This window comes from Muntiacus reevesi, chromosome 2, assembly GCF_963930625.1.
Source record: "Muntiacus reevesi chromosome 2, mMunRee1.1, whole genome shotgun sequence".
In the NCBI taxonomy this organism is placed as follows: Eukaryota; Metazoa; Chordata; class Mammalia; order Artiodactyla; family Cervidae; genus Muntiacus; species Muntiacus reevesi.
The window spans coordinates 75,370,740-75,514,918 of record NC_089250.1 but is presented as its reverse complement, the minus strand read 5'-3'; the positions used below and the strand labels follow the sequence as shown (position 1 = coordinate 75,514,918).

The 144,179-nt window shown below is 45.6% G+C and overlaps 1 protein-coding gene across 1 annotated transcript; it reads left to right on the top strand.

The window, feature by feature from the left end:
* Positions 1-51,258: 51,258 nt before the first annotated feature.
* On the top strand, positions 51,259-123,434 carry B4GALT5 (beta-1,4-galactosyltransferase 5). Its single transcript, XM_065922156.1, has 9 exons — positions 51,259-51,561; positions 102,754-102,888; positions 112,309-112,422; positions 113,387-113,511; positions 114,589-114,705; positions 115,330-115,517; positions 116,448-116,570; positions 119,203-119,304; positions 120,192-123,434. The coding sequence occupies exons 1-9, from the start codon at positions 51,447-51,449 to the stop codon at positions 120,337-120,339; spliced, it is 1,167 nt and encodes a 388-aa protein (XP_065778228.1). The 5' UTR covers positions 51,259-51,446; the 3' UTR covers positions 120,340-123,434.
* Positions 123,435-144,179: the final 20,745 nt, after the last annotated feature.

The window sequence follows — 144,179 nt, the reverse complement described above, 5'->3', positions numbered from 1 at the left end:
GGGTTTAAGTCTCTATTTTCATGCCTTCCTAGGCTGTGTGACCTCTGAATCCTGCTTTCATCATTTGTCAAGCAGGGCAAAAGTTATACTGTTCACAGGAAAAATCAATGAACATAAAGCTCAAGTGCAATGTCCAGCCCGAAGCGGGTGCTGGAAAAGTGGTCATTATATTGATAAAAAATGTGTATGATATTTGTGGTGAGCTCAGAGATCAGATAGGCCTGGGTTCAAATGTGGACTCTTGTGCTTCCTAGCTGGGCAAAGTCGGTAACCTTTCTGCGCCTCAGTCTCCTCCCTGTGAAATGGAGCAGTAACAGTACCAGCCCACTAGCTGGGTTTCAGGCTCCAAGCAATCACTAACATATTGAAACCAGTGCAAAGAGAGGTATTATCCCACTGTCCCCTTTCCCATTTTGAGCTTGCAGAGCAAGAGGCAGTCTGTCAAAAGACTGTTGCTGGTCTTCCCTGGCGGTGCAGTGGTAAAGAATCTACCAGCCAATGCAGGAGACATGGGTTCGATCCCTGGTCTGGGAAGATCCCGTGTGCCACAGGGCAACTAAGCCCGTGGGCCACAACTACTGAGCCTGTGCTCTAGAGTTCGGAGCTGCGACGGCTGAGCGCGTGTGCCACAACCAGAGAAAAGCCCACACAGCAACCAAGATCCACCACAGTCCAAAGTAAATAAATTTATTTTTTTAAAGGCTGCTAGTGCATAATTTTATGCAAAGAAGTCATACATGAGAGAGTTAATGCTGTATTATGCCAATTCATAACGTCTGTGCGTGGGTGCTCAGTTGCTCCAGCCACGTCGCTTTTCTCTGTGACGCCATGGATCGTAGCCAGGTTCTCCGGTCCATGGGGTTCTCCAGGCAAGAATATTGGAGTGGGCTATCATGTCCTTCTCCAGAGGGTTTTCCTGACCCAGGAATCAAACCCGCATCTCCTGCACTCCAGGCAGATTCTTTACCGACTGACCCACCAGGGAAGCACATAAATTTGGTTACCATTCAGGGTGGCAATAGAGACTGGCAGAGGGCTTCGCGGGGACTGGGAAAGCTCTGAGCCTTGGTCAGGGGGCTTGTTACCCTGCTGGGTTGCCTTGGTGAGAGTTTATTGAGCTGTCACTGGTGTGAGCACTTTTCTATCCGTAGGTTACCCTTCAATAAAAAATTTCCTCCAGAGCATAGCTGTGGTCTATTAGAAGCCGGCCATGGCTGAGGGGCACAGATAGGGACCTCCTTCCTTGCCAGCCACCACAGTTTCTGTTTCGTCTTGAGGTATAGACGTCAGCTTCCCCCTCAACCTAGACTCTACCCCTGGAGCCTCGGGCCACAAAGTTCCCTTTTCCCTGCGATGTGGCCTGATAACCACATCCAGGGCCAGTCTGGAGCCAGCCGGCATGACTGCCCAGGTTATCACCTCCTGGACTGTGGGATAGACTTGTTGAGATAGGGGAACTTCAATAAGTCACCTGGACAGCAGCCTCAATTCATTGATCTTACAGATGGGACTAGTGTTCAGCCTTCATTTCACTAATCCAGACATTATGTCTGCAGCTCTCCACAAGGTTTGTGGTTGGTTTTTGTTGTTCAGTTGCAAATTGTGTCTGACTCTCTGTGACCCCGTGGACTGCAGCATGCCAGGCTTCTCTGTCCTTCACCATCTCTTGGAGCTTGCTCAAACTCATGTCCACTGAGTCGGTTGTGGTTGGTACAAAGACATTTCATTCAATCGTGCCATAAACATTAATTGAGCACCCACCAGGCCCTGTGCTAGATACTGGGGTTGCCTCTGTAGAGAACAGAGACATGGTCCCTGCTTTCCTGGAATATTCTATGCAATCAACTGACCTGCTTTCTTCACAAGTGTTAATGTCATAAAAGACAAAGGAAAGCTAAGGAATCAATCCAAATTAGAGAAAACTAAAGAGACATAATAACTAAAGGCATAACATGGTCTTGAACTGGATCCTGTACACGAGGGGGAAAAAATGCTGTAAAGGTTATTGCAACAATTGACAAAATTGGAATATGGATGGTATTAAAGTATTATATTGAGGTAAATCTCCTGAATATGGCAACCGTGCTTGGTTACTTAAAATAATATCCTGTTCTTAGGAAAGATATGCTGAGATAGTAAAGGGTAAATGGGGCATGATGTATGTAATCTATTCTTAAATGGTTTCCAAAAAATGAATGCTAGTAATGAATAAATATTCACATGAAGGAAGAGAAGATGATAAAGCAAATGCAGCAAAATATGAAAAACTGGTGAATCTGGGTAAAGGGCATCCTGAAATACTCTGAATTATTCTTGCAACATTTCTATAAATTCGAAACTATCTTGTAACCTGCAATTGTGGTTGCATCTGGGGTGAAGAAAGGACCAGGGAGGAAGGAAGATTCACTTTTCTACCCTTTTGTAGTTTTTAGAACATTACCTAGTTGAATAAATAAAGTGTAAAAAAAAAAACAAAGTTCATTTACTAGAGACATGTTCTAGCCACTGTGCTATTCTTACTACTCCAGATAATTCTCATTTCTTCCTCTCTGCTATGACCATGCACAGAGGAGAAAACTTGGTCTCAAAAAAGAGAGGTGATTCACCCAAGGCAGAACCCAGAATAAAGAATTCAGCCAGGTCAGTCTCATCTCAAAGGCCTCAAAGTCGGTTGAGCAGGATCTTTGCCTGTCAAGAGAGGTTTCTCAAAACCTTCTTCATTGTTTAAAGGAAGAGAAAAGTGGTTTTTACTTTGTGGGTGTGGTTTGTCCATTGTGAAGATTAATCAGGGGTGTAGCTATTTGACCAATTAGTCACTCAACAAACATTTATTGAAAAGCTTTATTGGGCTCAAAGGCAGAATGAGCATGATTTACAAGTACTGGGAGGTATTAGGAGTTCTAGAGTGTACCGAGGTAAGTAAGATCGGGAAGCATTTCTGTATAAACTGCCCGAAGAGATTTCAGAAGCTGACTCTCCAAATGTCCAATAATTTGAACTGAGTTTTTTTTTTCTTTTGTCAATAAATACTTTCTTACCTATTTCATATGAATAGCTTGTTTTCCTAAAATTGCATGAACTTCAGAACCCAAACCACTAAGAGTCAAAGAGGGAGGTCTCAGTCTGGGGGGTTAAGCAGTCGCAGCAGTGCTGGGTGCTCTGCTAGGGGAAGGAGAGGTGCCGGAGGGGGCCCTGATCTGCTCACTCAGAAGCCCCCAGTCTGTCTTTCCCATTTCCTCACAAACTCCTATTTGACCAGCAATTGATATTTTTATTAATTGCGTGACTCAGGTTAACTGGTGACAGCTCTATAACTCTGCAGTGTGACAGTGTTACTTAACATAATGAAGACTTGTGTGCTAGCATCCCAAGTGTGAATTTACTGAATTTATCTCATTTAAGGCCTTCCCTTGTGGCTAAGAAATGTAAGAATTCACCTGCAATGCAGGAGACCTGGGTTCAACCCCTGGGTTGGGAAGATCCCCTGGAGGAGGGCATGGCAACCCACTCCAGTATTCTTGCCTGGAGAATCCCCTGGACAGAGGGGCCTCTTTATAGGCCTATGAGGGACACACTACTTTATCACCATTTTGCAGATGAAGAGATTGAGGAATGGAAAGGTTAAGTACTTTGCCAAGGACATGGGGCTGGCACGGAGGAAGCAAAAATCAAACTTGGCAGCCAACATGGTCCCCCAATACTGTGGGCGTCTGTGGCTCACACCTACCTGGAATCCCAGTTTTCTTTTGGAGGTTCACCTGCTCTCACTTTGGACCACATAGTTTGAGTGAGGCTGACCATGCCCCTTGGCTCTGGGGTAGATCATGTCACCAGTCCTGGCCCATCAGAGCTAGGCCACAGTGATTAATTCAAAGGTGACCCCATGGAGAAGGAAATGGCAACCCACTCCAGTATTCTTGCCTGGGAAATCCCATGGACAGAGGAGCCTGGAGGACTACAGTCCACGGGGTTGGAAAGCATCAGATATGACTTAGCAACTAAACAAAACAACAAGGGCTAGGAGTGATGGGGGCAAACTGGAGAGTGATGGTTACAGAGTATGCAGTTGCTTTTAGGGACTACGGAAAGATCTCACGTTGGTTGTGGTGATGGCTGCATGATTATGTGAATATAATAAAAACCATTACACTGTAAGGATGGAAAAAAAAAAAAAAAACCACAAAGGTGACCCCAGCAGGGTCAATGAGAACCATCCCTCAAACCTTTATTAGAACTATGTGGATGGGGGACTTCCCTAGCAGTCCAGCAGTTAAAGATTTTGCCTTCTAATGCAGGGGGCCCAGGTTTCATCCTTGGTCCAGGAACTAAGATCCCACATCCTGCTTGCCGTGTGGCATGGCCAAAAAAAGCGAAATAAAAAGCCTGAAAATAACAAAAAAAAACCTAGGTGATAAAAGGACTCCTCAGGGTGGTTGGGATGGTAAGAGGGAAGCAGATTAGGCTACTGAGACCCTCTTTCTTACCTGCTTGAGAAGGAAGGCGACAGAGGCCAGTCTGAGCGTGACAGAGTCCCTCTGACATTGCTTGAGTCCTAGATCCAGCCATACCTGAAATGTCTGCGAGCTTTTCCATTACATAAGGTAATATATTCTGTTTTCCTCCCCTGTTTTGTTGGCTCAGGCTAGTTAAGCACATAGTAGGAATAGATGCTCAAACAGCAGTGCTGGTTTTGCTTATAGTCACAGGCCCATCCCCTTACTTTTTTAAAAAACATTTTTTTCTTTAATAGCTTTGGTGGTGTGTCATGTGGAAGTCACTCCATCGTGTCCAATTCTTTGCGACCCCATGGACTGTAGCTCACCAGGCTTCTCTGTCCATGACATTCCCCAGGCGAAAATACTGGGTTGCCATGTCCTTCTCCAGGGTATCTTCCCTACCCAGGGATCGAACCTGGGTCTCCTGCAATCCAAGCAGATTCATTACTATCTGAGCCACCAGGAAAGCCTATTGAAATATATTTCACATAACATATAATTCACCCATTTAAGGTGTATGTCATAGGGGACTGGAATGCAAATGTAGGAAGTCAAGAGATACCTGGAGTAATAGGCAAGTTTGGCCTTGGAGTATAAAATGAAGCAGGGCAAAGGCTAACAGAGTTTTGCCAGAGAACGCACTGGTCATAACAAACACCCTCTTCCAATAACACAAAAGATGACTCTGCACATGGACATCACCAGATTGTCAATGCTGAAACAGATTGATTATATTCTTTACAGTCGAAGATGGAGAGGCTCCATACACTCAGCAAAAATAAGACCAGGAGCTAACTGTGGCTCAGATCATGAGCTCCTTATTGCCAAATTCAGACTTAAATTGAAGAAAGTAGGGAAAACCACTAGGCCATTAAGGTATGACCTAAATCAAATCCCTTACAATTACAGTGGAAGTGAGAAATAGATTCGAGGGACTAGATCTGATAGAGTGCCTGAAGAACTATGGACAGAGATTCATGACATTGTACAGGAGGCGGTGATCAAAACCATCCCCAAGAAAAAGAAACGCAAAAAGGCAAAATGGCTGTCTGAGGAGGCCTTACAAATAGCTGAGAAAAGAAGAGAAGCGAAAGGCAAAGGGGAAAAGGAAAGATATACCCATCTGAATGCAGAGTACCAAAGAATAGCAAGGAGAGATAAGAAAGCCTTCCTAAGTGAAAAATACAAAGAAATAAAGGAAAACAATAGAATGGGAAAGACTAGAGATCTCTTCAAAAAAAATTAGAGATACCAAGGGGATGTTTCATGCAGAGATGGGCACAATTGAGGAACTGAGAAAGGGTATGCACCTAACAGAAGCAGAAGATATGAAGAAGAGGTGGCAAGAATACACAGAAGAACTGTACAAAAAAGATCTTCATGACCCAGATAATCACGATGCTGTGATCACTTACCTAGAGCCAGACATCTCGGAGTATGAAGTCAAGTGAGCCTCAGGAGGCGTCACAACGAAGAAAGCTAAAGGAGGTGATGGAATTCCAGTTGAGCTATTTCAAATCCTAAAAGATGATGCTGTGAAAGTTCTGCACTCAATATGCCAGCAAATTTGGAAAGCTCAGCGGTGGCCATAGGCCTGGAAAAGTCAGTTTTCATTCCAATCCCAAAGAAGGGAAATGCCAAAGAATGTCCAAACTACCACACAATTGTTCTCATTTCACATACTAGCAAAGTAATACTCAAAATTCTCCAAGTCAGGCTTAATCAGTACATGAACCGGGGACTTCCAGATGTTCAAGTTGGATTTAGAAAAGGCAGAGGAACCAGAGATCAAATTGCCAACATCCGTTGGATTACAGAAAAAACAAGAGAATTCCAGAAAAACATCTTCTGCTTCACTGACGATGCTAAAGCATTTGACTATGTGGATAACACCAAGCTGTGGGAAATTCTTAAAGAGATAGGGATAACAGACTGCCTTAACTGCCTCCTAAAAAACTTGTATGCAGGTCAAGAAGCAACAGTTAGAACTGGATAGGGAACAGAGGACTGGTTCCAAATCGGGAAAGGAGTACATCAAGGCTGTATATTGTCACCCTGCTTATTTAACTTATTTGCAGATTACATCATGTGAAATGCTGGGCTGGAGGAAGCACAAGCTGGAATCAAGATTGCCTGGGGAAATATCAATAACCTCAGATATGCAGATGACTTCTGTCTCTACACACTTGTGTACACTGGACATTTTATATAAATGACCTCATGTACTATGCACTCTTCTGTAACTTTCACTTAGGGAATTTTCAGGGCTCATCTGTGTTGTAGTATTCGTCACTACTTCATTCCTTCTTGGGCTACCCTTCTGACCCAGCTGGTAAAGAATCTGCCTGAAAAGTGGGAAACCTGGATTCAATCCCTGGCTTGGGAAGATCCCCTGGAGAAGGAAAAGGCTACCCACTTCAGTATTCTGGCATGGAGAATTCCAAGGACTGTATAGTCCCCTGGGTCGCAAAGAGTCGGACACAACTGAGCGACTTTCACTCACTCACTCGCTCATTCTTTCTTACTGCTTGATAAGATGCCCTTGTAAGGGTGTATCACATTTTATGTATATATTCATCAGTTGCTGAGCATTTGGGTTGTTTCTGCTCTTGTCTATAATAAAAAATACTGCTATGAACCTACATGTGCATGTTTTTATGTGGACATATGTTTTCCATTCTTGGGTATGTATCTGGCAGTGGAATAGCTGGGTGATATGGCAGTTCTATGTTTAACCTCTTGAGGAACTGTCATCCCGTCTTCCAAATGACTGTACTATTTAACATCTCCACCAGCAATGTGTGAGCGTCCTGCGTCCCCAACTTACTTTTGCCGTGTAACTCTAGCAAGTTGTTTCAGTTCTCTGTGCCTCAGTTTCCCACATTTGAAATGAAGATATATCATGGCCAGGTGATCTGGCAATTAAACAGAGATAATACCTGTGAGATTTAGGGCAAATCTCTTAAGTTCTGGACTTCTTTTTTTTTAATAGTAAATTTTATGTTTACGTTTATTTTACCACAGAAATGGGGATAGCAAAAGCATTTCCTTCATCGAGTTCACCTGGGGAGGAAAGGGGACTCAGTTGCAAGACTCAGGACACACTCAGTAGAAGATGAGGTGGCGTTAGTGGTAAAGAACCCCCCTGCCAATGCAGGAAACGTAAAAGACGCGGGTTCGATCCCTGGGACGGGAAGATCCCCTGGAGGAGGGCATGGCAACTCACTCTAGTGTTCTTGCCTGGAGAATCCCCATGCACAGAGGAGCCTGGCGGGCTACATAGGGTGCAAGGAGTCAGACACAGCTGAAGCGACTTAGTACACACACATAGACCTACTTAGAGCGCGATTCCCTCTTTCCAGCTGAGCAAAACTCACCCGCACATCTGTGTACTATGCACCAAACTGTATCGCATGTGTTAATGCTCCTGTGATTTTCAAGTCGGAATTCTTCTGCCTTGCGAAACCCTGGAAGACTTTCAACCTAATCTCTGGTGATCAGCTGACCTTAAGGAACACACAGTGTTTCAGTGGAGTGACGTGATTTGCTGATGAATGACACACTCCTTTGGATATGGAAACTGTGCTTGAAGCAGGAGAGTGTGAAAACCTCATGACTGGTGAGTGGGATGGGGGTGGGGGCGTGGGGGAAGGGGTGGGGGAAGGCTGGATACAATCGCAGTCCCCTGAAGGCATCCCGCCTTTCTCTCTGATCTCACCTCTCCCTCTCCTTTCTCCCACAGTGCCCATCAGTCAGAGTAAATCATTCACATTTTTCTGGAAGAAGCTATGCTCTCCAGACCTCCCTGCGTGCTGTTCCCTCTGCCAGAAGTGCCCTTTCTTCTTCTTTCTCCCTGCTACCTAGCACAGTCTGGTTCATCCTTGAGTTTGCAAATTAGAGGTGAACTTCTCCAGGAAGCTTTCTGAAGTGGGGATTTTTTTTTTAATAGCAAATTTTACATATACTTTAGCCCCCCAAATTTTTAAATAGGAGTATGATTGCTTTACAGTATTGTTAGTTTCTGCAGTCTAATGTAGCCATATGTATACGTTTATCCCCTCCCTCTTGGACCTCCCGCCCCCCTTACCATCCCACCTACCCCTCTAGGTCATCACAGAGCACCCTGTGCCGGACAGCAGCTTCCCACTAGCTATCTGTTTCACACGTGGTGGTGGATATATGTCCGTCCTCATTTTCCATTTCATCCCACCCTCCGCTTCCCTTCCTGGGTCCACATGTCCGTTCTCTATGTCTGCGTCTCTATTTCTGCTCTAGAGTCTAGATAGGCTAGAGTCGATCATACACAGTGAAGCAAGTCAGAGAAAAGCCAACATCTTATGTTAACACATATATGTGGAATCTAAAAAAATGGTATGAATGAAACTTTTTGCAGAGGGAATCTTTCATCTTGCCTATGCAACACTTATTCCCTCTGTGTCAGAAAACAGCATCTCAATTTCTCTTTGGGGAGCCGTTGCCACCCCATTTCTTATGCATGGGGTTCAGATGTGAGACCCTGGCTCCATAGGTGAGCCTGGCCAATGAGCATATCCGATTCACCCGGCCACAGTGTCTGGCTCCTGTGGGAGCTAATTGGGTGGGTGTATCATTCCAGTGAGGCCAATGATACTCCTTCCCAGGAGTCTTGTTGGAATTCTTGGGAAAGACAACTGTTGGGGTTGCCAGTTAACAAGAATTTAGCGAGCTTGGAATTGCTGCTGGCTATCTTTGCCACTTACAGAAAGCCTCTCTGAAAGTCAATCCGAAACAGAGGAAAGCGGAGCTGAAAAGAGGAGAGAGAGATGAAAGGAGAGACAGAGTCTGACATCGTTTGAGTCCCTGGAGTCATGCTTCCAGGCATTTTTGCAGCTTGATTTCTTATAAACTCCTCTCCCACTTTTATTTCACTAGTTTGGCGGATATTCTTTCTCTTACAACGTAAGTGTGTGCATACGTGCTCAGTCACTTCAGTCCCGTCTGACTCTTTGCGACCCCATGGACTGTAGCCCACCAGGCTCCTCCGTCCATGAGTTTCTCCAGGAAAGGATATTGGAGTCAGTTGTCATGCCCTCCTTCAGGGATCCTTCTGATCCAGGGATTGAACTCGTGTCCCCTGAGTCTCCTGCATTACAGGCAGATTCTTTGCCCATTGAGCCACGTGGGAAGGCCTATAACATAGACCCACCTGAATAATTCTCCCTGATTCCATACGCACCCTTCAGCTGGGACACCCTTTCTGGGCTCTGACACAGCTCCATTTCCTCCATTTTCATTGGATTTATTAGATCGCATCCTAAGATCTCTTTGTTTGGCTATATCCCCCAGGAGACTCAAGGAGCCGCTCTGCCTGGTTTGCTGCTGTATCCGGAGCACCTAGCCAGGCCCAGCGCATGATGGCACCTCAGTACATTCAACATTCATTGCTTCTTTTAAAAAAAAAATCACACACTGGAGATTTCACACAGTCACTTTGCGCTAGAAGATGCTGGGTCTGAGGCCTCTGCACGCCACACCCCATGAGCCAGTGAAACTAGACTAAGAACAAAACGAAAAAAAAGTGGCCTGTAACTGCACCCTCCGGATCTCCTAAGTCTACCTGTGTACCATTTGATGAGTCTGCGGCCTGGAGAATTCAAAGTCAGACACAACTGAACGACTTTCACTATCACTTTCATATGCAAACACTCATGAAACCATCTCATGATCAAGGTACTGCTGCAATCACAGCCTGGGATAAAAAGCTAACACTCTAATGCTGAAGATGAGAGAAAGGGAAACAGTCTTGAGAGCTTCCATCAAGATGATCAGATCCTGCCCTCATCATTTCATGGAGGAGAAACCACGCCTCAGAGAAGGCTCCACAGATTACTGAGCAGAGTCAGCAAGCCACGCTAATGTCTTGGCTGAAGATCCCATGCTTGTTCCAGAGCCATTTCAGGAAGTCCTTCCCACATGCTCACTTTTTCCTACCTCTGGTAGGTCTGGAAGGATTCAGGACACAGGTGACAAGAAGTCTACGGAAGTTCTGTTCCTGGTCTGGGGATGTGGGCCCCAACAGGAGTCATCTCTACCCCCAGAAAGAAGGTTTACTGGATGAGTAAACATGATGAAATGGAAAGCCTGCTGAGGACCTGGCCAAGAATTTGACTTTCTTCTCCCTAGAAATTGATTTCTACTAAGCCAAGACACCGGTCATCAGATGGGAATGGCATTTCATCATCCTGACCTTTGTTGTTGTTGTTCAGTCACTCAGTTCTGTCCAACTCTTTGTGACCCCATGGACTGCAGCACACCAGGCCACCCTGTCCTTCACCATCTCCTGGAGTTTGCTCAAACTCATGTCCATTGAGTCGGTGATGCCATCCAACCATCTCATCCCCTTCTCTTCCTACCCTCAGTCCTTCCCAGCATCAGGGTCTTTTCCAATGAGTCTGCTCTTCGCATCAGGTGGCCAAAGTATTGGAGCTTCAGCTTCAACATCAGTCCTTCCAATGAATATTCCGAGTTGATTGCTTTTAGGATTGACTGGTTTGATTTCCTTGCTGTTCAAGGGACTCTCAAGAGTCTTCTCCAAACCACATTTTGAAAGATCACCAGAAACCCAGAGGTTAAAGTCTTTGGGACATAGTTCCCAGACTAGACCATCCTTCTGACATGACGGTGTGGGAGAGGAATGTGTTACGGGGACCCAGTGAACCAATCTTTGGAGAGCATGACGTTGTACGAGAGAATGTGCATCCATGACCTCTGAGAACACTTCAGTCGAGAAAGATGTTGGGTGAAGGGCCTCCCAAACGCCATCCACGTGACACAGAGGGGACAGGCTGGAGAAGCTGTAAGGGGCTGCATTGTTTGTAAATAGGAAGTGGGAACCCGTTTGTGTCTCTGTTGCTGAGGACGGAATGAAGACGAGTGGGCTTGGGTTTCCCTGGTGGCTCACAAGTGGAGAATTTGCAGGTGTGGGAGATATGGGTTAGATCCCTGATCTGAGAGGATCTCACATGCTGCGGAGCAACTGAGCCCGAGCGCCTCAACTACTGAGCCTGTGCTCTGAGCTCAGGAGCCACAACTACTGAACCCACGTGCTGCAAACGCTGAAGCCCACATGCCCTAGAGCCCGTGCTCCTCAACAAGAGAAGCCACTGCAGCGAGAAGTCCATGGACCACAACTAGAGAAAAGCTCTTGCAGCAATGAGGACCCAACACAGCCAGGAATAAACAAATAAATACATTCAGTTCAGTTCAGTCACTCAGTCGTGTCTGACTCTTTGCAAGCCCATGAATCGCAGCATGCCGGGCCTCCCTGTCCATCACCAACTCCCAGAGTTTACCCAAACCCATGTCCATCAAGTCGGTGATGCCATCCAACCATCTCATCCTCTGTCGTCCCCTTCTCCTTCTGCCCCCAATCCCTTCCAGCATCAGGGTCTTTTCCAATGAGTCAACTCTTCGCATGAGGTGGCCAAAGGATTGGAGTTTCAGCTTCAGCATCAGACCTTCCAATGAACACCTAGGACTGATCTCCTTTGCAATGGACTGGTTGGATCTCCTTGCAGTCCAAGGGACTCTCAAGAGTCTTCTTCAACACCACAGTTCAAAAGCATCAATTCTTCGGAGCTCAGCTTTCTTTATAGTCCAACTCTCACATCCATACATGACCACTGGAAAAACCATAGCCTTGACCAGATGGACCTTTGTTGGCAAAGTAATGTCTCTGTTTTTTAATATGCTGTCTAGGTTGGTCATACATTTCCTTCCAGAGAGTAAGTGTTTTTTAATTTCATGGCTGCAATCACCATCTGCAGTGATTTTGGAGCCCAGAAAAGTTAAGTCAGCCACTGTTTCCACTGTTGTCCCATCTATTTGCCATGAAGTGATGGGACCAGATGCCATGATCTTAGTTTTCTGAATGTTAAGCTTTAAGCCAACTTTTTCCACTCTCCTCTTTCACTTTCATCAAGAGGCTCTGTAGTTCTTCTTCACTTTCTGCCATAAGGGTGGTATCATCTGCATGTCTGAGGTTATTGATATTTCTCCCAGCAATAAATACATAAAAAATTAAAAAAAAAATACCCCCAAGAAAAAAATGGGCTTGAGAAGATCAGAAGGAAACACCAACTGAGGGAGACTGTAGAAACTCTTTCTCTCATTGTAGATTTTAAAAACATGAGGTTTTTTTGTTTTGTTTTTTGTTTTTTTTTTTTTATCATTTTAGGAACTATTTGATTGCAGTCATTTTTGAAAGCAGAAGCCCAGTTCCCAGATGGGGGATCAAGACCACTATGGTAACATCACTTAATACGATGCAGTCAAGAAGGGATAAAGCCAGGAAGTTCATATTTATTGATTGTTTGTAATATGCTACTCAAAAAAAAAAAAATCACAGACTAATTCATAGTAACATATGCACAGACACACACAAAATGAATCTATAATTTTCTATAGGTCTGTATGGAAATGCACAGGTATCTTTGGAAAGATCCCACCCGTGCATTATGGTATAAGTTACCTCGATCCATGACAGTCACAAGGAGAATGTACTTGTGTATCACTTATTATCAAAAATGAAAAACGAAGCTTAACAAACAAAAGCAGAGCATGTTCTTTGTAGTAACGAATGCAAACAATTCAAAAGTGTGTAGTTAAAAATGTGAATTACCTTGCCCCTCCCAATAAATATTTGTTGAATGAAGGAATAAATGTCACAACCCAAAATAGTTGATGAACGAGTGATTAAATAAAAGAACAGTTCGGCCCAGAGAGATCTCCATTCAAGGTGACCTCCCCTTCCCGACCAGCCCCCAGGAGGCCAGCTGGCTTCCCTGAAAATCTGGGCCTCTGGCCAAGGTTTTCTTTCTTTCTAGACCAGAGCCCTTTCTGGGAGTCCTTTCCCCCTGAGCCTTGTAGAATGACTCATGGGGACTTTTGTGGACAGAGTCCCCTGGTGACCGGAGCGTCACCTCCTATTCTTCAAGCAGGTGGGTTCGGAGTAGACGTCTCAGAACGGGCTGGTGAAGGACGGGGCTTCCCGAGTGCCTGTGTGACCCGCGGCTGAATGCTGTCCCCTAGCAATCAGCCTCCAGGGGACCGTCAACCCCTGGTTGTAACAGTCCGCGAGGAGACACTGCCGTCCCAGACAGTGAACCCAAGGTCCAGTCCTGCCAATTAACTTGCTTCGGGGTCTTCCCCATCCGTAGAGTGAGGGGTGTGTGTGGCAGACACTGGTGGCTGCCTGTCCAGTAACTCCTGTTCCTTTCTCCTTGCTCCCTAAACCTCAGTCGTGGGGGCTGGGGGGGTGGGGGAGCTGGATCGTCATGTGTTTAAGGGGACGGTTGGACCTCTCCCCATTCCCACTGTTTCTGTGTCCTAGTGAGCGTGCACACACATGTGTGCATCTTTGTGTACACACATGAATCTATGTAGTCCAAGCGACTCATTTTATGTACTTCCTGCGGTATAGCTGCTTTACAATGCTGTCCGTCTCTGCCGTGCAGAGGAGTGGGTCAGTCATACACATACTTACATCCCCTCCTCCCGAACCTCGCTCCTTCCCACACCGCTGTATCACCCGGCTAGGTCATCACGAAGCGCGAAGCTGAGCTTCTTGTGCTTTGCCGAAGGTTCCTGCTAGCTATTGGACACGCGGTAGTATATACGTGTCAATCCTGATCTCCCCGTTTGTCCCACCCTCCCCTTCTCCCACTGGGTCCACACGTCTGTTCTTCACTTCTGCAGCTGTATTCCTACCCTGGAAATAAGTTCTTCTCTATCATTTCCCTAGATTCCACATATGCATGTTAATATATAATATTTGTTTTTCTCTGTCTGACTTACTTTACTCTGTATGACAGACTGTAGGTCCATCCACATCTCTACACATGACCCCACGTCTCTACATCTCCTTTTCATGGCCGAGTAATATTCCATTGTATACATGTACCACATTTTCTTTATCCATTCGTCTGTTGATGGACATTTAGGTTGTTTTAGCAATCCCACTACTGGGCATATACTCTGAGAGAACCGTAATTCAAAAGGACACATGGTACCCCGAGGTTTATTGCAGCACCAAGGGAATCATTTTAACACCATAACATCCCCTTGGGAGTCATGCGGCTAGGGTGTAATAACTCTCTTCTGTGTGGTTTTGGACAAGTCACTTAATCTCTTGGTGCCTCAGTCTCTTCTTTAAATTGGGAAGAGTCCTTCCATTCTCATGTTTGCTGTGGGCCTTAAAAGTAAACCAGCTAAAGGGCCCAACATCCAGCAGGAGTTAGAGTAACAGTTCTTAGACAAACCCTGTTGACTTAATCCCCTGTTTGACGGCTACTTTTTTTTCCCACAGGAAACAATAAGTGGCAATCAGTTTATTCACTCCATTTGCTAGTCCCACTTGGGATATGTGTAAGTTATCATGTTGCAAACACATTTTGTTCAACAAGCAAGCTCATCTCAAAACATTACGGGTAGGTAGGAGGCGAAATATCTCTCTCTGATAGACAGAAAGCCTGATGAACTATGGACAGAGGTTCGTGACATTGTACAGGAGACAGGGATCAAGACCATCCCCATGGAAAAGAAATGCACAAAGGCAAAATGGTTGTCTGAGGAGGCCTTACAAATAGCTGTGAAACAAAGGGAAGCAAAAAGCAAAGGAGAAAAGGAAAGATATTCCCATTTGAAAGCAGAGTTCCAAAGAATAGCCAGGAGAGATAAGAAAGCCTTCCTCAGTGATCAGTGCAAAGAAATAGAGGAAAACAACAGAATGGGAAAGACTAGAGATCTCTTCAAGAAAATTAGAGATACCAAGGGAATATTTCATGCAAAAATGGGCTCAATAAAGGACAGAAATGGTATGGACCTAACAGAAGCAGAAGATATTAAGAAGAGGTGGCAAGAATACACAGAACTGTACAAAAAAATCTTCATGACCCAGATAATCACAATGGTGTGATCAGTCACGTAGAGTCAGACATCCTGGAATGTGAAGTCAAGTGGGCCTTAGAAAGCATCACTATGAACAAAGTTAGTGGATGTGATGGAATTCCAGTTGAGCTATTTCAAATCCTGAAAGACGATGCTGTGAAAGTGCTGCACTCAATATGCCAGCAAATTTGGAAAACTCAGCAGTGGCCACAGGACTGGAAAAGGTCAGTTTTCATTCCAATCCCAAAGAATGCTCAAACTACCACACAATTGCACTCATTTATTTATTTATTTATTTTTAGTGTGTTTTTATTTATTTATTTTTTGGCTATGCCCCACAGCATGTGGGATCATAGTTCTCTACTAGGGATGGAACCCAGACCCCCTGCGTTGGAATGCGAGTCTTAATCATTGGACCGCCAGGGGAGTTCCCCCAGGAGACTTTAATTGCCTTAGAACAAACAAAGCATCAACCCTGGTGGCTCAGAAGGTAAAGAAGCCACTTGGGTTCAGTCCCTGGGTCGGGAAGATCCCCTGGAGAAGGGAATGGCAACCCATTCCGGTATTCTTGCCTGCAGAATCCATGGACAGAGGAGCCTGGTGGGCTACAGTCCATGGGGTAACAAAGAGTCAGACATGACGGAGCGACTCTTACACATCAGCAAAGCTGCCCACAACATAAAGGCCATCCCCAGTTCAGTGAAAAGTGAAAGTGAAAGTCGCTCAGTTGTGTCCGACTCTGCATCCCCATGGACTATACAGTCCATGGAATTCTCCAGGCCAGAATACTGGAGTGGGTAGCCTTTCCCTCCTCCAGGGGATCTTCCCAACCCAGGGATTGAACCCAGATCTCCCGTATTGCAGGTGGACTCTTTACCAGCTGAGTTATCAGGGAAGCCCTTCCCTAGTTTAGTAAAACAGAGTCAAGAGTGGGGCGTGGGGAAGGTCGGAGAGCCAGAGAGAGCTCTTCATTCTGTGTAAAGGCTGATGGGGAGGTGGCAGCAGTGCCAGTATCTCTGTGTGTGACCCACTGGGAGAAGCCCGCTGCCTGCCAGGGCCTTTACTCCTAGCTCTGTTGTGTGGCAAGCTTGAGGTTAATACATAGATGGTATCTGCAGCTCAATGAAAGTGACTCTGTTTTCTGAAGTTTCTGGTTTACCCCTCAGTCATCATTCACCTAGACAGCATATTAAAAAGCAGAGACATCACTTTGCCAACAAAGGTTCATATAGTCAAAGCCATGGTTATCCCGGTAGTCATGTACGGATGTGAGAGCTGGACCATAAAGAAGGCTGAGCACCAAAGAATTGATGCTTTCCAACTGTGGTGCTGGAGAAGACTGTTGAGAGCCCCTTGGACTGCAAGGAGATGAAACCAGTCAATCCTAAAGGATATTAAACCTGAATATTCACTGGAAGGACTGATGCTGAATTTGAAGCTCCAATACATTGGCCACCTGATGTGAAGAGCTGACTCACTGGAAAAGACCCTGATGCTGAGAAAGATTGAAGGCAGGAGGAGAAGGGGACGGCAGAGGATGAGATGGTTGGATGGTTGGATGTCACTGACTCAGTGGACATGCATTTGAGCAAACTCTGGGAGATGGTAAGAACAGGGAACCTTGGCGTGCTGCAGTCCACGGGTTGCAAACAGTTGGACATGACTTAGCAACTGAACAGCAAGGTCATTCACAACGTGAAGGATTCACCTCATGGCCCAAAATGTCTGCCTTAGTTCCAGCTATCATGTTTCCATTCTTGCTAGCAGTTGAAAAAAAAAAAAAGCTCACCACCATCTATGAGGACATATTTTGAAAGTTACACACACTATCCTTACTTTCATCTCATTGACCAGATCATAGGCACATGGTCACAGCTAGTTACTAAGGGAGACTGGGAAATGTAGTCTGTATTCCAGTGTCCATGTGCACAACTAAACCTTGGGTTTCTAATATTCATGAAGAAGAAATAACATGAGTAATCAACTGCTTTTCATTTCCCCAGCTCTAGGTTCATTGGGAAAGAATGAAAGATATTTCCCCGACTCTTGACCCAGAAGGTAGCCAGGATTTTGTGATTAAAAGGTCTGGGTATTTTTTAGCCCCTGGATGGAATTAACAGGCCATTCCTTCCCCAGGTCAGAGTCTCAGATTGTGGTGGGCAAAACCAGCTGCACTGAGGGGCTTGGAGGAGCTGGTTCCAAAGCGGAGTCCAGGTGACACAGTCAGAGTTTTGGGGAATCGGACCTTGGAATTCGCCTTTTGGACAAGTGTCTCCAAAGGCTGAGAAAGTTGGGATTCTTTTATTTGTAAATGACAGTAAGTCATCTGAAATTGGCCTATGGAAAAATGCAACTTATTGACTTAAGTAACTGAAAAAGGACTGGCTTAAGTAACGGAAGGGCTGTGGCTTCAGGCCTGGTTGGGTCATGAGCCCAAGTGAAGCTGCCAGATGCAGCCTCTTGCCATCTCTTAGCTTTGCTCTTCGGTACATCGGCTCCCTTTCCAGTCACCACTTGACAAGATGGTAACCAGTAGCCTCTTCTTGCCAGATTAAAGTCTGGTGGGAAAGAGGACCATTTCCTGGAAACTCTACTGAGGCTCCAGTATTCACTCTGATTGCACTGATGTGGGTCATGGCCCATCTCAGAACTAATCCCTGTCGCTCACGTATGGCAGCGCTTTGGTTGCCCAGGTCTGGTCATACGTCTGCTGGGATAGGGCCAGCCTCACCTGAACTGCAGGGGCTAGACATGGGGGAGGGGAAGTTAACCAAAGAAGTACTGGATGCTGTGCGCAAACAAGAGTTGAATGCTGGACAGGCAGGGCAATTGTTTTCTGTGTAGAATCACTGTCCTAGGTCCTATATCTCCCCAACCTGCCCAGGGACTCTAGACTTCTTGTCACCCTCGCGGGTGGGTACGAGCTGCCCTTTGGTCCAGATCACGAAAGGAGAACCAAGGTACCCAGTCAGGAGACTACTGAAGCATGAAGAGGCTTTATGGATTCCTTTATTCCCCTTCTTCCTTGCCAACAGAACCTAATTTTTGATGGGTCCAAGCCAGCCATGACTATCCTGTCCCGCTTTGTCTTAGTCTTGGGGTAAGCTTAGGACCCAGTCCTGGCTAGTGAGGCAGGAGGGGAAGTCTGCTGAGGGCTCCTGGGAAGGATTTTCCTCCCTGTTAAAAGAAAGAGAAGCCCTGTCAATGAAGGAGACACAAGTTCAACCCCTGGTCTGGGAAGAGCCACTAAACCCGTGTGCCATAACTGCTGAGCCGGAGCTCTGGAGCCCAGGAGCTGCAACTACTGAGCCCACATGCCCTAGAGCCCAAGCTCTGCAAGAGGGGAAGCCATCGCAACGAGAAGCCTGCGCACGGCAACGAGAGAGTAGCCCCTGCTCGCCAAAGCTAAAGAAAAGCCTGAGCGGCAACGAAGACCCAGCATAGTCAAAAATAAATAAAATTATTTTTTTTTTAAAAAAGAGAAGCTTTCTCCCCCAATCTCTTTTCTTTTACAGCTGTCTTCTTATAGCTTTTGGATGTTGTTGTGACATTTGGAGCTGCAGCATTCATTTTGAGATCATGAGGGAAAGATCAAGGGACTCCTCCAAAAGGTGACTCATTGTCCTAACACTGAGATGCTGAATTATCTAACCCTGAAACATCCTACTTGTTACCTTATTGTTACACAAGATAAAAAATATCTTCATAATTTAAGGCCCTCTTAACAGAGTATAGAGTATCTGTAGCCCAAAGTACCCCAATAGATCTACCTATGTGCTAGGTCGCTTCAGTCATGTCCACCTCTTTGCAATCCTATGGGTTGTAGCCCATCAGGCTCCTCTGTCCATGGGATTCTCCAGGCAAGAATACTGGAGTGGGTTGTCATGCCTTCCTCCAGGGGATCTTCCCAACCCAGGGATATAGAACCTGGCCATATTATCCTAAGCAAGTTATACTCCTCTTTGAGCCTCAGTTTCCTTATATGTAACAAAAGAGGGTTGATTAGAACTCCCTCCTAGGATTCTACTATCATTTTTCATATGACACCAACCTTGTCAATTCTTTGCTTCTTTTCTTCTAACAGGAAAAAAATGAATAAAAAAAATTAATAATAGAAGTAAGTAGTCACTGACAATTTTGGAATCATTCATTCAATAAATATTTACTGTTCACCCATGTTCACCAGGACTCTCTCAGTTGGAAGGAACTTTATCCATACTAGTCTGAACCACAAACAGAAAAAGTCCAGAGGTAGGTTTAGCTTCAGGTAAAGTTGGGTGAAGATCCTCAAGTGATAACACGTGGAATCTATGCCTCTCCCTTTCTTCATCCTGCTTTTCTTTCTGTCGGCTTCACTTTCTGGTAGGTCCTCTCCACATTGTGGGGAGATGGTTGCCAGCAGCTCCCAATTTACAAACAACCAGCTCAGTAACAGAAAAGGAACGATGGCTTCTACCTTCCAGTTCTAGCACAAGTCCTGGTGTGGGTTCTCATTGGCCAGGATTGGGTCATGAGCTCATACCTGAACCAATCACTGTGGACAGGAAAGTGAATTACCTGGATGGGGGCCTGGATCATGAACCCACCCAAAAGCCAGAAGGTAGTGCCTGTCCTGGACTGTGTATCAATCAGGGGAACAGAGTCACTGTGAGTGACTATCCCATAGGATAAGAGATTTAGTATAGGAAGTAAATCTACACGTGTGGGAGGAGTAGGGGGTTGAAGGCTTGGAAGAGGACTCAGAGGTTCAAATAGGAGTCATCAGTCAAGCTGAGAGATCAGGAAAGTTCATTGAGAGATCTAGGGGAAACAGTTGTCTCTGTAAGTCTATAGCCAAGAGTCTGGCCATGGGCCTAAGCCTTTTGGTCAGCAGGGCCAGCAGTCAGGAAAAAGAGCTGGAAGCACCATAGTGGAGAGCAAGGACAAGTCCACCAGTCATAAAAACTGACAGTTACAATCTAGTTTGAAAAGTGCTTTAACAGAGGAAAGCATAAGGTGCAATGGAGTCGTGAGGGCTTGCTGAATCCTCTCTAGAAATCAAGGAGGTCTTCCTGGAGGAGACAAAAAGGAATCTGCTCTGGGAAGCCAGGAGGCAGTGAGGCAGGAGAGGGGTAGGGCGCAACCTCTAAAAGAATGGCATAAGCTTTTCAACACCAAATATAAATAGTGTGTATAATATGCACATATTTTAGAAAACTTATGGATTTTTGCCTAACTAAAAAACTCATCACATTTTGAGTCCACTTGTTTTACTTAGTATGGATAGAATGCTATATTTCTAATTAAAAAAATAGATATGCAATAAGCAACACAGATTTACTGTACAGCACAGGGAACTATAGTCAATATCCTGTTGTAACCTATAATGGAAAATAAACTGAAAAATAATATACGTTATGTATGTATAACTGAATCACGCTTCTATGCACCAGAAACATTGTAAGTCAACCATACTTCAATAAAATATATTAAAAAATTTTTTTTAAAATAGGAGTAAGAAGGCAAGAGGTTTATAGTAAGTGGGAGGAGTGTTGTACTTATGAAAGATAGAATATGGGAGACAGCAGAGTTGATCAAGGGAGCTTCAGACTCCAATGCAGATGCGACCAAGTCTTTGTCAACGCCTCGGGGAGCTCCAGAGCAAAGACTGTTGATTAGAGAAGCCCCAGGTAGGACAGAAACAGCCAGCCCGGGGAATTCCCTGGTGGTCCAGTGGTTTTAAGAATCCACTTTGCAATGCAGAGGATGCAGGTTCGATCCCTGGTGGGCGAACTAAGATCCCACATGTCACTGGGCAGCTACACCCACGCACCACCACAACTATGGAGCCGCATGTCACAGCGGGAGAGCCTGCGTGATGCAGCTGAGACCTGAGGCCGCCGAACAGATAAACAAATAAATATTAAAAGAGAGAGAGAGAAAGGGCTAGCCCAAGGCCCCCACGATACTCAATCATTGCCTGGGGCCACTCAGGAAGGGACTGGCCTTGGCTATACCAGATACTGCAGCTGGAGGCTGTCCGCTCACCGCACACTTCACAGGGGAGCAGCGTCTTCTTCCGTGAAGCTGTGTCCCTCCAGGACTGCTCCAGGGCACCCGGGACCTGGTCTGGGTGTATCATAAGAAAGTCAACTTTGAGGTGAGAAATCTGTTTTTGCCCAGATCAGCATCAGCCTTGACAGACGGAATCAGAACAATTGGGAGATTAAGCTCAACTCAGAAATTGAGTTTTTTAGAAAAATATTTATGGGACCTAATGAAACTTAAAAGCTTCTGCACTACAAAGGAAACTATAAGTAAGGTGAAAAGACAGCCTCAGATTGGGAGAAAATAATAGCAAATGAAGAAACAGACAAAGGATTAATCTCAAAAATATACAAGCAACTCCTGAAGCTCAATTCCAGAAAAATAAATGACCCAATCAAAAAATGGGCCAAAGAACTAAACAGACATTTCTCCAAAGAAGACATACAGATGGCTAACAAACACATGAAAAGATGCTCAACATCACTCATTATCAGAGAAATGCAAATCAAAACCACAATGAGGTACCATTACATGCCAGTCAGGATGGCTGCTATCCAAAAGTCTACAAGCAATAAATGCTGGAGAGGGTGTGGAGAAAAGGGAACCCTCTTACACTGTTGGTGGGAATGCAAACTAGTACAGCCACTATGGAGAACAGTGTGGAGATTTCTTAAAAAACTGGAAATAGAACTGCCATATGACCCAGCAATCCCACTTCTGGGCATACACACCAGGGAAACCAGATCTGAAAGAGACACGTGCACCCCAATGTTCATCACAGCACTGTTTATAATAGCCAGGACATGGAAGCAACCTAGATGCCCATCAGCAGACGAATGGATAAGGAAGCTGTGGTACATATACACCATGGAATATTACTCAGCCGTTAAAAAGAATTCATTTGAATCAGTTCTAATGAGATGGACGAAACTGGAGCCCATTATACAGAGTGAAGTAAGCCAGAAAGATAAAGAACATTACAGCATACTAACACATATATATGGAATTTAGAAAGATGGTAACGATAACCCTATATGCAAAACAGAAAAAGAGACACAGAAGTACAAAACAGACTTTTGAACTCTGTGGGATAAGATGAGGGTGGGATGTTTCAAAAGAACAGCATGTATATTATCTATGGTGAAACAGATCACCAGCCCAGGTGGGATGCATGAGACAAGTGCTCGGGCCTGGTGCACTGGGAGGACCCTGAGGAGTCGGGTGGAGAGGGAGGTGGGAGGGGGGATCGGGATGGGGAATGCGTGTAACTCTATGGCTGATTCGTGTCAATGTATGACAAAACCCACTGAAATGTTGTGAAGTAATTGGCCTCCAACTAATAAAATAAAATTTAATAAAAAAATTAAAAAAAAAAATAAAAGCAGTGGAATTTAAAAAAAAAAAGAAAAATATTTTTTTCCCCACACATAGACTATTTTTATTATGGTAAAATCAGAAATTACACACATGCACAAAAAAAGATTTTTAAAAAATCGGTCATAATTCTTACACCATTGATGAGGATGAGATTAATAAGATAGCATCATGTGACATTTACGGGTGGTGATTATGTGCCAGGCACTGTGATAAGCAATTCATATTCCTTACCTCGTGTAATCCCAGCTCTGCCGCTTGAGTGTGTTACCTATAGGGCCCCTACGCCTCGGTGCTAACATCTGCCGAATGGGTAGGTAAGACAGTATCAACCACAGGGGGTTGTTCTGTGAATTCAGTGATGTTAATCCATGTGAAGTGCTTGGAATATGACCTGGCTCAGTAAATGCTCAATAAATATTAGCTATTCTTTTCACCACAAGTCCTCATTCTTTTAGCCACAGTTCTGAAATTCCTTTAAAAAGTGATGAAAACCAACAGCTTCCCAAAGTCTGGTTGGTGCCAAAGCTCATCTGAGAACAAACCCTCACATGATCTGAGGTTATGAACAGGCTTGTTGAACCCACTTGGTGTGAATATTCAGGAGTTTCCTATCAATGGGTTCAACTACTTTTCTGAAACATAGAAATTTCCAAATTTTGAAATGCTGATTTCTGATAATGGTTTGTAGACTCCTGCTCTCAATCCCCATGACAACTCTGTGAGGATCAATAGCCTCATTTTATAGACAAGGAACCTGAGGGTCAGAACCGCTATGTGCGTTGCCCCGCCCACCTGCCTAGGAAGTGAAAGAGTGAAGATTTGAACCCAGGCCAACTGACTCCAGAGCTTCTATTTGGGGAAATTTTTTTAAAAATAGAGAGTTGTTTCCTTTACTGCAGGACTTTCCAGAAACTTTAACCTGCTAATATGCTCTGTAAGTCTCCAGGTGGGGCTTCTAGAAGGTGGCATTCCCCAAACTCATAGAATGTGGATGTCAAGGTCATTTTTGCATAGGGGATCTCCAGGGTGCTAACACTGCAAACCAGGGAGACCACTCCAAAGAGATAAGAAGGCTGTGCTGGACAGGATCATGGAGGGGCCAAACCACGTGCACTCGGGCCAGCAGGGGAACTCTTGGCAATTCCCACCCTGTCACCAACTGACGATGTTTGACCTTGAAAAAAATTCCACGTCCTACTTGTACGACAGATGACGAAACCGTCTTGAGATTCCTCAGCTCACCAGAAGCATTTTGGCGGGGTCGGGGGGTGGAGGGCTGGGCTGTTCAGCATGTGGGGTCTTAGTTCCTGGACTAGGGATCAAACCCACGTCCTCTGCAACCTGTGTCGGAAGCGTGCAGTCTTAGCCACTGGACATCCAGAGAGCCCTTTTTTTCTTTTTCCACCAGGGGCATTTTGTACAGTTTTTGAAGAAGAGGAGGCAGGCTAACGCACTTGAAGTAGATATTCAAAAAGAACTTCAAGGGGGTGTAACTGGTGCCCAGTTCCTGGAAACCCTCTGAAGCGTGGGGTGGGGCTGGCGGCACTGCTCGCTGGCAGGAAGTCAGTCAGGAGACGTTCTGAACGTCCCTCAGGCTTGCCCTGTGAAGTCCCAGATCACCTTCCAGGCCTTCAGTAGCTGAGTCTGTCAACATCGCTTTTTGGGCTGTCCTAAAGGATCATTTTAGTAAGGATCGTGCTGGCCAGATTCAATTTATTTATTTCACGCCTTTAAAAGAAATGTAAAACTCAATTGTTACCCTAGCTTTTGAAGTTTTATTTTCCAGTTTTTGAAATGCTAAAAGCTGACCCCCGAGAAACAAAATTCAAGCAGAATGAAAATATCCAGAAAAAGCAAGTCTTCCTTTCATCTTCTTCCCCCTGCCGGCCTCCTGGTCCCTTCCCCACAGTCAGTTATGGTTACACTTACAGATCTCCTTCCAGGTAAACTTGAGATATATATAAGCGTTTATTATTGTATCTATTGAGGTGTTTTGGGCTGCAAAACATGCAGCCTACAAGCATACAATTTACTTGGAAGACGCGTGGAGGTAGAACAGTTTTTAAGCTGGTTCTTTTAAGGCTAGGATCCCCAACCTCCGGGTCCAGACCAGTACCTCCTTTCAGATCAGGTATTAGATTAGAAATGAATTGCACAATAGATATAATGCTCTTGAATCCGTCTCCCTCCTTCCCTGATCTGTGGAAAAATTGTCTTGCATGAAACTGGTTCTTGGTGCCAAAAATGTTGGGGATCACTGATTCAGGCTCTTTCCCTCTTTCTGCTCTGGCCTTGGCAGCGTGCCCTCTGGCCCTGCACTTTTGAGTCTCGATAGCGGATGAATCAGGAGTGTGGGCAATCGGAATTTTCTGGAAGCCACTCCTATGCCAGGACAGCCGGCAGTACTTTGGCTCTGCAAGGAAGAGTTTTTGAACTCTGTGGTCACATCCACTGGACCCAGACTGAATGCGTCCCCAGTCCAGCTTCTCTTTAGCTGACCCCACGCCCGAATGCCCATGCTTCCCCAGTGCCACCTGGTGCCAAGGCAGGGATTGTGGAGGAGGTGGAGAGACAGCCATCTTGATGACTACAGTTAAAAGTCCTCACCTTGGGCCTCCTGGTGGCTCCATGGTAAAGAACCCTCCTGCCACTGAAGCAGCAGATGTGAATTGCTCATTTTGCTGCCTATCTGAATCACGGGCATCACTCCTGCCTCACCCACTCCCGCCCCCTACAGGGCCTTAGCACATGCTGTTCCCTCTGCCCAGAATGCTTTTCCTTTTCCTCTTTACCTAATTAATGGCTATCTGTCCTTCAGATCCTCCAACATTTGACCGTAACTTCCATGAGGGCAGGATCATTTTTGCCCTCCACTGTGATCCCGACAACCAGCACACACAAATTTGATATAAATATGTGTTCAGAGAGTGAGTGAGTGACTCAGTGAAAAAGTGAGGTAAGTGGGCAGTTAATGCTAAATCATTCAACAAATGCTCTGTAAGTGAGGAAAATAATTGCCTAAGTCGTTGTATCACTGTGGGCGTTAACTATATTGTACATGTAAAGTACCCGGAGTGATGCCTGACTGTGGTGCTGAGTAAGGATTCCTCTTAGCACTATTTTGTGTCGTTGCCATGGTTATTTCCTGTAGGTATTCTTGCAGCTTCCTCGTGGGATCAGGCCCTCCTGATCCTGCTGTGATTGGATGCTCCTCTGGGGACCCTGTAGAGCTCCACCCCGACAACTGGGTCCACTCGTCCATCCACGCACTTTCATCCATTCCCCAGAGGCAAGGATTGGTTCCATCTGGAGGGAACACATTCTTGGTGTCCTGCACTACTTCTGGGTCTCGGCTTCAGAGTACCTCATCTGGATACAGAGTGTCATGAAGACATTAAGTGGCACCTAACAGTCCATGGTGACTTTTCTCTCTGAAACAGGGGAGGGCACCCCAGGAAGCCGTGCTTCAGCTCAGTTCAGTTCAGTTCAGTTCAGTCGCTCAGTCGTGTCTGACTCTTTGCAACCCCATGAATCGCAGCACGCCAGGCCTCCCTGTCCATCACCAACTCCTGGAGTTTATTCAAATTCATGCCCATCGAGTCGGTGACAACTACGCAACCCTGTCTTCAAGCCAGAATTGATTGGATAAAGGTGGGTACCTGATTAGAGGAGCCAATCAGATCCTCTCTCCTGTGGATTTGGGATTATGACCTAACGATTTCGTGGGTGGTTGCTTAAAGAAAGGGGTCATGTACTAAGATGCTGTGAGGCAGCCACATTTGGTCACAGGCTTAGAGAAGAAGGTGGGGGGGAAGAGAAACAGAAGTGATGGAATCTGTGGGCAGAGTGACAGAGGAACACAAAATACGCTGCCACAATTCCTGGTGGTTTTTCAGATGCTAGTTCGAGAAATGTCTGAAGCCACTGCCCTTCCTGCTCTGTTGTTTGATATAGCACTTGTTCTCACATAAAGTTAGCTGGGTGATAGTGTGGACACCTATTGTCTTAGCTTTTGAGATCCTGATTCTCCCCTCTTTCAAAAATAGGACTTTGATTTTCCCAGGGGAACTACCTCCGCTTTACTTTCTGTCCATGATGCTCAGCAAAGATTCTATCTTCATGTGGCTCTAAGCTGGCCCAATCACAACATTTTTTTTTTTCAATCACAACATTTTATCCCCTAAATAAGTGACTCATCTCAGAAATGAACACACGATGCAGTTAGATCCAATGAGACTCCATTTTGGAATGTTAGGAGCAGTGAGAAGACAGATTCTCTTGACCCTGCAGTTGCTGAGAGGGCTGGAGTCACTGGTGCCATGTTGTTCGCAGGAGGAGAGGCTCACCTCTGAGATGGAGGGAACGCACCTGCAGCATCATTTTAGCCTTAGATCCAGCTGTGCCTGAAGCTGGTCTTTTCAATTAAGTGAACCAAATGACTTCTCTTTTTGCTTAACCCAATTTTTTGTTGGTTTCTTCTGTCACAAATGAAATGCTCCTCCTTTTCACTTGAGCTAGTGATGATTTTGAAGGATTGATGCTGAAGCTGAAGCTCCAATACTTTGGTCACCTGATGGGAAGAACTGACTCATTTGAAAAACCCCTGATGCTGGGAAAGATTGAAGGTGGGAGGAGAAGGGAAGAACAGAGGATGAGATGGTTGGATGACAACACCGACTCAATGGACACGAGTTTGAGCAAACTCTAGGAGTTGGTGATGGACAGGGAGGCCCAGTGTGCTGCAGTCCATGGGAAACTGAGGCTCAAACAAGTGAAGTGACTTGCCCCAAATTAGCCACATAGTGGATAGCCGATCTGGGATTTGAACCCTGATCTATATGACTCTGCAGCCTGGCCTTTAACCACCAGCTGTCTTACTCAGCAATAAGAACACGCCCATGCTCCATCACCTGCTAACATATACACGGAAAGGCTCCCAACTGATGCTCTTTGACCTGCAAATCCCAGGTCAAAGATTTATTTTAAGAACTGAAGATGTGCTTCACAACACGGAAAGTTAAACCTGGAGATACTGTGAATGTCTCTGAAAGGAGATTCGATCAATTATGATATCACAAATTGTGTTAGGAAAAGCTATATTTAGATATATTACATGGTTGTAGTTAAGATCATAGACTCTGGAATCAGACTTTTTTGAGTTCAAGTCCTGACTCTACTGTTTACTAACCATAAACAGCATATGTGCGTGCTCAATCATGTCCGACTCTTTGCAACCCCGTGGGCTGTAGCCTGCCAAGTTACTCTGTCCATGGGATTCCCCAGCCAAGAATACTGGAGTGGGTTGCTCTTTCCTTCTGCAGGGAATCTTCCAGATCCAGGGATTGAACCCTCGTTCCCTGTGTCTTCTACATTGGTAGGAGGATTCTTTTACCACTGAGCCACCTGGGAGGCCCCTTTCTAATCATATACTCTTAAGTTAATTTATTTGACCGCTATGAGCTTCACTTTCCTCTTCTGTAAAATGGTTATAACAATGGTCCCCACCCCAGAGCAGAGGGTGCCTAGAAACATCATTGGGTGTAAGCAAATGTGGGCTCTGGAATTAATTTCTCTTCTTTCCCCATCTGTAAAATGGGCCTAAGAATAGGATTATAGTGATCAGTGAATACATACATATAAGTACAGTGCTTTAGACAAGGCTTGGCATACAGCAAGGACTTAATAAATGTTAGCTATGGATGAGGAAGGGTCCTTGCTGCTCCTCAAGGACAGACTCACATGACAATCTGATACATATCTCTGAGTTCTTCTACAGGAACTAAAGCCCGCATCAAGATGGGGCATGATAACTTCAGGCTGAGCACAAGCCCTGAATCCCAGACTGGTTGAAACCAGAAAGCTGATGATTGAGATTCTTGGAACACTATCCTGTTACCTCATCACCAACCAATCAGAGGAAGATCATACATTCTGCAGACCTCCTCTCAAATTTTCTTATAAACATTCTTCCCCCCGAACCACAGGAGAGTTCAGGCCTTTGGGCACCTGTACTCTTTGCATGGCTCTTGCAACAAACCTTTCTCAGCTCAAAAAAAAAAAAAAAAAAAATACTATTATTATTATACCTGCTAAAGGGGCTTCCTGGGTGTCACTAGTGGTAAAGAACATGCTGACTAATGTAGGAGACATAAGAGACAAGAGTTCAACTGCTGGTTCAGAATCCCAAGGACAGAGAGCCTGGCAGGCTACAGTCCACAGGGTTGCAGGGAGTCAGACATGACTGAAAGAACTCAGCACGCATGCACGCACACACAGTCTTACACGGTCACCTGTACCTACTTTTTACATATTCTAAGTGTTCCCCTCAATGTGATAGCTGTTAATGTTCTAGAGCACTTATATGTGCCAGATACTGTGTTTAACTCTATATTGAGCCCGCTGCCTGTTTGTTTACCTAGATGGGAGATTTATAGTTTACTTCTCCATTGATATATTTATGGTTGAATATAAATTAAAAGCCTGCTTGCTCACCAAAGCTGGGTCCTTTGGGTGGATATCACCTATGTTTGTAAACCTTTTGAGCTAAGATTTCCTTTTTTTTTTTTTTGAGCTAAGATTTCTTTTTACATTTTTAATAGTTTACAGAACTCGAAAGCTGAAAGTTCCCTGGTTGCCTAGTGGTTAGGATTCCAGGCTTTCACTGCTGTGACCCGGGCTTCATTCCCTGGTCAGGAAACAGATCCAACAAGCTGATCAGCATGGTCAAAAGAAGTCAAAAGCCGTATGAAAATGATATGAAATTCAAATTTCAGTATATAAAAATGAAGCTTTATCAGCACACAGCTGTGTCTATTTGTTTTCTTGCTGCCTATGGTTGCCTTAGCCTCTGATGGCAGAGGTTAGCAGTTGTGGCAGAGACTTTGTGGCCCTCAGATGTTTACTAAGTGACTTTTATCTAAAATGTTTGTGGACCTCAATCTTATTTGGGTCTTATAACATTTTTATCCCCTTTGTACCAATCCCATTTGAATCTGCTCTCCTGTTTTTATTTTCTTTCCATTAAGAAGAGGAATCAGAGGTTATGCCTGGCCCAGGGTCATTCCCCAGTTCATCTTGATACTCAGGTATCCTGGCTTCTGAGTTCAGGGCCTGCCTAACGAGCTAGAGTAGACCCTGATGCTGGGAAAGATTGAAGGCGGGAGGAGAAGGGGACCACAGAGGACGAGATGGTTGGATGGCATCACCGATTGAATGGTGAGTTTGAGCAAGTTCCAGGAGATGGTGAAGGACAGGGAAGCCTGGTGTGCTGCAGTCCATGGGGTCGCAGACAGTCGGACCCGACTGAGGAACTGCACGACCACACTGGGCTGGAACCTTGCTCCTGAGCCTGCCTGAGACTCGCCCTGGGAATCCCCCAGCCGCTGGCCCGTCAGCCGGGTTTCAGCAGAGGCAGGACCAGCAGCGTCTCCTGGTCTGGAGACTGCAGCGTCTCCCCAGATGGCCCCGCGGGGCGCCTCGCCAGGCCCTTTTTTCCTTGGAGCCCGGCCTGGCTCACACAGGCTGCTCTGTGAGGCTGTGGGCAGGCGGCCTCTGTCTCCTTCAGTGTTCAGTTACCCCAGTGACATTCAATTGTTCCTGGGAGAGGAGGCCCGCGTTTGGCAGCTCCTAGACCTGGATTCCAGGAAACCTCTGCCTGACTCCTATTGCGTTTGTCTCCAGTCAGCAAGTCGGCCTGTATGGCTTTCCGCTGGGTTGCCTTAAGTCCGCCTGCCACTCTTGCTGCGTCTCTCTTGCTATCACCTTTATGTCCTCCAGCTCACTGCTGGTCGGGGAGGAAGACCTGGGAGGGACCTCAGGGGAGGCGGCAAGATGCAGGCGTGTCCCCGGGAGGTCGCTGCTGGGGACACACCCGCAGCCCAGATAACAGATCCCAACGGCCGCCTGGCCGAGCCCTGAAGTCCCCAGGGCTGCATGCCTCACCCAGGCTCTGCGCTCTGAGAAGAGACCCCCGAGGCGGCAGTTCAGGCCTGCAGGTGACTCCACACGGCGCTTACAGGAGCTTGGCAAACCGAAGGTGGACACACAGCTCGCCCAGGTCCAAATTCCGGCTGTTGCCACTTCCTGACTGTGTGACTCTGGGCAAGTTACTGAGCTTCTCTGTGCCTCAGTTTCCGTATCTGTACTATGGAGACAATAATAAAACCTCCCTTTATAGACTGGAATAAGAATTGAATCACTTAATAATACATGTACAGGGCTTAGCACAGTGCCTTGTACATACTAAAGGCTCAGTAAATGCAAGTGATTTTACTATAATTACAGTAACAACTATTATTATTTTTAAATTTTTTATTGGCATATAGTTGCTCTGGAATAAGAATTGAATCACTTAATAATACATGTACAGGACTTAGCACAACGCCTTGTACATACTAAAGACTCAATAAATGCAAGTGATTTTACTATAATTACAGTAACAACTATTATTATTTTTAAATTTTTTATTGGCGTATAGTTTCTAGTATACAACAAAGTGAATCAGCCCCATGTAAACACATATCCTCTCTTCTTTGGATTTCCTTCCCATTTAGGTCACCTGTGAGCACTGAGTTTCCCATGCTATACAGAAGGTCCTCATTAGTTACCTATTTTAAATAGCTATCATTATTGATATTCACCAGAGAGCAAAGGTCACATTTGTGCCCAAGGAGATAGGAGTGATAACATTTATTGAAGCATTATTTCTAATAATGGCAAATGGAAAGCCGTCTAAATCTCTCGGTAGGGAATGGCTAAACAAGTTATGGTAGACCCACACTGTGGGTTTCTGAGCAGCAGTTGAAAAGAAAGGGGCAGATTTACAGAGCCTGATGTGAAAAGACTTCCAAAATATAATGTTCAGTGACAAAAAGCAAGAAGCTGAGGGATACACAAACAGTAACATAGATGTAAAACACAAATATGCAAAACAGTCTGTGAGAAACATTCATATGTAAATAAACAGGGAAAACGTCTGGGGCTGTGCTGAGATGGTTGTCAGTAGCCACACGTAGCTATTTACATTTAAATGTAAGTTCATTTTAAAAGTTTAATTAAGGGAGGTGGGATGGGGGACCGGGATGGGGAATACGTGTAACTCTATGGTTGATTCATATCAATGTATGACAAAAGCCACTGAAAAATTAAAAAAAAAAATAATAAAAGTTTAATTAAAATTAAGTAAACAATTCAGCGTCTCCATGGCATCAGCCACACCCCAAGTGCTTAGTAAGTACAGCCAGTGGCTAATATATTGGACATTGTAGATACAGAATAGTTCATCAGTGTAGAACATTCTATAGGATGGTGCTGGTCTAGATGGGTGAAAAAGCCAAACTGATAATAGCGGTTGCCTTGGGAGGAGGAGGTAAGGGTCTCATTTATTCTTCTATTTATTTATTTCATTTTTTGGCAGCGACATACCACCTGTGGGACCTCAGTTCCCTGACCAGGCATTGAACCTGCATCCGCTGCATTGGAAGCAGGGAGTCTTAACTACTGGACCTCCAGGAAACAGTGTTCATTGAGCGCTGACTCTGTACCCACACTACACCAGGACCACAGCTAGGAGCAAAACAGATCAAACCATTTGTCCTCTTGGAGTTTGCCAGTGGGTGATGTGTCAAGTGGAAACTGAGACTTTGGTGAAAAGTAGAGCGGGCACCTGGATAAAGAATGTTGGCAGACGGAACGGGGTGATTGTTAAAAGACGCTTTTTACATTTACGCGAATTTTTAAAAAATGAGGAGACTGCCTTACTTGTGTAATTAAAAATTTATAAAAGGAAACCAAAGTACTTCGGCCCTGGAGAGAAGAAACCTGGGTATCTGCCCCAGTTCTGCCCCTAACCCTGGCACCCTGTGCCTAGTGGCTTAAGCTTTCTGGCCCCCATCTCTGTCTTGATGCGCCTTAGATAAGAGCTCTGAGGCCCTACTTCCAGCCCCTTTATCCTATAGTTGATGTTTCTGCCAGTCTCTTCATCTGTCCAGGAAACCCATGGATCACTGGAGTCCTTTGGAAGTGTTAACACGTCAAGACTCTGCAGGAAGCTGTTGCAAGAATCACAACCCAAGAAGGAGAAGGAGGAGGATGGGAAGGAGGAGGACTGGGGAAGTGGGGAGACCACACACAGTCAGCAGAGGTTTGGATCTCCAGCAACTTAGCCTGAGAGCTGCTTCAGCACACCCAGGTTAAATCCACACAGAGTTCTTGTTATAGTCGTGCAGACAGACACTTCATAATCGAAGCTAATATCTATTGAGATTGACCATGCTGCAGGCACGCTTTCTGTGGATTAGCTCATTTCATCCTCACGATAGCTTTATTGAGGTCAGTGTAATTTATCAACCCCACTTTACAGATGGAAAAAACTGAGGTTCCAACAAACTAAATAATACCCAACTGTTAGGCGGAGAGGCTGGACTTTTCAACCCAGATGTGTTAACCACCGTGCTTCAGCACCTGTGGCTTATAGTCAACTAGAACACAAAACAGAAGAAGTCAAGGTTTTTGCTTGTTGAAAGCAGTCCCTGCATGTATTCTGGGGGCATAGATCAAGTGGAGGTTAATTCTGATTGAGTGTTGTGTCTTCTTGCTTCTGCCCTTGCCGGCCACTCCCCACTAGCCAAAGGAATCCTCAGTCAGATGGTGACCCTCTGCACAAAGACTGCCCCGGCTCCCAGCTCACTCAGAGTAAAATGCTCTTGTCATGATCAGCAGGGCCTTCTGCGATGGCCCCCAGCCCATATCGCTTCTGGTATCGGTCACTCCCCTCACTCCCCTCCAGCCACATCGGCTGCTTCCTTGCTGTTCCCACTGGCAGCTGGGTCCCTTCCCTGGGCTCCCGTGGGAGCTGTAACCTCCCAGGACTTCCTGGAGGAGGTGAGCTCTGAGCTGAGCCTGGCAGGGTGTGTGGGTGTATGTTAGCTTCAGAGAGTGGGAGAAGAGGGGAGGTTTTCAGAGAAACGGGGCTGTGGGGGGGCTGGAGAGAGAAAGACAGGGAAAGAGAGGCTCATGCAAGGGACACAGAGAAAACCAGTGAGGTCCATGTCCCTGAGAAAAGAAACAGTGGGAAACGGTGAGGAGGACTGAGAGGCTGGGGCCAGGCCACGCAGGTCTTGGCCAAGAGTATTCGGATTCTCTCGAGGGCCCCTGGGAGTTATGGGAGCGCTGGAGCAGTGGAAGGACGCATTCGGATTGTCTGCTTTTCCGATGCTCGCTCAGTCCTTCCTGGGGGCACTTTGCAGCTCATGACTTGCCATCTGGTTGGGTTCCAGGTGACTGGCTCTCTGTTCCACCCCTGTCAGTAACTCTAACTATATATATAGTTTAAAATTATGTCTTTTCCCCTCCTGAGGAATGTGTTTGGGTGCGTGTTAATTTTTGTTTTGTTTTGTTTTTAAGTGCAGTTTTAAGTTAACAACAAAATTGAAAGGGAGGTACAGAGATTTACATAAACTCCCTCACCTCCTTCACCCTACCCCCTGCCATGAGTAGGCTTGCCCATTGTCAACATCACTGGCCAGAAGAGTACATTTGTTTTTCTTTTTAATCAGCGATGAACCTACATGGCCACTTCATAATCATCCGAAGGCTACAGTTTACCGTAGGCTTGTAGGTTTGCCCTTATTGCAGATCCTATGGGTTTGGAGAAATGCACAATGACATATGCACGTGTGCTAAGTCACTTCAGTGGTGACAGACTCTGTGCGACCCTATGGACTGTAGCCCATCAGGCTCCTCTGTCCCGGGGGATTCTCCAGGCAAGAATCCCGGAGTGGGTTGCCATGTCCTCCTCCAGGGGATCTTCCTGACCCAGGGATGGAATCTGCATCTCTTGCGTCTCCTGCCTTGCAGGCAGATTCATTCCTACTGAGTCATCGGGGAAGCCCTCTTGTCGACATAACTCTGCCTTCTCCATAATGTCATATAGATGACATCATACAGTATGCAGCCCTTTGAAATTCATTCCTTTCACTGAGTAATATGCATTTAAGGTTTCCACTCTTCGGCTCTTATGACCATTTATGTACAGGTTTTTGTGTGGACTCATAGTTTCACATATGTTTTGAGCATACCTCAGAGTGAAACTTCTGGGTTGTGTGGTAACTCTATGTTTAACCGATTGAGGAAATACCAGATTGTTTTCCAATGTGGCTGGCCATTTGCATTCCTACCAGGCTGTGTATGAGGGCTCTAACTGATAGCTTTTTATACTTTTTTTTCCAGTCACACAACTCTATGATCATATATAGAGAAAGAGCTGAAGAAAGGTGAGGATAAGGTGACCAGCGGGGATCAGAGGGGAAGGCTTGTTGGTCCCTGATCCTGCAGGGTCTATAGACCTCAGGGAGGTGTTGAATTTTCTTGTGACTTCAAGGAGCGGCTATTGGAGGTTTTTAAGCGGGGAAAGAGCATGAACTGATTTGTATGTGTGTGTGTTATGTGTGTGTTTTCATTATTTCGACATTTAATCCATTTTACCAGTTTAATAAATGGCTAATGAATGATTTACATGGTTCTCTCCACCTGCAACAAGCTTTACTGTTTATTTTCATGCAAATACAAACATATTGTCTTGCTTTCCTACTGTTTTTATATATAGTAGATATCATCACACGTATTTTCTCACATGACAACGTATTTTAGAGATTTTTCCTTATCAATATACAGATAGCTTCATCTTTTTTTTTTTTAAACTCCTGCATCATATTCTGTTACTGGATGGATCAAAGTTTATTTTAGGGCTTCCCAGGTGGTGTTAGTGGTAAAGAACCTGTGCCAATGCAGGAGACATAAGAACCATGGGTTCGATCCCTGGGTTGGGAAGACCCCCTGGAGAAGGCATGGCAACCCACTCCAGTATTCTTGCCTGGAGAATCTCACGGACAGAGGAGCCTGGCGGCTGTAGTTCATAGGGTCGCAGAGAGTCGGACACGACTGAAGTGACTTAGGAAGCATGCACGCTCCTCTCAATGGGTAATATTTTTTGTTTTTATTTTGCTTTTGTGACCCATTATTTTTTAAATAAATAATTCCATACAGATGTCCTCTCACACATTTGCAGAGTTCTTTGTAGGACGAATTAGCAGAAATGAACTCGCTGGATCAAAATGAATATGCATTTACCGTTTTGATAGATTTTTCCAAATTGCCCTTCAGAGAGGTTGAGCCAATTGATACCCCACCAGGAATTACGAAGGTTCCTGCGGCCTCAAACCCTATGACTCAGTGTGTTATCTGGCTTCCGGAACTTTGCCAGTGTGATAGATGGAGCATGGTGGTTCCTGTGGTTCCAATCTGCATTACTTAGAAGGAGACAGGCTAAACAGCTTTCCATATGTTTAACAGCCATTCGAATTTCCTTTTCTATGAACTGTTTACATCGTTTGTTCATTTTTCTATTGGGTTTTGTCCATCTTTCTTATCTGTGTCTATGAGCTCTTCTTACATGAAGGAGAGTAGTTCTTTGTGGGATGAGTGGCAAGAATTTTTTTCTGGCTTGTCATTTGTGTTTTGACTGCATCTGGTGGGTTTTTTTCTCTCTCTTCCTCTCTCTCCTTGCCATAAGTTTTTTTTGTGTTTTTTTTTTTAACATAGTCAAATTTATCAATCTTTTAAAAAAAAATTTTTTTTTTAGCCACACCGCACAGCATGCGGGACCTTAGTTTCCCGAACCAGGAATTGAAACTGCCCCCGCTGCAGTGGAACCCAGACGGCCAGGGAAGCCCTCAAGCAATCTTTTCTTTTATGGATTCTGGACGTTGAATCATAGTTAGAAAGCCCTTTTTCATATTTTTTTTTTAGTATTTATAGTTTCATTGTTTATATGTTTTCAGTTCAGTTCAATCGCTCATTCGTATCCGACTCTTTGCGACCCCGTGAATCGCAGCACGCCAGGCCTCCCTGTTCATCACCAACTCCTGGAGTTTACCCAAACTCATGCCCATCGAGTCGGTGATGCCATCCAGCCATCTCATCCTCTGTCATCCCCATCTCCTCCTGCCTTCAATCTTTCCCAGCATCAGGGTCTTTTCCAATGAGTCAACTCTTCGAATGACGTGGCCAAAGTATTGGAGTTTCAGCTTCAGCATCAGTCCTTCCAATGAACACCCAGGACTGATCTCCTTCAGGATGGACTGGTTGAATCTCCTTGCAGTCCAAGGGACTCTCAAGAGTCTTCTCCAACACCACAGTTCAAAAGCATCAATTCTTCGGCACTCAGCTTTCTTCACAGTCCAAGTCTCACATCCACACATGACCACTGGAAAAACCATAGTCTTGACCAGACGGACCTTTGTTGGCAAAGTAATGTCTCTGTTTTTTAATATGCTGTCTAGGTTGGTCATAAATTTCCTTCCAAGGAGTAAGTGTCTTTTAATTTCATGGCTGCAGTCACCGTTTGCAGTGATTTTGGAGCCCCAAAAAATAAAGTCTGACACTGTTTCCACTGTCTCCCCATCTATTTCCCATGAGGTGATGGGACCAGATGTCATGATCTTAGTTTTCTGAATGTTAAGCTTTAAGCCAACTTTTTCACTCTCCTCTTTCACTTTCATCAGGAGGCTTTTTAGTTCCTCTTCACTCTCTGTCATAAAGGGTGGTGTCATCTGCATACCTGAGGTTATTGATATTTCTCCCGGCAATCTTGATTCCAGCTTGTGCTTCTTCCAGCCCAGCGTTTCTCATGATGTACTCTGCATATAAATAAGTTATATGTTTTAAATTCCGCCAAATGTTCTTCTGTCTGTCTCATTTGCTGTTCTCTCTAGCAAAGCGTCAGTTCATTCATTTTAAGTGTTGTATAGTATGTCATTATGTGACCAATAAAACCACTTTTCCCCCCAACCCCCCTAATAGCGAATTTAGGTTGCCTGTAATTTTTCATTATTACACTCTGTACTACAATGAACACCTTTGTATGTATGTCCTTATGCTCACTTGCCAGAATTTCTTTGGAGTGTGTATCTAGAAGTAGAATTCCTGTCAGTCTCTGGATGTAAAACAGTATCTGATTCTGGCTTTACCTTGTATTTCACTGTCCTGTCGCTACACTGGGCATCTTTTCATGTTTACGGTCCCCTCGGATTACCTCTGCTCGCGGAAAATCTTTCCAAACCGTTTAGTCCTTTTCCGTTGGGGTGATGGTCTTTTATTTTTACTTATTGATCCGTAAGAATTCTTTATACATTCTGGGTATAATTTCTTTGTTAGATTGATTGTGAGTATCTTCTCTGGCTTGTCACTCGTCTTTTCCCTTTGCGGGGCCTTTTGTCATAGAAGGATACTCGATTTTGATGTATTAATAGTACAACAGGCTGATCTTTTCCTTTGTGTCTTTCCTTCCTGGTTTAGGAAAGCCCTTGCTCTCCAAGATCATAAAGATATTCTTTCATGTGTTCTTTTAATCATTGTAGAGTTTGAGGGAGAAAAAAATTCTTTTGAAATCTAAATGATGCCCAAGGAGATGGAGGTCTTTTATGTTCACCGAAACTGGGTGTGGGCTCAGAAAATGGAGGAACAGCTCTAAGCTCTGACCATCCTGCGACCTCTCGCTCAGGGCAATATTACATCTGCTGTCATATGGGCTGATTGATTACAGCCAGGCTCTGGGATATTTAGATCCCAGACTCAAAAGATCTCTCACTGCCTTTGATCAAGGCTCTTCATCCCTGCCTGTGACCCTGGGGCGTAGCTGTGGCCGCAGCGTCTCCCTCCGGCCCCCATCACTCTGCTCAGAGCACCACTGCGGGCTCAGAGGATGCGAGGGGGGAGAGGCAAACACAGCTGTTTTTCCTTTCCGAGACTGTGACAACATCTGATTGCTCCAGACACCTGCCACAACATAATGCCCTTGGCTAACTGGCTTTCCCTGTTGCGGACATGGGTGGCCTTTCCTCCAACCAGGGGGTGGTATTTGGAGCTGTGTCCGTCTCCTGGGAGTTGGGGTATTTTTCTCACTCCAGCAGAGAATGAACTGAGCCCAGCTTTGGAACGTCAGCGCTCTGTTCAGAGGCTGGGCTGGCAGCGGGCAGCAAGTGGGTTGGACGTGAGAGTCCTCTGACCTTCCCACGGGAACTTTCCAGCGACTTTCCCATCTAGGGTCAGGTCATTTTAGGATTTTCCTGGTCCACTGGCACTGTTACTTTGTAAGGCCCCATTCACACCCTGTTAAGCAGGACAAAATGCCTCCCCATGGCTCAGTAGATATAATCAGAGGCAACCATGTGAGTTCAGAGGCAGATGACTAGCGGACCTAACATTATATGTGTTGTTTTTTATGGTTATGGATTTCTGGCTGTGCTGGGCATTTGTGGCTGCGCTCAGGCTTGGTTCCTCTAGCTGTGGTGAGCTGTGGCTCCTTTTTGCTGCGGTACGTGGACTTCTCACTGCGGTGGTTTCCCTTGTGGAGCACAGGCTTCAGGAACTGGGGCACACAGGCTTAGTTACCCCAGGGCGTGTGGAATCTTCCCGAACCAGGGATCGAACGTGTGTCTGCATTGCCAGGAGGATTCCTGTCCAGTGTACCACCAGGGAAGTCCCTAATATGATATTTTGTAGGTATTTTCAGTAAATGTTAATTTCATTTTCTGCTGTTTTCTTTATATATTTTGGAGTCAGTGTTGGCCTCAAACATCTTTATGCGCCCTTGAAATGTTTAGGGACCCTGGGCTCTGGCTTGCTCTGACTTTTGGTGTTCCTTGGTAAAACTGCCCATCCCCCAGCTTTCCTTCCTAAGATGAGATTTGCCAAGCCCACTACAGCCCGCAGAATCCCCAGACACTCACCAAGCACTTGCTTGTGTATTAAATAACGAACTGCTTCCAAACCCTCCTGTGTGTAACATCAACATCAATCTCTACACATGTAGAGATTCTTTGTCTTCTCAGAATCAAGGAGCATTTGCTGGACTCCCTTCATCTGTGCAAAATCTTGGAAAGTGTTCTGAATCCCCTCCTACATATAAAATCAAGAGATATTTGCAGACTACTCCCTCCTCTGTGTGAAATCAAGGAATATTTACAGAACACCCTCCTATCTGTAGCGTCATTAACTGCATAGCGTTTCCTGTGTTTGGTGCCAGGCAATCTTTACAGAGCATCCCTGTTCCAGGTAGAATCCGGGGAATGAGCACCCTTCTCCAGGTAGAATCATTGATTGTTTGCAGATCCCTCTCTGGGATGACCAGTGGTTTGCAAAACACCTTGGAAAATCAAGGGAGAGTCACACAGCTTTTTTCTATTTATAGAATTATGTAATATTTGTAAGTTTCTCTTCCCAGGTATGAAATTATAAAATGTTTACAGAGCTCTTGCTGTGTATAGAATTTTAGGGTGTTTGATCAACTTTTCCTTCCTATATATAGAATTATGGACTGTTTTTGAGGAACATTCTTATACATACAGAATGGAACGTTTGCAGAGCCCCTTTTTGTGGTTTGAATCTTGTACTGTTTGCAGAACACCTGCTTCCATAAAATCATTGGATGTTTGCAGAGCCTCTTTGCTTATCATTATGGAATGCCTATAGACCTTCCTCATCCATTTAAACTCAAGGAATGTTAGCTGAACCCCCGTCTCCTGTGTAACGTCATGGATTGTTACCTAAGCACACTCCTTGGTATAGAACTTGACATATTTACTCTTCATCCCCACTTACACCTTGGAGGGAGGGAAGAGATACATGGCCAAGTCATGGGGGGGGGGGTGGGTCTCAAAGGTCAAATGAAGGTTATGCTTTCTTCTATAAGCTAGAGACAGCCATTGAAGTTTTTTGATAAGAAGTGTGGCATGATGAAAATTATGTTCCAGAAGTTTAATATACTGAAGGAAATAAATGGGGTAAACTGAAAGGTGATAGCTTAAAAAACATTTTTCAAAACAAAGTAAAAATTAAGATACTGATGCATTTTTACTAAGTGTGATAATCTATAGTAAACACTTTGATACATTAAAAACTCATTCTCTGTTGCAGGGGTTAGCAAACTACAACTCATGGGCCGAATCTGGCCCACTCCCTATCTTTGAAAATTAAGTTTTACTGGAACACAGCCGCATATCTATGGCTGCATTTGCGCTACAACAGCAGAATTAGGTGGCTGTGATAGAGACTGTATGCCCTGTGAAACCAAAAATATCCGTTATCTGGCCCTTTACAAAAGAAGGTTGCTTACCCATGCTTTAGAGGGAAAAGAAATACCTTGAAACATTTTTTAAATGATTAAATGAAAGAGGCAATTTTTTGTTTTCTTATAGCAGAGTCAGTTGAGTTCATAAACAGTTTTATTCATTTAACCAATAGTTGCTAAAAATCTACCACGTGGAAGGCCCAGATTTAGGCACAAAGAGTGCGAAGATGAAACAGAGACATTTTCTTGTCCTCAAGGAAATGTATAATCTAGGCATAACAGTCACAGCACTCACACAGAACCAGCTGTGTGACCTTGGGCAAGCTCCTTAATCCTAGACTTAAGTTTCTTCTCCTGTGAATGAGGGTGATAATATCTACCTCGAGATGTTGTTGTAAGGATTAAGTAAGTTCCTATTTTACACAGTGCTTAGAATAGCACCTGATACAGACTAAGTGCCATTTAAGTAGTCGTTTTATTATGTACACACACGTGCATATACACCCACACGCTCACATGTGCCTATGAAACAGTGTGATTGGTGCTCTCATAGAAGTGTCTATGATTATTCTACATAGGAGAATTTTATGTCAGGAGGTAGTTCAGGAATAGAAACCACTCCAGGTATTTCAGTCAAAAACAGATTAAAAAAAAAAATAGATATTTATTTATCCGGGTCTTCCTTGCAGTGTGTGGAATCTAGTTCCATGACCAAGGGTTGAGCCCGAGGCCCCTGCACTGGGAGCACAGAGTCTTAGCCACTCGACCACGAGGGAAGTCCCCCAAAAGGATCTGATACAGGATTATCGGTGCTTGCAAAAATGCCAGAAGGGCGGGAAGAGTAGTCAGGGTGACTTAAATTTAAGGTTCCTCCACCACGCCATGCTTCAGAAGTCACCAAACTGCTGCTGTTCCTGCCATCACCACTCACCTCCTACTCCTCGGACCCTCCAAACTGGGGACTAGATGGTGGACTTCACTGCCGATACTCCTCCCATCTTCTAGGACTGGCTGGTCAGCTGTCACAGCCACAGGGAGAGGACCACTGCCTCCCTCTCACCCTTCAGATTTCACGCAAATGCATCTAGTTGACAGAGCTTAATTTACCATTGACTTCCGTGCTGCAGGAGAGTCTGGTAAATGTCATTTTAAGCTTTTGAGCCTCTTGCAATAGAAGGAGAGGGAAATGGAGGTCAAGAGCACCCATCTGAGTATCCAGACCCAGAATTCTGGGAGATTTCATGATAGGGAAACAAATTTGAGCTGGGTCTCAAAGGATGAAGAGAGATGAGAACCCAAGGTTTCCAGGAAGCAGAAACAAAGCATGTAGAGTCATGAAGGCATGAGAAAGCTTAGTATAGTCCGCAGATATCTGTTGCTGTCGTTACTCAGCATCTATTCCACTAGAGCGACTGCACAGTCGGTCTGTCTTTGGGGAGCCACCCTTTTCCACTATCAGCCACATGGTTCACATGAAGCTCCTCCTGCTCTCTGCTCTAGGCAAGGGCATGTGACCAGGTCCAGCCAATCAGCACACTCCATCCCCTTAGTCACAGCGACAGGTTCAGGGATGATCATGTGACTGAAAGCAGACCAATCAGACTTGATCACAAATTCTCTTTTTTGGGTGCAGATTCCTTAGCTGTGGGGACCACCTTCTCAGGGGCTGGTCAACAGAGGAATCTGATGAAGCCAAGCCAAAGGAAAGCAGAGCTAAGATATGGAGAGAAATTGTGTGCTGATGATATTACGCTGAGCCCTTGGATTCAGCTCTGCCTGAAACCATGTAAACTTGCCTCAGGCCATTATAGTCATGTAAGGCAATAAATTCCTTTTTCCTTTAAGCCAGTTTGAGTTGAAAGCCCCGACTTATACATTATGTCAAGAGAGTAGTTTACTAGTATCAGAGCCACCACGCTAAAGAATTTATAGCAGCATTATTTACGGCAGCCTCCAACTCAAAACTACCCAAATTCCTGATAACAGCTGATTGGATAAGAAACTGTGGAATACTATTCAGCAATTAAAATGAATGACTTGCAACCTCACTCCTCAATATGATTGAATCTCAAATATAATGCTGAACAAAAGAAGTCAGACATAAAAGAACATGCTCTATGATTCTACTTATACAAGTGGGAACCAGTGATGTTCTTTTTCTTAAGTGCTTGTTTAATGGGTATATTCAGTTTTAAAAATTCAGTGAGCTATACATTTGTGATGTGTGTATGTTTCTGTGTGTGTGTTATACTTCAGTTGAAAACAAAACAGAAAAACCTTAGCAGATAGAAAACTGAGGGGACAGGGTTGGGGGAGTGAATGGCAGGCCAGGACTAGGTGGATTCATGACTGAAATTATGTCATCAGGACTCAGTTTCTCTCTGTTACTTACATCAGTTTCTCTCCACATGCTGTCTTGAGCCCCAGGCGCCACATGTTGATAAAATGGCTGCCATTGCTCCAGCATCACAAATTTTCATATTTATGTCTAGCATGAAGGGGAAAGTTGACTCTCCAAAAGTACAAACTTAAATGTCTAGGAACTGGTCTCATTGACTCTGATGGGTCTACCCAACCTTGAACCAATTATTACTACCAGAGGAATACAATATTCTGACTAACCAGGCTGGCTTACCTAACGAGTCAGAAATGAAGTTCAGAGTTCAGAGAACCCCACAGACTGAAAGCAAGAGGAGGAGGAAATTGGAGCTGTTGCAGAAGTGAATGGATGTTAAGTAGCTAAAAAAACAAGTTCAGTAAATACTGGTACCTACACTTCTCTTCCTCCTCCTCCCCTTTCTTCTCATAGCATTTAGAAAAATGCCTGGCACCTACTTTGATAGATATAAATCATTTCTATCACTGGACACTCAAAAGCGACCCAGGCATGCCCTAGGCCAGGCTGTTCAGGGTAGAAAAAATAGCATCAGAATGTAGAACGGGGGTATGAACCAGTCTTTTGATGGCAAAGCCATAGTGCTCTATAGAATTAATGCTACTAGAGGACTTCTGCTAACTTTTTATGCAGTTCCTCCTATCTTACTCTCTTTCTTCAGAGGGATTTCATGGCAGAGGGACAGAACCCTGGAACAATCTCATCATAGAAACTGTGGGTGAGGCAGGAAGTCATGAAATCCTTGTTCACTGCTGCAGAGAGTGTAAATTGGCACACCCATTTCAGAGAACAATTTGGAAACAGTTCATCAGAAGAGGTGCATTCCTGCTGCTCAGCAAACTGCACTCCCATGAATGTGTTCTGGAGAAAGTCTCGTCCTCGTGCGCAGGGCACAGCAGAACGGCACTGTTAAAGATCCCACTGCTATGCAGCAAACCACGCCAGACTTCATGGTGTAAACGAGGATGACTTGACAGCTGGGGGCTAGATTGTCTGAAGGTTTGCTTTCTCCAGTATCTGGTGACTGATGCTGCCTGGCAGCAGGGACCTCTGCCAGGGCCTTGACCCGGGCACCTGGACATGGCTTCTTCACGTGGCCTGGACTTCCTCACAGTGTGGTAGCTAAAGGCTCCAAGGGTGGGCGTTTCAGCCAACACATCAGAAGCCGCATTTCCTCAGAAGTTATGTGCACTCTCATTTCCACTTCTTTTTCTTGGCTACAAGTGATTCACAATCCCAGTCAGATTCAAAGGGAGGCGAATTAAAGAAAGTTCCGGAAGAACACGGGAATGGGAAATATTGTTGAGGCCACCTTTGTGAGTGACATCCTGCCAGAGAGGCTCATTGCAGCTACGTTTGCACTGGGCCACCGTCCCTTATCCAAACCCCTTGGGGTCTGATGTGGTTTGCAATTTTGTAAGAACCTCAGAATTTTGAAAGGTAATATGGTATATACACTGAACATTTTGAGTGGTATGGTATATACACTGAGCATTTGAAGTCCTTTCAGAGGACTGGGTCAACCTCTAAGTAAAAATCTAAATATTTGCTCATATAGGAATACAGAAATATTCGTATTAAGTGCGATAAAGACTACAAATAGCTTTCTATCTATTAAGGTAAGTTTTGTCACTTGTTCAAGTCAGGTTGAGTTTTACTGCCAAATAAATTATGAAGAAACACTTAGGTTTTAGATTTGTTAGATTTTGAATTGTAGCTAAGGATCTATGGACCAGTAATAGCAAAAAAATAAATAAAAGAAAAGAAACAACAAAATAAACATCATTAAGAAATGAATAAACTCCTGCCATGTTTCATTGCAGCTGTATCTTATAAAAACATGTCGAGAGAAAGCAAATTGCACAAGAGTTTATTTGTGATCAGCTAGGATAAGCCAGTTGCATGTATGCATGCGTAGTCACTCAGTTGTGTCCAACTCTCTGCGATCCTATGGACTGTAGCCCGCCAGGCTCCTCTGTTCATAGGATTTTCCAGGCAAGGATACTGGAGTGGGTTGCCATTTCTTCTTCCAGGGGATCTTCCTGACCCAGGGATTGAACCCATGTCTCCTGTAGCTCCTGCGTTGGCCGGCAGATTCTTTACAACTGAGTCATACACCTGGTTATATTGACGCAAAACAAACTGCCCCCGGGACTTCCCTAGTGGCCCGGTGGCTAAGACTCTGTGCTCCCAATGCAGGGGACCCGGGTTCAATCACTAGTCAGGGAACTAGCTCCCATGTGCCGCAGCTAAGAGTTCTGCATGCTTCAAGAAAGATCCACGGTCCTGTGTGCCATAACCAAGACCCAGCGCAGCCAAATGAGGAAATAAATAGATATTAGATAAACAAAACCGAAACAGACCCAAATAGCCCCTGGATGTCAGAGGCTTAAAACAAAGTCTTATTTCTTGCTCAGGTTATATGTTCATCCCTGCCCAAGGGGCTCGGGGGAGTTTCTTCCTCTCTCTGGGACTCAGCCGGTGGGGCAGCTGGTCCGCGGGGCACCGACGAGGACCGCTGTGGAGCACTGTGGTGGAGGGGCAGGAGGACCCACTGGCTCTCAAAGCTGCTGGCAGGAAATGATGTCTGTTTCTTCTGCGCTGTGCCTCAGTTTCTTCTGGAAGGGCTGATGAACTCCCCAGCTGGAGCTTACCACGGGGAGTCTCCCAGTCAGGGTTTCCTCACCAGGGGCTTCTGGCACCAGAAGTAATCGATGCCAAGACTCCTGGGGCCTGGAAAGCAGTTAGGACATGTCAGCGATCTTTATCTGCGCACTGCCCCTGGGAGGGTGAACTCAGCTGTCCCCACTGTGCAATGTTATCACACCACTGGTGATTAGCATTTATGGATTAGGCAACGGTTTCCTCGGGGCAGGTGCCTGGAACAGGAGAGTTTGAGGGGTTGGGGAGGGCATAGTGCTATTTCTGACTGACTTTAGGCTCTAGGTCCTTTGATGTGTTTTGCTCCAGCAAGTCTGTAAGTGAGGGCTGACTAGCATGTGAGGCCCAACTCACGCTCTCCTGGAATTTGTCCAGGGACCTCCCAGCCCCCACCACCCTCCACCTTTCGTTAGATCACTCCTCTCCTCCAAAACCTTCAAGGGCTCCCTGTGGCCCACAGAAAACAAAGTGTAAGAACAGGACAGTTCCCACTGACTGAGAGCCAGCTACATGCCAGACTCTTTACAGACACTCTCTCAAATCCTCACAGCAACCCCAGGAGGAAGGAGCTATGATCCCCATTTTACAGATGTGGACATGGAGGCTCTGAGAGGTGCAATGGCTTGCCAAGGTCGTGCAGTCAGGGTCAAAAAGAGGCAGAACTGGTTGGTCACAAGATCCTTCTGACTCCGAGGCCTCTACTGAGCTACAGGGTCAGGGCCCCTTTTCCTTGGAGGAACCAGCTGCTCCAGGCAGGCTGGCCTCCCCTCCCTGCCCCTGGAGCAAGTATGTCTCGACTCCCTTTCAAAGGCCACCTAGAATCTCACAGGCCACCTCCCCAGACTGCTGGTTATGAGTCCCGCATCGGACCGCAGTTACTCACTTTCCTGGCCACCCTGCCGCTGGGCTGCAGGCACCTCCTCTGAGTCACCTGTGGTCTGCCAGGCCCAGATGTGCTCAGGGCACATCTGCTATTCATTCAGCATTCCTTCGACAACTATTGCGCACCTACCCCATTGGCTCAGCGGGTAAATCTGCCTGTAGGAGGCACAGGAGACGAAGGGTCCGATCCCTGGGTCGCGAAGATCCCCTGGAAGAAATGGCAACCCACTCCAATACTCTTGCCTGGGAAATCCCATGGACAGAGGAGCCTGGTGGGCTATATGGTCCATGGGGTCTCAAAGAGTCGGACGTGACTGAATGCTCACGCACGCTGTATGCTAGGCACTGTGCTGGGTGCAAAGATTCAGCAGAGAATGAAATAAAATCTCTGACCTCATGGAGCTTATGTTCCAAGGTGGGAGAGAGAAAAGGAGCAAATAAAGACATACATGTGATGTCAAGGACGAAAAGTAACATGAAGAAAAAGAAACTGGGTAAGGAGATAAAGAGTTCTGGGTGGGAGAAGGAAAATATTTTAGAGAAAAATCTCTTGGAGGAGATAACATGTGAGCAGAGACCAGAAAACAGTGAGCTTGTTTGACATAGAGACTGGATAGTGAATGAATGAATGCTTGAATGAGTTGGAAACCTGACTTGGAGATGAAAGGAGGTATGGAGGAAAGGTTTTACCATCTTTCCCTCCCTTCCATTTGAAAAAAATAACCAATCAATGCCTTGTTATTTTAGATGAAACTGAGTGGAGATTGGTCATCAGTATATAGTCCAGATGTGGGAGGGTCTCCCCTTCACCGTGAACAGGGGAATTCCTTGCCCACCTAGGCTAGGGTAGAAATGGATGGTAAGGGAATCCAACTGTGGAGGACATTTGTTCTGAGTCAGCTAGATCCCTGCACCCACTTCCTAGCTGGAGCCCATTTTGGATCCGACTCTTTGCAGCGCCATGGACTGTAGCCCGCCAGGCTCCTCCGTCCATGGGATTTTCCAGGCAAGAATACTGGAGTGGGTTACCATTTCCTCCTCCAGGGGATCTTCCTGACCCAGGGATCTAATGTCTCCTGTGTTGGCAGACAGATTCTTTACTACTAGCACCGACTGGGAAGCCCACAGAGAGGCCCAGTGTTGTTAGCGGTACTCAAGTCCCCGAGATCTCTCCACGCAGCAGTACTCTGAGGAAGTCAGTCCTATAAGTGTCATTTACCAACGTGCAATGATGGAGGGACGGGTTCCAAATGATGCGTCCGAGGATGGTTATTGAATCCGCTCACAAATGCAGGGGCACCTCTTCCCTCAACTTCCTTCACCCAGCCTCCAACCTCTCTGACTCCTTGGCAGAGTCACAATTTCCTGCTCTGCCATTCAAGGCAGACTTCCTCCAGGCTCGGCCCTAGACGCTCCCTTTCTTCCTCTGAACAAGCAGCCAATGTTGTATCGAGGTGTGGTTTTAATTTGCATTTTTCAGATGACAAATTAATGCAAGCATCTTTTCATGTGCTTATTGGCCATTTGCATATTTTCTAGATTTTTCCTTCTTCCTTTCTCTTTGGCTGCACCATGGGGCAGGTGGGATCTTAGTACCCGGAATGAACCCATGGCCCCTGCAGTGAAGTATGGAGTCTTAACCACTGGGTCACCAGGGAAGTCTCAAAGATATTTTTTAAACCCAGGGGGAAATTTGGGAATCGCTATTGTTGGCCAGTTGCTAAGTCGTGTCCAAATCTTTGCAACCCTATGGACTGCAGTACGCCAGGCTTCCCTGTCCAAATTTGGGAACGGACTGGATATTACAGTTCATTGTAGTGTTACTGTTCATTTTCTTAGGTGTAATAATATTTTTGTGGTTATGTAGGAAAATGTACTTTTTCTTAGGATTTCCCGTGGAAGTACTGAAGTGTGAAGTACCAATAAGGCAGCAACTAACTTAAATAATTCAGAAAAAGAACTATATATGAATATAGATAAATCTGAAAAAATAGGGGGAGGGGCAATGTAGGGATGAGGGAGGGGGACGAATAAACTATCAGATGTAAGATAGGCTCAAAGGTGTATTCTACAACATGGGGACCATAGCCAATATTTTGTAATAACTGTAAACGGAAAATAACATTTAAAAATTGTATACAAATAAGTTTGTTTTTAAATTTGGAAAAAGAACAGTCCAGGTGGAGAGTGTACAGTTGCTCCTTGTACTAGTCTTTGAACTTTTCTGTGTGTTTGTAAACATTCATTAAAGACAGAGTTGAGAGGGAGGCAGCGTTGTATAGTCCAAACAAAAGAAGTGGCAGGTCAGATTGTTCCAGTTAGTCTGAGATTTCTGGTCTGAGGCCTCACCTCTGTATCTCACTTACCCTGCAGTACATCCCTATAGGATGGGCACCGCTGGGATCATTTCACAGGTAGTGAACAGAGGCTCGGAGGGTGCAGTGACTTGCTCAAGGTCACAGCCCGTTGAGACCAAGTTAAGATTTGAATTCACGTCTGTCCAAGTCAAAATATTTGCTTTTCTTTTTTGTCGTTCAAGCCTCTTCTTTCTCATCCCATTTCCCGGGCGTGTTGCTCAGCTGAGAACTAGTGTGCATGTATTACTCAAATTCTCACAACAATCTGATGTAGTCCTTACTGATAATATCCACCATTTTCCTGAGAGGCAGAGAGGTTAAGTAACTTGCCTAAGGTTGTGTTCAACTAAGAATGCAAGAGGCAGGAGTCAGTGAACCAGGACAGTCTGACTCTAGAGCCCTCATTTAAAGAGCCAAAGAAACACCGTGAAAAGTATAAACCACTTTAGGAATGAATACAAAGCAGGATAACTGTTGGTTTTCACAGAATCCCTGCAAAGTCCTTTCTTCCTCTGACTGCTCTGGCATTCCAAGGGGATACTTGGCTCCCCAGTTCAGCTGGCGGCCCACTGAGGCTGAGTCAGGTTCTACTGTGCCCACTGCCTCGGAGGTCTTCCCGCCTGAGGCTGATCGGAAAGCGTTGCTTGGATATGGCCACATGCTGTCCTACATAGGAGGATACCAATTTGTCTTCAGGATAGGAATTAGGGTCCAGATGGAATGCTGAGGCGCTTAAAATCTACAATCTACTGGTCAAGGGTAACTTGAGAGATGGATCATTTAAAAAAGATTTTATTTATTTATTCATTTATCTTTGGCTTCACTGGGTCTTCGTTGCTGCATGCGGGCTTCCTCTAGTTGCAGCGAGAGGGGCCACTCTCTAGTTGTGAACGGGCTTCTTACTGCTGTGGCTTTAGGCCTTGTGTTCAGCAGTTGTCATGCATGGGCTTAGTTATCCCCACAGCAAGTGGAACCTTCCGGAACCAGGGATCAAACCTATATGCCCTGCATTGGTAGGCAGATTCTTAACCACTGTCCCATCAGGGAAGTCTGAGCCCGGTCATTTTTAATTTAATCTCTTACTGCAAGGTTTGAGTGGATTGCTTCTCCATCCAGGGCCTCACTCTTCATTTGTACAATAGGAATAATAAGAGCACACATCTGAAGGTTGTTGGGGGTGATTTAATGAGGTAAGTAAAGGCTAGTATCTCTCAAGGGCAAGCCTTCCCTTTGATGACCGTTATCATTAAGCTCCTTAGGAGTCTTTGGGATGTGGAATCTGCCCAGAGCTACAACCTGTCCTTGGATTTTATCCATGCTGGTCTTGAGTCAACCTGGGGTCAGATCAAGCTTTTTTAACCTCAGGGCTTTGGCAACTGCTGTTCACTCTTTGATGTGACTCCTTAGGGAGGGCTTCCCTGACTTTAGTCCCCCTCAAACATATTCTGTTTTATTGTGTTTCACATCACTTATCAGTACCTGACATTATGAATTGATCTTTCTTTTTTCCTCCCATTTGAGTGTTAGGTTCAAGAAAACAGAGATTTTGCCTGTTTTGTCCTATGTAGCATCCCGAGTGCCAAGACATGCTCACGCACCCGTCTGACTTGCAATAAACGGTGAACCGAATGGATGATTGAATGAAGGTGTGTACTGAGCCCCCTTGCCTACAATCCCCGCTCTCCTGTCGCAGTGGGTGACCAGCCGCGTCAGACACTGCAGACTGTCCCTGGGCTCCCAGGTCGGGGGCGTCCAACGGGCACTTCTGCGACGCTCCCCCAAAGCCAGGGCGGCGGCCGCTCGGGTGAGAGGGGCTGTTGCCATTTGGCGACGTTCCCCCGCGGGCCGCCGCGGGGGGCCGGACGGCGGGGGGAGCGCGCGGTAAGCGCGCGCGCGGGTCTTTTGCGACGGTGCCCGGCGGCGCTGGCTCCGCCCCCGGCCCGCCCCCGCGGCCCGCCCCGCCCCGCCCCCGCCGCTGGCTCTCCGCCGGGCCGCTCAGGCCCCCGCCCGCTTCATGTGGCCGGGCCCGCGGCGGCCGGCGGCTGGGAGGGCGCGGCGGCGGAGAGAGGCGGCCGGCGAGGCCGGGGAGGCGGAGGCCGAGGCCCGCGCGGCGGCGGCGGCGGCGGCCCGGGAGGCGGCAGACGGGGAGCGGCGGGAGCAGGCCCGGCCCGGCGCCCGAGCGGCGGCCTGGCTGCAGCATGCGCGTCCGCCGGGGGCTGCTGCGGCTGCCGCGCCGCTCGCTGCTCGCTGCGCTCTTCTTCTTCTCGCTGTCGTCCTCGCTGCTCTACTTCGTCTATGTGGCGCCGGGCATAGGTAGGAGGGGGGTCAGGGGCCCGGGGTGGGGGGGTGCCGCTCTGATCTCCGGGGGGAGGACTCCGGGAACCCCCCGCCCCGCCCGGGGGGGACCCCGGCTTTCGGAGGACACCCGGCTGGGAGACGACTCGGAGCCTGGCGCTTGGAAGACTACGGGGACTCCGGCCCGATCCTCGGGAGACCTCCGCCCCAAGCCGGGCCCTCGGGGGACCAGGACCTTCCCGCCCTCTACCCCGGCGGGCTCCGGAGCCCCCACCCCCCGCCAGCCTCCCGCCCACCCCCTGCCCTTCTTCAGCCCCGTCTCCCCGCGCTAACCCGAAGGTGCCTTCGCGCGCGCGCACAGACCGACACACACACACACACACACCCACACACACACACACACACACCGACACACACCCTCGTCGTGCTGGGACGCCCCTGTTCTGGCCCTGGCCTCCCCAGAACACCCACTTCCCGCTGCTCGCCTCGAGAGCTCCCGCCCCGGGGTCTCCTCCAGCTCCGGTTCCCGGCATTCCGCGGACCCCGAACCTCCCCGCTCCCAGCCGGCCAGACCCTCCCCGCGGAGCCCCGGTGCCGGGGTCTCCCGGCGTCCCACCTTCCCGGTTCCCATCCATCCTTCCCCTCTCCGCTCGCCGGCGACCCCACCGTTTCCTGCTCGCTCCCCCTCCCTGCCCTTTCTTCCCTCCACTTTTCCTCGTTACAGCCTCCTGGTCCTCCGCCCCAACGCACACATCCTCCTCCGAGTGGCCAGATCCCTTTCCTCGCGGGGTGCCATCTCCCCGCTCCCCCCCGGAGTTCCACCCCCCATTCAATCTGCAAGCCCCGGAGCGTCCCACGCCGCCACTCCATCCCCTCCCCCTGCCCCGCCTACCCCCAAGGGCACACCCTTGTCATTCCCCGCTCCCTTCCCGCCTGCCTATCCTTTCCCCAGCCCTCACCACCCCTCTCTGGTCCTCTGCCAGTTTCTTCCCGGTTGAAGTCTTGGGGAAGGGGTGCTGTGTGGCCTCTTCCTTTCTTCCCTTCTTTCACTTCTGGCCTCTCCTGGCGTTAAGGGTAGAAGGGGACCTGTTCTGGGGCCGGGGCGGGGGTGGAGGGCGCTAGAGGAGGAGCTGTGACTAGGGCCTTGGGGAAATGGTGCAGGTGGGAAGGAGGAGCGTGGAGAAAAGATGGAATGGATACTGATTCTTCTCTCAAAGGCTTAGCCTTTAAAGGAAAGGCAGCTCTGGAGAAACTGAGCCCTGCCCAAGCAGAGGCTGTCTAAGACCTCAGAGCAGACATCAGGGAGGAGAAGAAAGATACTGGAAGGAAATAACAGCCTGAGGGTTAAGGTCAGGGAACTTGGAGGTCAGACTTGAATTCTGGTCCCTGCCCTGTATGACCTTGAGCAAGTTACTTAGCCTCAGTTTTTCTCCTCTGTAAAATGGGGGTGTGCATTAGGATGAAAAAAACCTCATAGGGTTTTAAAGCTGGAAGCAGATAAATTCCCTTTGAAGGCACTTACCTTTGTACTTGATGCTTAGAGAGTTTTAAAAGAGCTACTGTATGTAGCTTTTGAGAAAGAAGGGAGTAGATGGAAGGCTTAAGATATGTATTTGCCTGACTTGGCATGACCGTGAGGCCATAAGAAAACCTCAGTTTAAGGTGAAAAATGACCAGAAGATGCTGTTGGAGTGGGGCAGTTTTGCTCTAAAAAGTCTGGATTATTTGGATGTTAGGAAGGGGTTGATGGTTAAACTCTAGAGAAAAACCCTTTAGGATTGTAGTAATGATTAGTGCCTTTCTGTTGACCTATCAACGCTGAACTAGCCGAATAGAGAAATTTCCAGATACAGCAGAAGATTCTTTCCTGATTTTTTTTTTAAAGAGCATATTTCATTTGGTTAATATTGATGATTTGAACTACAAACTCGATCTCGACGATAGAACAGGTAATATCAGGTAGCTGTGACAGTGTTTTAGAAGCATCTCCCTCCAGGAAGGAACTGTGGGTGGTCTGGTGAAGAGTTAGGAATTTGGGCAGAATAAGAAGAGGTGAGTAATTAGGGGAATTAATTGAGAAAAGAGTTCATTAGCATATTGGATATTAGACTCTAATAAAATTGAGTGTAAAATGATGGGTTTGAACCTAGAGGCAATCTTGGAGCCATAACCCCTTTTGTGAAAGGAACAGGTTTTTTCCTGGTGTGGGTGCATATATCAACTATGTCTAAATGGAAAAATATATCCCACTGGGTTGGTAATCACCCTGTTGATTAGAGAGATTAGAAGCAGGATTCTGAATCAAAATGGAACTTATCAACTTAATTAAAATTCTTCAGTGGTAGATTTTTAGGTCAGCGGAACCCCAGTGTAAAGCAGTGGGCTCTACCACACTTCAATTGCTTCCTCACTGGTAACTGAAGGAGCTGGAAAGCACTGAAATAGTCACTAATTTCTCCTTAAGTGTAAGTCTTCTAAAGGGCAGATCAAGTTAGGATTCAAATTCTGTTAGTGGGAAAAGGGGAGTGGTGGGAAGGATGTGGAGTGGTTTTTGGGTTCTCGCATTGAGGAGTTTGGTGATTTTCTTTATCTTGGCTTTCCTGTTAACCGACTTAATTTTTTTTAAATAATCAGCTTTGGACAGAGGGTGACAAATTTTTTTCAAAAGGTTAAGGCAAACTAGAGAAAGAGCAGCTTTTATATGCCTTGGGCTGTGAAGACCTTATTTGAGACAATTATTAAAATGAGCATAGAAAATAATATTAGATGATATTCATGTGAAATTTCCATTTTTGCAGGTCAAAACCAGTTGTATGTTGGCAGTTTGATATAACTCAACCTAATACATTTTCAACTAATGATGATTTTGTGTTCTGGCATAACGGGAAGTATCAGACTGGTGTTTCCTTCCAGGTTTAATTTTTTCCAGTCCTGCCTTTGGTTTGCTTTGTAAACCCTGTGGCCACGTTGTGCTCAAGGGCTAAAGTGAAGTCCTTAATCCAAGAGTGTGTTAAAGCTGTACTCGGAAATAGGCAGACTTGAATTTGAGATGTGAGAAAAATCACGTTAGTTATAAATATTTTCAAGTTGCTCACATGTAATATATCCCAGCTACAGTTTCAGCATAACTGTTGTTGATATTTTTGAGATCTAACGCTGGCTCTCAATATCATATAGTCTGAGAACGATGGGAAATTTTTCTGGGCTTGAGGGTCATTTCAAATGGGGGTCGTGGTACCATTTGGCTTAGAAAATTGGATGTGAGGAGGATCACTAAATAGGGCTATAATGTGTTTGTAATAAATACAGAGTGCTCTTAGCTACTTTGATATCCCCATGCTGATCCGGTTTAAGTAATTTAAAAATACGGCTTCATTGGCCATTATGTTTTTGTTATTAAATCAAAAGTAGTGTTTTAACATCAGCAACTTAAAAGTAGAAATGAAGAGGATGGGGCAGAAGTGTCAGGGAGGTGGGAGTTTTGAAAAAGGAAGAGGAAAAGGAATGTGGTTATGAAAGTGCATGCCTCCATCTTTGTAGCCCCCTGCCCTCTACAGCCTGAGTGGCTCCTGTTGATTTCATCACTTGTTTCACCTGCACTGTTGAAATATCCCTGTTCCTTTCAGAATTCTGAAGAGAACTTTGGACTTACTCTTGATTCTTTAACTTAGAAAAAATCCAAGAGCTCAGAGTACCTCTGTTCCAGTCTGACCAGGTCTTTTAGAAGATAAGCGAAGTGAACTATTTATGGATGTGCATTTGAAGGGCTGATTTTTAAACTCTTGACGTTTATGGGGCTGTCACATGGGAAGGTTGTTACAGCAGTTACTCACGTTTGCAAATAGTTTCAGTTACTGATTTTGAGACAGATGCCCGGCATTGTTAGAGCAGTAGTCTATATACTGAGGACGTATTATTGAAGTTCCACTGTTTAATTTTGCTTTTGATTATTGAGGGAAGGAAAGGAAGAGTGATTTTTTCCTTTGGGCCTGCTTAGTTCCAAGACAAGTTTGATGTATGGCTGGCTTTTGGAAGGCAGAAATCAGTCATTTCAGTCCCACCTGATTTGACCAGATGACCTTGAGCAAGTTTCCTTGATTCTCTGATCTTATCCTTGGCCACAAAACAAAGCTGTTTGAAAAACTAGAACTGCGTCTTAGCCAAACTGCTAGTGAAAAGTTTTTTGTATAGAAAGTTGATAATTCATGCACATTCTATACAAGATTTGGACCTAAGATTCTAGGTAAGATACATGTTTTATATAATCAAATGCAACTCTTTCTAATAACCCCAGGAAAATTTCAGATCCTCTCCTAAGCATAGTATGAAAATTGTTGTTCCTCACATGAAAGTGGCCTCAAAATGCTTTGGTGCACTTCGTTCCTTAGCTTTTCTGGAGTGAAAATCGCTCTATGAATGTGGGTTATTTAGAGAATTAAAAGGCACCACCCTGTTAAAGGACCTGCTTCTCCTCACTCGCTGGCTCACCCAGCTATTTCCTTTGAGTATTACATTGTATCAGTCTTCTTAGAAGGAAAGCACATTTGGAGAGCAGATTGAGGTTATAAAACTGAGCAGCACATTTGACCAGGATTTTGGTGATGTTTTATGTCTTTCTGCAGAAGTTTGCTATGTCGAAACAAAGTCTTAGGTTTGAAGTAGAAGTCTCTTTAACAGTGAAAATGTGCTGATCCCAGACGGACTTGGGAAGCAGCGTTCAGATAGTTCAGATAGTATCAGTTGCCATTCCGGGGCCTCAGTACTCCAGCCAGTAGCTAATTCTGCTCCGACCCTGACATTTCCTTTAGTGAGCTTGACAGGCCCATGGGAGCTGCGTATAATACGGTATAAGATCGCCGGGAAGGAGGGTCTCCTTGTGTGGCCATGACTCTTTAGAGCTCTCCAAGACTGTGGAACTCCAAAGCTGTAGAGACGGAAGTGCTGCTGACTTACTTCTTTAAGAATCTGCCTGCAATGCAGGAGACCTGGGTTTGATCCTTGGGTCGAGAAGATTCCCTTGGAGAAAGGGAATGGCTACCCACTCCAGTATTATTGCCTGGAGAATCCCATGGACAGAGAAGCCTGGCAGGCTACAGTCTATGGGGTCACAAAAGAGTTGGACACAGCTGAGCAACTTAACACTAATTTTGAAGCTTTTATTTTTTTAAAGATTTTTCTGGTGTGGACCATTCTTAAAGTCTTTATTGAATTTGTTACAACCTTGCTTTTGTTCTACCTTTTGGTTGTTTGGCCATGAGGCATGTGGAATCATCTTAGCTCCCCGACCAGCAGTCGAACCTGCACCCCCTGCAAAATCTTAACCCCTGGACCACCACGGAAGTCCCAGCAGCTTTTTAGATCATGGAAGATGTGTTGTGTACATCCAGCTGCACAAAGCAAATAGAGCTTTAGCAAGCGAGAGGTAGGCTCTGTGATGCCGCAGAGGCCTGCCAGAGAACGAGAGAGAGAACTAGTGGTTAACATTGGTCAAGATGAAGGTTCAGTTCAGTTCAGTCACTCAGTTGTGTCCAGCCCTTTGCGACCCCCATGAAGGGCAGCACGCCAGGCCTCCCTGTCCATCACCAACTCCCGGAGTTGAAGGTTAATCAGAAGCAGAAGGTTAAACAGAAGCAAACATACTGGGTGTTGACTTCAAAGAAGTTCAAGGAGATAACCTCAGAAGAGGAAGGCCTGTGTACACTATTAGTGAAAGGGCAGTTATTCTTTCAGTTCAGTTCAGTCACTCAGTCCTGTCCGACTCTTTGTAACCCCATGGACTGCAGCACACCAGGCCTCCCTGCCCATCACCAACTCCCAGAGTTTACTCTCACTCATGTCTGTTGAGTCGGTGATGCCATCCAACCATCTCATCCTCTGTCGTCCCCTTCTGCCTTCAATCATCCCTACCATCGGGGTCTTTTCCAGTGAGTCAGTTCTTCGCATCAGGTGGCCAAAGTATTGGAGTTTCAGCTTCAACATCAGTCCTTCCAATGGATATTCAGGACTGATTTCCTTTAGGATGGGCTGGTTTGAGTTATTCTTTCGTTTCTAGATTTTTTACTATAAGCCCAGATTGAGTCATTAACTTGTCCAAAGTTGAGAATTATAAGATATCCTTGAGGCACATACCATGCAATTGAAAAGATAAGGTTCATAATAAGAAACACCTAGAGAAAAATTGAAGATAGTACGTAATCAATTGATGCTTCTCTTGTAGCTCAGTCAGTAAAGAAACTGCCTGCAATGCAGAGAGCCAGGTTTGATTCTTGGGTTGGGAAGATCCCCTGGAGAAGAAAATGGAAACCTACTCCAGTATTCTTGTCTGGAAAATCATGGAGAGAGTACCCTGGCAGGCTACAGTTCATGGGGTTGCAAGAATCAGACATGACTTAGCGACTAAACCACCACAACCAGCTAATCAATTTCTAAATTCTGTGATACTAGCTGTTAATTAGGTGGAGGTTCAGATATAGGCATTCATTCATTTATTGAATAAGTAGTATTTTTTGATTGCTGCCCCTCTTTTCAGATACTCTTTTGGGTATTGGGCAGTCTAGAAATGAATAAGGCAGAACATTTCTGCCATCCTGGTGTTTTCATTCTAGTGGGAGGTTTTTCCCCTTTGTGGTGCTTTTATTCTGGTGGGGAGACGGCCAATATGCAAAATATTTTTGGATAGCGGTGAGAGTAACTGAGGGTCTATTTTAGACTGAGTGGTTAGGGAAAGCTTCATTAAAGAAGCAATATTTGACTTGAAGGTAGAACTGGTCACTGTCAGGTCTGGAGATTAGGGTGGTGATGGGGGTGTCAAGCCTATGTAAAGGCCCTGAGGCAGAAGACCTCGTGAAGGTTGACTGGATTTTTATAAGTGATGAAGTGGTAGGAAGTGAGCTTAGAAAGACAGTAGGGGTCAGGCCACATAGGACCCTGTAGGCCAAGGTAAGAATCATAGGATAAAAGTGAACTAGTGACTCAGACAGCAAAGAATCTGCCTCCGATGAAGGAGACCCAGGTTTGATCCCTGGGTTGGGAAGATCGCCTGGAGAAGGGCATGGCTACCCACTGAGTATTCTTGCATGGAGGACTCCATGGACAGAGGAGCCTGGCGGGCTACAGCTCATGGGGTCACAAAGAGTCGGACTTGACTAACACTGGAGTTAACTGTTAGAAATCAATCAGACCTGGATTTGAGTCAACTCTGACTGAGTGGGCAGACTATTTTCAGTTTTCTCATCTGCCCAGTGGATGATACCATCTTCCTCAGGGTTGCTGAGAGAATTGAGTGGAATGCATGGAAGGGGGCTTGGCACAGAGCTTGGCACAACACTTTGTAGGCTCAGAATTGTTCCATTTCGTCATAACCATAGGAGATGTCCTATAGCAGTTGTGTAAATTGTTACAGTCATAGGAGGTGTCCTCTTGGCCTAATGCTAGCGCTAAACTCAGGGGAGGATCGGGCGCCAGTCCAACTTGACCAATAACCGGGTGGAAGCCTTTATTTCAGTTTTCCCATCTGTAAACTGAAGCAATGAACTCAAGTGCAGATTCCAGGGTCCCTCTCGGACCGGAAGTTCCATGGTTCTGAGCAAGTGTGAGTTGACCCTTTTAGGGGAAGGAATAATGAGTTCTGTCAAGTAAAGATGCCCCATTTATTAAATAAAAAATTCGGACCTCTCATTCACTTAGCTTCCCACCTTTAGTGAAATACTGAGCGGTGGGTTCTGTGAAGTGTCAGTGTGTAACCATCATGAGGACATCTGCCCTGAAAATAAGACCTAGAATGTCTGCACCAAAGTCTGTCTTTGATATCATTATGACAAAGAATGATCCAAGGGAAAAAACCCTAAAGAATTCTGTGGAAATATCTTTGGGATGTTACAGCTTTTTCTTTTTTTTTTTTTTTTTAAATCTTCTTTCTTTCCCCCCTTATTGTCCCCTGGGTAATCCTTTTAAGTTTTAGTCTGCTAAATCAGTTTTTTTTCCCCTCTAGCTTCACACTTTTGCTTTTAAGCATGAAATGGAGCCCTGGATTCATTAGCTTCTGCTCCATCTTCAGTCCTTTAGGTAATTGGATGTTAAATGAAAAATGAATATTACATTTTGACCCAGTAATTCTTTTTAATATTGTGGCTTATATCGAAGGGCATTCATACCTCCTGCTGATCCCATGAATCCAGTGTTTTTCCCAAGCCTGGGAATCACACTGAATAATTTAAAGTGGTGTCTCTTCTCAGATTCCACCCCTTCCCGCCCCTTTTGTTAGTTTGAGTCAGTAATTATTAGACTATAAGTAGTGTTCCGCCTCCTTCCCAGGTGACAGAGATACCCAGGTACTTTGCCATGACTAGAAGGAAAGCTGGTCATTGTTCTGAAGTGCCTTAGTTACCATCATCAATTATGAAGAGTTCTCTGAGGCGATTAGTAGCATGATTATAATGATGAAAAATGTTGTGGACTGTCACGTACAGGGAAGTGTAGGTTATAGGAAAGTTCAGTGTCGTGTTTTAAAACTCAACCTAGAGATGTGCTAGTGAGCACAGCTGTTTATTATTTTTATTAAAGAGCTGTAAAACATTTAAATATCCATGGAGAAGGAATTTTTTTCACCCCCAAGTGGTCCTAAAAGTATGATTAATAGACACTTAAACTTTTTGCTTAATTTTCAGGTGTTGAACAACTGTATACTTGGAAAGATGGAAAAACAGTGTTTTTTTTGTGTTTTTTTTTACTCATGGAACTGTTAGTTGCCCAATTTTGAGGAGTTGTGCTTTTTAGACACTGAGCTTAAATTATGCTCATGATTGTGATGTGTATCATTATTTTCTGATTGGTAGACTATTGGCTTTTAAAGGTCAGAAAATAGTATTTTCTTAAATGGTGTGTTGTGGTCTTGTTTGTGTAGTTTAAAAAAATAATCCTTTATTCTCTTGCAGAAAAATGAAAAAAATTGCCCATTTAGGAAAGTTAAACCAGGTGGGCCAGAGGTGACAGTAGACTGACGTCAGGATTCTTGATGTACTTACTGTAAATCTTTACATTTTAAATAAACCCATTTAATCATTTAACTTTTAAAGAAAAACTCATTTTATCCATATCTTCATAATCTATGGAGTCGTGATAGGGAGGTTCTCTGGGTTGTAATGTCCTTGTTGTGCTTAGCACACTAGATGCACTTAAATATAAATTGAAATGAATGGAGAAACTATTGTGTGGTCAAACTAGCCTCTTTGTTGTTGGATTGCGTTTAACCTGGGGAAAGAGTTGCTTCTTCAGTTAATCCTTATTTTGAGTTTTAACAGGAGTGAGGGGAGGGAGTCTGAGAAGAGAGACCAATTTAAATTATTCAGTGGTTTTGTGATTTTTGAATTCACTTTGCCCGAAACACCTCTGTCCTTTTTTTTCCCCTTGCTATTTCCTTGTGGTAAAATATTTCTGACATGAAATTTGCCATGTATTTTGCTAATTTAGATGTGCAATTCAGTGGCATTAATTGCATTCACAATGTTAAGCAACCAGGACCACTATTTCCAAAAGTTTCTGTTGCCCCAAACAGAAATTCGCTTCCCATTAGGCAATAACTCTTCTTCCACTGGCCCACCCCGCAACTGCTGGTCTGCTGTGAATGATTGCTGCAGGTACCTCGTGGGAGTGGAATCACACACTGGTTGTCCCTTAGCGTCTTCCCTGTTCACTTGGCAGAATGTTTGCATGCTTCATCCCTAGCAAAGCATGTGTCAGAACTGTATTCTTTTTATGGGTGAAAAATATTCCTTCGTGTGTAAGCCCCATTTTGTTTTCTCATCTGTTGACACACACTTGAGTTGCTTCCACCTTTTGGTTGTTGTCAATAGCACTGCTGTAAATGCTGGCACACACATATCTGTTTGAGCCCCTGCTTTCAATTCTTGGAGTACTTACCTGGGAGTGGGATGGTTGGGTCATAGGGTAATCCTAGGGCTTCCCAGGCGGCTCAGGGGTAAAGAATCTGCCTGCCGAGCAGAAGATGTGGGTTCGATCCCTGGTTCAGGAAGATCCCCTGGAGTTAGAAATGGCCACTCACTCCAGTGAACTCACTCCCGGGAAAATTCCATGGACAGAGGAGCCTGGCGGGTTACGTTCCATGGTCACAAAAGAGCTGGACATGACCTAGCGACTGAACAGTAACAGTACGGCAACAGTGATTCTTTGAGGGGCTGCCAGACTTTCCACAGTGCCCGCACCGTTTTGTATTCCCACCAGCAGTATGTGAGGTTTCCAGTTTCTCCAGTCTTGCAGCCAACACTCATTTTCTGAGTGTGTATTTTTTTGTGTAGGGCATCCCCATAGGTGTGAAATGGTAGCTCATTGTGGTTCTGGTTTGCATTTCCTTAGTGAGTAATGAGGTTGAGCATCTTCGCATGTGTTTATTGGCTATTTGTCTATCTTGCTTAGTGAAAGGTCTGTTCAGGCTCCTTTGCCCTTTTTGTTTATTTCTTTTTTCTTCTTTTTTCTTTTATCCTTCTTAAATTGGATTGTCTATTGGTAAGAGCTGTTTACATTTTAAAAAAATTAAACCATTACAGATACATGATTTGCAAGTATTTTCTCCCATCCTGTGTGTTGTCTTTGCACTCTATTGGTAGGTGTCATTTGACACGCAAAAGCTTTTAACTTTAATGAGATTCAGTTTATTTATATTTTTCCTTTTTATTTTAAAAAATATACTACTTGGTAAGTTTTATGGCTTAACTTTTGCTCGCTACATTGTACGTGTTTCTTTTTTATTGTTTCCCTGGAGAAAGGTTTCCATAGGCAGCCTGTCAGTAACTTACGGAAACCTTTCACTAGCAATTGAGCTGATTTTTGAGAAAGCAGGAGGCAAGGTTTTTTGGCTTATCTTTCTTTTACTTTTTTCCCCCTCTCATTTAAGTTTGATCTTCGTTTCTTGATTTCTGATTCTTGGTCTTTAAAATGATTACTGTCTTTGCCAAAGTTGACATGCTCTACAGATTCCATTTGATGTTTCAAGTATTTGAAGAGTCCTATGACTCTTCTGATAAAGGGGAGGAGGGGAATCTAAATCTTTCTGATATTTGTTGATTATTTTGCTCAGTAGGAGTGAAATGTCACTTGCATTTAAGTCTTTTCTGTTTCTAATTGCAGTTCTCTGAAAATCCATGTTAAGACAGGGCCAGATGTTAGAACACCAACTTTTTGGTGTTGGGGACAGTACAGTTTAGTGATTTAGAAGAGACATTTAGAAAGTATTATAGGTTGATGAGCATAGTCCATGAAACACTGGGCTCACTCTTTCTTCCATACAGAAATGAAAGCGTATGTTGATCTTGACAACAGTGAAAAGTAAATACCACTTGGCATTTTGTTGGCCTCGGATCTGGATTAACCAGCACTTTTCATGTTTTGCTGCTTAATATGTGGTGATACTTAGAGCATTGACCTGGATGCATGGCTTTGAGTTTGATGTTAAGTATGATTTTTTTTTCCTTCCGATTTTTGAATACCAATAATTCTTTATTCAGGAGAGCACTGTTTGCCCCGTCCCCGGCGCAGCACAGGATGGCAGGTGGTGATGAGGAATGGCCTGCCAGAGTGGTGGCCTGGCCGACTAGGAGGTGTGTGATAGGAACACGTGATTTCTTTCTTTCCGGTTTCCTTTATAATATTGTCAGAAAATGAAGGGAATGTTAAAGAATGAGGAAATAGGAGAGTCGAACGTGTAAAACCTGCTGAACTTCTGCAACGGTGCCATAGTAAAATTTGGCACTTTGATATGTTTTTTTTTTCCTTTTTCCTGGTATCAGCTGAGTTTCAAATGTACTTATCCAAATGTGAATGATAATGATAGTGACTTAAAACAGGTGGGTCCTTGGGAAATTTTTGTGTTTTGAAGCCTGTAACGAAAGAAAAAATTTACAAACTTGACTTTGCATTCGTCTGATTTGGCAGTTCTCTTAAAGCTAACTTAATCTCTGTGTTAACCCCTTACAGTGTGCTAGGTCTGGGGATACAGTGATGAATAATCTGAATACCCTAGCTCTGTTACTTTTAAGTCTTCAACAAGGGAGTATGGCTTCATTTTAGTAAAAGCTTCTCAGAATTTTGAGTGATTTTTATATTCCCAGAGGGTATGTTTAATTGAGGGTCATTTGATGTTAACATTCCTTCATTGCCAAGAATAATAGTGGATATATTTTAATTGTAGATATTTAAGGCAGCAAAATTTTTAAAGAAATTCATGAAGACACATTGCATTTCTTAACAGCACCCTTCCCCGCCCAGCCCCAGCCCGGGGCCCATTGGTTGTACCTGTTTTTGGTGGTGGTTATATTTGCTGTTCTTTAGTCACTAAGTCACGTCAGACTCTTTTGTGACTCCATGGACTGTAGCCCGCCAGGCTCCTCTGTTCATGAGATTTCCCAGGTAAGAAATCTGGAGTGGGTTGCCATTTCTTACTCCAGGGAATCTTCCCAACCCGGGGATCAAGACCGCATCTCCTGCATTGCAGGTGGATTCTTTCCCCCTGAGCCACCCGGGGGTGTTTATATTTAAACATGGAATGTCCGATGTTTATCTCCTGAATAGAGTCATGGCGATGGTGGTGAGCAGTGACCTGAAGTTTCTTAATAACCTAGATGCTCTCGACCGACAGAGGGAGGATGTGTTTGTATGCTGGGGCCTCTTCCTTTCCACCTGGAAGTATTGGTTTTAGAATAGAGGTCTGGTACTTTCTCAGTGCAATAGAGAGAAAGTGCTCAGAGAGCATTTGTCTGTCTTCTACCCCTTAGTGGCTTTCATGGTTTTTAGGATAAAGTTCAGTCTCCTGATGGTAGCTTAGGAAAATTTTTGTGGTCTGGCCTCTACCTTCCTCTTCAGTTTCATTTATGCCTCTTCTCTCCCTCTAGCCCCGTGGACTTCCTGCCTGGTTTCTAGCATAGACTAGACTCTTTCCTTAAGCTTTTCTCTGGCTGACTCAGATACTCCTGCTTGTCCCTGGATCTGTATGTGTCAAATGCACGGGACTCATCTTTCTTGTTCACTGTTGTATCCCTGCCTAGAATGTTGGTTTGGCACACCGTCGTGTTAGGCGCTCAGTCATGTCGGATCCTTTGTGACCCCATGAACTGTAACCGGTCAGGCTCCTCTGTCCATGGAGTTCTCCAGGCAAGAATACTGGAGTGGGTTGCTATACCCTCCTCCAGGGGATCTTCCCGACCCAGGAATCGAACCTGGGTCTCTTACATTGCAGGCAGATTCCTTACCGTCTGAGCCATCAGGGAAGTAGGTTCTCAATAAATATTTGTTAAATCGATAAAGTAAGGTAGAGGTGGACAGATCTGAGGTCCTGAAAAGTAACAATTAGCCAATTCTCTGCTCATTTGGGTATGTTGTGCTATTAAGATTTCAAGGTGAAGAATTAAAAAGGATCAAATGAAAACATGGATTTGTAAAGATATTAATTGTAATAGAAAGTATGATTGCTAACGCAGTTGCAGATTAATTATGCCCAGTTCAGTCAGATGTTTGGTTTTGAGCTGGGGGTGGGGGTGTGGGTGGGTGCTGGTTTGTGGGCAGATGACAAGTAGGGGTTCTAAAGTTTTACCTATTTAAGATTCAACATGGATTTTAACCCTTTGAGGTGCTTTGTATCTTACATAGTATGTGTAGGATAATGCTTCAAACTTGCAAATCATAAATGAATGTATTAATGGTTTGTCTTGTTCCTTAACTTGAAATCTAGATGAAGAAATGATAAACGGAATTCCCTGGCAGTTCAGTGGTAAAGACTCAACACCTTAACTGCTGTGGTCCTGGGTTCAGTCACTGGTTGGGGAAACCAAGATCCTGCAAATCGCATGTCTTGGCCAAAAAAATAAAGATAAAATAAAAATCGATAAACAGGAAAACAGTCCTGATTTAGGAAGAAGTAGATATAATAATTCTTGTATATTGCTAGGAGCATTGTTTCTCATTTTGAATTAGAAAAATATTTAGGTTAGTGGTTTTGGTGTTTTCAAATTTGTGATCAAAGCTATACTTTTTGTCATGAGTATGCTCATCAGTATTTGAGAGGTAGTTTTTGCCTAGGCAATGAGAAATTGTTTTACATTTTACTTCTTCCGAGGAGCGATAAGAAACACTTTCTGAAATTGGAAGTCCATATGGTTGGTATGAAAAGTAAATCTGTTATTCCTAAGCAGCTAGTGTTGCTATTGGGTGGAAGGTGGAGATAACCTTGCCTCTGTTGCTAGGGTTATTTTTGAGCTGACTTGTGTTAGGCTGGCACCCATCATTTGCTTTGTCTGCAAAGGACAACTGGAATCCCAGAGAGAGAGAGTGTGTGAATGTGAGTGGGAGGAAGTGAAACATTTGGTTTTGGTATTGGCTTGATTTTTCTATTTCGTTGTTGACTTGGCATGCCTGGCTCTTTCATTCTGCTTTTAAGTATCCAGAAATCTTCAGGTCTGTGTGAATTAGAAGATTTGGATTTAATTGAATTTCATTTGGCACTGTGGGAAATTAACTTTAGGTAAGAGTTACTTTTTGGGTTGGCTTAATGACAAAGATTTTTTTTCTCTTAATTGTTTCATTTCATTATAGAAAATTTCAAACATATGTACAAAAGTAGAGTGCATAGTATAATGGACTCCCATGAACAAAGGTGATTTTTGATGTGACCTTCATATTTGTGAAAAATGTAAATGTGAAACGGCCCCTTCCCCCAACAAGACAAAAGTCTAAGCTTAGACTAATTAATAACCTGTACTTTTAAAACCTTTGGATAATTGAGTTTCATTTCTGTTCAGCTGTCTTGCTGATCCAGTTACCTAAATGAGTGTTTCTTGATATATAGAAAGGGAAGACCAGAAGTATATAAATACAGGCTCATTGAGAGGATTAAAGGAGAGAGTGTTTGTCAGTTTGCCTGGCTCGGTGCCAGGCAGATGCTGAACAGGTAACAGCCCCCTTGCCCTCTCACAGGTCCTCCCATGGCGCTCAGCTGGAGGAGCGGGGAAGGGACAGGGGGGAACTGGGACCCAGTAGAGAGTCGATGACAGTGCAGCTTCCAAAGGATTTGTCTTTTCTATCATCCCATCCTTTCGAACCCTGGGTGTTTAGAGCTGGAAGAACGGAGGTCAGGTGCTTGCCAAGGGCAGACCTTTCTCTGCTCTGGTGGCAGCGCGGAGGCAGTCCTGAGCTTGAGCAGCAGGTGCCGTGGCTGAGGACGCTGAAGTCTCCGAGGTGCCCTGGGAGCAGACGACTGCTGCTCTCGTGTGTACCAGCTGTGTTCTTTTGGTTCTCTTGGCCTGTTTTTCTGAGAATATATTGCTGGGGTTTGCAGCAACTCTTTATGAGTTTGGGTAAACTCCAGGAGTTGGTGATGGACAGGGAGGCCTGGCGTGCCGCATGTCATGGGGTCGCAAAGAGTCAGACACGACTGAGCGACTGAACTAGACTTGACCAAAGCCAGGTGCCAACCTTGCAAAGGAAAGAATGGCAAAAGTACCACTTTTAGGACCTGTGTTGGCACAGATTTTGTGATTTGTGTTCAGTAACATTCCCCAGTAACCACACACGAACACCACCACTGATTTAATTGTATTATTAGTTATATTAATTTTAGTCCTCTCATTAAAAAAGTAAAACAGTCAGCATGGGTGAAGCCATAGTTTTGGGTTGTATTTTTTTTGGGGGGTTGTATTGTTTGTGTGAAAAGCTGACTCTCTTCATTGTGAATTTTGAACACACTCACCAGTAGATTATTTTAGTAAGCTTGTGTCATCCGGAAGCATTCCAGAATGAATCATGTTTTTTAGGATCTAATAAATGTTACCACCCTTGTTCTGTTGAGCAATGTTTTTAAACTATTTAATCAGCTTTAAGGATGATAAAGGAGTTTACCGTAATTTATTCATAATCATCTTTTCATCCCAAATGTTTTCATTTCATTGTTTCCTTCTCTTTGTATACACAAACAGATATTTAAAAATTGTATACCTTAGGAGTTGCTAGGCCGAGAGAATTGATGTTATAAGGGTGGCGGCAGTTTAGTGAATACTCTTGAGTGTTTGTGTTGGAATAATCTCGTACCATCTCTTTGCTGTAATATCTTTTCCTGGTTAGTTCTGTTTCTCTCATTTTAACTAAACATAGCGTCTTTACATAAGATTATTTCTGGCAGATGACTCTTGAAAGCTCTGAAGAAAACATGTGGAAAACTTGATGGGAAGTTCTGGACCTTGTGACGTCATATCAGTTTAGTCTCACTCCTAAACACTATTAATAAAGTTAAAATAGAAGGACCTCAAATTTCACTAAATGTTATAATGTGGCTAATTTAATGGGAGATATTTGATCTATCTCCTCCTTTGATTGGGTTCTCCAAGACAGAAATAAAATCTTTCTCAAAAACCTATTAACGGGCTTCCCTTGCGGTCCAGTGGCTCAGACTCTGCACTCTTAATTAATGAGGGGGCCTAGGTTCCATCCGTGGTCGGGGAACTAGATCCCACATGCTGCAGCTGAGACCCAGTGCCGCCAAATAAACACATAAGTAAAATATATAGAGAAAAACCCTACTTGCACTTGGTTATTTTTCTCCAGTCTGATGTTTTTTCCTCCAGTTTGTCGAGAGCAACCAAACTAACTTTCTCCATGCTCTTTTTTCCCCATTCCTGTATGTACGGAAGGGGGACACCAATCATGCAATTTATTCTTTTTGGTAAAGATGATTATATCAAATGCAGTTAGTTCTGTTATACCATGACTTAAATGTCCCTAAAAATCTCTATGCTATACAAAACTATTGAATAAAAACCATAGAGCTTATGGGCAAGATGGGGTTAGGCACATAACACTTAAAAACTAAATTAGTGTCATATTAACAAAAACATAAGGAACCTAATGAAACCAGCACAGTTTGACACATGTTAAATGGTTAAGAAACACCAAAAAATAGGGCACTTTGTTTTGAAAAAGACCTGAAATTTGCCGGTAGAAGTGGGCAATCCGAAGAATTGCAACTCCAGAGTTACTGTGGAGCGTGCTGAAAGAGTACTGGCTGTTGTAACATCCAGTGTGTATGGGATGACACACACCTCGCTCAGGATGAACTGAGGCCGCTGGCAGATGTTAGACATCGGCGTGTGTCCGTTCAGTCAGTTGTGGTTTTCTGGATGTCGCTCATGAACAGACTTGAACATAAGCAACACAAAATTCCAGTTATCCTCAGGTTGTTCCCGAATACGTCACTTGTGTTGGAGCAAATGTGTACTTTCAAAATAAGTCTGATAGCGGAAATGCCTGTAAGACAAAATAACGATGTCATGTGAATAAATACGTGAAATAACAAAAGATTTTTTATTTCTTCTTGAAGTGTGGTTGATTTGCAGTGTGGTGCCAGTCTCTTTTGCACAGCAGAGTGACTCAGTTATGCCCATAGAGACATTCTTTTAAAAAAACGGTTTTAAAAACGCTTTGAAATCTCAAGCTTCCAAAAGAGTTGCATGTGTAGTGTAGTGACTTTTTCTTGAACCATCTGGTGACATTATGTCCCCTCACTACCAAATATCAGAATGCGTTTTTCAACAAAGAAGGATACTCCAGCCAAGGACAGTCCACCCGTTAACGTTGACGCTGATACTCTACCTCTGTGGCCGTCTAATCTCTGATGTTGCCCCGGTGATGTCCCTTGTGTCAAAAGGGTACAGTTCAGAATCGCCCACTGTGTTCCATGTAATGTTTCTTTAGTCTCCCTCAGGAAAATCTGGAAGAGTCCCTCAGTTTCTCCTTGAATTTCATGACCTTGACGCGTCTGAGGATGAAAGCCAGCTCTTGTGTAGCCTGTCCCTTACTTTGTTTCCTTGTGGTTAGATCCAGGTTCTGCATCTTTGGCGCTAAAATCGCAGAAGTGGTGTTAACGTCCTTGTGATGCGTGTCAGAGGACACGAGACTGTGATTTGCCCCATCGCCAAGGATGTTTGGTCTGATCTCCTGACTAAGGAGGTATCTGGAGAGGGTTTCCGCCATAAAGTGACTCTCTTTCCTTCTGTATTCAGTATGTATTTTGTGGGAAGGTCCTTAATAAATTTAAAGGAAAAGAAAGAAAAAAAAAACATATAAGTATCTTGTTCTTCATCAGACTTCTCCGTGTATTTATTTATTTATATAAAGCCGTACTTTTTTAATGAAAAAATTTGTTATCAGCATGGGCATGTGGCTTTAATCTGTATACCCTTATTATTTGTATTCAGGCTCACTTGTCCTGATCGGGCCGTGGGGACTCCGTTGCCCTGGTGCCCACTTCCTTACTTTCTGGAATAACAAGTTGTTCTAGGCACACTTTCTGCTTTCTTTATCCCGGACCTGGAATCAGCTATTTATCTAAAACATGATTCTTTATAATGCAGAATGGGTTCTTAGAAGCCAAGATCCTGGTTCTGGATGCGCTCATTGCTGTTAGTGTTGCGACTTCTATGTTTTCTTATCAATGTATAGAGCTCTGGAAAATATGTAGGTATACACACACTGTTACACACCCACACACTACATGTGTATTTATTCCTCCGTGAGTTCACAGCAGTATCCACAATTTAAACCTAACATCTCAGGGTCCATTTTAGTTTTTGTTTTTTCCTTTCTGTATTTGTAACTCCTTTCTCTAACAGTGAGAGTCCTAACTCCCGTTTTCCTTGCTGTTGTTAATGTTTACTTATTTGATTAATCCCCTTTCTCTAACAGTGAGAGTCCTAACTCCCATTTTCCTTGCTGTTGTTAATGTTTACTTATTTGATTAATCCCCTACATGTAACCGTATATTCCTCTGTGTCCAGTCCCTGTTGGGACATGTTTCTAACCCTGAACATAGGTCGGCTCTCTCTCTTGGCTGGGCTGTCTTCCCTCGTCATCCCACTTGGGTTCTCTCTACACGCCTGCCCCAGGCTGCTCCCTCCACCCTGCTTGGGCTCTGGCATCCCCTCTCTGTCGGACGCCTCCCTCACCCCTCCCGGCCCTGGCACCCCCTCTCTGTCGCACGCCTCCCTCATCCCTCCCGGCTGACGGTCCAGGCAGGGCAGCGCCCTCCTCCTCTGGGCTCTGTGTCTCCCCTGTCTGACCCTGATGCAGGCGTCTGCCTCGCTGGATGGTGTGGTGGTGGTGCTCAGCCGTGTCTGACTCTGCGACCCTGTGGACTGCAGCCCGCCAGGCTCCTCTGTCCATGGGATTTCCCAGGCAGGAATACTGGAGTGCGGTGCCATTTCCTTCTCCTGGGGCCTTCCCGACCCGGGGATCGAAACCTGCATCTCCTGCATCGGCAGGCAGATTCTCTACCACTGTGCCTCCTGAGAAGTCCCACTTAGCTTGGCCCCACCAATGGCTTCCTTTAGGACCGAATTTTTTATTTTATTTTTTAGAAAGAAAGTGAAAGGGGATGGCACTGTATAAAACTTCTTGATAAGTAAATTCACGTGTTTTGGGAAAAAATTATTTGCCTTGACCATATCACCTGAGTTTTGCATACTGAAAATAGTGTCTCCATACCTGTCTGAAATTCTTTCTAGACTATTTTCTGTGTCTCTTGATGCACAAGCTACTCTTGATTTCTTCCTATAGACTCCACACATATAGCTAACCAGAGGCTGACGAAGTGACATTTAGCCCATGTGATTGTGATGACTCTTCTTTCCCTCTCGAGTGTTTCTTCTGACTGAGGGGCTGGGGTGTCGGAGAAGCCCTGTTTTGCAGAAGTGACTGTCTTGGTCAGTAGTTTGTGTTTCTGGCTCCCCTTCTCCCAGCTCAGCGGTCCGTCTTGCTCTGTCTCCCGGCCACAGGGGCAGCAGGTGCCGCTCCCATTTGCTGAGCCTTTCTAGAAGAGTTTTGCACTTATTGTCCTCTTCATTAGCACTCTTAACTCCGTGAGACATAGATGTTTTAGAGATGAGGAGACCAAGGCTTGGAGAGGTTAAATAATCTGTTCAGGGTCATAGAACTTGTTTTGAGGCCAAGCCTACTTTTTCGATGCTCTTGGATAATGCTGCGCTGCCAATGGACGTGGATTTGAGCAAACTCCGGGAGGTGGTGGAGGACAGAGGAGCCTAGCGTGCTGCCGTCCACGGGGTCCCGCAGGCAGACAGCAGCAGTGATGCTGCCCCTAGAGGAGGAAGATGAATTTGATCATACTGAGTTTTTCAGTCATTGTTTTTCACTCCTTTTGATTTAGGAGGAGGAAGTATAAACTCTCTACAGTTGGAAGAAGAGAAATAGATGTCATTAGCCGTGTGGAAATACTGACACTTAATGACTGTATTACTGGAATAGGCCCACAGAAGTGGTAGGTGTGAAGCCTAGATAAACCATCTTTTTTTTTTTTTTTTTTTTTCTGATCTGGGCACAATTCATCTCTTTGTACTTAGAAAGGGTACTTTGAAGTAGGAGGATCAAAACTTTTTGAACTTCTCTTTGGAAACTAATGTGAAAATTAAGGTCTTCAAAGTACACTTAAGCTGTCTGGTGCTTTTTAAAGAAGAGCAGCTTAAGACTTCTTTCTTAGCCCATCTCGGTGCTGGCGTTTCTTGGCGAATGGAATGATGTGGCTAATTGTCAGGTTGAAAGTGGGTTTCCGTCCTGTGGTTTTGAGTTGTTTTCCAGGTACAGAGATTACTCTGTGCCTTTGTCCCCATTACGCTAGCCCTCCCTTGTGACTGGTGCTAAGTATGAGGAACACGTCAGGAATTGGGGAACTTCCTCCAGCGCTTCCCTGGTGGCTGAGACGGTGAAGAATCGCCTGCCACGTGGGAGGCCTGGGTTCGATCCCTGGGTGGGGAAGATCCCCTGGAGGAGGGCATGGCCACCCACTCCGGTGTTCTCGCCTGGAGAATCCCCTGGCGGGCTACAGTCCATGAGGTTGCAAAGAGTCGGACACCCCAGGCTACTCCTCCTGCTCAGAGTTTTCTTTCCGCAAAGCTGCAGGCCTGCCCTGGGGGTCAGACTGGCAGCGTAACCTCGTTTGCACTGCTGTCTAACGGCAGAGCACAAACACAGTCAAGCCAGCCAGGCTTTTGGAAAACGGTGAGGAAAGAAGCTTGTTTCTTGATAATGTGTAACCATGAGACTAGTAAGGATGTTTATACTTAGGATTCCTGGAGCACTGGCAGTCAGAGGTACAGAATTCTTTCTCTCCTCTCTCTCTCTCTCCCTGTTTCGCTCCACTTTTCCTCCCTCCCGCCTCCCTCTCTCTCTCCATCAGCCAGTCAGTCATCTTTCTCATAGGCCTTTAGAGACAGGAGTTATACTGTCCCGACTGCCGCTGTGCTGTGTTTAGGAGGAGGAGAATTTGCCTGCCCCCGGGGGACGTAAACCTGCTCTGAGTTCTGGAGTCACACCTTCTAAGCTCTTGGCCCACCTCTGCAGCCTGCTGGTTTTGTGACTTCAGGCAAGTTCATTGAACCATTCTGCACCTCCTTCAGTTTCCTCGCGGGATAATGTCAGTTTCCAACCTCGCAGTGAAGCGCTTAGCAAGGTCCTTCCTTGGCGACGGGAACATGCCCAATAAATGTTAACCGGCTGTGATGACGGGAGTCTGCCTGCTGGGAGATTGTAATCTTGGATGTGTTTTCCGGAGTAAGTCACATACACAGGGTCACCACATGAGAGAGTGGGAGAGGACGTTCAAGGTTACTGTAGCCTCTGTGTTGGACCGGTGGGGGAGTGGAGTCTGAGTTCCAGGGTTTACTCAGTCTCCCTGCGATACCAAGACTAGAGCTGATTCTCAGTCGGGTAATTCCAGGGACTTTTCATCAGTTTTATCAGGGAGTCTCATAAAGATGGCATTGAATAATGGTGCTATGATGATACCAAACTTTTTTTTTTCCTTTTTCTTTTTTTGGTGGGGGATGAGGCAGAGAGAGGTTTGTGTATAAATAGAAAAGGCACACTCAACATACCTATTGTTTTTATAATGCAGACTACAGTGAATAAGTTAAAAAAAAAAAAAAAAAACTTGGCAGGTGGGACTGCACCAAAGATAGCATGTTTGCAGGGGGACATAGGTTTAAAACAGTTGAATCCCTGTTGCCCTTACAAACGTGGGGTAAGTAGGATGTCATATTGGTTTGCTGCTGGGAGAACCAGGCTATCTGCAGGTGAGCAGAAAGATAAAACAGGTACAAAGGGCATTATAGGTCTGTAACCAGAGTGAGATGGGGGATTGTTACAGGTCAGTTGCTGCTATACTTTTTGCTTGTTTTATTTTTTTAAGTATGTATTTATTTTGGATTATAAAACTAATATATTCACTGTTTAAATTTGGAAGATACAGCAAAGCACAAAGAAAATAAAGACAGCCTAAAATCTCAACCCAAAGATAAATTGCTTATTAACATTTTGTGCTCTTTTTCTTTTGGTATGTGTGTAATATTTTAAAAACATAATTGAGCTCATATGATATGTACAGTTTGATATACTAACTTAAAGTGTTAAAACAATCTAGAAGCAAAGTGGCTGTCATGCCTTCAGCCCTGTAAGAAAGTCTGGACTTCACCATCTGGCGTAGAAGAACATTCTTTACTGTGTGCTTCATCGAGTCGCGATGTCTAGAGTGGCCTGTTCGTGCTGCACCTTCACTTTTATCAGAATGACTCATATTTCCTCGCCTATTGGAAGGCTCAGAAGTGAAAAGGATAATTAATCCTCAAGGAAGTTTTGCCTGGTTCAACAAGCACCATTTGATCACTTACTTACTCAGCCCTTATCTGCTATCTGTCTAATAATAATCCAGGACCAGAGTACAGGCATAATCTGTTAATTTATGTTAACCGGTTGCCAGATAACCACCAGGTAACTCCAGTTCACAGCAGAGAGAGCAATTAATTCTTGCCACAAGAAATTCATTTTGGTCATATGCAGAAAGGAAAGCCAAATATTCATGGAATGTACATTCTAGATAAAATGGAAGTCTGAGGGTAAGGATTCTTCCCTACGATATTTTGTGCTTCCCTGGATTCATGAAAGTAGAATTTTAGAAAACAAGAACAGTTGTTAAATAATGGCTACATACGCTGGACTTGGCAATCAGTGCGTCTTCTTTGGAGCTAAATATGATCACATTGAGAGATGCTGGCAGTAAATTAGCTATTAGTAATACCACACTTTAAGTAGTTTATTGGAATTGAAAGATATCACTTTCTTTCCTACTTGTATAGATATATTTAACTTCAGGAATGTGCTTCCATTTAATGTTGTATAGTTAAAATATTCATCCTTTTAATTTTTTTGTCCTTAAAACATTACTTTTCTAAGATTGACTCTACACCAGAGACTTTTGAAGACGTTTAAAATGCAGTTCTGAAAAATAGTGGGTTAATGAGAATGGGGACTGACTAGGAGGGTCTCTGGCAAACTTGAAGGGTGATGGTTGTGTTTCATATCTTAATAGGGATTTGGGTTACACAGGTATGTGCATCTGTGAGAACTCAGCAAATGACGTGCTCATTTTGTGGAACATTTATGTAGATATTGATCTCTCATTAATAATATGCATGCTGAAGTATGTAGAGGGCAGTATACTGATCTGTGTAATTTGGTTGGAAGTGCATGAAAAAATAAGATGAATTGATGGACAGGTAAATGGATATATTTGTGATGAGAAAGTTAAGAGTAAAGGAGGACAGAGGAGAGATGAACTGAGCATTTGGGGTTCGCAGATGCAAACTATAACGCAGAGAATGGATAAACAGCCAGACCCTATTGTATATCCCAGGGAGCTGTCTTCAGTACCCTGTAATAAACCCTAATGGAAAGGAATATATATATTTGTGTATGTTCGTATAACTGAATCGCTTTGCTCTACACCAGAAACTAATATAACATCGTAAATCAACTGTATACTTCAAAAGAAAAAAAAGTTAAGTAGAATCAAGATGGTGAGTATCTGGGTGTTCACTGTAAAATTCAACTTTGCTGTATGTTTGATGTTTTTCATAGTAAAATATTGGTGTGAAAGGTTATAAATTAGCATCTTTAATGTTCCAGTTACCATAGAGCAGAAATGGAGCCATTTGAACCTGACCACTGACTTGATCATTTTAGTTTTGAGACTGATAGAGAGCAAGTGAGGAATTGTTAAATTCTCCGTCTTCGCTACATGAAGGGCGCTCACAGTCTTTCTCATTGAGTCCAAAGGTTATTTTTCTGATTATTGTACTGTCTTGGAAGTGGCCAGGTAACATAAACCCTGTATAATTGTCAAAGGTAGCACCTGTATTCTTTTCTACATACAGTATCCAGTGGGTTCATAAACACTACTTTGCTAAGGCACTTTCTAAGGCTAGTGCTCAGTTCAAACCTGTATTTTTTCTGGTCTCTTCCTCTACTCTGCAAGCTTCAGTCTGGATGTTTTCAGTTGTCATGACTTCTAGTTCACTAATTCTCCTTTTTTTTTTTTTGCTATGTCTAATCCAATATTAAACTCACATACTAAATTCTTAATTGCTGACTTTTTATTTGAGACTTTTCTTAAAAAATAGATTCCAATTCATGGTGAAATTCTTTTTTCTCCCCATCTTTTTTCTTAAGCTTTTTTCTCTCTTTTCTCGAATGTACTTATTTTGAAAACTCACGAGTGATGACTCCAATTCCTGTATTCTCTGTGGATTTTTTTTTCCTGTTGTCTGGTTCTTCTTTTGATATTCAATCATCCGGTGTCCTCTCTCTTGGCATGCCTGGTAATTTCAATCGAAAACTGGTTATTGCGTGTAAAAAATTGCAGTTGGCCTTACAGGATTTATCCTTGACTAGAGAAGGCTTGCTTCATTTGCTAGGCAAAGCGGATGGGAGCCTGTCCCATTATCCTGCCGGGGATCGAGCTGACCGCAGCCAGGGTGGGGTTTACTTCTGCTCACCGGCTCTTAGGTCGGCTCTTAGGTCGCAGTCCTGCGGGAGTTCCAGCTGAGAACCTGGACTGTTGACCATGACCCGTCCTCCGCGATGTGCCCTGAACTTTGATCTTTGAATCCTCAGCACAGGGGATGGATAAAAACCCAACTGTGCTCTTCAGAGGCTTTCTGCTCTCAGCCTCCGAACCTGTGCATCTTTGGGATTCTACTCTATAAATCTCTGAAAGGGAAAATTGGTGCAGTTCTTTTCACTGGGATCCTGGCCCCTTAAGACTCAATTCTTTAGATCTGAGATGACAGCCAAGAGCTCTGCTGATTCCTCTGTCTCTTAGTGGTGTCTTCCATCCTTTGCCCAGCCCGCCTGCTTCTTCAGCCTTGTTCTTGGTACCCAGAACTGGCAAGTACCCTGAAGAACAAACCAACTGCAGTCTGTTGGCTCACACTGCCAAGGGATTCTCCCCTTTCCAGGGTCTTGTCTCCTTGAGTCCTGGTTACCTCAGCAGCTCTCTGAAGTTTGCAACTTTTTTTTTCTTCTTTTGACTTTTCTATCTTTTCTCCAAGGAATCCCTGGTCTGAAGTAGCTACTTAGTAATAGTTGGAAGCAGACACTGGTTTATATAAATCTTGCTCAAGTGTTTTTTCTTTATGTTGTAGAAAAGATGGTATTAGTCTTTGTTCCATTTAAGGAAGACATGTCCAGTTCAAAGGGAACTCAAAAGAAATATGACCTGTTGATTAATCTAAAAGTGAATATATAAGTAAGTTATCATCACTACTGTGCTTTTTGTCTAACAGTATTAATGGTTGATTTAAAAGTGTTTTATTTCAGTTGCTAAGTTGGGTCCGGCTCTTTGTGACCCCATCGACTGGAGCACGCCAGCCACTTCTGTCCTCTTCTGTTTCCCGGAGTTTGCTCAGATTCATGTCCATTGAGTCAGCGATGCTCTCTAACCATCTCATCCTCTGCTGCCCCCTTCTCCTTTTGCCCTCAGTCTTTCCCAGCATCAGGGTGTTTTCCAGTGAGTCAGCTCTTTGCATCAGGTGGCCAGAGTACCGGAGCTTCAGCTTCAGTATCAGACCTTCCAGTGAATATTCGGGTTGATTTCCTTCAGGATTGACCTCCTTGCAGTCCAAGGGACTCTCAAGAGTCTAATCCAGCACCACAATTCAAAAGCATCAATTCTTTGGTGCTCAGCCTTCTTTAGGGTACAACTCTCACATCTCTACATGACTGCTGGAAAAACCATAGCTTTGACTATAAAAAAAGGAAATGTTTTATAACACTTATAAGTGTTAGTCTTAGGCACAAACAAGTTTAATGGTTTTTCTAAGGCAGAGTTTCTCAATACCTGCACCAGTGACATTCTGGGTTGGGTAATTCTTTGTTGCTGGGGGCTGTTCTGTGCAATGTGGAATGTATAGAAGCATCTCTGGCCTTTTACTCAGTAAGATCCTCTAGCAACCTCCTCCCCCAACTGTGACAACCCAGAATGTCCCCAGATACGGCCAGGTGTCCTCTGGGGAGCAAAGTCACTCCTGGTTGAGAGCCACTGGTCTAAGAGGAGGGCTGAGTTGTCCTAATTTGATATTTTGCCAGAGAAGTGGAATTGAATTTTGATTTACTCGAGTTACTGTCTTTCACCATTGAACTCTTCTCCAGCTGCATTCTTGCCTAATCATTCAGTCGTAGACCCTGGGGCCCTTAAATGGTTATAAGAAGAAATAGGTTCAAGCGGGAGGGGGTATAAGTATGCTTAACGGCTGATTTATATCGTGGTATGGCAGAAACCAACACAATGTTGTAAAGCAATTATCCTCCAATTAAAAATAAATATAAAAAATAAGAACATCCACCTAAAAAGAAAAAGAATATATAGATTTTATCACCCTTAACTTGCCTGTTGTGAATTGGGAGCATAGGTCACTCTTGAAGACACTCGTGGCTTGCAGGTGATGGTAAGGGGTCCAGCCTGTGTGTGGCGTCACCTTGGGCTTCTGCAGAGGGGTACTGTGATCTGCTTTCACTGTGATCTCACACACGGCCAGTCTAAGCCGACGGGAGCAAATTAACGCAGAGAAGTCCACTCAGAATGTAAACAACCCTTTGGAATTTAAGGGACAAAGGACACAAAGAGATCAGAATTAGGGCTGCAACTAAGGGTTAAAAGTAGAAAAGACAGCTTAGAAGTGAGCTGGAGTGGACTTTCTGAAGCTAGCAAAAATGACTTAAGCTGTTTGCTACTCTTTCTCTGCAGACATTTTCCTGTTTTCCAGTTCATTCTGCTTTGATGCCAAGGCTCTTATTAATAATGCATGGCTTTTTTCTGGTACTCCCTGCCCATGGAGCCTCTTAGGTGCTGAGTCAGAGGAGATTGTTACAGCAGCAACTCAGCGCCGTGGAGAGAAGCCCCGAAGCGGTACTGAAAGGCTGCCGTCTTTCCTGCCTATCCTGTAGTAACTCTCACCTTAATTACTCTAAGCCTCCCGTTCAGAGGTTGCTGTTTTCTTCCTCTTAAAGGCTTTCAGAACTATCCAGAAATGTCTATGACATAAGGTTTTTGAGAACTCTTAAAAAAGTGGGTCTGAAAAATGAAAAAAAAAAAAAAATTGGTCTGAATGTTAATGTGAACTGCATTTGATTTCTGGGACAATACTGTTACTTATTTCAGTACTTTTCTACCTGGCTGCCTGGATATGTCGCTCCTGAGTTCGCTGATATCTGTTTTGTACGATTTAAAATGATATTTTCGCCTTACCTTTTTGATAGGCAGCTGCTCGGAGTCAGACGTAAAAGAACAGGACATATAATTAATTGCCCGGGGAGCACGCGGGTGCGGGCATGGAGCCAACATTTTCCTCCCCGCCCCTTGCCAGCCCACGGCCTTCTGGGTGGCCACTCAGAGCCTGACCTTTGAGAGCCCAGCCACCGCTGTGCCTGCGGTTGTCAAAGGCAGGTCTTTCTGGGCCACAGTTTTATTTCTGGTCGGTTAGGAAGGCGCCGTGTTGGGATGGGCTCTGCGATGAGAGAAATTGAGGAAGCTGCGGGGTTTGTGGTGCAGGTGGAGGGGAGGGCGAGCGCACACACCTGCTGAGCTCCTGGTGCACGTGGTCACGTGGGGAAGGGGTGGCCAGGTCTGGGACGCGCCCTGCAGCGTCTGTCTCAAGTCAGCCTTTAAACCTTGAGCATCTCAACAAACTCGTTAAATCAGTTTACTGACCCGCTGCCCTGCGTTTAAATGCTGATTTTCCCAGAACCATCATCCTCTTTGTTACCCCGGGTTATAAAGGTAGCTTAGAAGTTATTTACCTCTCTTCACAATCAGAAATAACAATATGGATAAAAGAATACTCGAGTGGAAACTCACAAATAACCTCACAGTTTTTTTCTGGAAGATTATCCTAAAACAAAAGGCTTGTGAAAATAACAACTGGGACTCATACGGAAGGCCCACTCCGTTCTAATCACTAACTTTGGGGTCTGAGATTTGTTCTTCCCAGCCTTCACAGGACTGTGAGACGCTCCGTCTTGAGCTGCAGACCACACGGCTGAGCAGGGTCCAGACTCAGCCCTGGCTCTTAGCTGAATGGAAGACTGAGCCGACCCCATTTCGCTTCCTCTCTGTTCACAGAGAAAGGGGATAGTGTTTGAACGAGTGGCTCTTGAGTGTGTCATTTAAGTCTGCACGGAAGCCTTGATCGCTTTCTGTTATAGCACCGATGATATTGCACAGCACATAATTAATTTCCACGCTCACGTTCTTGGTGTTATATGTGGCCTCCATCAGTTCAGGGACCAGCTTTTTTTTTAATTAAAAGAAATTCTAAGCTAACATGTGAGTGCTAACCATACACAGGGTCCTGGTCTTCGAGCTTTGTGGGTGTTACTCATCTTCCTTACCTGATGAGGTGGGTGGTGTTTCCTTCATTTTAGAGGTGAGGAAATTGAGGTAGAGTCTAGGTAACTTGACCAAGGTTCTTCTTTTTTCTTTTAATTGATTACTCTTGTTTTCGGCTGTGCTGGGTCTTTGTTGCCGCACCCCGGGCTCTCGTTGCAGTCTTTGGGCTTCTCTGGTCGTGGCGCATGGGCTCCAGGGCTCTTGGGCTTCCGTGGCTGTGGCTCGCAGGCTGAGTTGCCCCCAGCATGTGGGATCTTTCTGGACCAGGGGTCGAACCTGTGTCCCCTGCATTGGCAGGCAGATTCTCAACCACTGGACCACCAAGGAAGTCCTTGATTAAAGTCAGCACTCAAGCCTGGGTTGTCTTATTCTGGAGGCCAAGCTCTTCAACGCTAAGTTGTAGTCCCATTTTAATGTATTTGGATCCCAACTGCTTTGTAGTAGAAACTTAAATATTGATGAGTGGTTAGATTAAAAAGTTAATGAATGTAAAAGCAACTCCTTGGAGGCTGAGCACAATGAAATTATGATTTTAGAATGTACTTTCCTTTTTCAGGTAGATCACAGTGTGTAGATGCTGGTAAGGACTGGATAGGCCCTGGTGAGGATTAGAGTCAATTTAGAAGATGTATTCTGTTGAAAGGGGACAGCCACTTGGCTACACAGCCCTGAAATTTCAAGATAATCTAGAAATCTGGATTGAATAATAATAATAGCAAATATTTAAATAAATCGGGTGCTTATTATGTTCTGGGCTTTATTCTTAGTATGTGACAAATGTTAACTCATTTAAATCTAAATGAGATAGAAGTATTGTTATCCCCATTTTATAGATAAAGAAACTGAGGCACAGAATGGTTGTTTTTTTTTTTTTAATTTGCCCAAGGTCATTTAGCTGACTGGGAATTATCCCTAGGTAGCTCTGTTCTGAAATTGTTACTTTTAACCACTTAACTGTTTGGCAGTTAAATCACATTTGAAAGTGAAAGGAAAACCGGAAGACATCTGATCAGCCAGACAACACGTCTGTGTGTGGATAATTTGCAGCTTCTCATCTGAACCTTAGCTTTTTGTGAGATGAAAACAATTTATTTCTAAGATAACTGCTTTCCTTAATCATTCTTAGTTGGCAATTTTTATCTGTTGTATACAAACTTACTTCTAAGTCATTTCAGATATGCTAGTGTTGTTAAATGTCAAAACTGTTTGTTAAACCCTCTACCTGCAGGACTGGTTTGCTACTTGATAAATTCAAAACCTGGAGTTCTTACAGTTTTCAGGTTTCCTTGGTATTTTTGATACTGGGGCCAAAAAGTTACCATCATTCTAACATTTTTAATTTTACTTGCATGATGCATTTTTCTTCTTTAAAACATTGCTTATAAAAACTAGAGTTGCCAATTTTGTTAGCACAGGGTTGGTTGGTTTTTTTTTTTTTTTTTTTTTACAAACATCATTTCTTTAATCTACTTCTTTAAAACAGGGTTTTTCTTCCTCTAGTTCTGGTCATTTCAGCTAAAAGGGTGATAATGAAAAGCAATGTTAATGGGCTATTGTAATAGAATAATTAGAAATGTATAAGTTAAGATGTTGATTTTTGAAGTTTAAAAATTGTTTAATAGGATATGAATAAATTAGAGATTTACAGCTTAAAACAGGTTTTGGATTGTGAGCACATATGGTATTTATTACTTAATTGAAACTCTAGACTGGTGTTTTGATTTTTTTAATTGAGAAATTTAGCTTTGGAAGTATTTGTCTCTATTTGAAATGTGTTAGAAGCCAAAATTGTGTTTCAGATTCTTTTAAAGTATGGATCCTAATTTTCCCCATCTCTTTTGTTAATTATTTGATTTTTACCCCCAACGATTAGGACAGAAATCTTGAATTTGGCCATAGGCTAACAAACTATACCACACCTACTCTTTCAACCATATTTAACAAATCTTTATTGGGTTGCTACGGTATGCCAGGCACTGTTGTAGACATTGGGATAATGAACAAAACATACAAAAAAAAATCTCTGCCCTCATGGAGCTAATATTCTAATGTGTAGTGGTCAAATAAGACAAAAAAAAGTCATGAATCATATTAGATGATTAGTGATATGGAGAAAGATAATTGGTGGGGGGAAGTTGTGGATATGTGGGGGTTTTTGAGGCGGGGGAGGGTTGCCATTTGAAATGAAGTTTGGTTGGGGCAGGTCCTGCCCGAGTTGGATGAGCAAGCCTTGCAGTTGTCTGCCGCAGAGCAGCACGTCGGCAGGGCCTCAAGGGGCCAGCTTGCCTGGTACCCTTGAGACAGCAAGGAAGTCGTGGTGGCTGGTGCAGAGCGAGTGAGGCAGAGAGTGAAAAGAAGCCGGCAGAAGGCTGAGGATGAGATGCAGATCTTTGCGAGTCGGGGTGGGCCGACTGACTCAGTGAAGGGCCAGGTGTGAGCGTTTTAGGCCTTGCAGCTCGTAGCCCTGAAGCAGCCACAGCCAATGCAGAAACCAGCTGGCGGTGTGCCAGCAATACTTTGTTTATAGAAACAGGCAGTGGGCCCCCAGCATTTGCTGACTCCTGGTTTAGAGCCTTGGAGACCATTGTCCGGAGTTTGACTACTTCTCTCAGTGAAATGAGAATTCACTGGAGGGTTTTGAATGGAGAGGAGTGAGATCATTTGACTGCTGTTTCAAAGGTTGCTGCTGCCAGCCTTGACACCCCTGCCTGTGAAGGGGTGATGAGGGTGAAAGGGTAGAGTTACCACTAACCAGGGTAGGACGACCACAGCGGAGCAGCTTCGTGGGCGGGAGCAAGCGTGCTTTGGCTTTGGACCAGTGGAGTTTGGACGTCCAGGTGGAGACGTGGATGATGCGGTTGGCATCCGGACAAGGTGTTCAGGTAGCGGTCCCGGCTGAACTTCCATGTGGCATGTGAGGTCCTGAGGCTGGATAAGCAAAGCAGCGTAATAGCAGCAGCTAGATTTGTCTGCACTGTTTGACACTTTGGGAATTTTGACTGTTTCAACTCTTAAATGGATTTTATTTTAATATAGTTTAAAAATTTTTTTTATTGAGGTGTAGTTGATTTACAGTATCTTGTAGGTTTCAGGTGTATAGCACAGTGATTCAGGGGGGTGTGTGTGTGTATACTTTTTCAGATTCTTTTCCCTTACAGGTTGTTACATATTATTGAGTATATTTCCCTGTGGTATACAGTAGGGAGGGTCCTTGTTGGTTACCTTAAATGGATTTTAGAGAAAATTTATGCCCCTTTGGTTCAGTTTATTATTTATCACCTGTAATTTTATTGTTATAATTCTAGTTTTTCACATGTGACTTTTTAATAATTGTGGTGATATAAGTAGGCAAAGTTAAAATTTACTGTTGTAACCTCCTTAAGTATAAAACCCAGCGGCATTAAGTGCCTTCACAGTATTGGGTGGACACCACCGCTGTCCATATCCAGAGCCTTTTCATCATCCCAGAGACCACTCATTAAGCGATTCCCCAGCCCCCCTTGGTCATCACGTTTCTACTCTGTTCCTATGAATTTGTCTATTCCAGGTGCGGCATGTGAGCAGAATCATGCAATGTCTGTGCTTTTGTCTCTGACTTCGAGTAATGTTTTCCAGGTTTATCCATGTCCTAGCACGTGTCAGTGCTTTTATTACTTTTTAAAACTTCTTTGAATAATTCGTACAGCCTTCTTGTCCTGCGTCTTATTTCTAAGAGGAGTCCTTTGCTGCACAGCAGCCTCAAGAACCCATCCCTGTCACCCAGAACACCCAGGGTCCCTGTGTCTGGAACTTGAAGAGCTGGTGAGGCACCTCTCCAGCCGGTGCAGCGCCCCTTATTTATGCTGGTGGAAGAACAGTGACGACGATGGTGTGGAGCTGGGTGGCTTACTCTCTGGACAGCATGACTTGATGGGTTTTCTGATATTTTATGGCATGTTTAATCACACGATAAGCTTGTCTTATTTGGAATAGGTAGAAAACCTGAAAAAGTGGCACCGAAAAGGAAATGATCGAGATTCCTTCTGGAAGAGGGTGGAGAGGTATTTGGGGGAGTGGAATTCTACAGCTGGCTCATCTGACAAATTGCTGAGCTTGGGGGCAGGTCCTGTGAGCCTGCCCCTCCCACCAAAGCAGTGTTATTGGCCCTGTCTCCTAAGTAACCTCTTCACTGTTTGCTTGATGACAGCGGTGTTTATGGCATTGTGTGCATTGAGGGAGAAGCTGGCTGCCCTTTGGGCTTGGGGGTTAAGTCCACTGCGAGCTCAGGCGACATGTGAACAAGATGATACTTGTTTAACCAACATCAGGTCTCACTGGCAAGGCTCAGTAATGTTCCTGCCTGTAGCGGCAGAGAATGACAGATAGAAGAGAGCAATGAAGGATAGAATGAAAATGAATGTTCACCTTGACTTTAGAACTGGCTATTGCAGAAAAACGTTAAGAACAGATTAGTTTAAAAAAAAATTGAAGAACAGAATTGGAGACAAGAGGTCTTTTTCAAGACGCAGCCCCAGTTTTGCGCCTGCAGCGGATCTTTCAGGTCATTTTCCATAATTCATCCCAGCAGTGCTGAAAACAGTCAGCTCTGATGAGAGGTGAAAAGGACAATCAAAGTATCCATTGTTCTTTCCTCTTTAATCGTGGTTGGCTTTGGGTCTTGGCCCTAGGTTTTAAATTTTTTTTTTCTTCTTTTATCAAGTGGGCAAAGGATGAAATTATTGTATCTGGCAGGTTGGAGGGGACTTTGCTTGGGGCTCCAGGAACCCAAGAACTTTCCATTTTTACCCCTGCCGGCAGTAAGTGTCTGTGTTGAGGAATATATGGAGGCCAAGGGTCTCCACCGTCTTAGTAGCCTGGTGAATGGGAACTTTTAAGTTGTTTTTCTATAAAATGGAAATAATAATACTTACTTGATCAAAATGAAATGAAACCCCCTGATCCTTTCATTTTCTTCTTGATCAAGGCTTGTGCAAGGAGGGAGTTTGGGAGGAGTGTGTCCTTCTTTCCCTGCTAACATCTGTGTCACTTCACCCTTCCAAAGACCTGGGGAGCTCCTGGATGGCTTCCAGGGCTCAGCAATTATGTGGTCTTTGTTTTTTAGTTCTACCAGTTTATTGCTACCCACCCATCTCCCTCCACCCTCGTGCACACATGCTGTCATGTAACCCCATGGACTGCAGCCCACCAGGCTCCTCTGTCCATGGACTTTTCCAGGCAAGAATACTGGAGTGGGTTGCCATTTCCTTCTCCAGATTATGTGTTTTAGCAGCGTTAGGTTGGGAGGCATTTTTCAGTACCTCATGGTCAGCCGATTACAAGTCTTGCCCTTCAGAGGCATGCCCACGGGTACCAAAGGGTGTATCCATTAAGGATGCCCCGCTGGCGTCTAGCTGGTGGCTACACTGGGAAGGCATCTGCCTTATTTAACAGTAGGCGAAGAAACTCAGAAAGGGCCTAAACTCTTTTCCAGCCAAATTATTATCCCCCTGTCCTGGGCTCTAATTAATGCCGTGACATGCCTTCCATCCTATTTGAGTTCTGGGGTTGGTTCTGCTTTTCTCTCTTGCTTCCTCTGGGCTGTCTCTGGGAAATTAGTAACCAACTTGACCTTCATCTTCTAATTTAGCCCAGGAGCCCTCGGCTGTATCTAATTGGCGTCTGGCGTAAGACCCAGGCTTTCTTCCAGTGCCGTCTGATTCTCTACCTTGCCATTCTCAGCTCGGAAGAAATAAAATTTGTTTATTCTGAGTCTTAGGGTGGAAACTGTCTTTAGAGCACATGCTCCCATTTGTTTTAAAAGATATTTCACCTGTCATCAAATCCGTATGTAATTTTGGAGAGTGTGACTTATTTTGTATCGTGTTTTGGTTATATTTTATTTTTTGTGCATAGTAAATAATAAAAGATTGCATAATTTAAAAAAAAAAGGCAGTTTCAACTCTTTTCCTCAGTAGACAGTTCCACTTCAGAAATCAGACAAGGATCAAGTAAAATTAAAAGAGCTTGACTTTAACATAATCACCATGGGTTTGCACCTAGCATTTGGGATTAGAGATTTGTGTGTTTACAGTCTAAACGGTGTGAAATGGGATTTAAAAAAAAAATAGAAATGATAATGCACTTTAGTTAGTGTTGAAGTCGCAGGTGGCTTGAAGATTCGTGCAGTGGGGAACACTGCTTCGGGGAAACTAGCGTGGAGGTGTGGTGCTGGGGGTGGGGTGGAGTAGAAGGACCTCGTGAACCTTTTACCAGGAGGGGCTGCTGTGTGACCTCAGGACCAGACTTTGGGGAGGGAGACTCCTCGAAGAGTTCTCATGCCCAGGACGAACTTGGATCATCTTCGCACGATAGGTGATGTGGTTGTGGTCATCTTTGAAACCTGCGGTTCCCTTTCTAGCCCACGCTCCCCGACTGACATAAAGTTGTAGCGTTTTCTGGCTGATGCTCTTCAAGGTGCCTCTGAAAAGATTGCGGAAATGCCCCTGGGAAGAAAGACGTCATCAAAACTGTGGCATCTTTTAAAAAAACAGGCACGCACACACCTCGTAGGCTGCTGTTAGAAGGTCCCAGCCGCAGAATTAGAGCAATGACGCCTTTGTGTTGTAGAGGAACATGGAAGTATTACAATTCTCCACTTTCCGGGTTGAATTTCCCTCCTTGCTCACCAGAAAGCAGCAGGTGCTAGTCATCTTAGGGAATGAACGCCATCGTGATTCCTTTAAAGGGTGAAGACTATTGTTACTTGGTTTTTCTGTCTCTCCTTCCTTTGAGATGGGGCCAGGACAGGCTGGCCACCGCCTTCTGTCCCTTGTACCTCCCTTCCCTCCAGCCGACCTCCTACTAGTTTTACATTGGCCAGCTCTAGTGCTATACAGAGGGCCTTCACAGACTTCACAGCCCCTGTGCAGAGGCCAAGGGCCAAAAGCGTGCTCAGGAGACCAGCGAGGCTTTTTAAAGGAGGCGGAGATCAGTTAGCAGGTACATTCAACACTAGATCCTTCTCTCTTTCTCTCTCTCTTTTTTTTTTTTGGTGGCGGTCGGAAGTGATAACATTGGTACAATCTCTCGTCAATAGCTTAACTTCATCTGCTTTTGTTACCACTCCCAGCATAAATTATTTAGCACAGAGGCAGGCATAATCTCATAAAATTACTTAGCATTAGTATCCTGCTGTGAGCATCATTTTCTCATGTTGTGCTCTAACCACAAATTAGCACAAGACACTTTAGGAAAATCTTCTGTGGATCCACTTAGAGAGGTCATATGGGTAGAAGGTTACAGTTGGAACTCCCTGAGTTTTTTTTCTTTTCTTTTGGGTGAGTTTTTCTTTTATTCTTATGTAATTCATCGCTCTACTAGAATAGTGTTTTTTTTTTTTTTTAACCCACTTCTTACCTGATAATATTTCAATCCCTTAAAATATTCAATCCCTTTGCCAGTGACCCATCTGTAGGCTTGAGTCATTTTGTGATCAGGGATCCAGAAAGTGCCAGGCTTTGTCTGGGGAGCTAGAGTTGGGGTAGGGGGAGGTGAAGCAGTAATAAAACTTCAGCCAAAAGATCCAAGGCCTACGGTTGAGTTCAAGAACTAGGTTTGTTTCGGGGTGGCCTCCAGAGTACAGCGACCCTACTCTTAAGATGAAGTCACTCGCTCACCCCTTTAGTGATCTGCCCAATTGCTGAAGTCAAGTCTGGAGCTGAAAATTTTGCTCCTTTTAATGGGGATCTAATTGTGAAAAGCACAGATGGCCACTGACGGTTTACAAATGTCGGGCATTTGCTGATTTTAAAAATAACTGTGAGAAGGGAAAACCAAGGTGAGAAAAGAGAGAACCGAGTGGGCACGTTAGGCTTTGGATTGTCAGACAGCAAAAGCAAAGAAGCAAAATGCAGGCAGTGCTGAGCTTGCTTGGTTAGTTCTCTCTCGTGGTTCAGCTTTTCCTCCTGGTTCGCTGAACCCCTAGTGCATTCACTGTAATAGGTTATTGGTCAGAGACACCTGCTAACAAATCCACAGGGCCATAAGCAGCTCTGAAGGCCTGGGGAGCCAGCGTGGTTGGGTGTGGTGGGAAATGGTAATTGGCCTCTGCTAGGATTCTTATCCCTTAATAAACTTACTCCCTCTGGCAGTCTTGTTAGTACTTAAAGTGCTAAATCTATTACAGAGGGCCGTAATTTAATTTTCATGACATTTCAGTCCTTTATGTTTGCCTGCAGAGCTATGGTTGTCTTTCAGTCACTAAGTCATGTCTGACTCTCTGCAACACCATAGACTGCAGCACGCCAGTCTCCTCTGTCCTCCACTATCTCCCGGAGTTTGCTCAGATTCATGTCCACGCAGCCGGTGATGCTATCTAACCATCTAACCCTCTGCCGCCCCCTTCTTTTGCCTTCAGTCTTTGCCGGTATCAGAGTCTTTTCCAGTGAGTTGGCTCTTTGCATCAGGTGGCCAGAGTATTGCAGCTTCAGCTTCAACATCAGTCCTTCCAGAGAATACTCAGGTTTGATTTCCTTTAGGACTGACTGGTTTGATCTGCATGCAGTCCAAGGGTCTCTCAAGAATCTTTTCCGGCACTACAATTTGAAAGCATCAATTCTTTGGCGCTCAGCCTTCTTTATGATCCAGCTCTCACAGTAGAGAGTCTTTGGGCATACTCCAGTTTTTTTTATTGTGGGGTGTGCAGGCCTAGGGATTGGCCTAGAGGATAAGTCCAATCTCAGAAATTAGTCATTTTTCATTTGGTGAACCTACAAGTGTAACTGAAGAGAGCCGCAAGCAAGGCACCCTCAGGAATGTGTGAAGGGAGAGGGAGGCACAGCTGGGTTTGGTCTTCCCTGGGATCTTTTCTCTTCCCTTCCGTATTCACCCCAAACACATACTTTTTCTCAGTGAAAGTCCAGGCAGTGGAAGCAGCCCTGTCTGAGCCCCTGGAGGACTGCTGATGTCCCTTGTGGCTGGGATTGGGGCGTGGCAAGATCTGAAATTGCAGCAACAGGGGACAGGTTTTATGAACACCTGAGTCACCTATGCATAAGGAATTTAGAACTTGACTTTGAAGGCTGTGGAAAGCCATTCAGAGATTAAGTGAGGGAGCAACAGGAAATTTTATGTATAATTTCTCTTCGGTTCTCCTGAGAGTAAGTGCAATTTTGGGTCCCAAAAACAAAGAATTGGGGAGTGAGGGGCATAGAATAGCCACTGAATGCTCTAAGTTTGTATGTGACCATTACCAAGGTATTTATCCCTATATTATAATTTATGACATGTTTAGAGAATTTAGTATTACTATAACTTAGATTTAGTTGGCACTTTAGATACATCCAAAATCAGACTTTGCCCCCAAATTTTTATTATGAAAAAATTCAAGCATGCGAAAAGTTAAAAGAATAACACAGTGAACACATGACCCTCCATCTAGAGTCTACAGTTTTTACCACTTTGCTTTTATTTAACTCTGGCTTTCTTTTTCCTCTGAACCTTGTAAAATTAAATTGTAAGTAGACATTGAGATATTTAAATACCTCAGCAGACATCTCTTTAAAAAATAAGGATATTCTTCTATGTAACCACACTACTATTACTGCAACTAACACAAGTAACAATACTTTGATAATATCTTCCAGTAGCTAACCCATATCCAAACTGCCCCAGTGGTGCTGAAAGTGTTCTTTATAGCTGCCCTCCCCCCAATCACGTATTTTTATATTTGATTATATCTTTTTGGTCTCAGTCTGTAGCTGCCTGTCCCCTCTTCAACCTCCAGTACATTTTTGAATAGTTTAGGCCAATTGTTTCATAGAATGTCCTACAGCCTGGAATTGCCTGGTGTCCATTTGATGTGTTCCTTAATCCTTTGTATTTTTTATAAACCCAAAGATCCAAACTCTCGATTAGATGTAGGTTAAAAGTTTTTGGCAGGAATAGTCTTGAAGGTAATGTTACCTTGTTTTAATGTTAGCGATGCCCAGTTTGATCTCTTGGTCGAGAATGCTGGTCTGCTCTCCCCATTGTAAGCATGCATTTTTGCCCTTAGCCATCAAGTGATCCGTGGGAAGAATGTGTGATGTTCCAGAGTGGTCTTACGAGTTCTGACCACAGTTTACGCTCTGTAGCATTCATTCCCTCATAGAGTGGGTTGGCTCTCCTGTTTCTGTGGACTTGGTGGGCCTTGCACTGCTGTAGCACGTGAGCATCACTTAGCTGGAGAAAGAAGAGTTAACATCTGCTCATCCTGGGTCAAGCGAAAGACAAAGCCGTTATCACAGATGACAGAAAATGAGTGCGCAGAAGACCCCTTTTCTAGCCCTACAGTTTGACGTTTGCTACAGACAGACCATCTGGTCTGGAGGAAGGGCGTCATACCCACAGGGTGTTAAGGAAAGACCTTATTCTGCTGAGTGTTTATGCCTCCGAGTCAAGACATTTTCAGGTGCTTTCTTTTTTTTTTTTTTTTCTTTTTTTTTTTTTTTTTTTTCAGGTGCTTTCTTTGATAATTTTTGTCCTTCTATAGAAACCATGGCTCTGATTCCATGTATTTGACAACCGGGGTACTGATTTCAGCTAGAACATTACCTTCTGGAAACACTTAAATTCCCAAAGAGTAGATAACCCTATTAGTCTGTTACAATCTTCTAGGCTAAAAATAATATGATTATCATATATTATCCCCATGGGACATGGAGAGTAATCTCCTTTCCAAAAGAGGATCAGGAGGGAGCCCAAAGGGCTGTCTCTGGGAAAATACTTTGGGGTCGTGGGCTTGATGGAGAAAACTTGCTTGGTCAAGTTATAACTGGAAGCCCCAGAAGTTTTAGGATGATAATAAATCATTTGGAGGTAGGCGAAAGTAGAATAATGGTTTGGTACTGGGAAGATTATTTGGGTCCGGAGCAGTAAAAAGGGGGGATCCTTAATAAGGCAAAAGCTTGGTTCTGTTTTTGTGCACCTTCCCCCATATAAATGTATGATCATTGTTTATAAAAATTAAAAGAAAGAAAAAGACCATGTCCCAAGGCAGCATTCCTGGAGTCTGTTCCTAGACATTAAATAGGTGGTGTGTGGACAAGGTGTTCTCAGTAATTCTGGAAACTGTAATTTTGGATCAATTTGAACAAATCTGGTTACGGCAAGAATTTATACGTTTATTCTGTTTATAACGTTTCATAGCTTTTACTTTTAAGGTTGTACAAGATTCTACCAGGTATATGTATCTATTCTTTAATTGTTGCTTTTGAGTTTTTTGTTTTCCAAGTTTTTATTTTGAGGAATAACAGAATTAAAACCTTTGTGCGTAGAATGTCCTTGTATTTCAGATAATTGCCTTAAAATTGCTAGATCAGAGAATATGAGTATGTCTATGGCTCTTTGTTAAACTTGCAAATAGTTTTCCCAAAGGATTATACTAATTTACACTTACACCAGCAAAGTTGGTCAAGTATCAGTTTCACTATGTCACCTTCTGGCCTGGAGAATCTTTCTTGTATGGTTGCAGAAAAACCGGTCTGCTTCTGACTTGAGAAAACAAGGCACCTCCACCAAATGGCCATAACAGCAAGCTATGTGCTGAGCCGTAATTCATTAATGTAATAAACATAAGTGTCTCCTATTTATCAGACCTTGTAGATGGAAAAAAAGTAAGACAGTCTGTACTGGTAAGAAATTTATAGCCTACTGGAAGAGATAAGCTCACATTTATAGGGATCATGATAAGAGTTTAAATTTAAATACATCAGTTGGGAAAGAGTCAAGACCACCCAAGACTAATCTTGGGAATGGGCTGGTACCAGGAAAAGCCATGAAAAGCACCATTAAAGCTTCTTCGAGTGAATAGGTGACACCCTAGCATGTTTGTACAGAGGCCAGGTGTCAGCAGCCGCAGGAGGTGCTCTGCTCTCTGGCTGGTGGGACTGAGGCCAGAGAGCCTTGTTCAGGCCCAAGAGGTGGGCAGAGGCAGGCTCCCCTGTGTGACACGTCTGCTCACTCTGCACATTTACCCCCAGGGCACGGCCGCAGCCCGTGCAGGCAACCCAGCGCCAACGGCCCCAGAAAAGTCATTTTTTATCGTCTCTGAGACAAAATTGGACATCCTTGCTTGTTCAGCCTCTCCTGCGCGTGTGTATTTCTGGAGGTTGTTAACTGACCATGTTGTTGAGAATTTGGAGGGAGGGACTTCCCTGGTGGTCCAGTGGTTAAGAATCCGCCTGCCAATACAGGGGACATGGGTTCGATCCCTGCTCTGGAAAACATCCCACGTGCCTCGGGCAGCTAAATCCATGTGCCACAACTACTGAGCCCAAGCTCTAGAGCCCGCGAACTGCAGCAAGAGAAGCCGTGGCAATGAGAAGCCCGTGCCCCATGCCAGGGGAGCTGTGCCAGTGGGGGAGCTGTACTGGTAGAGGGGAGCTGTCATAGTAGAGGGGAACTGTACTAGTGGGGGAGCTGTACTAGTAGAGGGGAGCTGTGCTAGTGGGGGAGCCGTACTAGTAGAGGGGAGCTGTACTAGTAGAGGGGAGCTGTACTAGTGGGGGAGCTGTACTAGTAGAGGGGAGCTATACTAGTAGGGGAGCTGTGCTAGTGGGGGAGCTGTACTAGTGGGGGAGCTGTGCTAGTGGGGGAGCTGTACTAGTAGAGGGGAGCTGTACTAGTAGAGGGGAACTGTCTTGTAGAGGGGAGCTGTACTAGTAGAGGAGAGCTGTGCCAGTGGGGGAGCTGTACTAGTAGAGGGGAGCTGTACTAGTGGGGGAGCTGTACTAGTAGAGGGGAGCTGTACTAGTGGGGGAGCTGTGCTAGTGGGGGAGCTGTACTAGTAGAGGGGAGCTGTACTAGTAGAGGGGAGCTGTCTTGTAGAGGGGAGCTGTACTAGTAGAGGAGAGCTGTGCCAGTGGGGGAGCTGTACTAGAGGGGAGCTGTACTAGTGGGGGAGCTGTACTAGTAGAGGGGAGCTGTACTAGTGGGGAAGCTGTGCTAGTGGGGGAGCTGTACTAGTAGAGGGGAGCTGTCTTGTGGAGGGGAGCTGTACTAGTAGAGGAGAGCTGTGCCAGTGGGGGAGCTGTACTAGTAGAGGGGAGCTGTACTAGTAGAGGGGAGCTGTACCAGTGGGGGAGCTGTACCAGTGGGGGCGCTGTACTAGTGGGGGAGCTGTACCAGTGGGGACGCTGTACCAGTGGGGGAGCTGTACTAGTAGAGGGGAGCTGTACTTGTGGGGGAGCCGTACTAGTTGGGGAGCTATCCTTGTAGAGTAGCTATCCTAGTAGCTGGTTGCCACAACCAGAGAAAACTCTCGCAGCAACAAAGACGCGGCACAGCCATAAGATAAATAAATAAATAATCATTGTTCTTTATTTTTTTTTTAAAGAACTTAAAATTTTAGAAGAAAAATTGGGGGTGGGAAGCTGAACTTAAGCGACCACCAGAGGCTACTCAGCTAGCTAATATCTCTCAGGCAGCACTTTCATTTCTAATCTCATGTACAGTTTAATAATTTAACAGATAATAGACTAACAGGTCAGTGGAAATGTTTACAGGGTATTTCAAAGCTGTTAATTTTTACCACTTGGACTTTTTTTTTTTTTTTAATAGCTAGGGATAATAATTAGAGAGGGTGGAAAACAAAACCTATGTTTGATTTGGTGATTTGTTTGCCTCAAGTGAGAAGGACCGGGAAAGCAAAAAATTAGTCAAATGAAATTTTTCTTTTCAAGTAACTGCTGGGATTCCTTTCGGTTAATGTCTCTCGTTGCCAGCCCCCCATTTTCTTTAAATACTTTATGTGTGAAAATTGCCACACAGTTGCTCCAGAACATTAAAATAGATGTGCCAAAGGGTGTAAATTTATTGTCAAAAAAAAATTCCTTGTGTCTTAAAAAAAAAAATAACCCAACAGCTTTCTTTTCCTTCTTCAGTGTGTGTCACCGTACCCCAATTTTGGATCTTCATCTCTCTCTGTGTAGTATGATTATCCAGCATTTTAAGTAGATCTGACAGGCGAAAATTTGGGATTCATTCTTGAGCTTCAAACTGGTAAAAATTTTAATAAAATGTTGGGGGAAGTACCATACTATGCCATAATCAATGGTGTCACCACTGAAGTGGAGCATTGGAGGTGAGTCACATATAACAGTTTTTGACGTAAAGATCCAGATGGAAAGAATCAGTGAGCAACGTGTGATGACAGTGGTGCTCCTCGGCATCTAGAACCTGGGAGACGATGGAACACACTTGTTAAAACCTGGACTCTGGAACCAAAGGCCTGTTGGGAGGTCTTGGCTCCCAATTGTCAAATCACTTATCCACACCTCAGTCCCTTCATCTATAAAACGAGAGTAATAACCTGTTTCTCTGTTTACTGTGAGGATGAAATGAGATAAGGCATGACGTGTTTAGAAAGGCACTGGCACACAGAGACTCAAGACATGAATTGCTTTTTATGGGAATCCTTCTCTTAATGAGCAGAATAAGTTGGCTCATTCTTTACAGAACACCTAGTGTGTGGAGCAGTGAACACCGACCATCTGATCTGGGGCAGGGAGCAGTCAGTTTATTTTTCAGGTTCTGGTATATCTCAGAAAATCTTGGTCCAAAAAGGCTGTGTAAGTTTTGCAGCTATTCTAGCATGGCAGAAATCAAATTTCAGCATCCCTGTGACATATTCAGTCCTTGTCTCCCCTTGGTTTTTATTATGTCTCGTTCAGGTGTTTTATAGATGGGGGCAGAAGAGAGAGTGAGCAGCCTTCCTGTTTTCTTCTATTAACTTTTCTACTCTGTTCCCTTTATACTCGCTCCCTTTCCCCATCCTTTATTTTGAAATCATATGAATGTGAATGGGGTACAACCCTTGGTTCACGGATCTGTTCTGTTGTTTTCCTGGAATGTACTTGACCCTGTTAGGAATCACACGTTGGGTGGGCTGTAGGAGGTGTTCAGAACAAAGCTGCCAGATGTGAGCCGGTCTCCGGAAAACACCTGGTCTGATGGGCCCACGCTGGTCGCCGGAACTACCTTTGCGCCCCGCCCCCACCAGCTCTCCCCAGCTGTGTATCAGGAGTTGCTGTTCAGTCGTGTCTGACTCTTTGTGGCCCATGGACTGCCGCATGCCAGTCTCGCCTGTCCTTCACTGTCTCCTGGAGTTTGCTCAAATTCATATCCATTGAGTCGGTGACACTGTCTAATCCTATCTCATCCTCTGCTGCCCTCTTCTCCTTTTACCTTCAGTCTTTCCCACCATCATGGTCTTTTCCAATGAGTCAGCTCTTCGTATCAGGTGGCCAAAGTATTGGAGCTTCAGCATCCATCCTTCTAATGAATATTCAGGGTTGATTTCCTTTAAGACTGACTGGTTTGATCTCCTTGCAGTCCAAGGGGCTCTCAGGAGTCTTCTCTAGCACCACAATTCGAAAGCATGAATTCTTTGGCACTCAGCCTTCTTTATGGTCCATCTCTCACATCCATACATGACTACTGGAAAAACTGTAGCTTTGACTATATGGACCTTTCTTGGCAAAGTGATGTGTCTGCTTTTTAATATGTTTTCTAGGTTTGCCATAGCGTTCCTTCTAAGGAGCAAGCGTTGTTTAATTTTGTGGCTGCAGCCACTGTCCTCGGTGATTTTGGAGCCCAAAAAGAATAAAATCTGTCACTGCTTCCACTTTTTCCCTTTCTGTTTGCCATGAAGTGATGGGACCGGTATCAGTAGTACCGGCTTTATATCCTGACGTCTTCCCTCCATCTGCCTGCTCCAAGATTTGGCAGACAGAGGATTCTTCCTGCTGCTTCATCTAGAGCAAAAATACATTTTTGGTAAGATTTGACACCCAACTTGTAGTAACCAAATGGGATTCTGCGTATAGCACCTTATTCAGTTCCATCCAAAGACGTTCCTCCCGTTAAGGGAGTGAGAGATCTGGCTACTGAGAAGCCGTGAATTTGAGCAGGGAGCGTGTATTCACTTGTTTCGACTGATTCCTACTAGTTGGCTCACCTGAAATCTGATCCTGGACTATTTCTTCAATGTCGGGCCCCTAAGTGTTGCGCACGAAGCCCTTTGTGATCCGCTCCCCTCTGCTCTCCTACCCCCACCCACCCCAGCATCCTGTTTTTGCCACACACACCCTTCATTCCTGCCATACCCAACTGCTTTCAGCGCCTCAGACGTCTCTCCTCCCGCGTGCCCCTGCATTTCTGCCCTTCCCTCCCCTGTGTCAGCGTCCTTATTTCTAGACCGTCTCCTGGAGGTCACCTGTCCTTGGGAGTATTTTCTGCCACCCCAGCACCCTCACTCACACTGTGAGTTACCGCTCCTCTCCTGGGCTCCCTTACAGACAGCACTGGTTGCAGTTTCCTTGTCTGGCGAGGACTGCGTCTTATTTATAACTATCATTCTTTTCCCATAGTAGAGGGCAGTTCCTGGCACATAGCAGGTGTTTAATAAATGTTTACCTGGTTTGCCTTTCACCTGTTTCTTCCTATAAAAATATGTGTGTGCATAAAATTTCACCTTATTTCTGTATCAGCATAATATGTACACACATGTGCACACACACATGCACACGCTCTTTGCTCTTTTCTAGGTAACAGTATATCCTAGAAATTAGCTCATAGGTTTTCCTCAGTCCTTTTTTTTTGGTAAATGTATCGAAGTATAGCATACATTTTAAGTTGTGCACAAATAAATGAACAGCTTGATGACTTTTTCCAAAAGGAGTATACCTCTGAAACCAGCATACAGGTCAGGAAATAAAAGGTGACCAGAAGCCCCCTCCCAGCTCCCCTCCTCCACACACACACACCCCTGCCTACAGATGCCTCTCCCCAGGCTCCTGACACTGCAGATTAGTCGTGCCTCTTTCAGGCCCTGTGTACACAGAATCACATGTGTTGCATGAGAGGCTCATCCGTGCGGTTGCATGTAGTTGTGGTTGATCTCTTCTAGTGGCTGTGTAGTATCCAATAGGCTACACATTTTTAATCTGTTCTATTATAGGTGAACTTCTGGGCTCTTTTCCAGTTGGGAGCTGTTTTGACTGGTTCCTCATTCTTTGGTATTAGCCTCACGGTACTCCATCCATGTGAATGTACTGTAATTCAAGCAGTCTCCTTTCGATCTACTTTGGGTGGACATTTCGTTTTTTTCTGATGTCTTCCTATTACAAATAATGTGGCACAAGGGTTTGAATAAATTTGTGCAGTATGTTAAGGACCATTACAAAACCAAGCAACTTATTGGGGACCAAGAGTAAGTGAAAGTCTCTCCGTCGTGTCTGACTCTTTGCTACACAGTCCATGGACTTCTCCCCAGGCCAGAATACTGGAGTGTGTAGCCGCTCCCTTCTCCAGGGGATCTTCCCAACCCAGGGATCGAATCCAGGTCTCCTGCGTTGCAGGCCACCAGGGAAGCCCAAGAATCCTGGAGTGGGTAGCCTATCCCTTCTCCGGAGGATCTTCCTGACCCTCAAACTGCGGTCTCCTGCATTGTAGGCGAATTCTTCACCAGCTTAGAGCCGCCAGGAGCGAGAACCAGAGAACGTTTTTAGGGAAAATGTGATCTGTTTGGCAACTCTGCTTGGTTGGTACAAAGAAATTGCTGAACTTTTCATGAACACGTTCGTACAAATGAAGCTGGTTAGCTCAAAACATTTTGAGTTCCTCTCAATAGCAGAGTAGGGAGCTAATACAAGAGAAAAGCTTGAAACCCCACATCCATGCACAGCTGAGTTCAGAAGGCTCCCTTGTTCGTTGTCCTAACTTAGATATTCATGTATTCAAGTACTTACTGTGCATCCTCTTCTGTGTTCCAGACACACTGTTCCAGCCACCGGGGGCATAGGTCCTGCCCTCACCCCGCTCACGTTCTAGAGAGCGGTAACAGGACAGATTAAGAAAAGGTGTCATGTGTTAAATAAAAGAGTAAAGCCAGAAAGGACTGGGGGGTGTGCACACACACATGTGTTCGTTGTTGGCGTTGAGACACAGATTTTAAAGGGTAGTCAAGAAAGGGCTTTCTTAATTCTGTTTACCTTACCCAGCCAGATGTAACACACTTTAAGGATACACATGTTTAGGTTAAAATTATGAGCTCTTTAAGTATATAGACTCCTCTATTGTGTCAATTCCTCTTGGGTTCATTGTGTCAATTTAGCTTGCTTTTAAGCCAAAATGTCAGATTTCATTATCTAGTGAGGAATTTTTTATGAGTCAGAGTCATTTATTAACCTGTGTGTTCAAGTGAAAACGGTGTTCCCCGACTCCTAAGGATGTGGAGGCTGCCTGGAATCCTGATGGAGGGAGGAGAGGATGCCTTTCCATTAGGATGCCCACTGCTCTGCTCCCGGAAGCTCTCCAGTTAAAGCCATGGCCCAAGACTGCCTCCGTGGGCACCTGGATGGAAATTTCCGATCATGTAAACCTGAAAGGGGCTTATCTCTCATCTGAGTTATGATCACGGGAGATCCCTCAATCTAGAATCGGGGGCAGGACAGTAATTTCCATTTCTCATGAAAGTGTAAAAAAGCTACAAGTAAGCGTGAATTTGTAGTAAACATTGTTTTAGCATGTGTCAAAGGGCAAGGGGGCTGCTCTGGGCAATGGTGGATTAGGTAATTCAGCATCTCTGTTGTAGGATTTCTTTGGCCCTGAGCTGTTGCGTATTTGCATCTCCAAGAGGAGGCAAGAGTTGACAGCGCTTTGGTAGCAGATGGCTCTGGGCCCATCAGACTGCACCTGGACCACTGTCGGCATGGGCCACACTCTTTGTCAAGTGTGGACTCCTGGGCTGAAATCCAGAGCAGCCCAGGACAGTGACTGAAGTCATGGTGATTCCAGGAAGAGGGGGTGGGGCGGTTAACGGAGGAAGCGGCGGCTGTTTAGCATGAGGTTGCAGGTTAGGCGGGGTGGGTGTGAGGTTGGCTGACAATGTCTCTTCCAATATCTGAAGGGTAGGAAAGGAAGTTGACTCTTCCGTCAGGGGGCAGGATGAGAACCGGTGCTTAAAAGTGACTGGAAAACATTTTGGACCCAATCCAAAGTAGAGGTTTTTTTTTTCTGAAGACGGCTCTACTGTACAGACTGACTCTGCATTCTTGAAAGACACAGTTTTTGGGTGGCGGTGTCTGAGGAGGTATTGAAAAGTGTTCTTTAAAATCCCATCCAACCCTGAGTCTATGAGTCTGTGATTATTTTCTTTGGCAAAAATTTGCTTCCTCGGGTTTTTTTTTTTTTTTTCTCTCAGTCTTTTGCTAATTCCTGTGGAGAGTTTACAAAAGCATTAATAATATGTGGTTTGTGTAATTTGTTAATTGAATGACAAGACGAACACATGAGACAGTTGTTAGCAAACTAAGACAAAATATAAACAAAAGGCACATTTTTGAATACCACAGAAATCCTAGAAGGGGAAGACTGGAGAAGTATGTACACTGGGGTTTGAAGGATTAATGAGATTCGCAGGGCAGCAGGGAGAGCAGAAGCCCAGGCATGAAGGCCAGAGATGCAGAAGGCTTTTGAGGAGGATATATCTGTACATTGTAATTTGTGTAGGAGATAAAGACTTGAGCGCCATCTTCTTAAGAGCAATCGTTTAAGTCGTGTGGGTGTGAAATCTCTGAAGAACTGGTGGCTAGAACACGGATGAGCAAGTTCTTAAGCTTAGCGGTTAGAGCTTAGAGCGCCTGGTTCACATCTATCCCTGTGACCTGGGAGAAGCAAGGTGGAGAAACCGAAGCCTAGAAGGCAGCCCTGAGTTGGGTGGTATTACTTGCCTCTTGGGTTATGAGGATTAAGTGAGATAAGGAATTAAGTGCTCAATATATGTGTTAACTCACTATCACTGATTACGTCGCTGAAGTTCCCTGAAGGGGTGGGTGCTTCTGGAAACGTGCTCCTGCCCAGCCACACTGGTGTCCCCTGTGAGCTTGTTCCAAGTGCAAGTTCATGGGCGCCACTCAGACTTCGTGAATTAGGGTCACAAGGGGGTGTAGGAATGGGCTCTCCAGGCGATAGGCAGGGAGATGTTTGAGAACAGCCCAAGGGGAATCCTACAGAACTAAGAAAGGGAGAGAGTTTTTTTCCCTCTCTTTTATTTATTTTTAATTGAAGGATAATTATGATATTGTATTGGTTTCTGCATACATCAACATGGATCAGTCATAGGTCTAGAGTTTTATTAAAAGAGGGGCTAACAACCGTGTCCTTCACAGTGGAAAGGATAAAAGGCTCGGAGAAGATGAAATTTGGGGGAAAAGAGGTAGTGTGTATTTCTGGCAGTGCCTGATAGCTTTACACACAGTGTTCAATAAATATTTGTCTTTATATTATTGAAGACAGCTGGTTTAATAGTATGCTGGGGATGGGAGGAAGATTTAGTGCAATATGTATAATATACATAATATATAGCCTAAGTGATTTTAAAAAAAATGCTGCAGAACCACGTGAGAAGTACGATGTTGGGTGAAGTTTAAATCTTAGGTTTAACTGCCTGCCTTCTGTGACCAGGCAAGCTGCTCTCTGTTGTAAATAGAAAGTGAGATGCTGCTCTCGTTTTCCGAGGCTTCACAGCATTATACTTTCTTTAAGGACTTGAAGCTGTTCCTCTCCCGCCTCCACCCCGGTAACTTTATTATGATGCTACAGAGAGTTAACCCTGTGTCTGGTCTCTCTGGCCACGCCAAGAGTTAGGCATGCCCTTGTCTTCCCGTCACTGCCAGGCCTAATCTGAAACTGCCCCCTCATTTCTGAATATTGACTTCTTTTGTTAATTATTTGACGGCTCTGGGTTTACCTTAGAGAAGATCTGAAAGCTTCTATGTCCCCGGTTAACGTGGGCCACCTGGGGTTCCCCCATAAAGCCTCGTGCCAGTTGACCTGTCCCTGTCCCCACCCCCCATCGCCAGCACGAGCACCAAACACAGTAGCTGGAAATAAATTGACTTCTCCGCTTCGTCCATTTAGTCCTTATTTACTGCCCATTATGTGCAGGACACTGTGATAATAATGAGACAGTGTCCACAAAATGTGTCTTGCGAAGAGCCAGGACCGCCCGAGGCTGTGGATTGAGTCCGGAGGAGAGGCCGGGGCTGTCTGTTGCGGACTCGCCTGGAGCCTGGTTGGAGGTCAGCCAAGTGCTCAGCCGATCCGAGCACACGCCAGAGTCCAGACCTAGAAATGTGCCGTCCCCTGAGACGGCCCCTCTCCCGGTGACGGGTGAGGGGAGCGTGAGTACATTAGAACGGCTGGTGAAGAAGCTGTTTGTAACCCTGACAGTTTCTTTCAAATACGTAGCATTTGAGATTGCAGCCGGAGTACAGGAATTATACTGCTGCTGCGGCTAAGTCGCTCAGTCGTGCCCGACTCTGTGTGACCCCACAGACGGCAGCCCCCCAGGCTCCCCTGTCCCTGGGATTCTCCAGCAAGAACACTGGAGTGGGTTGCCGTTTCCTTCTCCGATGCGTGAAAGTGAAGTCGCTCAGTCGTGTCCGACTCTCAGTAACCCCATGGACTGCAGCCCACCAGGCTCCTCCGTCCCTGGGATTCTCCAGGCAAGAGTACTGGAGTGGGGTGCCATTCCCTTCTCTGACAGGAATTATACTAGAGATAGGCTAATTTCATGCTGTAGAGAGACTTCAGGAAAACCCGAGGGGAGATCGCTTTCCAAAGATGATGGTGATTGGGCAGTTAATCTGTTGAGTATATTTTTTTGTTTGTTTTGCTTTGTTTGTATTGAGGTATAACTTGCATATAACATTATTTTAGTTTCAGGTGCACAACATAATGGTTGGATGTTTGTAGGTATAGTGAAGAGAATCTGTTTTAATTGACACCCGGATCAAGCCAGTTGCTCCTTTTCCATTGCTCTGAACTTTGGGGCTTAGGCGGATGGATAGTGAGGACTGCTAGCATTTCATTATCTTCTTCTCTCTCTCCAAATAGTACCAAAAAAAAAGGTAGCTGGAACCTTCATCACCGCTTTTAAAAGATAGCCAGGATCAGACCTACATCTAGGTGATTCCAGAAGGCAGGGCAGTTGGTGGTCTCCTTTCTCTGAGGATAACCACTGAGTCTGAGAATGTGAATTTAAAGAGAGCAGAGATCTTTTTCAAAATGTTTTAATTGATCCAAAAGGTCTCTCTGATCATATCAGGGCTAGAATACTGCTTGGGTGTTTGAAGATCAGGTAGAATATAATTTTTTAAGGCTCTCGAATATGGATAGATATTCCCCTAAGTCCTCCTAGCTACCCAAGGAAGATCAGTGTCCTGAAAACTTAGAACCCAGTATGGAAGAGAGAAGTTATGGCCTTGTAGAATCTTAGTGCCTAAAGACTTTTCAGAAAGAAAAGGAGGAGAAAAGGAAAGAAGCCCCGAGGAGTGTGGGTTTGTGTGCTTTCTGTTGCTGACCGCTTCTGATTCACCCCTTTCCGTCCCCTTCTGCTTCTGCAGTGAACACCTACCTCTTCATGATGCAGGCCCAGGGCATCCTCATCCGGGACAACATGAGAACCATCGGCGCGCAGGTTTACGAGCAGGTGGTTCGGAGCGCCTATGCCAAGAGAAACAGCAGTGTGAATGACTCAGGTACATTTTTAGTAAAGAGGGGGTCTGCTCAGAATGTCTCCTCCCAGAAGAGGGAGATGTGCTTCGAATAATTCTCTGCGATGGAAAAAACGTGCATTGTGGAGGAGGACAGGTTTGACTGAATCCTAGATTGTCATCAAAAGAAGCTCTTGCCAAAGGAATCCTTGTTTGTTCTGTGAACAGTATGTTCAGGGTGACCGGTTGATTCCACTTTCAATTCATGAAGAGTATCTTTCAAGAGCCCCTTTTTTGTGTAGTTGCCCTAAGTAGGCAGATTAAGCATGTATCTTTAGGACACCAGAAAGGCAGGAGCACCAAAAACATTTTGAAAATAATTTGATTTCAAAAAATACATCCATACAGCCAGTGAGGAAAATACAGGCTGGTTGGACTTGACCTGCACTTATTTTATGGGTTAACACTCTGCGGTTCGTTAGTCTTGTTTTCCGCGTTCCATGTGGTGGTGGTGGGCCCACGGTGCTTTCACAGCCAAGCTGGTCCTGGCGGCCACACAGGAGGAGTTGCACCATCTCGTCCCTTCCGTCAGATGCTGCTTGAGCGTGGCCAGCCCAGTAGGCCTGGTTCACCTTGTTGTGTCTAAATGCTTTAGTTGAAACGTAATAAACTTCCATTTCGTAATCATCAGGCAGTCTGGGACAGTTTCCACAAATTACAGAAGCGACTTCAGGAAGAGAAATGGAACGGATACCGAGTTTGCCTTCCTCGGTCGGGCGTGATTTTCACCCGGTGGTTGAATGCCAGTTGCGTGCCCGTGTTTGGTGGTCAGACTCATTTAGCTTTGAAGAAGGCTTTTCAGATTATTCAACTTAGCAGCAGTGATGGACCCCAGACTGAACATTTCTGCCTCAGTTTTTGGAACTTGGTCCTGTAGCTTTTATTATCTTTTAAGCGCTAATTATGTAACGAGAGAAAAAGAGCACCAAGGTTAGGTGGCTTGCCTAACATTGTATTGTTAGAACTTGATCCTGAATTGTGGGTTTGACTTTAGCTATTTTTTACAGAAGCCTATACATAGCAAGTTCTTTTTGAGAGAAAGCTGTCTTTTTTTACGTCTGTCTTTTTAACTCTTCCAAAAATTGAACAGAGGAAGTATTTCCAGATGGTTAAATGGGTCTGTCGTGAAGCATCTACAGTCTCCAGCCAGGGATGGTTTTTATTTAGAAGACGGATTTTGAAATTTCAGTTTACTTCGAATTCATGATTTACCTCTTATTTCTTTAACTGAGGACTAGTGTGCTTTCCCTGTGGCTTCTCACTGATCTCACTCAAGCCTAGAATTATAAAATACATACGTTTTTAAAAACACTTTCCTCCAACTTAACCCTTTGTTCCTCTCTAGTAAGTTGTAAGATTATCCGGAACTCACTGCTGAATGTGAAATTGCTTTGCAAATGTTGCAAATGAGAATTCTTCTGCGGTGATGGGATCTCAAGAGGAAGCACTGCCTCTGGAAGGGAAGTTAAATCCTGAGAAGGACTGACCACGTCCTAATGTATCAGTCTGCCCCGCTGACCGTTCAGCAGTAACCAAGCACCACAGTTAGCGAACTGATAAGCTTCGATATTGCTTTCTTCTTGCACGCATGCTAAGTCGCTTCAGATATGTCTGACTCTTTGCGACCCCATGGACTCTAGCCCGCCAGGCTCCTCTGTCCATGGGGATTCTCCAGGCAAGGAGACTGGAGTGGGTTGCCATGCCCTCCTCCAGGGGGTCTTCCCAACCTAGGGATCCAACCTGTGGTTCTTAGGTCTCCTACATTGGCAGGTGGATTCTTTACCACTAACAACCACCTGGGAAGCCCTCCTTTCTTCTTAAAAGTTTGCAAAGAGCATGCCATCAACTTTTCAGACCTTTGCAGCCACATTGTGGCCTGACAGGACAAATGGCCTGAGGCCTGCCCCATGCCTAGAAGAGGAGTCACTGTAGCTCCTGAAGTCAAGGGGAAAGGTGAGTACAGTTCATCATTTATGGCACTCAATTTGAAAAGGATCCCACACGCATCGTCTCACTTGACTTGGGTGTGGTTCCGTTGGGTAGGCAGGATTTTACTTCCATTTTTTACATGTACATGTAATTAATCTTGCGAGTGTTGGCGTGGTTTGGTCATGTGACTTTCCCTAAATCCCGCCCCAAACCTGCTTCTGGTTGTGTGATGACTCTTTTGACTGAAGGATGAAGCCATTCAGAGCTCTTTCCCCCTGTGTCACTCTGGATAACGAAGCATGTACGCCGTCCTTACCTTTACCCCGTCCGAGTATTCAGGCCTCCAAGGGCAGAGCATGCTGGGGCTTCTCGCTGGGCCACTGACGTGCTGGTCTGTTTTCTCTCAAAGTTAGAGGGTGTGTTAGCAGGTCTCTGTCCCCCTGCCAATGCCAGTCTTGCAACACAAGCTCACGTTAATTCCCTGAGGGGTCGTCGTCCTAGAAGCTGAGCGGAGAGTGAGTTAGCCTCTTGGAAGGCTTATCCAGGGACCCGTTATTATTTGAATTTGCATGTGTTTATCTTCAAATTATCACCCACTAAAATAATTCTTCCCAGCATCACTTGGGTCAAACTGGTTAATCATCCATTTTGAGTTTAACATGTCTCTTTTTCTTGTAAATTGTAAGTCTTTGTCGTTGGGAACCTGCTCATGATGGGGGGTTCACACTTTGTTTGCATTATCCATGGGCTCCTCACGAGAGCTCAGGAAGATAACTGCCGTGTCCCCATTTTAGGGGCAAAGGGATCAGAGCACACTTGGACTCTGCACTGTGGTGGGCTTGGGACTTGCTGATCTCTGGACCCCAGCAGCGCCCTGCTTGCCTGTGTTGTCTTTGGACCCCCGTGCCTGGTACCTGCCTTGCACACAGGAGGCACAGACTAAACGATTTTTGAGTGCACGAGTGGGTAGATTTAACAAGGAAACCCACCTTGAAGTGTTGTAACCTAGATCTGAGATTACCATCTTGATTCGCTTCTGTGTTATTGGCACTTCCTTGGTGACTAAGTGTTGAAGAGGAAACATCATTTCATTGGAGGTTATCCAGTAAAAGCCAACTCTTTTTTAAAATTCATTTCAAAGTAGTTTTCTGCCTAGCACAGTCAGAGAGAGCGTTTGGGACCTAAAGTTGCTGAGATAGCCAGATGACCATCACTGCTGACCCAGCCACTCTCACCAGGAGCTTGGTGAGAGTAGCCTGGCTGAGATAGTTCGTGAACTGTGTTGACCCACCCTGAAAAAAGTGCTGTTGAACACATCCACGTTCAGAGATCTTCAGGAGGCCAAGTGTGGCTGAAACTTAGTGTATCGTTGAAATAATGCCGGCTTTCTTCACCCTTGAAAGCAAACAAGGCTACTGCCTAAAAAGAACATACCTTAAGAGATCAGTACCGTGACCTGGAAATAGCCTGAAATAATGGCTTCCCTGGTGGCTTAGTGGGTAAAGAACCTGCCTGCAATGCAGGAGACCCGGATTTTTCCCCTGGGTTGGGAAGATCCCCTGGAGGAGGGAGTGGCCACTGCCCCAGTATTCTTGCCTGGAGAATTCCACAGACAGAGGAGCCTGGTGGGCTACAGTCCATGGGGTCGCAAAAAGTTGGGCATGACTAAAATGAGTGAGTATGCATGCAATGACGTGGAGAACCTTCTTGTCACCGAAAGCCACTGGTATGTGAGATTGCGAGTCTGGAACAGTTTACTCTGAGTGGTTGAGAGAGATGCTCAAGAGACTTTTGGCATCAGGAGAGAGTTCTCTGGGTTCATCCAGGCCAGGCACTTTAGTTGTGTGTTTGAGGTGAGTGATGGGGGTGGCCTGGCATTTCTCATTCTTAAATACAAATTTCCAGGCACCATTCTACTCAGAGAGACAGTTCTTCCCTCTATATACACGTGCACATACACACCAACCTCCCCACACTGATGACCTGAGTCCCCTTCTGGTCATGTACTCAAAAAAACGTCCTGTTGCCCACATCCTTCAAAACAGGTCTGTTGTTGTAGACAGATAAAGTCATTGCCAGGATGTTTTGTACTGTATTCAAGGAGGTGGATATTCTTAACCTCTCTGTCTGTGGTTTCTGGGTGGTCAACCCATAGTCGTAATGTGTCCTGTCCCAGGCGGTAGTCCTTCTTAAGTGGGCTAAATCCTGAAGAATGCAGATCCTTTGTATTTTACAAGTACTTGTAAAGATGTCCTGATGACATCTTTCTAGTGTGTGTGTATGTGTATTTTTTTCCCCCACTTTTTCAAACAGAGTGGCAGCTGTTTGGCCTTTTCGCAGATTGGAAGAGAAAGTAGGAATTCTTCCTGGATCTGTTGGTCAGCACTTTGAAGCCCCTACTCAGCTGGATTTGGTAATTTGAGGGAGAAAGCAGAATTTTAGTGCCCCCACATATTGGGGTAGCCACAGAAACCTGAGGGCATGTTGGACTTCCCTGGGGGGCTTTACAAAATACCGATGTCTGCTCCTCACGCCCAGAGGTTCCTATTTACTAAGTCTAGTGTATAGCCTGAGCCCAGGTATTTTGTAAAGCTTCCTAGATGATTCTAATGTTCGGCCAGGACTGCTGGACTACTGATGTAAAGCAGAGTTGACCAAGTAGGCTGTTTGAGTCTACAGGTGGGAAGCATGTCCTCTGTTATAAATGTAAAAACAGTTGCCTTCTTTGCTGTCTACCTCCCTTGCTGGAAGAACATGTTCTGGTTCAATATGGTTTAGATTTAAATTAAAAAGTAAAACCATGGCCATAGAAATTCAGCAGGCTGGCCTTTTCTTTCGATTCCCTCATTCAGTCGGGTTGTACTTTAGAAGAAATTGGTGTTTGGAACCCCTGAGGAGAGTAGGCAGTATAGTCCGCCCATTTCCAGGCAGCTGGAGGAAGACCCCACGATAACCAGGCGCAGGTTTTACCATGGTGTGCGTGCGTGCGAAGTTGCTTCAGTCATGTCTGATTCTTTGCCATGTCATGAGCAATTAGGTTTCTCTGCCTCTTCCACTTTAAAGACCCAGAGGAATCGGGTGGAGAGGGAGGTGGGATGGGGGACCAGGATGGGGAATTCGTATAACTCTATGGCTGATTCATATCAATGTATGACAAAACCCACTGAAAAATAAAAAATTAAAAAAAAAAAAAGTTGCATTTAGCTCAATGGGAAACAAATTTTTATTTTTTATTTTTTTTATTTATATATATTTTTTATTTTTCAGTGGGTTTTGTCATACATTGATACGAATCAGCCATAGGGAAACAAATTTTTAAATAAACTCTTTTGGTAAGATCTACCAGACCTCTAAAGAAGGAATAAAACTGAACATCTACTTAAAACTGTATGCTAAAATCATTTTAAGATCACCCTATTATGTATAAATTGAACTGTAACATTTTAGAATAAAAACATTTAGGTTACAAAAAAAATAAATAAATAAAAGGCTTCTACTGCTACTGGGAAGGTAGATTTTGTTTAAATTTTTACGTGAAGAATTGAAAATTACAATTGATGGAATTAGGGTTTGGGGGGGGGGGGTTCTCCGAGATGAAGGGCAAGGTTATGGACTTTCACTTAGGACTTGTATATTTGAGGTTTTCTTTTTTTTAACAATGGCATTATTAATTTAGTAGCCAGAAGAAAAAAATAAGTGGTCTTTTGTTTCCTGCTTGCTGCTGATGAAACAGGAGGGAAGGAGGCAGGGCACAGCCTTTAAAAGAATGACGTAGCTGTTGAATATGACATAAACTGGGTAGAACCAACTAGGTCCAAGATGGTGGATGAGTCGACTTCCGCTAGACTTTGAGCCTCAGTGAAGTTCATTGCAACACATCCACAAACTGAATGACAAACCATAGGTACCATGACAGTTCTGAGGCTGACCATCAAAGGTCGAAAAGTGGGCGGTGACCCAGTTCCTGAAAATCTCCACCCCTTCCTGAAGATAGTTGCAATAATCCTCCCACTCATTAGCCCATGAAACACCAAGCCCATAAAAACTAACCACCACGTATTTTGGGGCCTCTCATCTTCTGAGATGGGACTTGCCTGGTGGCTCAGTGGTAAAGAATGTAGGAGGCGCAAGTTCAGTCCCTGGGTTGAGAAGATCTCCTGGAGAAGGAAATGGCAACCCACTCCAGTATTCTTGCCTGGGAATCCCCATGAACAGAGGGGCCTGGGGCTACAGTCCAGGGGTCACAAAATTGTCAGGCACACCGAGCAACTAAATGACGGCGACAGATGTCAAGGTCATCAACCCATCATTTAATCAGGTCTCAGACTTGCATAGGCAACTCTCCTCATAGGAGTTCTGTACACGGTGCCTCGCTTTCTTTATCTGTAAAAAGATAAGAGATTGGAAGACCCTCTTCATGCCTCCCTCTAGAAAAAAGGCATTTGCAATAAAGTTAAAACGTCACTGAAATAACAGTAGATATTGTGTGTATGTATGGGTGTTTAGTGCTGTAAACCCTTAAAAATGAGAAGCACAAGAAAGGAGACCACCTCAAAAAATTATGGAAGTTGAAAAGCAGATGGACCAGTGATAAAGGACTTGACAGACCCAAGAAAACTCACTGCTAATGTGCAACCACCCTGTAGTCGATAGCCCCAAATCGCTCAGAAGTTTAGAATATCAGGTATTTCTGGAGATAAAAATAAAGGTGGCAACTAAGATAAAGATGGGTTGAAAGCTGTTTAAAAAGCAGTCCGATATTCCATCCCCTAACCTGGCAAAGTACTGGAGACTTGATAGCCTCCAGCCAGAGATCGTAAAACAGAGAGCCTGTCAGCTGGGGCACCTGACTTTTTTCAAGGTGTCCCCAGCTTTTCCTACTCCTGTTTCAGGATGCTTGTAACAAAGACTGTACCATTCTGGCAGGAGATTAGAATGACTTCTCTGGGGAACCTGACCAGACCAAGAAGAAAGACCCAAAGATACTGACCCTGAAGGTTTCCCATCCAAACTTCTGACCAGAACACCCCCAATGAAGAACCTCCATCCAGACCCTTCCAGTTAGCTGATTCCGAGCCCCACTCTTAAATATTAGCAGATGGCCAAGCGCCACTGTGCTGGCAATCAAAACTAGTAACAAATTGGAAGAAACAGTATGCTGGGAGGAGAAAGCTTAACCATCACATATGTTCTCAAGGGTCAGAGGAAAAGGATTGTAAACATGGAACAAGATACTGAAAAAGATGAACATTCGGAAAATTAAAGGGACACTTGGAAATTAAAAAAACGTAATAGCAGGAAATGATAATTAAAAGGACTAGATACAATTGAGGAAATCTCTTCGAAGGTAGAGCAGAGAAATGGCAGGATAGAAAGTCAGGTAGAAAAGATGAGAAAATTATAGGGCCAGGAGGCCCAACATCTAAGTCATATTTCTGTCCTCCAGAAAGAGAGCCCAGAATACAGAAGGCAGGAAACCATCACCACAGTGATACCTCCGAAAAATTATTGAACAGGACTTGAATCCCCAGACTTTAGAGGCCACAACATTGCCAACACAGTGGAGCAGACACACCAATATCAAATTTCCTGAACAAAGAGAAAGTTCTTCACACTTCCAGAAAGAAATTACTGTCACCTTTTACAAAGAACAGGAATTGGAATGACTTTGGACTTAACAGGCCCAGGGGACTCTAGAAGGGAGTGGAACAGCACCTTTACAATTCCAAAGGAAAATTTATCTCCAGCCTAGAATTCTGTAAAACCCATGTATCAAGTGAGGAAGAATAAAAATAATCAGATATCCAGGGTTTCAAAATCACTTCCGTTTCCCTGCTTTTAGGAAGCCACTGGAAGAATGTGCTTTACCGAGGGAAAATAAAGAAGTTGAAGTTAGGAAAACTGAGGTTCGACACTCGAGGGAGGTGAATGGACTCCCCTGGCCACGATGAAGGGAGATCCCAGAGTAGCACTAGTGGATCACGCTTCCAGGAAAACCCGTCCAGACTGGAGTGGGTTGGGAGGCGCTGGACCTTATTAGCAAGAGGAAGACCCGATGCCTGTGTCTCGAGGGGAAGTGAAGTGGCAGAGGGCAAAACATCCACTTGTCATCATTCCACGTAAAACTAAGCAAACAGGAAAACAAGACAGTTACTCCGGGGAGGGGGGGGTGCAATTTGCAGGAAAGGAAACGTAATCATCTTTCCACATTTCTCAGCAACAGAGAGTGCTTATTGAATCATCATCATAAAAATACTGAAGATTGTCCTAACCACAATTAGCGTGTGTGACTGTAGGGATACTGGAGGATAGGAAGGGTATGTCTGTGGTGGGGGCAGGGGGGGAAGGGTACGAAACCTTCCTCCCCATAGTGAGAAGTTAACACGTAAAAACGAAGCCTCGAGATCAACTGTATACCATGAAAAGGAACAAAACTGTGCCATCTGCAGAGACGTGGATGGACCGAGAGAGTCATACAAAGTGAAGTCAGGCAGAAAGTAAACAAGTGTCGTGCATTAGGAACACACGTATGTGGAATCTAGAAAAGAATGGTACTGATGGTCTTATTTGCAAAGCAGAAATGGAGACACAGACATAGGGAATAAATATATATGTACCAAGGTGGGTGTGTGGTGAATTAGGAGTTTGGGGATTGACATAGATACACTATTGATACTATGTATAAAATGGATAACTATTAATAACCTACCGTATAGCACAGGGAACTCTCATGCTCTGTGGTAACCTAAGTGAGAAGGAAATCCAAATAAAAAGAGGCGATGTATGTGAACGGATGCCTGGTTGACTTTGCCGTACAGCAGAAACTAACACAACATTTTAAAGCAACTATACTGCAATAAAGAAAGAACACCCCCCCCCCCCAAAAAAAAAAGAAAAGATTGGCTGTGTAGGCTGATGGAGATAAATACTAAGGTATGCATATATGTACACGTTAGTTGCTCAGTTGTGTCCTGTAGCCCGCCAGGCTCCTCTGTCCATGGGATCATCCAGGCACGGATACCGGAGGTAGCCTATCCCTTCTCCAGGGAATCTTCCCAACCCAGGGATCGAACCCAAGTCTCTTGCATTGCAGGCAGATTCTTTATCATCTGAGCCACCAGGGAAGCCCAAAATACTAAGGTAGTTGACTAAGAGAAGTGAGAGCATTTCATTTCAGAAAGACATGGGAGGGCATGCTGGTTTGTTTTTTAATTATGTTGTAGGGTTGTTTGACTATGAACTGACTGCATATAAAGCTATAATAACAGTAAGAATAGAAACATTGGTGAAATAGTATCATCTGATTAACACTTCTGTTGATGTATTCAAATTTTAGCTGAAGGGCTAAGTCAACATCCTGCCTCGCCAAAAGATAATGACTTAGAAAAATCCTTGTTTGGGGGGCATCTGAGAATTGCAGAGATGATGACTTATTTAGACCCATCGGAGCTGCCTTTTCTTTTCTTTCCTCTCTAGATTATCCTCTTGACTTGAACCACAGCGAATCCTTCCTACAGACCACGACTTTTCTTCCTGAAGACTTCACCTACTTTGCAAACCATACCTGTCCCGAAAGGCTCCCTTCCATGAGTGAGTAGAGTGCTTGCTTGTCTTTCTCTGCTTTTAAAACCAATGACCTTCTATTTGATTAAAATAAAAGGAAGAGTGTTCTTGATCTCTCGATATGTCTACTTATAGAGAGATTTTGAACGCCTCCTGGCCCTTGGAAATTGGAGCTATGAAGGTTACACGTGTCCTGGCTCCTCTCCAGCCCGTCTGCAGGGTTCCTGTGTTCCTGGTGCCATCTTCCACCACAGTTTTCACTCTTTGCTTTACATGTCCACTTCCTTTGTAACTTGAGGTCTGTCAAGATATCCTTGAGAAAGTGTAGGCAACCAGCTTTGTCTTTTACTATAAATCTCACACTGATTGTGTAACTCATTTAATACGAGGGAAGTTGTTTTCTTAACAAAGTGCTGGTTAAGAAAAATTCTTGCATGTTTTCTTTCTCTTCCTTTTTCCTCTTCTTCTTCCTCTTCCCTTCCCCTTTCCTTCTTAGAATGTGTGTGATCTAAAGCAATGACAGTGTACGTTACACCTTTCCTGTGCTTTGGGGCTTCTTGGACTGTCTTCTTCTTGACTTGAGTCCAAGATGATGCGTGTTCTGAGTTTGGCCGTGACCAGTCGGGGTCACTGATCGGTAAATTGGGACAGCGTGTCTGCACCCGCCTCAGGAGCGCACAGAGATGCTGCCAAGCTCAGCTGCTCTTCTCCTTCCTCTTTGAGAAGTTCAGCTGCTGTTGTCCTTGGTCTTCATTTCTTTCTACATTCTTGGCAGAAGCAGAACTCCCAAGTCTTTATTTCTTGGTTTGCCGCTTTACCCAGTAATAGGGATGAACTGAAACCCAATGAGTTGGGAAGCAGACATAGGGACCCCCATCCTTGTTAAAAAACACAACCCACTGAAAAAGCACTGAACCACTTCAGAGATTACAACCCTGAACGTAGGAATTTCATGGCCTCTTATTATCTTTTTTCCCCCATTTCTGTTCAGAGGGCCCGATAGACATAAACATGAGTGAGATTGGAATGGATGCCATCCATGAACTCTTCTCTAAAGACCCAACCATCAAGCTGGGCGGTCACTGGAAGCCGTCGGATTGCGTCCCTCGATGGAAGGTAGGCGTGGGGTCAGACCCCAGGTGCTGGGACGCCTACCTGGCAGTTACCGTCACCATGGATTTCACTCTGACATTTTGTAATCTGTACCCTTCTTATCACTTACTGCAAAGGATTTGCATCTGATGGGAGCATATTGGAGGAGTGGGTTTCCCTGAGGACACTGCTATAGCCGCAGACATACACATTGTTCTGGTCACTGAACCAGGACCCTTCTCCTTCCGTCCAGGAATATTGACTAAGCAGTGGGGGAAGCGGGGGAGGGTGGGTCTCTCCTGATAGATTTGCAGAAGCCATCTTCACAAATTCAGCGCTTTTATTTGGCATTGTTGCCATGAACCTAGTGGAGTAAAAAGCGGAACTATCTAGCCTGATACTGAGAATTGTTTATTTTTTTTTCCTGCATGACTGTAATCAGGAGACATCAGTAGTGTGGCTCAAGCTTATGACACTGACTTGAGTCAATTCTTTCAACAACTGTTTAGTAAAGTGCTTATTCCATGCCAGCCCTGTATAGTGCAACAGTGATCAGAACAGATCTGGAACAAAGTAGTGTTTCCACCCCGTCACTGGGATGTAAAATCAATTTAATGACCAGCGTTAAATATATATATATATATATAAATGTTTTTCATGTCAGCTAGAAGTATTCATTTAGTATATGTGATGATAATACAGGGCTTCCCAGGTGGCTCAGAATCCACCTGCAATGTGGGACAACCCCTGGGTCAGGAAGATCCCCTGGAGAAGGGAATGGTTACCCACTCCAGTATTCTTGCCTGGAGAATATACAAGACACAGAACAAGGCTTTGCTCTGATATAAAGAAGTGTTAAGACATCTCACCTACCCTCCTAACCTCTTACTCTAGTGGTTGGGACAGGCACACCCACATTGTTCTAAACCAAGCTGCGCTAGAGTAAAGAAACAGGAGATACTATTGACATAAAGGGCGGCTGAGAGAAGTGGAGGGTAAGTCAGCTCCCCGGAGCCCCCCAGGCGAGCTGGGCCCCAATGCTGCGGAGCAGTCGAGGGGACTCGCTGACCGGGCGGCCTCTGTCGCTGTGACCCGCTGCAGGTGGCCATCCTTGTCCCCTTCCGGAACCGCCACGAGCACCTCCCGGTCCTGCTCCGACACCTCATTCCCATGCTCCAGCGCCAGCGCCTGCGGTTTGCGTTTTATGTGGTGGAGCAAGTGAGTAGCCCTTTCTTTTCCCTTCTTTCTCTTCCGAGACTACAGCTGAGAGAGCTTCAAGCTGATCCATCCTTGGGGTTAAGAGCCCATAAGATCGAAAACTCACGATTGAGCGGCCCTGTGGGGGGCAGGGAGCAGAGGGAGTCCTGCGCTCCTCCGTGGAGATGTTCAGTCCCAGCAGGTCTGAGTGCTGCCTGGAACTTCGCTTACCCTTGAACGAAGGCCTCTTGTGGGCTGGTTTAGCTGGAACCGCTTTGGGTATTGTCTTTACATTTCAGACCCAGGAAATTCCCGTGAGATAAGGGGCTGCAGGTAGAAATGGCCGTGTGGTTCTTCCTTCTGTGTAGGGAGTTGGGTACCCTTCTAAATGCCGTTACACAGCTCACTATCTGCCTTCAAACGGCCTTGGGAGAGAGAGGCTTAGGTTTATCCTTATCACCCTTTTTTATTCCTGAGGAAGTTGAGGCCAGAGGTCAAGTGATGGTGAGTCAGTGATGAACCAGGCAAGACCCGACTCTCTTCCGGCCCAGTGTTTTCTCAATAAGCTCTCCCTTAGGTAGGGCTGAGGCAGCAAAGATTCTTCTTCAAGAGTCCTTTTTAAAAATAAAGTTCTGCTTCTTTTAGGTTGGCACCCAACCCTTTAATCGAGCCATGCTTTTTAATGTGGGTTTTCAAGAAGCAATGAAGGACTTGGACTGGGACTGCCTCATTTTTCATGACGTGGATCACATACCAGAAAGTGATCGTAACTATTATGGATGTGGACAGATGCCAAGGCACTTTGCGACTAAACTGGATAAGTATATGTATCTGTGAGTATCATTTCCTTTTAATTAAAGAGGTTAAATTTAGAAGGATGATGAAAGATGGAAGGATGACCAAATCAAATTAGCTCCAACGTGAATCACAATCTATTGATGAATGGATAAACGAAATGCAGTGCCTGCATCCATACGATGGAATGCTATTTCACAATAAGAAGAAATGAAGTACTGATAGATGTGACAGCCTGGATGGAACTAGAAAACGTTATGCTCAGTGAAAGAAAACTAGCTACAAAAGACTGGGTATTATATGATTCCGTTTGTATGAAATGTCCAGAATAGGCAGATCTATAGAGACGGAAGGAAGAATAGTGGTTGCATAGGGTTGAGGGGAGTGGGGAGAAATGAGTGACTGACTGCTGATGGTGGGTACAAGGCTTCTTGCGGCGGGGGGCGGGGGGGAGTGATGAAATTGATTAACACTGATTGTGGCCATGGTTGCAAATCTCCATGAATATATTAAAAAAAAACAAAACCATTGAATTATACACCTTAAATAAGTAAATTAGGGACTTCTCTGGTGGTCCAGTGGCTAAGACTCCTTGCCTCCAATGTGGGAGACCGAGGTTTGATCCCTGGTCAGGAGACTAGATCCCACATTCCTCCACAAAGATCAAAGACCCACCTGCCACACTCAGACCAAACCAATCAGTAAATAAATGGGTAAGTTATATGGTATGTCAGTTCTGTCTCAATAAAGCTGTGATTAAAAAAAAAATCATTAGAAAAGAAATTTAATTAGTTACTCGGGTTGATACATTTGGCCTGAGGAAACCACTTCAGGTGGTTCGAGGCAGTAGCACAGAGAGTATTGTTTTACTTAAGACTTAGTTCTCCCATGAGATGGCCTGTTCTAGGGGGAAAAAAAGAGAACACCCTTTCATGCACAGGTGATTGATGCCATACATCTCCTTTTAGGCTTCCTTATACTGAGTTCTTTGGTGGAGTGAGCGGCTTAACAGTGGAACAGTTTCGGAAGATCAACGGCTTTCCTAACGCGTTCTGGGGGTGGGGTGGAGAAGATGACGACCTGTGGAACAGGTATTGCCCTTCTTCTGATATCTTCTAGAAACACTCCCTTAGGCTTGCCAGACCAGCACTGTCTAGGGAATATGACGCATTAAGTCATGTATTTAATTTTCAATGTTCTAGTAGCTCCATTTAGAAAGATTTTAAAAAGGAAAAAGGTGAAATTAATTTATTATATTAATAAAAACATTTTAATAATTATACTTACCACAATATATCCAAAATAATACCATTTCAACATGCAATCCATATAAAATTTCTTTTAATATAAAATATTAATGAGATATTCTACATTCATTTTTTTCTTACTAACTCTTAGAAATCTGGTGTGTACTTTACACACACAGCCCATTGCACTGAAACCTCCCCAAACCAGGGGTCAGATATGAGTTATATTTACACAGATTTATCCATGCCATCAGGTAAGGCTCATATTTTAAGTTTGTAGGAACAGTCTCATGTATGAGTAGTGTCAAATAGTATTTCTGTACTATTTGTAAATAGTAAGTAAATAGTAGGGGCTTCCCTGTTGGCTCAGCAGTAAAGAATCCACCTGCCAGTGCAGGAGATGCTGGTTTGATCCCTGAGTCGGGAAGATCTCCTGGAGAAGGAAAAGGCAACCCACTCCAGTGTTCTTGCCTGGGAAATCCCGTAAACAGGAGGAGCCTGACGGCTGAAGTCCGTGGGGTCACAAAGAGTTGGACACAACTGAACAACTAAACAGCAGCCCGGCAACTGTGCCATTTTTACATAAGGGACCTGGGCATCCTCGGATTTTAGTAACTGCAAGGCGGGTGCTGGAACCAGTCCCCCCCACCTGGAGACTGAGGAACAACTATATATAATAATGAGAGTATAAGTTGGATTCAAAGGAGGCTGGTAAAAATTCAGATAATACAGAAGTATATAAATAAAAGGGGTTTCCCCGGTGGCTCAGCGGTAAAGAATCCACCTGCAATGCAGGAGACGAAGGAAACACAGGTTTGATCCCTGGGTCAGGAAGATCCCATGGAGGAGGGCATGGCGACCCACTCCATGGACAGAGGAGCTTAGCAGGCTACAGTCCATAGGGTCACCAAGAATTGGACACAACTGAAGTGACTTAGCATGCACGCATGCATGTAAACAAAAGAGTGTAAGTCCTAATCCCCATTGTTATCCTGTTTCCTTCCCAGGAAGTAGCCATTTGAACAAGCAGTTTCTTTCTTTATAGTTCTTTCTATTCATACATAAACAGCCCAGACACATCCCTTTTCCCCTTCCAATCATGTCAATACAAAGAGCCATTTCATTATTATTACAATTTCGTGGTATTTCCTTGTGTAGACAGACAGCAGTTTATTTTTAATCCTCTCCTCTATTGATGAACAGTGGTGTTTAATTTTGAGCATCTTTTGTTCGCATGTGCAAATATTTCTGTAGGTTAATTTCCTGGTTGCAGAACTGCAGAGTAAAGAAGTAAATGCACTTTTAAAATTTTGATAGTTATTGTCTGATTTTCCTCCAGAAAAGATTGCAAAAGTATTGTGACCAACAGCACATAAGCGTACAAATTTTCTTACTGCACCACCTGCTTTTGGATATAAATGACCATTGAAATTTGTGCCCCATTTCAGCACAGCAGCTCCTGGACAATTCTTTCTCAGTCTGTTAGGTAAAAATGGCATCTCATCCTTTTAATTTGGGTTTCTTAGGAACCTAATGAGGATGAGCAGCTTTTCTGTACTGGTTTGACTGGTTTCTGAATCTAGTTGGGCTCCCCTAGGACATCTGTTCTGCCAGCTCATCTTGTTCTTTCCCCAGCTCAGCAAGGAGTCCCTCAGGCCAGGAATGTGTGATTGGTTTTCCCCAGCACCCCCACACAGTTACAGGCACACAGTAGGCATTTCATACATATTTATCAAATGAGAAGGAGAACACATCTTCACCCTGTCACCCCTCCATTGCCGCGGGTTCTGAATTTGAGGATTCAACCAACTATGGATGGAGGACAGGGGGGAGATTCCAAAACGTTCCAAAAATCAAAACTTGGATTTATTCCCTGCAAGCAACTATTTACATAGCATTGACGCTAGAGATGATTTAAGGTCTTCTGGAGGATGTGTGTGGGTTATATGCAGATACTATGCCATTTTGGGCTTCCCAGGTGGCTCAGAGGGTAAAGAATCCACCTGCCAGTTATGAGACACAGGTTCGATCCCTGGGTCAGGAAGATCCCCTGGAAAAGGAAATGGCAACCTACTCCAGTACTCTTGCCTGGGAAGTTCTGTAGACACAGGAGCCTGGGGGTTACAGTCCACAGGGTCACAAACGAGTCAGATGTGACTTAGCAACTAAACAACAAACAAGCTGACCCAGAGGGGGCATGTGTGCACCTGTCTGCAGGGGACTCACATGGTTGTACCTGTCACTGAGACCCCGTGTCAGACCTTGGGAATTTTTAATTTCTCTTCTTCTTCAAAACTTCGTATTGTAGACTTCTTTTCTAAAACCATGAACTTACCCAGAAGGAAAATGACTTGAATATATAGCTGTAAAAAAAAGCACTGTTCAGTTTGGCATTCCTCAGCCTTGGGATAGGTTTGGTCTCACTTGTCAGACTTGATCATTTTACCCAAAAGCCCATCTTCTTTGTCTTGGACAGAGTCCAGAACGCAGGCTATTCTGTGAGTCGGCCAGAAGGTGACACAGGGAAGTACAAGTCCATTCCTCATCACCATCGAGGAGAGGTCCAGTTTCTTGGAAGGTTGGTACAGCTTGTTTATTTGTCATACAAAAGTCCTGTATCTCCAGGGTCCTCAGGCACTGCAGTCCCTGGGTTTGCTCCTCACCCATTCCAAGGTCCTGTTCAGACAGCTGTTTGAGAGTTCCTGTTTATCACTCATTTAAGTGTGAGGCAGGTGTTTGGGGGCAAAGTGATACTACTGGTGGAAAATGTGATCATAAGATCTTTTAAGGAAATCACTCCTGCACCTTAAGCTTTGTAGTTGTCTGCGGTGTAGCCTTCAGGGAGTTGGAGAAAAACCCATTCGGGTCAAAGTCCCTGTGTAACTCACGCTCATGTGACAGAGTCTGGCACCCTCTCTGCTAGCTCGGTTCTGGAAGGGTGTCCCTGAGCCTCTGTTTATGTGGCTGCAGCTGCTTTATCACCCTGCACAACTTCAATTAAAAAAACTCCACTGGGCTGAGCAGAGCCAGTGGGTAGCCTGCACCTCCGGGTCCTCAGGGGTGGCTCTTGCTGGTTTTGTTAATTGTTGAGAGGACTGTCCTCACCACAGTCGATCCGACTGCATGAACTGTTTTCCTGGGGAGTAAGGGCACTGAATATCGACGGAACTTTCTCGTCCCCCCTATTTAACATCTTGCCTCCCGCTTCCCGGCGCCAGTTAGGCTTGTGAACCTCGGTTTCCTCATCTGCCGAGGGGCAGGCGCATTACATGAAGTCCAACAGCTCGCGTGCAATAGGCGGTGTTTCCAGCCCTGATAAGGGCACGCGGCCCGGAGGGGCCGCAGGGCTGATGGCCCGCCCCGCAGGGCCGGGCAGGAGCTGGTCTCCCCGCTCGTGCCCCCCGCCTGCGGTCTGTGCCGCTCGGCCCCGCGCTCAGAGCCGCCCCCTGTGCCCCTGCCTCACAGGTACGCGCTGCTGAGGAAGTCCAAGGAGCGGCAGGCGGTGGACGGCCTCAACAACTTGAACTACTTCGCGAACGTCACGTACGACGCCTTGTACAAGAACATTACCGTCAACTTGACACCCGAGCTGGCTCAGGTGGCTGAGTACTGAGGAGGAGGGGACAGCCGTTGGCTCCCCCACCGCCCCCGGACGGCAGCCCGCGACGCGTCTCGTGGGGGCGCTCCACAGAGGACGAGAACAGGAAGCCCAGCGCCTCCGGGAGGGTGACAGGGTTCAAGGGAAAAAATGTGAACAGAGCACACGCACAACACGCCTTCCCCGTCTGGGCCGCCGGGGTGAGGGAGGTGGCCGGGCCCCGACCTGCCCGTTTCCCAAGACCGCCGTCTGTCCTGCTGCCCTCCTCCCGGCCTCCCGCGCCGTCTCAGCCTCGGGCCTCCGCAACCGGAACTGGAACCGCCCCGAGGGGGGTGGGGCCTCCGCAACCGGAACCGGAACCGGAACCGCCGTGAGCCTCTCCCCCGGCGATAGCGGCCTGGGCAGCTTCTCGGCCTCCGGAGCAGAGAGGCGGACCCGCCGCAGGGCAGCTGTGTTTTAGGAAGAGCAAAAGAAAACACACAACCATCCTTCTGCATCTCTGGTGTCCCCTCTCTCTCTCTCCCTCTCTCTCTCTTTTTCTAAATTACCTGCTTTGGGTGGGGATTGAGGGTGGAGGGGGAGGGCTTGGGACAGAGAAATAGACATGCAACAATCACTTCTTGAAGAAGTATAATTGTAAATAAGCCATGTAAAATGCCTTTTTTTTTTTTTTTAATTTGATTTTCTAGCCGGCTCCAACTCAAACCGAGGGTTTATACATCAGATCCTGTATTGGTTTGGCAGACACAGGAACTCGGCTAGAAGGGAACGGCAGCATCTCCCCGGTTGCTGTCACTGTGGAAGGGAGTGGATATAGAGCATGTCACAGCAGAGCAAAACAGCCCAGTCATTATCGCCTGTGGCCAGCTTCTTCTGCCTCACCTCCCGTCCCCTTTTCCAAAAGCGTTGCTCTTGACTTTGGCTTTGGTTCTCTCTTCCCCGCTGGGCAATCCTCCCGGGTCCCAGCCTTGCGCTGAACACGAAGCTGTGTTAGGACAGTGCTGTCCTGCTTGATGCCAGCCCGTCAGGTGGGCCCACTGCACACCGCTGGATCGCTCACCTTGGGGTCTGTTCCCTTCCTCGTCATCAGGAGAGAGTGGGGGGTGTTGGTTTTTCCCACTTTCTCTCTCTTTTCTCTTTCTTTCGCTTGCTCTTGTGGACCGTGGCCACAGTTTCCGAAATCTGTGCCTAAATTACCAACCAGCTTCAATGGATTCCTCTGAATATTCCCCTTTTTGGTTTCTGGAAATTTTTTTTTTTTTGGTCAACATTATTAACTAGTAATGGGTTGGCCAAAAAGCACACTCGGGTCATTCTATACCATCGTATGGGAAAGCCCAAATGAACTTCTTGGCCAGCCCAATACATTGAATCATGAGCAACTGAATGATGTGGAACTTAGCCAGGGAGCAGGTGACACTTGTGTGCTGTGGGTCAACTGGGATCCAGGGTAGACCAAATCAGACTTTGGGATTAGATTAACAAAGCTGCCAGACAGACAGACATAGGAGCCCAAGTGCTCCTTTCACATCCCTATGTGCTTTTTTGAAGTCAGATTCTAAATTGCATTTGAATTTGTGCCTCTCTGTTTCCCCCTGAGCCAAATCCCTCACCTCATAGTCCCCTTTGGCTCCTGCAGAATTCTGAGAAATACCAGGTTTTCCCCGTCCTTTTCCATGAAGCATATTTATGTATCCATACTAAAGAGTACTTTCAGAGGAGTACTTCATAGTTTTTGTTTTAATTGCCTTGTTTGCCTTCAGTTTCCTTAATTTTCATGGTTTACATGGATGTGTGTGTAGGGGCTATATTTGTGTATATACACATGGGTTGGGGTTTTTGCATGTGTGGGTTCCATGGACGTATGATCCCCACAAGCTGTGGGAGTGATTGGCCAGGCCTTGTTTTTTGTGTGTGTGTTTTTGTTCTTTCAAAGACGAGAATGCTATTTGGAAAAGAAATCGCATTGCAAAGCTCTTACCAGCTCATATGAGAGAGCAGATTCCTGCCCTTGAGCACGCTGGTAAGTTGTTATCATAATATTTTAAAAGAGTTTTGAGCATTTCATGCTTTAAAAGACCTTCACAAGGAACACGACACACGGAAGTTCTCTTGGTTTTCCTTTGACGTATGGTGCATAAAGCAATAACAATTTCTTTCCCCCTTCCTCCATGCGCCTCCTGGCCTCTGTGCTGGCCTGGCCTGTTCTTTCTCTGAGAGCTGTGAGCTGCTTTCAGCGTGACAAAATTACAGTGTCCTTTGGAAGAATTTGCCAGGGCAGACTGATCATTGGTCAGGGATGGCCCGTGTTTGAAGACTTTCATTAGCATATTTGCCATCAAGAACAAATGCTGGCAGAAAGCTAACACCTGATTTGACAAAGAAAATGCTGGCTTGCAGACAAAAGGAAAAGTCTTTCCAGGGGTGGAAGTTGGGTGACTTAAATCATCTTGCAATCATGTGTGAGTTTGTTTTATCCGTGTGAAATCTCTTAACTGTGCACTGTTAATCATTTATCCACTAAACTGAGTGGGGAAACGTAAAAGCAAAAAAAAAAAAAATCACAGCCAGCCCCGTGTGCTGTTGGTAGCGTGAAATTATCATGTTAAAAAAAAAAAGAACCAAATGTGACCTTGCGCATATTTTGGCAGCTGAAATTCCTTAAGGCTACCAAATGGATGACTGTTTAAATCAACCTTGTCTTTTGATTGCAGCGTGCAAGGAAAAGTTTTCTTTCACGCTGATTTTTTTTGGGGGTGGGAGTGTCCACAAAGCTATTCATTTTGACAACACAGGGCCTCCCGTGAGAGCCGCTCCACCACAGACCCCAGTAGCTGAACGACAGCCACACGGACTGATGGTATCCACTCACCAATGACGATGACATTGAACTAGCTTATTTCCATCACTACGATTTTTTGTGCTTGCTCTTATGTTTTAAGAGGTGCCAGGGGTACATTTTTGCACTGAAATCTAAAGATGTTTTAAAAAACACTTTTCACAAAAATATAGTCCTTTGTCATTACATTATTTACTCATGTGTTTGTACATTTTTGTATGTTAATTTATGAATGATTTTTTCAGTAAAAAATACATATTCAAGAACCAAACCTTTGTGGTCGTCTCTCCTTGTCTGGGACAGTTTGGCTTCTTAAAGTCTTGGCTTCTGCTTTAGCCGGGCTGACCTCAAGGTGGTCCTGAGAGAAATACTGCCAACTTGAGCCCTGTAGTCAGGCCACTTGAGTGAAAAATGCTGCTGATGTAACCAAAACATTGAACCCCCTGTGCTATGGGGCATCCACCCACACTTGGGTCTTCATTCAAGAACTGGCCCAGGAAGGGAATTCCCTGGTTAGGATTTCATGTTTCCACTGAAGGGGTCACAGGTCCAATCCCTGGTTGCAGAGCTAATATCCTGCATGCCAAGTGACCACAACAGCAAAAGATTTTAAAAGGGGCTTCCCTGGAGGCCTGAGCTGCCCTGGTGGCTCAGATGGCAAAGAATTGCCTGCAATGTGGGAGACCTGGGTTTGATCCTTGGGTTGGGAAGATCTCTTGGAGAAGGGAGTGGCAACCCACTCCTGTATTTGTGCCTGCAGAATCCCACAGACAGAGTCCATGGGTTCACAAAGAGTCAGACACAACTGAGCAACTTAACGCTTTTATTTTCCCTGGCGATCTAGTGGTTGACTCCACACTTCCACTGCAGGGGGCACAGGTTTGATCCCTGGTCAGGAAACTAAAATCCCATGTGCCCAGAGGTGTGGCCAAAAAAAATAGGAATTGACCCAGGTAATGCCCATCAAGTCAAATCAGACCCCTGGACAAGGGATGGGTGAGGGTTGACGGAATTTGCCTCCAGAAGGCTCTCTGGGGCCAGTCCAGAGTTTGCTGTCTGCCTGTGTCTACTTGGAGGTTGTAATCATAGCTTCTTTTTGTTGAAGGTTTACCGCTGACTAACACTCTGGAAAGTTCTGTGTCCAGGTCCTAGGGATATAACGATTAGCTAACTAATAGGTCAGTGGCCTCATAAAGCTTAACTGTCCTTTTCTCCTCCTGCACTCCTGATGGAAGGTAGGATTTAAATGACAACCACAGTAAGTGCCATAACGGAGGTAACTACAGACCATGAGTGCCTGCTAGGGAAGGCAGCGCTGAAGTGCAGCAGGTGAGCTGAAGCGAGGTGAACAGGGGACCCCGGTGAGGAGAGGGCAGAGAGAGCAAAGAGCACAGCGGGCAGTGTTGGGCTGGGGTGATGGACGGCCAGACTGCGTGCAGGCCCTGTGAGCCGAGGTAAAGCATCTGGGTTTGATCTTTAGAGCAGTGGGTTCAAGCATTTCCAGTAAGCAAGGCAGTGTGATGTAAAGTGAAAAAACCAGTGAAGAGTGTTAGTCACTCGGTCGTGTCGACTCTGCAACCCCATGGACTGTAGCCCACCAGGGTCTTCTGTCCATGAGATGTCCCAGGCCAAGAATACCTGAGTGAGTAGACATTTCCTTTTCCAGTGGGTCTAGCCCACCCAGGGGTTGAACCCACATCTCCTGCATTGCAGGCGGATTCTTTACCATCTGATCCACCAGGGAAGCTGGTGTGATGTAAGTAGAGGGTAATTTGAACAGATGTCTGGCAGCAGGAAGAATGGCATATTACAGAGAAACAAAGGAAATGTAAGGCGACCAGACAGGAGAACGCCGTCCCGGTGGGGGCAGGATGTGTGGGATGGAAGGATGCTGACGCCATCCAGGATCCAGGCATGCATTGCTCTTGGGGTGGAGGAATCCACTGCTGGCTTCCCCACTTGTATGGATGGCAGGCCCATTTTCACGAGACAAGGGCGCTGGAATTGGACCAGGTTCATGATGAAGATCATGAGATGAGTCACAAGTGTGTTGACTTCAGGGAGTTTTGAGAAAACCAAATCGAAACAACTAACAGGCTGTTCAACATTTGCTGGTTTGGGTGGCTCAAAGGAATGGTCAGGACCATGGTTGCATTTGTGAGTCTCTGGACTAGATCAGAGAAGGCAATGGCACCCCACTGCAGTACTCTTGCCTGGAAACTCCTATGGGCGGAGAAGCCTGGTAGTTGGCAGTCCATGGGGTCGCTAAGAGTCAGACGCAACTGAGCGACTTCACTTTCACTTTTCACTTTCTTGAGCTGGAGAAAGAAATGGCAGCCCACTCCAGTGTTCTTGCCTGGAGAATCCCAGGGACGAGGGAGCCTGGTGGGCTCCCATCTATGGGGTCGCACAGAGTCGGACACAACCGAAGCGACTTAGCAGCAGCAGCAGCAGCAGCAGGACTAGGAGATAAGTGAAGATCCTGGCAGACTACCGTCCATGGGGCCGCAGAGTCGGTCACTACTGAGCACGCACACAAGGAGTGGGTGAGATTGCTGAGTGAAGGAGTAGAACAGGATGCACAGAGGGAGAATAGTGTGGCCTTGACCCAGGCCTCTGAGATCTCCATTAATAACAGTTGGGAAGAAGAGACTGAATGAGCAAGGGAGACAGGAAGAGTGGTAGGAGGAAAACAGGAGTGGCTAGGTGTTCAAGGCAGTGGTCAACAGCATTGCATGCAGCAAAGAAGTGAAGCAAGATGAGGCGTGAAGATTAATGATTATTAGTGGGGGGGATGCTGGTCTAAGCCAGAGCCGATTTGCTGAAGCGAGTCTGCGAGGGATACCACCCTGGAGAAGACTAAGAAAGGAGGAGATGGAGTAGCAGCCAATGCAGGCATTTCTCGAATTTCATGTACGGGGGTGAAAAAAGAAAGATGGGGGCTGGAGGAAGTGTGTGAGGCTCAGGGCAGGCTTTGATTTTCCAAGAGAAACTTGAGTGTGTCTTTGAACCCTAGGGAGATGCCTGCCCAAGAAAGATAGCTGAATGTACATGAGACAGAGAATAATTCAGCAGGAATGCTCCTGAACTATAGCAGGTGAGTGAGAGCAAAGCAAAACCCCAAACCAGGAGGAATTAGAAGTCCTTCCGAGCCATCTCCAATAAGCAAACACCCTGCGAAGGCCTGTGTTGCTGTTAGCAAGGATCCAGGATCCCCGTCCAGTTAATCACCAGAATCAGAATTCGGCTGAATTGATCTCTGGTTCTACCACTTCCTCCCCACTGAAAGTTTTTTTAATTTAGGGGAAGTCCAGTGGTAAAAATAGTAGTTCCCATTTACTGAGCGCTGCTTCTGCGTCAGGGTCTGTGCTAATTAAGCGCCTTGTGCCCTCTCAGGCTTCAGCCCTGCAAGGTGAACTCTGCCCTTTTTTAGAATGCAATTTCTCAATCTCGCTGCTAGACACCGACCTTGGGGCCAGATAATTCTTCGTGCAAGATGGAGCAGGGAAGGAGGGTTGGCGTCCTGTCTGCAATGTAGAATATTTAGCTGCACCCTTGGCGTCTACCGTTTAGAGGCTGGTAGCATAGCATGCCCTGCTCCCAGTTGTGGCAACCAAAAATGTCACGAGACATTTCGAGGCGACCACAGGGAGAGCAAAATCCCCCAGCTGGGAACCTCTGCTCTAGAGTTGAGGGACGGAAGCCACTAAAGCCACCGCTTGCCTGAGGTCACAAAACTAGCCAATGGAGCGCCCAGCATTTCAACACCACGTGGCTTTTACTCCAAGGTAATTGCTCTGAACCCCCAGGCTATTTCTGATGCAACTTCTTTTTTTATTTTTTTTCTAACTACTCTTACTAGCGTCTGTTCACAAACGCACCTCACAGATACTTTTATTGTAAAAGTAATGCCTGAACATATGCTTGCTGAAAAAGTTTTAAAAACTCCCTTTAATGTTAGCAGTTTAGCTCATGTCTGTAGGTACCTATATACCTATGTGCAAGTATAGGGAGATAAAGACAGGTTATATTTTTAAGGAAATATAAATTGCAATTACTTTGGGCTTTTAATCTTACTATTTCCTGGAGATGTCTTCTCTGTAATGAAGAGCTTTCTCACATAAAGTTCAAATACCACCTTCTCCAGGAAGCGGTGCATCGGCACCGAATCTACAATGCCTCAGCCCTCATTCACCTTTCTTTTGCCTCTCAAGACTTCTTACTCTGCATCCTTACTGTATGTTTGTTCACTGACTGTCGACCCCACTCCAGTGTAATCCCCATGAAGGTAGAGACTGTTTTGTTCCCTGCTCTAGCCCAGTCCTGGCACATAGTAGGTGCTCAGTGAATACCTGTTGAATGAATGAATGAACAGATCCATATTATTTCTTTGAGTGGTTGCATGTGGTCACCTATCACATGGATGGATGTGATTTATTTAGCTCTTCTGCTCCTGATGGACGCGGCGGCTGTGTCCAGTTTTCCACGGTCACATTAACTACCACAGGGAACAGCCGCACGTAAATTCGGGTGCACTTACTGAGTAGGTCAACTTGAGAGTCCAAAAAGTGAAATTGCTAGGTGAAGGATTTGCATATTATAGATGTTGATGGAACACACCAAACTGTCCTACAAAAAGGCAGCTTAGGGACTTCCCTGGTGGCCCAAGTGGCTAAGACTCCAAGTTCTCAATGCAGGGGGCCTGGGTTCAATCCCTGGACAGGGAACTAGATCCTGCATGCCACAACTAGAGATCCTGCATGCCACAATGAAGATTGAAGATCCCGCATGTCGTAATTTAAGACCTGACGCAGCCAAATAAATAAATATATTCTTAAAGGCAATTTGGATTAACCCTTCTACCATCTATGCATGACCATGCCCTTTATATCTTGGTGTGTGTGTGCTAAGTTGCTTCACTTGTGTCCGACTCTTTGCGACCCCACGGGCTGTTGCCCACCAGGATCCTCCGTCCATGGGATTCTCCAGGCCAGAATACTGGAATGGGTTGCCATGCCCTCCTCCAGGGGATCTTCCCAACCCAGGGATTGAACTGAGTCTCTTACGTCTCCTGCATTGGTAGGTGTTTCTTTACCACTAGCACCACCTGGGCAGAAAAGGCAATGGCACCCCACTCCAGTCCTCTTGCCTGGAAAATCCCATGGATGGAGGAGCCTGGTAGGCTGCGCTCCATGGAGTCGCTAAGAGTCGGACACGACTGAGCGACTTCACTTTCACTTTTCACTTTCATGCATTGGAGAAGGAAATGGCAAATCACTCCAGTGTTCTTGCCTGGAGAAACCCAGGGTCAGGGGAGCCTGGTGGGCTGCCGTCTATGGGGTCTCACAGAGTCGGACATGACTTAGCAGCAGCACTTGGGAAGACCATAATCCCGTGGAATTGATTTTGTTGATGAGATGAGCTAGGGAGAAGGGCCAGGTTTTTTTTTTAAATGGACTGTTAATTGTCCCTATAACATTTGTTATAATATGTAATTTCCTCATTTTTTTGACATACATCTCAGACATTAAATTCTTTAGCCAGATTCTTGCATTCCACCAAGCTCTTTGTCTCATTCTGCTTTACATGGTTTATATTTATCCCCACAATATATTTTAATGAGACAAATGCCTCTCATCTTCCATACGCTCCTCCAAACTTTTAGATGTAAGCTTTCCTAGAAGTGGAATATACATACAGAGAAGTTCATAAATATAAGTGAATAACTCTTTAAACTGTTAGAGTGAACATATTCATATAACCTCATCATTGCCTATTACTAAAAATTTCTTGGCTATTTTTACGTATATTTTTATTTTGTTTTGGGGTATAGCCGACTAACAAACAATGTTGTCATAGTTTCAGGTTAACAGCAAAGGGATTCAGCCATACATATACATGAATCCATCCTCCCCAAGTCCTCCTCCCATCCAGGCTGCCACGTAACATTGAGCAGAATTCCCTGTGCTATATAGTAGGTCTTTGTTGGTCATCCATTTTAAATAGAGCAGTGTGTACGTGTCCATCCCAAACTCCCTAACTATCCCTTCCCCCTATCCTTCTTCCTGGCAAAATCACAAGTTTGTTTTCTGTTAGTCTCTGTTTTGCAAGTAAGTTCATTTGTATCACGTCTTTTTAGATTCCATATATAAGGGATGTCATGTGATACTTCTCTTCCTCTGTCTGATTTACTTCACTCAGTATGACACTCTCTGGGTCCATTCATGTTGCTGCAAATGGCATTATTTCATTCCTTTTTATGGCCGAATAATGTTCCATTGAATATATGTACCACATCTTCTTTATCTATTCCTCTATTGATGGACATTTAGGTTGCTTCCATGTCTTGGCTATTGTAAACACTGCTGTGATGAATATTGGGGTGCATGTATCCTTTCAGATCATATTTTTCACCAGATGTATGCCCCGGCGTGGGATTACAGGGTCATATGCTAGCTCTATTTTTAGTTTTTTAAGGAGCCTCCATACTTGCATTTTCTTAACTCAGTGAAATTTAGATTCATTTTGTCAAATTCTTTTAAAAAATTATTGTAGGAGTACAATTGACCTGACATGACATTGAAGTATTAATTTGGGAAGACTTGGTATCTTTACAGTATTAAGTCTAATCTCCAGAATTACCAAATCCTTTTGCTCAGAGGAAACATGAACCATTCCCTCTAGCTGTGACCAAGTCATGATCCCACAACTATGTTTTTATTAGTCGGTGGATTCACAACCAAAATACTGTGATAAAAAGAAAAGTACCCCCCCCCCCCCAAAAAAAGAAAAGTCCCTGGCGGTCCTGTCACCAAGATTTTAAGTTTCCAATGCAGGGGGCCCAGGTTTGGTCCCTGGTTGGGAAACTAGACCCCTCATGCCACAACTAAGACCTGGTGTGGCCAAAAAAATAAATAAAAATATTTTTTAAAAAAGAAAAATTCCTAAATGATAGGAAAGCAAATCTGATGGCATCTTTCTATTTTGTTGTATTATTTTGTATTTCATTCCATTGCAACTACTCTTTTGACAGAAATGTCCACGATCTTGTCACCAACTAGAAATCCCGGCTCCCAGTAACTTCTGTTGTAGGTGAGTTGGTCTTCAGAAGCAGGCTTTACTAATAGTAAGAGTGCCTTAGATTTATATGTTTCAGTTTATAGTGAAGCTGCCATGATGAAGGAGGCTCTGTGGGCTGACCACCTACTATGAGACAAGCATTGTGCTAAGTAACTCACATACGTCATTGCACTTACTCTTCAAAATGGCCTCATATGGAAAGTGTTACCCTCTCCTTTTGCAAAAGAGAAAGCAGAATCAGAGCCACGTGACTTCACTTAGGGCACCTGAGTGGGATTCAGTGCTAAGCGTGTCCGGCTCTTTCTGCATTCATCGCATCTCACCTAGTTCTTTCCCTATCAAATTGAGACGGTTCATTTTTTTGTTCACTCAGCAAATATTTGAGCACCTACACAATACTTTAGGTCCTGCAATATACAAGTCATGGACTGAGTACTGGGGATCGAACTGTGTGAAAAACAGAATCCTTTTTCTCCAGTACAGTTGGGAAGAAAGCCAAACAGACAGGACCTACTTCACAGTATCAGCTCAGTCGCTCAGTCATGTCTGACTCTGTGTGACCCCATAGTGTGTGTGTATATATATATCATGTCAGGGAGTGACAGGGTGCAGCTGAGATTTCAGTTCTAAACTGTTATGCCTCCAGTAAGTGTTGACAAGGATGTGGAGAAACCTGCAACCCTTGGGCACTGGTGGGAATGTAAAATGGAGCAAATGGTATGGGAAACAGTCTTTCTTTGAAAAATTAAAAATAGAATCCCACATAATCCAGCAATTCCACTTCTGGGTATACACATCCAAAAGAATTGACAGTCTCGGAAAAATAGTTGTACATCCACATTCATAGCAGTTTTGTTCACAATAGCCAAAATGTGGAAGCAACCCGTGTCCATCAACAGAGGAATGAATTAGTAAAATGTGGTACGTATAATAGAATATTATTCAGCCTTTAAAAAGAAAGGAAATTCTGACACATGCTACAAATGGATGAACCTTGAGGATGTTATGCTAAGTGAAATAAGTCAGTCATGTCACAGACTTTGAGAATGAGCTCATGGTTGCTGGCGGGGGGGAGGGGAGTGGGAAAGTATGGTTATGGGGTTTGCGATGGGTGTGTACGCACTGGTGTATTTAACATGGATAATAAACAAGGACCTACTGTAGAGCATATGGAACTCTGTTCGTTGCTCTGTGGCGGCCTGGATTGGAAGGGGGGGTTTGGGGGAGAATGGATTCATGTGTATGTATGGCTGAGACCCTTCACTGTCCACCTGAAACCATCACAACATTGTTTGTTAATTGGCTACACCCCAATACAAAATAAAAAGTTAAAAAAAAAGAAGCCAGTCACAAAAAGACAAATACTCCATTTACATGAGCTTCCTGGAGTAGACAAAATCAGAGACCAGGGGTAGTTCCCAGAGATTGAGGGGATGGGAAAATGAAATCTTGTTGTTCAATGATAACAGACTTTCATTTTTGCAAGATGAAAAGTTTTGGACATGGCGGCCCAACAGTATGGATATACTCACCAGTACTGAACTGTTCATGGGAAAATGGTTAGCATGGTAATTTTTACGTTATGTATATTTTACCACAATTAAAAAGAAATTTTTTAAAATAATTATAAAATTCTGCTTCTCAATAACCCCATCCAACAGGAACTGTGACTATCCCCACTCCAAGTCATGGAAGCCCTTCACATAGTAGGCCCTTATTAAATATTTACTGAATCAACTTGTAAATTTTTTTAAAAGTCTGCTTGGGCTCTGTTCTGTTTTTGATCATCTGTTCAGATGACAAACATAAACGTTTGTCAGACATCGAATGACAGACACAAAGATGCCATGGCCCCCACTGCTCTAAATCTCTGGGTAGCTCTCCGCAGCCACCGGCCAGGACCAAAGACTGGTTGCTGTCTTTTCCCCACCTTGCCTGGGGAAGCCCAATCGGTGTGCCCATTCTTCACTGTCAGGCTTGCTTCTCCGTGCTCCTGCGTTATCTGTCACTCTTCACTGTCACTTCCTCTTCCTTTGCGTCTGCCTGCTCTTCTTGACTTCCTTCCGAGGGATTGCTATTGTTACATGGTGAAAAACCAGCCAGCATACATTGTTGGCTTTATTTTTCCTGGACTCCTTTTTTATTCTGTGATCCTCCTTCATCCTTCCTATTTCATCATTCATATTTACCCTAATTTAAGGGTTGGCAAACTCTGGCCAGCTGGCCAGCCTCTGGTTTTTATATATAAAGTTTTATGGGCACATAGGCATGCCCATTGGTTACAAAGACAGAACTGAGTGGTTGAATTGCGACAGGGACTAGTATCGCCCCCAGAGTCTAAAATATTTACTATCTAACCCTTTACAGGAAACATTCTGTCAGCCTCGCGCCTAATTAGTTCAGTTTAAAAAATTATATTTAGTAGGTGAATCTGGCACGTCTTAGGTATCAAAAACCTCAGACATGCAGATGACACCACCCTTATGGCAGAAAACGAAGAAGAACTAAAGAGCCTCTTAATGAAAGTGAAAGAGGAGAGTGAAAAAGTAGGCGTAAAACTCAATATTCAAAAACTAAGATCATGGCATCCGGTCCCATCACTTCATGGCAAATAGATGGGGAAACAGTGGCTGGCTTTATTTTTCTGGGCTCCAAAACCACTGCAGATGGTGACTGCAGCCATGAAATTAAAAGACACTTACTCCTTGGCAGGAAAATTATGACCAACCTAGACAGCATATTAAAAAGTAGAGACATTACTTTGCCAACAAAGGTCCGTCTAGTCAAGGCTATGGTTTTTCCAGTACCCATGTATGGATGTGAGTGTTGGACTATAAAGAAAGCTGAGGGCCAAAGAATTGATGCTTTTGAACTGTGGTGTTGGAGAAGACTCTTGAGAATCCCTTGGACTGTAAGGAGATCCAACCAGTCCATCCTGAAGGAAATCAGTCCTGAATATTCATTGGAAGGACTGATGTTGAAGCTGAAACTCTAATACTTTGGCCACCTGATGCGAAGAGCTGACTCATTTGAAAAGACCATGATGTTGGGAAAGATTGAAGGCAGGAGGAAAAGGGGACGACAGAGGATGAGATGGTTGGATGGCATCACTGACTCAATGGACATGAGTTTGGGTGAACTCTGGGAGTTGGTGATGGACAGCGAAGCCTGGCATGCTGCGATTCATGGGGTTGCCAAGAGTCGGACACGACTGAGCGACTGAACTGAACTGAATTGAACGAAGTCCCACAGCCCTGGCAGCAAAGCTTGTTGGGACTGTCAGTCTTGCTGGCCTTCTTCTGGTCTTTGCAAACCTCTTGGGCCCTTTCAAATCTCTTGGTGTGCAGGCGAGATGAAAGCAGAGCTGTGATGGAAGAGAAGCAGGTCTGTGAAGCTGCCTGGGCTCAGCAAACTCACTATCTTATGTCATGTGTTTATCTGGAGTGGCTTTGAGGCTGTTGAAGTTACAGGGACGAGACAGGGCACTTCTCACAGCCCTTGACGCTCTCACTGACCATGATAACACCCCAGGCCTGAAGCCACAGATGCCAATGCTTCCTCCTAACCTGGCCCCAGGACCCCACGAGACAGTAGGGGCGAGCTGTTTCTTTAATGACCATGATGGCTGAGTAATGATTCATATTCACTATCACCTGCAAATTAGCTTCGAGGAAAGACTGTTCCGGGTAATTTATGCCGCTTGTGAAATGAATTCTGCTCCTCGTCCTGGCAGAACACTTCCCTGGGAGGTTATGAGCGGTGCCGCTCTCTCCTTTGCCACCGCAGCCCCTGCTTTGTGGGGAGGCTGGGGCTGGGGGAGGGGGGAGGAAGAGGGGAGAAAGAGACTTAAATCTGCTGCTCTTCATTCGAGAAAGAAGGATGAGGAGAGAGGCTCTATACCTGAATCCCACGTCTACAGAACTCCGCAGCCTGGGAACTTCTCTGGGACTCCATTTCCTTAGCAGTGGTTCATAGACAGACAGATATAGGGCTTCCCAGGTGGCGCTAGTGGTAAAGAAACCCGCCTGCCAATGCAGGGGACACAAGAGTCGTGGGTTCGATCCCTGGGTCTGGAAGATTCCTTGGAGGAGGAAATAGCAACCCACCCCTGTGCTCTTGCCTGGGGAATCCCAAGGACTGAGGAGCCCGGCGGGCTATGACCCATTGAGTCACAAAGGAGACACGGCTGAAGTGGCCTAGTGCATGCACGTGTGCACGCACACACACACACACACACACACACACACACACACACACACACACACGTGTGTGCTAGGTCTTAGTTGCAGCATGTGGGATCTAGTTCCCTAACCAGGGATCTAACTCAGGCCCCCCTGCACGGGGATCAGGGAGTCTTGGCCACTGGACCCCCAGGAAAGTGCCCATATTTCTGTAAGAAGGACAAATTGGAAAGTCAAGAAGTCTGGATAGCTGGATAGGCCTGTCTCTCTCAGTCAACAAATATTTTAAAACAATCTACTGCCACACCCTTCCCTGGATGGACCCTTCCCTGGATGGCAGGGAGACCTGAGTCTTGCCCTCCAGAAGGTTACCGTGTAGAGAGGGAAGAGAGACAATAACCAGCGCACACGTGGACGCATCTAGTGACGCGATGTGAGGAAAATAACACAGACCTGGGACCGCCGGCTGCTCCGAACGGGGTGTTCAGGGGTGACACCTGAAATTGAGAGCGTGCTCCCAGCGAGGGAGGAACAATGCTCCAGAACTAGCGTTCTCAGTGCCAGCTTTAAATGCATTCCAATGCTGATCTCCTTTAGGATGGACTGGTTGGCTCTCCTTGCAGTCCAAGGGACTCTCAAGAGTCTTCTCCAACACCACAGTTCAAAAGCATCAATTCTTTGGCCTTCAGCTTTCTTTATAGTCCAACTCTCACATCCACACATGACTACTGGAAAAACCATAGCCTTGACTAGACAGACCTTTGTTGACAAAGTAATGCCTCTGTTTTTTAATATGCTGTCTAGGTTGGTCATAACTTTCCTTCCAAGGAGGAAGCGTCTTTTAATTTCATGGCTGAAATCACCATCTGCAGTGATTTTGGAGCCCCAAAAATAAAGTCAGCCACTGTTTCCACTGTTTCCCCATCTATTTGCCATGAAGTGATGGGACCGGATGCCATGATCTTAGTTTCCTGAATGTTGGGTTTTACGCCTACTTTTTCACTCTCCTCTTTCACTTTCATCAAGAGGCTCTTTAGTTCTTGGCTTTCTGCCATAAAGGTGGTGTCATCTGCATATCTGAGGTTATGGATATTTCTCCTGGCAATCTTGATTCCAGCTTGTGCTTCATCCAGCCCAGCGTTTCTCATGATGTACTCTACATATAAGTTAAATAAGTAGGGTGACATTATACAGCCTTGACATACTCCTTTTCCTATTTGGAACCAGTCTATCTATTGTTCCATGTCCAGTTTTAACTGTTGCTTCCTGATCTGCATACACACATACAGGGCTATGGGTCTTCCTGGTTTGGATGAAAATCACGTGAGTGTGTTTTACCAATCTGACACTGCACAGCTCTTAGAATTGAAGGATCTGATCATTATCATTCAAATCAGCCCTTCCTGAGAGACGTTGCAGGCTGATTGCTGGTAGGTTTCAAATTTTCTCTGTTATCACAAAGCCCTACCTTCACAAGAACTTCTGAAACCCCGACCAGGAGCAGTGGCCTGAAACAGCGAAACTCCTGTTTTCTAAATTTGGAAAAGTGCAGTTCTCAGTCTGAAGCTTCTAGGTCCTGAGTCCTCTCACTTGCTGGCTTCTCGAGTCATGCTCCCTCAGTCGCTACTTCTTGCATTTCTTCATCAAACATCTCTGATGCGGCCGACCAGGGGCTAAATGCCAATAGACCAAGATGAAGACTCCCGAGACCCCAGTTGGCTTGTGGCCGGGTGGGGAAGGCAGACAGCCAGCCGGTCCACTTCCTAATGGGCCAATATGAATGATTTCTGGGTGTGCAGTGAGCACCCAGTCTGGGACCAGTTCAGAAACCCTTGAAAGTCACCAAGAAGAGTCTGCTGTCTTTCTGTAGATGGTGGGAAGATTCTTGAGTGGGAGAGTGGCAGGATTATGGCTTCCCTGGTGGCTCAGACATAAAAGCGGCTGCTTACAATGCGGGAGACCCGGGTTCAAGTCCTCGTTCAGGAAGATCCCCTGGAGGAGGAAATGGTAACCCACTCCAGTACTCTTGCCTGGGAAATCCCATGGACAGAGGAGCCTGGTGGGCTACAGACCATGGGGTCACAAAGAGTCGGACATGACCGAGCAACTTCACTTTCTCTCACTTTCACTTTCTAGGTTTATTTGTCTGGCTACATATGAATTCATCCATCCCTCCATCCATGCAACAGATGTTTACTGAGCGTCTACTCTGGGCTACACATGGCTCTGGGTACCTGGCTTCCATCTACAGCAGCAAACAAGGCAGACATGAACCCCTGCCTTCACGGAACCAACTTTCTGGGGAGGAAGGATGAGTGGACAGTCACAAGTGAGCAAAATTTTTTAAATGACTGAGTTCTGGATCTGCTCAGAGCTGTGAAGAAAATGACAGGGAGGTGGGGTTGAGAATGACCAGGACCCATGGTGGGGCTGTTTCGATTGGATGGTCAGGAAAGAGACCCCTGGGAAAGTGATGAGTCCCCTGGGGTTTAAAAGAAACGCAGTTAATGACAAGACCCGGGGAAAGAGCGTCGCAGGAAGAGGAAAGAGGAAGTGCAAGGGCTCTGAGGCAGCAGAGAATTTGGCCTGTTGGGAAAGGTAGAAGGAAGCCAGAACAGCCGAAGGGGAGGGGAGGAGGCAAAGGCGGGGCCTTGCCGGCCAGGTGAGAGCTGGGATAATCGCCGAAGGCCAGCCAGGAGCCACTGGAAGGTTTCGGCAGGCGGTGACACGTCTGGATTTTCGTTTCTGAAAGTTCCCTCCCAGGGATTCCCTGGCTGTCTAGTGGTTAGGACTCTGCAGTTTCACTGCTGAGGGCCCAGGTTCAATCCCTGGTCAGGGAACTAAGATCCCACAAGCTGTGAAGCATGGCCAAAAATGTTGTTCTTTTTTTAAAATACAAGTTCCTCTGGCTTGCTATGGGGAACGGAGCGGGCAGCAGGAAGACCAGCAAGGTGGCTGCAGGTGAGCGTGGTCGTGGCTTGGATTAAGGCGGTGGTGGTGGAGGTGGACAGAAGAGGACGATTCAGGACCCCTTTTGGAGGTGGTGGTGGTGAGGGGCAGGGAGGGATCCAGAGCGATGTCTAACTTTGGAGCCTGAGCCGTCGGGGGGTGTTTGAGGAGCAGAGACTGCATGTTGTGGGTGGGGGGGATGGCAGAGGAATAGTGTTTGGAGAGACGCATGATGTGTTTTTAGGATATTTCAGGCTGGCAATTAGATATGCAAGTCCAGAGCCTGGGAGACATCATGATGCCGATGGAAATGTGAGATTCATCACGCGTATTTACTGAAGGCCGCAGAATGGGTGAGGTCACCCAGGCATGAGGTGAACCACCGCTGGCAGGGAATCCGGGAGCACGGATGCCATGCTCAGGCTTGGCAGCAAGGATCGTGACATCAAGGGCCATTTTGGGGGCATGGAGGGTGGAAGCCTGGCTGGGGGACAGCAAGGAGGGGGTGTGGACATGGGCCAGGGAGTGCGGACGCTCATCAGGTGTAGGGGATGGGGATGAGGGAGAGGGCGCTCGTGGGAAGATGCTGGGGTCGAGGGAAGGCATTTTCTGTTTTTTAACGTGAGAGGTCCTGGGAGGGCGGGAACCTGAGGCTGCATCTACCCCATGGCCTAGTGGGGGTGATTTTATCCCTATTTCACAGAAGACGCCGAAGCACAGAAGGGTTTGGTAACTTGTCTAAGGGCACACAGCTAACGCAGAGGACTTGAACCAGCAGACTGACCCAGATGCTTTCTTCTGCCATATCAGTCATTTGGCCGGTCCCTTCCAGAAACCCTTCCTGTTATCGGCCTGTGGGGAACATCCTTTACCCTTCCCACCTGCCCTCCTGAGGCTGCCCTCTGAACCCACTTCTGTAACCACAGGCCCCATCCTGGGGACTTCACAGTCAATTGTCCTGTGTGCTGCTCTCATTATCCCGGTGCTACAGGTGGGGAAACTGAGGCAAGGAGCAGGGCGACCTGCCCCAGGCTGGAAAGCAGGGGATCTGGGTCAAACCCAGTGTGTCTGATCCAGAAAACCACACTCCCCTGCTGGCCTTCATCCTTAGTCCTACCACGACCGGCCTCCTGCTATCAACACCTGGGTCCCCCAGGTCAGTCCTGTTTTTCACCCTGTTTTATTCATTTATTTATTTTAATATTTATTTATTTGTTTGCATCAGGTCATAGTGACGGCATTCAAACTCTTAGTTGCGGCGTGCAAAGTCTAGTTCCCTGACTAGGGATGGAACCCGAGTCCCCTGCATTAGGAGCCACTGGCCCAGCGGGGTACTCCTGGTGGCTCACCCCATGTTAGAGGTGAGGGAACTGAAGCGGAGAGTGGGATGATGTGGCCAGGGTCACTCGGCTGGGGGCGGGGGGTGGGGGCTGGACCTAGAATGGGGCCGTGGGACCTCAAAGCCTTCACAGGACTGCCCCGTGTGTCCAGGTGACAGGGCTGCATGAGTTTCTCTCCCCCACCCGGGGAAACCTGAATCTCCTGGGAAGCTCCCGACTTTCAGATGTTGCCAGCCAGGGCTTCCTGGGAACTGACAAGCGGGAGCCGCCCTCTTGGGCTGCCCCGGGTCCTTCCCATCGGCCGTGAATGAGCCTTTGTGTGGCAGGTCTAGCCCAGCCCCTGTCCACACCACACAGCTTCCTGATGACTCAAGGGCTCCTAGCCAGCTGCCTTGCCTGGCGCGGGAGCCCACCCCCCAAATGAGCAGACGGGCCTGCTCGAAGTCAGGTGCTAGGGCAGGGGGTCTTTACAAATCCCATTGCCTCTGTCAGGAACCAGCCCCTTCTCATCCTTCAAGTCACAACTCGAAGCCACCATTCCAAAGAGAGGCCCTTCCTGACCGTCTGGCTTACCAGAACATGCGCTCTAAGAGGGCAGGGATTCGCTATGCAAAGAAATCAACATTTTGATAAAATCCTTTCCGCTAGTGATACATGGGATAAAAATATTCAGGCAACTGAGTAGAGAGTGTCTGGAACAGGGGGTGGTGATAGCTAAGCAGAGGCTGGATGGAACGGAGCAGCCCTGTCAATATCTGGGGGGAAGAGAGTTCCAGACACAGGAAACAGCAAGTGCAAAGGTCCTGTGGCAGGAATATGCAGATGAGTGGGAGGAGCTTCGAGGAGGCCAGTAAGTCCAGCACAGAGTGGCCAAGTGAAGAGCAGGGGTAGATTTTTCCCTCTAGGGCATGACGTGGCAATGTCTGAAGACAATTTTGGTGGTCACACAAGCCACCCTGGTGGCTCGGCTGGTAAAGAATCCGCCTGCAATGCAGGAGACCGGGGTTCGATCCCTGGGTGGGGAAGATCCCCTGGAGAAGGGAAAGGCTCCCCACTCCAGTATTCTGGCCTGGAGAATTCCCGAGACTGTATAGTCCCTGGGGCCGCAAAGAGCAGGACACGACTGAGCGATTTCCACTTTCACTAGGGAGTAAGGGTATGCGGCTGACATTGAGTGAGCGGAGGCCAGAGACGCCTCAACGCGCTGGACACCTCAGGCCACAGAGGCCTCGTCCAGACGCGGCTAGTTGAGAGTGGCCGGGCGGAGCCGGGCGGGCGGGGCGGACGTGCTCCCGCGGCGCGCAGCCTCGGGTCCGCCTGCTGTGCGCTGGTGCCACCTGCTGGCCGGGTGACGCACCGCACCAGCTTCCGGAGGAGGAGCCGGCCTGTCACGGGGACACCAGCGGCACCCACGCAGTGCTTGCTGGGGCCTCGCAGTGTGCCGGGGCAGCGCAGGAGATTTCGCTCCGATGAGCTCGGCCTCCACACGCCCACAACGGGCAGCTCTGAGCAGACGCGCCTGCCCCCGAACCCCTCCCCGGAAGCCCACCCGCTGTCCGCGCCCCCACGTGCCTCTGCTGCTCAGAACGAGGCTCCCACTTCTCATTCGCAGAGAAAGCCGAAGTCCCTAGGTGGCTCAAAGGCCCCCGCCCTCCTGCTGAAAGTCGAAGCGCACTGGGCCTGCTTTCCCCTCCTTCTCACTCTGTTTTTTTATATACAGCAAGGATTACCGAGTGGCATCGATTTGGCTTATTTATCTTGCCCATCTCCTCTAGGTGAACAGCTCCCTGGGGCAGGAGCTGTCTGTTCGTTCACTGGTCTCTCTCTGACACCCAGCCCCAGGCCTGGTCCACAGCAGGTGTGCAACAAACATTTGTTGGATGAATGGATGGGGATGGATCTGCCCGACCTTTCCCGCCTGGCACCTGGAACTTTGTGGGTTTTAATCTCACCTCCATCACCAAGGCTGTGTGACCTTGGTCAGGCTCGTTAGCCTCTCTGGGGCTCAGCTTCCGAAGAATAAAAACAGTGCCCTCCTCACTGCATTCTGAAAGCATTAGGTGCATTCCTCCACAAGTGTTTACAACAGAGTGGCACCCAGTGGGTGCTTCATAAGGGGGTGGTCCTGTACCTCAGACCCCATTCCTGGCCTCCGTCTGCCTCCCCCGTCCACCCCGGAGGGAACGGCTCCGAGTCTCAGCCTCCTTCTTTAGTCCTCTGCACACAGTAGGTGCTCCTTAAATGCAGGTGTTGAGGGAAGGACGCTGATGATTGAGGAGGGCCTCCTGTTTGCCATGCACTATGAGACAAGCTCTCCTGCATGGTTTATGGGTGAAGAAACTGAGGCTTCCACAGCGGCAGAAGCAGGACCTGTCCCTCAGAGCTGGCGAGGTGACCTCTTTCCATCAGCTTCCATCCAGCTCTGAGGGTGCAGTGTTAGTTGCTCAGTCGTGTCCGACTCTGCAATCCCATGGAGTGTAGCCCGCCAGGCTCCTCTGTCCATGTGATTCTCCAGGCAGGAATCCTGAAGTGGGTAGGCATTCCCTTCTCCAGGGGAGCTTCCCGACCCAGGGATTGAACCTGGGTCCCCCGCATTGCAGGCAGATTCTTCCCTGTCTGAACCACCTGGGTGAAGTCTGGGACCTTTGGGGGCAGAGGAAAGGCATGTCATTCTGAGGAGTGACCAGCAGGGGGCAGCAGACACCTGGCTTCCTTTGCAACTTCCAGCATCTCTGGGTCTGCAGGGTCCTGAGAGGCAGCCCTCCTTACATTTCATACCCTAAGCACCTCACTAGCCTCGCCCTAGTCCCAGCCCTGATCTGAGAGGTCACTTCTACTGAAAGATGCCTTTCTCCTGCCCTGTGCTGAGCAGTGTGCTCAGAGCTTCCCACCTGCTTTAACCCTCTTGGCAGTCAGAATGAGGTGGCTACGGTTATCGCCCCGTTATTCAGAAGCGGTAACTGAGGCCAGAGAGCTGAGGTCATTGGCCAGAGGCAGTGCTGTTCCGCAATGCGTGTTCGGTGCATGGAGACAGATCACACGCCTTTGGATCATAAGCCATGACTGTGCATATCAGATATTTGCATGGTCTCCTTTGGGGAAGGGGTGAGGGCTTCTGCTGAAGAAAGGGAGGCCGATATTATGCCCAAGAGAGAATTATTTGTTTATAGTGTTCATGTCATCCACATGAGAAAATAGAGGACTGAGGAGCTGGGATGGCCCTGAGCGAGGAAGCTTGGCCCAGCCTCAGGGGGTGCTCCAGGGAGGGCAGGAAGCCTGCCTGATTTTCCCAGGAGGAGCAAAGGTACCCACCTGGAAGCAGCAGGATGTTTCAGGCTGAAGGGAACATGTGTGCACAAAAGCCCCGGAGTGGCTCAAGGAACCTCAACAGCCAAGTCTGGTTGAAAAAGCATCAAGAAGGTGCGGTGGGGGGGAGTCAGGAACAGGTGGAGAGATGTCGGGGCTCAATTCACGGAGGTCGAGAGGCAGGGACGGACCCAGGACACGCAGGGTGCTGTGGGGTCCCAGAAGGCACCCCCCACCTCCTGCGGGAACCTCAAAGGACTGCCAGTGGCCCCCTTTGACAGATGGGGAAGCTGAGGCCCAGAGGAGGTGAGGAGCCGGGAGCAGCAAGGGAGCTTTGCCTTGAAGTGCGCAGAGCAGCTGATTGAAGAGAATCCTTGTGCGAAAAACTCCCGCCTCTCTGGGACGCGACGCCCCACGTGACTTAGAACAACCCACAGGCCTCGAGTCTCCCGGCAGCTCGACCTCAGCCCCAAAGCCTTCTCCTCTTCATCCAACCTGCCCCGCCCTGGGCCTTGCAGCCAGAGTCCACGCATCCAGGGTGGGATGGGCGATCCCGGGGACAGAGCCCAACTGTCCTTCTCACCTTCTGCACCTTCCTAACAGAGCCCCCCAAGGCGGGGATAGAGCTGGCGCTCAGCCAGACCTCCAGAGCCTGGCTGGCAGGAGCTCAGGAGCCAGTGTTTGGTCTCGTTTTGTTGTTTTTAATAGAAAAATGTTCCCTGCACCACCAACTCTTTCCTGGGCAGGGTTTGGAAACCATCTCCAGATGGGGAATAATTTTAGGGGAGAGGAACAGCTAAAATTACGGGCCAGTTTGCCGCCAGCTCCCACCGGGACGAGCCAGCCTTGGCCCTGGAACTTTCCGGAGGTGGGGCGGCCGGGTCTGAGTCGGGGAAAGAAGGGAGGGTGGAACCCTGAGGCTGGGTGAGCTGCGGTCTGGTCACGGGGGCGCCCCGGGGAAGCTTCTCGACTACTGCGTTTGGAGGCTGCCCACCCACACCCATCCTTATCTTCATGGACATCCCCAATCAAGCGTCTGCACTTGACTGCCATTTTGCAGGAAACGCCAAGGCTAGCGTGTTGTGTTGCAATCAGCCCCAGGGAAACTGGCGGGCCAGACGGCCCAGGCTCTGCCAAAGATAAACCATGAGGAAAAGAAACAAATGGCCGGGGAAGCAGACATTGAAAGACTGAACAGATATCAGTTTTGTTTTGGCCTCACCTGCTTGCAGCATCTTAGTTTCCCCCCTGCAGGGATCGAACCAGGGCCCTCAGCTGTGAAAGTACAGACTCCTAACCCCTGGACCACCAGGGAATTCTTCATCGAAAATTTTTTTTCTAATGGGCAAGACAAAATGTAGCCTAGGGATACATGCAGAAGTGATAAAACTATAAAAAAAACACAAATGTTGACTCTAGAAATCAGGGTCCTTCTGGAAGGAGGGAGGGGCTGTCCCTGAGTGGGACAGGGCTCCTGTGGGGGCTTCTGGGGTAACTGGCCAAGTTCTGTTCTTCACCTGGAGACGGTGACAGGGAAGTCCAGTTGCCTTATCAGAATCATGAAGGTATATGTTTGCACTGTGTGGTTTTCTATATCTGTGTTTTATTAAAAAAAAAAAAAAAAAGATTGAAGGGAAAGATTAAAGGTGGGAGGAGAAGAGGACAACAGAGGATGAGGTGGTTGGATGGCATCACCAACTCGATGGACATGATTTTGAGCAAATTCCGGGAGTTGGTGATGGACAGGGAGGCCTGGCGTGCTGCAGTTCATGGGGTTGCAAAGAGTCGGACACAACTGAACGACTGAACTGAAAAAAAAAAACAACTTTTTTTTTTTAATGGAAATGTCCCCATGCAGATCAAGGAAGGTAGGCTTGGCGGAATGGAGTGGCTTTCCCGGGGGTGAGTAGAGAGCTGAGATCAGAGCCCAGCCTGCAGTCCAAGCCCAGGGTCTGTGCCGGGGCCTGGGGGTGAGACAGACTCACTCCTGCCCCACAGCGCTGGGAGGCTGAGCAGTGGGGCTGGTCAGGAGTCTCTCCCACCAGGATCCCCAGAGATTCTGGATAAAACGAGGCCCGGAGCCTTGTAAGGGGATGACTGGGCTGGCAGAATTGAAGGGAAATATCTCTGCAGGGGACGCTGGCTGGTGGTGGTCTAGTC

Coding starts and splice junctions, on each gene's coding strand:
- B4GALT5 (XM_065922156.1), top strand. CDS start 51,447: ATGCGCGTCCGCCGGGGGCTGCTGCGGCTGCCGCGCCGCTCGCTGCTC. Junction 102,889..112,308: donor CAGCAGTGTGAATGACTCAG/GTACATTTTTAG, acceptor TTTCCTCTCTAG/ATTATCCTCTTGACTTGAAC. Junction 119,305..120,191: donor GAGGTCCAGTTTCTTGGAAG/GTTGGTACAGCT, acceptor CCTGCCTCACAG/GTACGCGCTGCTGAGGAAGT.